The following is a 142,647-nucleotide window of genomic DNA, read 5'->3' as shown; positions in this document are numbered from 1 at the left end:
GTGATCACGCGTTCTTTCTCCCGGGGCAGGGATGGTGTGTGAACGCTCAGCCCCTTGGCGCTCAGGGGGGTGTGGTGAGTGCTCGTCCCTTCCCCGAGCCCGGGGAGATGCTCGTGAACACGTGGCTTTCCCTGCGCCGGCGTCAGGTGTGGGAGTGATTGTCTTCCCTGGAGCCAGAGTGCGTGTGAATGCCCTCACTTCCCCTGAGCCAGTGGAGGCTCCTGCGAGTGCCTCTCTTTTCTAGGCACCCAGGAAGGGTTCTGGTTATGTGCAGTTGTCCTGCCCTCAGACCCATCAGCTCACGTGCCGCCTGACTGACTCCCCCCGTGTTGGAGCGGCCACTTCAGCATCATGTCCTCACTCCGAATGCACCTCCCCTAGCCCCTACCTGTCCCTTGCTCACCCGGGGTCAGTACCGCCTGGGACTTCCTCCAAACCCAGTTCATGTCAGCACGGCCTGCACGTCTTGAAGGTTTCTCACTAGGTTGTCAGGTTATCCCATCACCCTGTCCCATGGTGAATGTTTTGCCTTTGATAGCCTGGTTTCCTGGCTTCCTCTTGGCTCATGCCCGGGCTCACCTCCAGCGTGCCAGCCCCACTGGGGGTGAAAGGGTGAGCCCTTCTCCTGGCTTGTGGAGGGGGAGTTTTCTCTGCTGTCTGTGCCTGGTGCTGTGCCTGAGTCCCTGCTCTACTGCCCGGCCCCCGCCTCCTCTTCCCAGACTCTACCTCCTGTCCGCCCTCTCACTGCTCAGAAAACCTTTCTGGAGTACGAGCAGCTGTGGCCCAAGTCAGCTAGGAGTTTGTCATCCCCACTCCCACCGTGTTCTCCTCTGCTCTTCGGAGGAAGGGTTGTCTCTGAGTCTGCAGGTTGGACGCATGCTTTGAAAGCAGATGGTCGCAGCGAGCCCGCGTGGCGCTGATCCACGCCGAAAGGGCGAGGCCGCGCGCGTGCCTCGGGCCTGCTCGGGCGCAGCTCGTTGGCCTCACTAAGCCCGTATCCTTCATGTGTTTCCATTGGGCTCGGGGGGGGCTTTTTATTTAAAAAGTGTGGCCTGGACGGGTTGCGGGACTGGCGGGGGACCGGCCGTGACCGGGCAGCTGTGCTTGAAGGGCCACAGCGGCTGGTGGCCCTGGGTGATGGGGGAGACGGCCTTTCTTCAATAGAGGGTAGCCCCGCGCCGGGGGAGGTGGAGGAAAGCATCTCCTCTCCTTTTCCTCTGGCCGCCCAGGCCCTTCACTTAGGTGCGCTTTTAACATCTGCTGCTTTGACGTTCTCATTCCCAGTCTCCAGGCCCTGGGCCTGGCCTGAAGCTGCTGGGGAAAGGCCCCGCCAGCCGCCTGGTCTCTCCGGCCGCTCCCTGTGCTGTGCTGACCGCCCGTCTTCCTGCTCTTAGCTCCCTGCCCTGCCTTCGGGGGCTTTCCCTGCTCCCCAGCAGTTCTGATCGCTGCTGTGGCCTCTCGGGTGCTGCCCTCGGCCTGCCTGTCCCATCCGGGCTGGGGCCTCTCATTCCTTGTTTGGCTCAGCCTTGGAGGGGCCAGCTCTGCGGGCGCCTTCCCCGCAGGGAGTCTGCAGCTCCTTTTCACCTGCTGGCCTGTGCCTGTCCTGGCACCGCACCGTGCTGGCCTCTGCTGTGCTTTTCTTCCTGGACTGTGGCTCCGGGACGCGGACAGCCCCTCTTAGCCGGGCCCTCATCACCTCTGCTCAGGTGGTGGCGGCGGCTCCTGGTTGCCAGTCTTCCTACTCCCCCCACCTACTCTCTTTATCTTTCTAAAGTTCCTGAGTGTTTTCCCAAGTTCTGGTGCGTCCCCTCGCCTCCGCCGCCCCCAGCAGAACCAGCTGCAGACTTGCAGGCTCCGTCCTCGTTCGTCCCTGTCACTGGGCCTGTCCTCGGGAGCGTTGCCTGTGTATGCCCGGAGCTGGGCGCTCCACCCCTGCCGTCCACGCTCTCCTCCTGTCCGCATCTTGCTTGCCGCCAGGGCCACCCCTGCTGTCATCTTTCTGGACGCTTTACTTCCAGACAGAATTAGCTGTTGTCCTCGCCCTCATCGCACTCTGCTCCTGATTTGGGGATAACACTTAGCACATTTTGACACGACCGGTTCCCACCTCTTGGTGTGTGAGCCTCTGTGGCTGAGCTGCTGTCTGCTTGTGGCTCTTCCATGGAGTGTGGCGCGGGGGGGAATGTCCCCTCAGTGCCCCTCACCCCCCGTGTTTGAAGGCGCCACATCTCTCTTGGGGTCACTGCTCCTTCCGTGCCTGAAGCAGAAGCAGAGAGGTGCTTGTTTCTGCTTTTTATCGAACACCAGTGGGTGCAAGAATAGTAAAGCAATCGTGAGCATCGGAGACATTTTGATGTAACTGTGAGCACAGGACTAAGGGACACAGTGTTTATTGCCGTCCTGAGAGGAGTTGCGTCCTGATTCTCCTTTGTAGGTACCGATCGGATCGGCGAAGAATACTGTTGCCTTTGTTTAGTTATTTGCTCTCAGTTTGTTTATGAGAAGTACCTTTCCGTCTCCTGCCCAGAGGAAAAGAGGGAAGAGATGAACAGACTTGTCTGCCCATCCAGGGACAGTCGACCTAAGACAGACCTAAGACGGGGTCGGGACGCTGAGCGCTGTGTCTAGAGGAGGCAGCGCCCGGCCCTCGGCTCTTGCTACCACCTTTCCCTCCGCCCACGGGCACCTGTGCTGGTGGCTTTTTCTCCTGTTCAGTTTCTTTTGACTGAGTCGTAATCGATATGCATGAATGTGTGATTTCAAGCGTGCAGTTCATTGTGTTGGCTTTTTTGGGACCAGCTTACTGCATTTTGTCGGGACAGCGGCTGGTGCCAGTGCCGCTTCTTCCCTGACAGCGAATCCACAGTCACCCCAGGTTTTTCCCAGTCACCCCCCACCTGTGCTCAAAACCCTGTTCTGATTTTTTCAAAGTAGGTTCATCTCGCCTGGTTTCGAGTGCCATGCACCTAGGATCACGGGTGCATATTTCCCTGTGTGCCGTCTCTTTCCCTGAGCTTAACATTTTTGAGACCCGTGTCCTTGCTGTATTGGTAATTTTCCCTTTTTGGCGGCGAGATCTGCCATTGTCTAAATAGACAGAGTTTGTTTCTTTCTCTCCTGCTGCTGGATATTTGCATTGCTTCTGCTTTGGGGTATGCTGTGAATAAATCTGCTGTAACCCATTTTGTACCTGTTTTGTGTTCATTTTTCTTGGGTAAATACCTGGACGTGGAATTGATGAGTCATGGGGAGGTGTTTGTTTAACTTGGAGAAATTGCCAGATTGTTTTTTGAAGTGGTTGCCGTGTTGCTTGCTTTTTGTAATTTATAAAAGTAATTGGTATCTGGTCTCATCGTAGACATCCTGCTGTAGACCTGACTGGTACCGGGGATTGGCAGGCTGTATTTTGCAAAAATCAGTTTTATTTTAAAACATTGCTAGGCAAAGCTCACTTGAAAACAGTTCAGAATATTATTAGGCCTTTGAAGTGGTTGGCTATCGCGTAGATGTCTGGATAAAACTGCCGCATGTATACTTTCTATGCATCTCCGTGGGTCTGAATGGCCTGGGTTCCCCAGCCACGTGGTTACTCAAAAGTCAAGAAGGTCTCAGGACTGGTGGTTCACTAGGAAATCGCTGGGGTGTGGACATGGTGGCTGAAGGGGGGAACAGGAGGTTGTCCAAGTAAATGTGGAGGGACAGCCTACTTGGAAGGGCCCCTGGAGTGGCCGGATGGTCAGAGGAGACAAGCAGCAGAGCTCAGCCCCGCAGGAGGCTAGCTTGAGGCAGGAATGGAGACTTGGGGGGAGCACAGGTGCTCTTAGGGGCAGAGACTAGGGGAGTTCACCTGGCAGGCCTGGCCGCTTGTCACCCCGACCCCCATCCCTGCTCCCTCTACTACACCACCCTCCTGTATCCTCCTTGGGGTTCTTGGTTTCAGAAAACATACCAACGGAGGGTTTGGGTAGCAGAAAAATATATTAGAAGACTGTCAGATAAAGCAGAATGGACAGGCTGCAAGTGTGTAGATTTTTGGGGAGGGGGAGCCTTTGTCCTCCTGGATTGTTCCTCTACTTTTTTCCCTCCTGATGTCTTCCTTTTTGTCATTTAGTTCTTACTGGGAGAATGAGTTCCTCACTCTCATGCAAATTTTAAGATTTAAAAATTCTACCATTATGTTTTCACTTTTCAGTAACTAGAAATAAGAATGTTCCCCTTTTTGTTTCACAGATATATTTTCTTCCAGAGTTTTCTTCTCTATGCACTGTGCCTGCTCTGAATTCCTCTCCCTGTTTCTTGGTGGGTGGAGGGGGGCTCTGTCTTTCATGAGACCTGTCTTGGATCTCCCTCAAAACCAGCCACGTGGCACTTCTGTGTCCATGGTGAGAGTGGCCTCCGGTGACCCAAGGAAACCTGGTGTTGGTCATTGTGTGTCGAAGACCAGCTCCGGGAGAATGTTGGGTCGGGTGTCCCTGAAAGGATGAGACGGCCTAGGCCAAACTTGAGGGTTGAGGGGCAGGGGAGTGAGGCAGACACAGACACTCTTATACTGGTGAAAGTATCTCCTGCAGAGGGTCTCAGCGGGTCTTTATTTATGCATTAAGGCAAGTGGTGGGATTACATCGTTGTATGCATAGAAGCAAAACAGAAACAATCAGTACATTCCTTTCCCATAGACATTTTGGCGCCTACGTGTTTTTGAGAAAAGACACAACCTTAAACATTAATAGATAATTAAAACTTAGACTCATTATTTCAGCCTAAACAACTACCTAGGTCAGCTAATAGTCCTTGGCACATCCCTATCGCCAAGGCTACAGTATCAGGAGACTCCTCTATCTAGATGGCCTGCAGCTAGAGGCCAGTTGCTTCCCACTAATCAGTTGTTAGAACTTTTTGCTACCTAGAAACTCCTAGCGTAATCAACTTTATGATTCATGACAAGGCTTCCTTACGGAACTCCCATATAAGGAATGTTATGGCCAGCTCTGGGTTGCTTATCAGGCATGGCCTTGCACAATAATTATTTCCCATTGTCAAGTGGGCCAAGTTATTCAGTGTTTAATTTTTAAGCAAGTAATTCTCCGTGCCATGTATTTACAGTATTCTTACACGTACAACATTTTTTTGTCCAATGTATTTGCCGAGAAGTTTTTTCTTGTTATGACCAAGAACAAAAAACAAAGGGATGTTCAGTCTTCAGCCCCACGGTGTGAGGCCCTTTTCTTAGCTGCTTGCCAGCGTCTTACCTGGCTGGGGCAGGAAGGCCTCCTGCAGCAATTGTGGGTGCTGCTGCCTCTTGGGATCTTCAGGTCTTGTTTTCTTAGGTCAGATTAGTGGTTTTAGAGAGTCTGTGCCTGGGCACCCACCAGCCAGTGACATGGGGGCCCAGTGGGAGGTGTGCCTGGGAGCTGCTTCCCCTCAGGTGCCTCCTGCGCCTCTCCCGCCGGCACTCCCGCCTCTTGTTCTCCTTCTCTCTTTTCTATAAGTACTTTGCTATGGCTGGGGAACTGGTGTGGCCTCTGAGTGCAGGCTGGCCAGATGGGGTTGGGATTCCCCTCGGGGCTGTTTCTTGAGGGACTTTGACTCATAGACTTGCTTTTCAGAAGGGCTCAAATAGCAGATGGCATATTAGACACCTTGAAAGTACTGGTTTTCAGGATTATCATTTATTACTAATGAAAACATGGAGGAGCAGTGATTTCAGTCATTTCTGAATAACATAACTTTATGGATGAAAGATTATGTTGGTTATAGGTGGTGCAGAAATTAATCACACCCAAAGAATTATTGTGCACTTTTGTCATAGTCAGTAACTCTGCTGATGAGATCTTACCATCTTTCAGGCCCGTCACATTGGGCAGTATGCACCTTAAGATCCTGAAGAAGAGGCGCAAAACGTTCCAGTAATGCTTGGAAGTGACCTGTGAGGTAAGGGCGTGATTCTTCCTTAGTGCGTGACCAGTTTCTGTCTGTAGAGCTCTGAAAAGGAATTGCAAGCTCCACGGCCGCAGGCCTGTCCTCCTTTTCCGCTGTTGCCTTAGGCTTCTTACCAGCTGACCTGAAGGTGTGTATCTGGAAGAGCCTGTGAGCTACACTGATAAATTCTTAGCAAGATGAGGTGGGTGTGCAGCTGTAAGGGAAGTTTGTGCTGTTGCAACTGTCCCCCAAATAGTGGCATCTGCAGCACTGCCTTTGGTGTTCTGGGAAACAGCTTGGGTTCAGAAGGGGACACACAAGCCCATCCATTCGGCCATTAAAATAGAGAAACGACGATGTGACATGTTTTCCCATCGCTCCGTGCAGAGTGCTTTCAGCTGCTTCCCAGAAATGCTTCTGTGCGCATTCAAGCAGCAGCAACGGCAGGCTTTAGTGTAGTCAGCCGGCATGCACCCAGCCCTAACGCGCGTGTGCATGGCAGCATTGCCTCATGCGTGGCTGAGTGTTTGCTCCAGTGTGCCCAGTGTTTGCAGTCGGGTTCAGTGTGAAGGGAGGGTTTCTTCATTTCCTCCCCTCCTTTCCTGTTGCATGAGGAAAGCATAACTGCATGACTCAGCGGGACCATGTGCAGTTCAACACACATGGAGTGTGTCCGGCCTCCCCTGGCTGTGCTTTCCCGACCAACAGTAACTTCTGGATGTTTTCCTGTTGCCTTCCAGGGAGTGTTACAGGCTAAAACACACCACACGCTGCACCAGCATTCTAAGGGTCACTTTTAGGAGGGCTCACCTGCCAGGGCTATGTCGCTGTGGTCCTCCGGCACAGATAGACCTGCCCCACAGGCCGCCCCCGGGGGTGCTCTTGGGGCCTCACTCCCAAAGACCACACTGACCTGGCTCAGGTGCTCCGCATCTGTGCCTTCTGGAGACTCCTGGCTCCTGCTTCTAAGTAGAACCCAGACTGCACAGGCAGGGTGTTCTTACACAGAACTGGTCTTCACTGGACTTGGGGTCCAGCAAGCCAGTGCCCTCTTTTCACAGAAAACATTCTGTTTAAGAAGTAGCCATGGACAGTGGCTTGCGGAACTCCCATGGACATCACCGGGGGCTGTGACTGAGAGTGGGACCAACTTCTCATCTGCTTATAAATAAACTTGCCATGGGCCCAACAGCAGGCAGAAAGGACCCTTCCTGTGAGGGGCAGCTGGGAGGAAGGAGGAAAACACACAGCTGCTATCTCAGGGAGAACATGAGGCTTCACGGTAGGTGGAACTTAGGCTGTGACCTGATTGCTCAAGGAGGTGGAGAGATGCTTCCAGATCCTGCCAGTCCTGTGACAGAACCAGGCTTTACCCGTGGCGTAGACAGAACTGGTTTCCACCTTCATCTGCTCGCAGTCACACCCTTCAAACTACACATCAGAGACAGGAGAGATGCCTTTCAGGGTGGCTGACTTGAAAGAAGGAAGTTGTAGGCCTTGTACGATAAGTGGGAGTCTCCACAGGGAGGAGACTATGGAGCTGTTTGTAGGGAAGGCGGTGCAGCAAATGCCAGCTTCTTTCAGCTGTGTCAGGTCTGGCCAATTTCCTTTTATCTTTAGTTTCTTCTTTATTTCACGTAAAATGGTTTTAAACTTTTTTTTTTTTTTGCCTGACCGAGGAGCAGATTTTTTTTTACTGGCTGAGGGAACCGATGTCATTTCATCAGTGTGTTTATACTGAGAGAATTCTGCCAGGTTTTCATCTGCAAGTCCGTGCCCGCATTGCAGATTTCATTACCACGCACCGAGGGCCTGTAGGGAGAAGAGCAACGCCCAGAGTCGGCAGCGGGGCTGGTCTTCGCCTGCAGCCGCCTGAGCACACGCGTCCCGTCTCTTCTGTGCCTGGACGCCAGTCTCTTGCCCTGTGCTTGTCTGAAAGGCCCTGTGCTGGCCCGAGGAAGTGCTTAGGTCGTTTGATAAGATGCCCTGGGTGTCTTGTGCGAACTGAAAGCCAAATGAACTCTGTCTCCGTGTCTCCTTGCTCTTTATTTATCATGACTGTTACTGCCTCTGTCAAACACTGATAAGAGGAGGTCGTGCATTTAAAGCAACAGTCACCACAGTTCCTGGGAACAGTGCAAGCTTTTCTTCAGTTCCTCTGACCCGGTGTTCTCAGAGACCAGGCACTGCAGGAATTCTGGGAGAGGCAGCCAAAGACGGCTGACAAAGAATGGGTTAATAGGCGTGGACGACTTCTCAAAGATTAAAATCGAGAGGAAAGGCAATCGCCAAACAGGATAGAGTTGAACATAGAAAAACGGGAGCTGCTTGCTGCACGCTGCACGCTTGCATGCAGGCTGAAACTGTTGTAGAGCAACCCCGATACAAAACGGGGTGCCTGACTGTGGGTCCTCACCCGCGCGCTTAAAAGGACTTATCAATGCTCTACTGCAGGCACACGTGAAAGGTTAATAAAAGGTTTATTTACAAGGGAAGGGGAAATGAGGAAATGTACAGCTCTGGGAGAAAAGCGGGAGACAAAGTTTTAAATGAGTCCTACCCGATCCGCCGATCAGGAATCCCAAAATGGCGCTCTCAGTGTTGGCCGCCAGCCAGGAGCCGTGAAGCCGGGCGGCGAGCGATCGCGAGCCAGAGAGCCCAAGGCCCACGTGTTTGGTTTTTTATATCCAACCTGGCTGCCCAACTCCACCCTCAGGTCCCAGCCACCCTCCCTTGGTGGTGATGGGATTTGTCTTCCCCAATGTCCTGATGGTTTTAGTCTGGAGTGGGGGTGGAGTCCACAAAGCCTGTATGGGATTAACTCAGGACATCACTTCCCCCTAACAATTGGAGGTTCCCTGCCCCACCCAAGGGAGGGTGGAGCTGAGCAGAAAGAGGAGAAGCTGCAAAAGAGACTGAGGAAGGAAGGAAGCAGGATGGAGCCAGGAGACCTGGAGGAGGCGCATGGAGCCTAGAGACACGTGAAGAAACTGTGCTTGTCTTTTGGTGGTGGACTGGGTGACACAGATGTGGGTGAGACCCATGGGGAGGTGACAATGGCAGTTTTTATCTTGATGTTGATTTTGCTCTTTTCCTTCCGGGCTTGTCTGGTTGTTTCTGACCCTTTGCTGTGGGTCCCCACTGGAAGATGCTTTAGACTTGTGGCAGGCTTTGGGGCCTTGCTCTGGGCCAATCCCATTTGGATGGAGTTTTACCCACGAGGGGACGGGTAACTTTGGGTGCTTCATTTAGAAACTAGACTCTTTGCCTTACCTGTATTGTTTCCTAGTTGTATTAAAGTTCCTTCCCATTAAAGTCTCCTATGTTTTGTGTTGATGCGGCGGATGGCAGAACCCATGTAGAACAGGCAGGTTTGCGGGGTTTTGGGCTGCCCCTCTCCCTGTCCTATATCAAAACGAGGGCGCGATGCCAGTCCACTGAGGATAAACAGCACAGCCAAGTGAGGGCGCAACAGAGCAGAGGAGCACGCTTCCACCTCATGCCTTCCTTGCGCTGCTCATGAGGCTGAGCCGGCTTTGGCACAGAGAGCAGGCCCTGGTGAGGGGGTCGTGGACTGAGCTTCGCTCCCTCCCGCCCCCCTCCCGCCCCCCAAGGCATGCTCACTTGTTCTTTCCATTCTCCCAGGTCATTTGTGGCCCTGGCCACCTGTAGGTGACTCCAGGCTGAAACGGAAAGTCCCATGGGCTTACTGTGTCCTAGACAGTCAAGTAATCAAGGTGAAAGGTTTTAAAATTCAGATCTTAACTTGTTTAGTTTCCCTGCTGTCTGTGTTCAGACTATCTGAACACAGATCTGAAAAGGCCAAGGGAGGGCCTACCTGGTGGCGCAGCAGGTTGAGCACAGCGCTGTGAAGCTGTCCACGGCCTCTGCAGCGCAGGTTCAATTCCCAGCTGGCCAGGGAGATGCCCACATGGCATGGCAGACCTCTCCTGTCTCATCTGCTGCTCCCCTCAGCAGTGCTTTCGGTCCGTCTGCCTGTTCTGCTGTTCGGTCCGCTCTGTCTCTGGTGAATCCTCTCACTCTCCCGCGCCTCTGGCCTGTGCCCCAGCTCTTGTATAAATAAAATAAATCTTTAAAAAAAAAAAAAAAAGGCCAAGGACAGCAGTGGCCCCTGGTGGCTCATGGCAGGGGCATAAGCCAGCATCTCCTCAGCTCCCTCCCACCCCTCCAGGTGCCTCCGGGAACCATGCCGTCATCAGGACACCGTCTCCGCGATATTGAGCACCACCCTCTCCTGGCTGAAAATGACAACTGTGACTCTTCGTCCTCCTCTTCCTCTGAGGCCGACGTGGCGGACAGAGTGTGGTTTATTCGCGACGGCTGCGGCATGATCTGCGCAGTCATGACGTGGCTTCTGGTTGTCTATGCAGACTTCGTGGTGACATTTGTCATGCTGCTGCCTTCCAAAGACTTCTGGTACTCTGTGGTCAACGGAGTCATCTTTAACAGCCTAGCGGTGCTCGCCCTGTCATCCCACCTGAGAACCATGCTCACCGACCCCGTGAGTACTCGCCTCGCGCGTTCCTGCAGTGCCCTGGGGTTACTCCTTCCGGGACACAGGCTCCCGGCACTTCCGCATCTGACCTGGAGAAGGGAGAGCACTTAGGAGCGGTTCCTGGAGAGTAAGGAAGAATAGCGCCCATGGGCTGTCCGCTCAGCAGAGGGATCCCATCAGCCTTCTCCAGGAAGGTCTGTGCGCATAATCCCTCCTACTTTAAATGCTCTGGTTTCTCTGAAGCACGAACTAGAGCTCCAGAATACCCCTGCGCTTGGCTTCTCACTTGTCTCTTGATCCCAGGAAACTCATTGGGCTTCAGGTTCCATGTTCTCTCTCAGTTCTTTCCAGTTCCACGACTGCAGAGTTTCCTGTCTCTGCTCCGCCCTGGAGCAGACGTCTCCCCCTAGCTGGTAGCAGGGCTGTGAAGCAGGCTGAGGGCTGTGTCGGGTGTGGGTGGGGGCTTTGGAGGTAGCGCTTGCAAAGCGGAGGTCAGGTTCAGCACACAGGGAGCTGGGTGCAGGTGGCAGGCACAGGGAGGCACATGGGCTCACCTTTCAGCAGTGCCCATTCAGGTCCGTTCAGGTCAAGATTACAGATGGGCCCTCCCCTCCCCCGTACCCCAAAGCTGGCAGCGCCATGAGCTGCCCGTGCTCCTGCGGACCTGGAATCTGCTCGTCACTTTAAAGCCGTGTCTCTGAGGTTTTGAGGTTTTGCCGGGCAAACGGACGTCATGACCAGGCAGCGGATTACAGACTCACCCCGGAGCCAGGAGGTGCAGTGGGAGAGAAGGGGGCCTGCAGATCCAGGGCGTGGTTTCTCCAGCTAGGGGACCTGTGAGCAGGTGTGCATGGCCAGGTGTTAGGGGCCCCCAGGGGATTTCATTTGGGAAAAAGCTCATTGCAGAGAGTTAAAACAGTGGGTTTAAACCTTTGGTACTGGGCTTCTGGTGTGTAAATTAAAATCGGCTGAGTTCCTGTGGGATGCTAAGCTTTATCTGAAGAAAGTACACAAAGGTAATGTTATGGTAGAGAGAGATTTATCAATTAGATTAGGGCCCTGTGTGAGAATGAGCTGGTATCGATCAGTCTCAGCATGTGGTTGGACAATGACTTACTCGGCTTGTCGTGTCTGAGGTGATACCACAGGGGCTTTGCCTGGCCTTCTTCATGCTGTCACCTCGTTTGCCAGGCACAAGGCTTAGGCTGTGCTCAGAGACTGTCACAGGGCCCTGTTTGTCTCCCTTACACAGCAGTGCCTCCCTCCAGGAACCAGACCCTGTCCTGACCCCTGATACCTCCTTCCCCTCTCTTCTGTGTGAGAAGCATCACACATCAGGACCACCCGTCTCTATTTGAATATTTATATAGGCAGAGCCTTTTTGATGCCCCCCACCTGCCTGCATGTAGAACCCAGGCCAAGGCCTCCTTGGCAGGCCTTTTGGTGACGGGATCACATCCGTGCCAAGTGCCCTGAAGTGGGCATGTGTGATGGGACCATACGAGACCGCTGTCTTTGGGTTGAGTACAGGCATCCCTGCCCCTCCTCTGTTGAAAGGCCTCAGCACTGCAGGAAGCCCCAAGAGCTCAGGGCAAGTTGGGGGCTTGTGCCGCCCAATGCCTCTGTTCCCACTGTGCTGCTGGGATCACTACTGAGAGTGCCGGAGCAGGCATTGTGAGGTATGGGGGTTCCAGGGTGCAGGAGGAGTGGGGATCTTGGAGAGCAGTATGTTTCATTGAAACTTAATTCGCCTATTACGACACTCATGATTTAAGACGTGCAGTCGGGAGCTCCGCGTCCTCTTGAGTTGTGCCACCATCCCCCTGCACCCCTTCGCCATCACTGCCCACTCTCCCCATTACTCCTGGTCCCTGGCAGCCATGAATCTGCCTTCTATGGGTTTGCCTCCTCTGGGCAGCTCATGTAGATGGAGTCCCATGATCTTAGACCTTTGATGTCACTGACTCAGCAGGAGGTTTGCGGGGAGCCTTTCCTCCACAGCAGGGTGCGCGCTCTGCGCCTTAATGTCCCGGGCCACAACTTGGCATCCCATTGTGTGGGTAAGTTACCTTTTGTTTTGAGCCATGTCAGTTGATGGACATTTGGGCTGTTTTTTGGCGATTGTGGACAATGCTGCATGAATACTCTGTGTGCGCGTGCGCGTACGTGCACACACATGTACCTACATTTCATCTCTGGGTGTATGCCTGGGAGTGAATTACTGGCCATGTGGTCGCTCTGGCTAACTTCTTGAGGAACTTAGGAGTGTTTTCCACAGAGGCTGCTCCCTCTCATTCCCACCAGCAGCGCCTGGGGGTCCAGTTTGTGTTGTGGCTTGTCGTTTTGGTTATAGCCACCGCCTCGTGGGTGTGGACCGCTGGCTCGCTGTGGTTGGGGTTGGCCTCTTTCCACTTGCTTGCCGGCTGTTTGCATGTCTTGGAGAACTGTCTGACCAAGTCTATTGTCCAGATGTCAGTGTGTCAGGAAGGCCAGTTACCAGGATTCTGCTGGCAAGATTCTGAAGCCAGCAGGGACCTGAGGAACCCAGGGCGAGGATTCCCCTGGCAGACGGTGGAGTGGGAGGAAGTAGCTGTAGAAGAATAGGCTGAGGGGGCACTGGTCCAGTTTCTCCGTCCCCTAAGGCCTTCTGTCCTTCTATGCATATGTGAAATGGAGGTGAAGAAGGGCGCCCCCACAGACCAGACCAGATAGGAAGGTAAAATTCAGGCCCACATGCTGGAGGAGACACTGGCCCAGCAGAGTCAGGCGTCCTCTCCTGCCTGAACCAGAGTCGTTACACCCACTGGGACTTCCTGTCCTCCTAAAGTCATGGGGCCAGTCCATCTTTGCAGGATCGGCTGGGGTTTGTGTTGCCACTCGAGAAACAGCCTTGGTCCTTTGAGGAGCAAGAAGGAAGATGGAGTTTCTGACGTGATGGATCAGAGAGCTAATAATGAGCCAGTGGCCCCCGCTGCTGGAAGCCAAGACTTCAGCCCATCTTAATATTGTGAAAGGACACGGAATGAATGGGAAAAACCCTCCCCCCCCATACCCCAAGAGTACCCACGTCCTAAACCCCATTCTGCACAGCGTCTCTCAGCAACACTTGCCTCTGCCTGACAAAGGGAGACCTGTGTGTGGCGGAGGGCCCCATTCCAGGCCCCCTGCCAGAGCATTCCTTCATCGCAGCAACTCGAAGAGGTGGGCATACTCCACGTGAGCAGTGAGGCCAGCCTTGTGGGAGACAAAGCTGGCATTTCAGCAAGAGTTGTCTGCCTCAAAGCCCCTGCTGTTGTGCTGGCTTCTTAGTTTTCTATCCACTGGAGCCCTGTCACCCCACCCCCACTGTCAGCCACTCCCTCACCTGCTTCCGCTCTCCTGACATACTTGGGCATCAGCTCATCGCGTTTCCTAGGAAATCTGTGTGTGTGTCTGGGAAAGCAGGGGCTCTTCCTTAGAAAAGCAGCTTGTGGGGAGCAGTGCCGGCCGATGCCTTCATAGCGGTGTGTTCCAGGTCTCCATCCTTCTCCATTCTTCTTTCCTTGGGAGGAAGGTTGGCCACACAAGGGCCGTGCTACCGCAAGGGTTCGTACAAGGGTCCCACCTTGTGATTGGCTGAGGTAGCTCATTTATTTCACTCTTTGGGTCATTTTTTTGGGGTATTTTAATTGAAGGAACCCGTCCTATCCAGTGATCTGTAACTTTCACCCTACTCTGGAGTTTCGCCTCACTTCCCTGTGTTTCCACTTTTAACTCCTCTTTGGTTTGGTCTCGGGAATTCCGCAGGCGTTCAGGGAGTTGGGGGTGGAGGGCGTCAAGATTGGAGGCTACAGGGGGAAAGAAAGAAAACAGGCTTTGCAGAGCCTGACTGCCCCCGACCCGGGCCGTGGCCAGAGCGCGTCCCCGTGGGGCAGCGCGGGCGGCGTGGCAGGTGAGCGGCAGGCCGGAGTCCTTTGCTCACGATGTGCAGTCCGGGTGGTTTGGGGCGGGGAGGTGGAGCCTGGTGCCCAGATCAGCCCTGCAACGCGTGGGAGGTTTCAGGAAACACATGTCCTGAAATGGTGCCTCCACGGCCGGGACAGCGGGTTTTGGGGAAGCGGGGTCCCGGGCCCAGCACGCACGCGGCAGTCCTCCCTGTGGCCGCCGGGCCGAGCGTCTGGTCTGCGAGAGCTCCCTGGGAAGTGAGGTTCAGACAGCCCCTACCCTGCACCCCCTGGGGACTCTGCAGTGCCTCTCTCCTGCATGCACACGCTGGGAGGTGTCTGAGACGCAGGGGGTGTGTGTGTGGGGGGTTGGCTTCCAGGAGTGTGTGGCGTCGCATTGTTTGTTTTTATTGGCGAAAAGTCTGTGTGACTCATGGAAATGAACGGGGGGGGGGGGGGGGGGGTTTAAACCCGGCCCATTTCCTCTTACTGTGGAATGGGAGTCCTTGACCTGCTCCTCGGAGCATGTGGCCGCATTTTTTTCAGAAATCCTAACCGTGCTGAGACTCCCGGACATAGTGGGGAAAATTTCATCCAACCGCGGTGTGTGAATTGTTTTATAAAGGAGCTTAACCTTTAACTTCCCCCACCGCCGAGGGCTGGCTTGGCCACACAGCTTCTGATCTTAGGGCAAAATGACGCGTGCGTGGAGGGTGGGGGTGGGGGGTGGAGGAGGCGGGAGGCGTGGACCTGGGTGCCTGGCAGTGGCTGCCCCGGCTCCACCTGGTGGCACCGCGCCACGTCTCCGGGCCTCTCACGGTCTCTGTGCTGCCGGTCCTGGGGCTCCTTCCCCAGAGACGTGTGTCTGTGTGAGGTACAGGCGCCGTGGGGCTGGGAGACCCCGTGTGGCCCTTGTTCCCAACCCTCAGCCACCCCCACCCCCAAGCCCCGCTTCCTCCCCCACCCCCCTTTTCTCCCCCAGCTCCTCTAGCTGTCAGGGCGCAAGCAGACGTGGGGGGAGCCCTCGCCCAGGCCTGTGTGTGTGTGGTGACGCGGCACAGAGGCGGCATGTGACTGCACCAGAAGACCGAGTGCCTCTGAGTTTTGTTCCTTGTGCCCCAGTCGTGGCTTACGGGAGACTGGACAGTGCCTCCTGGTGAGCCCCAGTGTTGCAGGCGTGGGGTGTCAGCAGACAGCCCCTTGAGGGAGAAGGCCCTGCTCCCTGGAGTGCCACAGCGCCCTCTGCTGGCGCCGCCTTCAGCAGGCGGGTCTCGGACACAGCCGCTGGCGCAGGGCCAGGTTTCTGCTCAGTTTCGTGGCAGGGACGCCCTCCCGGGCCCGCCTGAGAACTCCAGCTCCTTCCACCACCACCACAGCCCTGTACGTTAGTTTATAACGAATGACGGCTGAGGCGGATTCTGACCTTTATCCTTCTGCTAAACACAGGGCGCGGTACCCAAAGGCAACGCGACGAAAGAGTACATGGAGAGTCTCCAGCTCAAGCCCGGGGAGGTGATCTACAAGTGCCCCAAGTGCTGCTGCGTCAAGCCCGAGCGCGCCCACCACTGCAGGTACCGGGGCCGCACGAGCACATCCACACAGTGCACCCACCCCTGGAGGTACCAAGGCTCTCCCCAGTACCCCAGTCTAGCCCGCCCACACTGAGGACTGGGGCTCCCTCCTAGTCCCCAATCAGCCAGCCATTTCTGTGGGTACTGGGGCTCTCCCTGATAATCCCCCCCCTACCCAGTACACCCACTACAGGGTACCAGGGCTCCTGAGTCCCCACCCCATCTCTGCGGGTAGTAGGGCTCTCCTCAGTCCCCCCCCCATCTCTGCAAGTACAGGGCTCCCCCCAGTAACAACCCACCACAACTGCCTCTGCAGGTGCAGGGTCTTCCTGGTGTTCCCACTCAGGGCACCCACCACTGGGGTGCCACCCTGCACAGCACGCCCATGGCTGGGGGCGGGGGTGCTGCCTTCATCACCCAGCACAACTACTCTGCAGGTACCAGGCCATCCCCACCTGTTGCATCCACCACTGCAGGAACTGGAGCTCCCCCCAGGTCCCACTCACACCACCGTGGATACTGGGGCTCCCTGCAGTCCCCAAACCCAGCATATCCATCTCTGTAGGTCCCTGGCTTCCCATGGTTGCTGGACACGATAGCTCTGTGGACAGCAGGGCCCTTCCCGTCACCCAGCTCCGCTCCCCACCTCTGCAGGTACTGGGTCTCTCCCCCCAGAACATCCCCAAGCCTCACACCTCTACAGGAACCAGAGCCCTCCCCAGTGCTCAGCTTCCTTCCCCAACCACTGCATGTTCTGGAGCTCGCCCTAGTCACCCACCCGGCACACCCACCTCTAGGTACTGGGGTTCGTTCAAGTTGCCCCATTCAGCGCAGACACCTCTGCAGCTACTGGGCCTCTCCGCCAACCAGTGCAGCTTGTCCACCGTACGTGTCCCGGGACGTTCCTTAGTATCTGCAACAGAGCATCCCCCACTGTAGGAGCTGGGGGCCCACATACAATACACCCACCTCAGCAGGTACCAGGGCACCCCACCCAGTCCTTTACCCACACCCCCATCCTAGTCCCCAGTCAACTCGTCACTCTAGGCTCGAACTCCACCTAAAACCTTGCGTCCCTCACCCACTCCTCAGTATATATGCCCTGTGCACCCCCCACTGTAGCACTAGGGCTCCCCGACAGTATCTGCACACAGCATCCCCATCGCTGCAGGTTCCGGGGTGCTACCAAGCACCAAACCAGCACACACACTGCTGCAGCTAAGGGGCTCTTCATAGACCACACCCAGGACAGAGCTAATTATGGAGGTTCTCACCCAGCAAAACTACCTACTTTGTAGTGTGGCCTCCCTCTCCTTCCACCAACTCCCCAAGGTGCTGGAGGTACTCTGACTTTCCCCAGTATCCCCATAACTCAAAACTCCCCTCCTCTGCAAATAGTAGGGCTCCACCATAGTCCCCGCTCAGCACACACCTCTGCAGTTACAGGCGCTCCCCCTCAGACTGTCCGCATGGACCAGGGCTCTCCCTAGTGCACACACCCAGCTCACCTACCGTGCAGGTGCCAGCACAGGCCACAGCAGCCACAGCAGGCACGCTCCCCACCGTAGCTCCCCACCTCAGCAGGTAGTTGGGCTCCCCTCTAGCCCCCACCTAGCACACCTACCTTTTTGGTACCTGGCCTCTCATGTCTGCCAGGGCTCTCCCCAGTGCGGGCACCCACCACGGCAGGTACTAGGACTCCCCCATTCTCCGCACACAACACACCCACCGCTGTAGTTTCCAGGGCTCCCTTCTAGTAACCTAGCGCACCCCGCCGCTGCAGGTACTGGCTTCCGCAGAGCGCTCCCACCGCTGCAGGGGCCAGGCAGGTCCCGGCAGTGGGTATGCTGGGTGCCTCGCCATAGTGTGGGTCTCCCCACACTAAGGGGCCGCGGCTCCCTCCCGGTCACTGAGTGCACTGTCCCCTACATGTACTGGGGTGCGCCATAGTCCCCTCCCAGAACACAAGCACTGTAGGTGCCGGCGTTCTTCTAGTCACCCAGTAAAACTACATTTGCAGGAACCTGGCCTTCCTGTCCTTCCCTCACTCAGCTCACCCAATCTGCAGGTACTGGGGCATTGCCCCCCCCTTTCCAGTCAGCACACACACCCCGCAGGAACTTAGGTTCCCCACTACATGCTCCACCCAGAGCTCCCACCTGCACGTGTGCCAGGGCTGCCCCAGTACACATAGCTGCTGCCCCTGTCTCTGCAGGTCCCAGGGCTCCTCCCAAGTCCTTCCACCCAGTACTGGGGCGCCACCATAGACACCCCCCCCAGAACACACAGCCCAGAGATGCGGTGTTCTTCTAGTCACCTCGCAAACTGTCTTCTGCAGGGACCCGGCCCCCCTCTCCTTTCCGCACTCAGTCACCCATTCTGAAGGTCCTGGGCTCTCCCTTCCCCAGCCGGCGCTCCCACCTCCGCAGACAGCGGTAGGTGCCCGGGTGGAAGGACTGGAGGGGGCCCCGGAACCTGCGGAGATGAGCGAGCTGGGTTGGAGACCACACAACGTGTACCGGTACTGGGGCTCCCCTCCAGCCCTTCCCCCCAGAGCACACAGCCTGCGGGTACCGGGGCATCCCCCAGCACTGCAGCCCAGCTGAACCGCCTCTGCAGCAGTGAGGCTCCCCCGAGCCCCTGCACCTACCGCGACTCTTCCCCAGTTCCCGCCCCAGCTCAGCCACCATGCACAGCACCCACAACAGGTGCGCTCGTCTCCATAGGGTCTGGGGCTCCCCACTTGTCCCCACCCGTAACCCACCTCTGCAGCTGCCGCGACACCTCCCTAGTCCTGTCCCTAGAGCGCGGCCTCTCCGGTATTGGAGCAGCACCGTGTGCCCCAGCCGGCTCACCCGCCTCTGCAGGTACCGGGGCCCCCTCCGGTCCCTCTACCCGGGGCACCTACCACTGTCTGCAGATAGGGGGGCTCTGTGTAGTTAACATACCTACCCCTGCAGGTGCCAGGGCTGTTCTCAGTACCCCCAGTCAGTACACTCGTCAGTGTAGGTTCTGGGGTTCCCCACTAGTTCCCGGCCAGTCACCCACCTCTGCAGTTGATTGGCTCCCACCCTCCCCAACACAGCACACCTGCCTTTGCAGGTACAGGGGCTCCTCTGCCCAACCAGCACTCCCACCTTCACATCCACCTGGACCCAACCCAGTACACTCAGCCCCATAGGTGCTAGGACTTCCCCACAATATCCCAACACAACACCCCATCTCTGCAGGTCCCGGGCCCCCCTCTAGTAACCCAGTGCTCTCACCACTGTGGGTACCGCTGCAGGCGGCATGTGCAGAGCAGTCAACTGGCACAGGGACACCTGCAGGCCCCAGGGCTGCACCACAGCCCCCACCCAGAGCACACAGCCCTGTAGAAACCAGGGTGCTCCTGGCCCTGGGCACCCAGCCTCCCTTCCTTCCTGTGCTCAGCTCCCCCCGTTTGCAGGGCCTGGGCCTCTCCAGTTGTTCCGGCCAGCACACAGTTACCGCAGAGCCCCTGCCTCCAAGTCTTTCCACCCAGAGCTACCCCACAGCAGGTTCTCGGGTTCTCCCTACCACCCCCACAGGACTGGTCTTCGCTTTAGTCCCCCTGCCCTGTGTTTGCCCCCCCCCCCCATTGCAGGTACCGCACCTCCTCCCTCGAGCATGTCGCCCCACCGGTGCCCTTTCAGTGTCTTCAGGGGATTGGGAAGTGGCAGGGCTGGGTTGTGTTTGCAGGGGTTGTGGGAAAGAGCTAGTTTTGGGGACTAGTGCCTGCTCAGGGCTGAGGTGTTGCTTGGCGTCTGGGAACCACACAGCCTTCGGGGTCCCTTACTCCCAGAGGGAGTAGCCAGATAAACAGGATGGGGCGCTTGCCTCCCACGGCGCCTGCAGTGCTCAGAATTTCCTGGCTGTGGGCTGTGTGGAGTCCGTGGGGACTCTTCCCTGCCCCCGCCAAGTGCTGGGTGTCACGCCCCTGCTCTGGGAGGGCTGCAGGGTGCGTTGCATGTGCTCCTGGCACCAGGCTGTAGCGCTCCGAGGAGCCAAAGCCGTCCCGGTTGCCTAGGGCTTGTCTGTTCGCCTCTCTGCTCAGCGGGATCAGCACTCCCCGGGAGTGGGCCACGCGGGCCTGCCGCGCTGGGGGTTCTGGCTGCCGTAGTCTTAAGGTGCTCTGCTCACACCGGCTCTGCCACACGGTGACTTCTCGTGGGCTGTGCTGGACCAGGACGGGCGGTGGGCACCAGTGTGCTGGGGGAGAGAGGAGGGCGCTGATGTGCTCTCAGGCACAGTGACGGTGTCCACACGGCTCAGCCAGGCCGATCTTTATAAAGGTGAACCAGACAGACAGACAGCAGACAGACGAGGGGCTGCCACTCTAAGGTGCTGGGGCGGCTTACCTTTCAGGGGACTGTCTCCCGCTGTGCATACACATTCGGCCTCAGAGTCGTGCGTTTACCGGGGTGCTCTTCTGGAAGATGTATGTTATACTTGGAGAAATCTGCTTTTAAAAAATGAGGACGCTTTAGAAGTTAGAGGATTGAACAGGTGCAAAACCTACGCAGAGAAACTGAGTCAGAACTGGAGGTGACACCGCCAACAGCCCTCCCACGTGGGGGCTTGACTTCAAAGAGTGTGAGCTGTTTCAAGGATGACTCCTAGCAAATCACTTCAAGTCTGACATTTGGAATATGCTGGGCAAAAGCAAAGTGCGGCTGGAAAGTGACCTTGTGCAGGGATCCCGGGCGTGCGCTTCAATGCTGGTGACAGGAAGGGGCAGAGACAGGAATGTGTCTTTCCCTGAAGGTGAAAGTTCAGTTTTTGTTTTTTTTTTATTGAAATGGACTAAAGCTTGTAACGCTGGGACTCGCACAGACGAGCTTGTGTGGTCCCCAGCGGGGGCGGGAGGCGCCTCCGAGGAGGCTGGTAACTTGCAGGTGTGTTTTGCTGGAGAAGACGAGACGCGCTCACAGTGGCCCGGCGCCGGCACGCGCGTCCTCGCGGGTTTCTCATGTGACCTGCCAGAGCGCGCGCCTTGTTCTCTGGCTTTGACTCGGGTGTGCTCCTCTCCTCCGGCGGGAGGGCTGACGCTCGGGCTGCTCCTTTTCAGTATTTGCAAACGATGTATTCGGAAGATGGACCATCACTGCCCATGGGTGAACAACTGTGTCGGCGAGAAGAACCAGAGGTTTTTTGTGCTCTTCACGGTGAGTAGGCGTGTGCGGGGGGACTTAGGGAGTTCAGGGTTTGCCCCTCGGAAGCTGCCCCTGGGCAGCCGACTTACTCTGCCGCCAGCCCGGTGTCCCCGCCCCCACCAGGGGCTCAGGCGCCGATACCACGTGGCTCGGCTGGAGCTCGTGCCCCCATAAACGTGTTGCTCTCGGGGCCTTTGAGTCCCAGTGTCACAGGATCTTGCTCCAGCGCCCTAGCACCTCCTTCCCCGCTGTGTGTCCTTCCATAAAGCGGTGCCGCCCGGCCCGTGTGGCGCTGGGGGGGGCAGCACACAGCGCTCGCGCCCTCCACCCCTCGCCTGCGCTGAGCCTCTTCCCCGCTTGCAGATGTACATCGCGCTGTCCTCCGTGCACGCGCTGGTCCTCTGTGCGCTGCAGTTCGTCTCCTGTGTCCGCGGGCAGTGGACTGGTAAGTGCTGGCGGCGGGCGCCCTCCCGTGCGCGCTGTGCGGGGGGAGAGGAGAATTCACTTTCCAGTTTTTAAGGAAATTCTCACTCTTTAGAAATTGTTCTAGGGAAAAATACAGGCAAGTGTTCACAGCGCCATTCTGCGAGCTTCGTGACGCCGTGTGTGTACGTGCTCTTCCTTCCTCGTTTCTACTCTGTCCTTCATTTGTGCTTTGCACATTTTTGAGGTCAGGTGGAAGTTAGTGTTGTAACCACCAGACCTTGTTTGCTAATTAGCTAAACCTCATTCCAGGTTACTGTTTCTCCACTTCCTGTGGGTAAGCCCCAGCAGGTGAGGGAGAGGCCGGCCCCACCTGGCCAGACAGCTCAGGGGCGGTGGGGCTGGCCCGAATGGCCCTCGCCCCACACCCTCTCCTGACTGCGGCTGCGTCTCAGTAGTTCTAACCCACAAGCGTGGGCTCAGTGGGGACCTGGCGGCGGGGGAGGGGCGCAGCACAGAACCTTTCAGACTGCTCAGCAGGAGCTTCCGTGTGTTTCTGCTCAGAAGGGCCGGCCTCCTGCCCGTGGGTGACAGTGACTGTGCCTCGTCCTGAGCTCGGCCTGCGGTGTGCATAGGCCCTGGTGCCCCCCAACCGCTCCTCTCTGTTCACAGAGTGCAGTGACTTCTCGCCTCCCATCACCGTGATCCTGCTGATCTTCCTGTGCCTTGAGGGGCTCCTGTTTTTCACGTTCACTGCAGTCATGTTTGGCACGCAGATCCACTCCATCTGCAACGATGAGACGGTACGCGCGGCCCTCGGCTCCTTTGTGCTCACTATGGGCCCGAGCTCGTGTCTGTAAGAAGTGGGGTGTCGAGAGAGGTGCATGTGTGCTTGCTCAGGGGAAGAACTCTGATAAGTGCTCTGGGTGTCGTTCCCTCTCCCTGCAGGGCATGTTCAGGGGGTTTGATTTACGGGGCGCAGGGCCAGGCAGATAGGTAGGCTCGCCCCCCAGCTTCCAGGACCAGGGCAGGGACTCCCCACTTCCACACCCTTGCACTGAAGTTCCGGAGCAGGCACTTGCTAAGTGTTTGTGATAAACGAAGACAGGCTGCCCCTGCCCCGCACGCCGTGGCGGCCACTGCCCAGCTGGTAACATGGGCCTTTGCTCAGGGTGGCTGTGGGGTGGCACCAGGAAGGAGGGTCTGTTTCGCTGAGCACCGAGCCCACATTCCCCTGGAACCCCTGATTCTGAAACAAATGGGGGCCCCAGAGTGTGGTGGGAACCGTGGCCTCACCTGTTTCTGTCAGGAGCTCACCGCGGTGCCATCGCCACTTGCTTTCTGCTCCCAGGAGATCGAGAGACTCAAGAGTGAGAAGCCGACGTGGGAGCGGAGGCTTCGATGGGAAGGGATGAAGTCTGTCTTTGGAGGACCCCCCTCACTCCTCTGGATGAACCCCTTTGTTGGCTTCCGATTTAGGCGACTGCAATCGAGACCCAGAAGAGGAGGCCCAGAGTTCTCCATTTGAGGCCCCTCTCATCACGCTGGAACCTGTGAACAGACTGTTATTTATTGGGGTCTGAAAGGGCACCCACAGCTCTTCTGTGACCTCAGGGCGGCGGGACCTGCGCACACCAGCTGCTTGCCCAGGCAGAGAGCCTGTCTCTGCAGCCAGGGTGCGGCTTTCCCAGACTAGCAACTGGCCGACGCTCTCACAGGCTTCCCTGCGCGCGGAGAGAACGTGGCCACCGGAGAAGCCAAGTGTCATCGTCCCACATGCTTGGGATTTTTCTTAAGAACACTCTGCATTTTCTGAGGCGCTGTGTGGGATATTGCAGGGTTATTAAAATCCTGTGTACTGAGCTGCTGTTTTTAATCATGAAGGGGGAAAAAAAGTCAATCCAGTGAATGCGAATCCTGGCCTCGTGGTCTCGGGGCCTCCTGCTGACCTGTGAGCATCAGCGCCCTCTCCAGCCACGAGGGCCGTTTACACACGGGCACATCTGGGTCTCCGTCGCTCTGACCCTCGCACTGAATGAGCGGAGACCTGCGCCCTGAGCAGGAGGCGGCTCCCGGGACGCGCCCCTGCGGGAAGTGCTCCAGCCCTGTGGGCTTGGCCGCGCGCCCGTGTCCGCAGTCGGCAGTGTTTAAGCGACGTGACATTTCATGGCTGCGTGCAGCCAACAAGCTATTTTTTAGAACCCAGCGTTTCAGGGAAGAGGGGAGAGCAGCCGCGGGTCCCCCCCGTGGGGTTTCCTATGAATGTATTGCATTTTGGAGGGTATCTTGATCCAAAGAACAGTCATCCCTGTGGGGTCCTCTGTTGCCCTCCTCTTTTAATTTTATTTAAAACTCCTACGCGCACGAGGGCGTGGGAGCTGATTTTTTTTTTCCAGCCAACTAAAACCCGAGTGCCTGCGCAGGGGAGCATGTGGCAGTGCAGCCTCGAGGCGGCGCTCGCAGGGTGGCAGGCGTGCCCGCCGCCGGGGAGCCCTGGATGGCGACTGTGGGTTTTGTTGGTGTTTCCCTACCCACGTCACAAGTGGTAACAGAGGACCCTCGGTGCCGAGCTTAAAATGACGCCAGAAAGCAAACAGCTCCCTGCAGGGGGAACTCGCCTTAAACTTGCCTGGTTTGTCCACGCCTGCGGGACGCGGGAGCCATCTGCTGTCGGAGGGTCCCGACCAGCCCGCCCCTGCCGAGAAGCACCGGCGCCCCTCCTGTCAGGGCGCTGCCTTTCTCCATCGGAGCTGGCCTGTTCTTTTCAACTAACCCGCCCCCTTTCCGAATCAGGGCTTCTACCACTGCTGCTGCAAACCAGAGGGACCTGGGAGACCGTCCTGCCCGGGGCCGAGTCACTGCAGAGAGGCTGCGGCAGCGGGGGTGTGTGGCAGCCGGAGGGGCAGCTCGCGGGTGCCCAGCAGACGGCTACGTTGCCAGAGATTGTTTTGCATATTCATTTGCACATCCGTTGTCTGGGGTGGGCGTGTGTGGGCTTCCGCGGGAGGCTTGAAATCAATGAAAAATGGTGGGCATGGATGACTCCTGTGAGATTGGCCAAGTATGTGCAGGTCAGGTGGACTGGACTTTCCAACCTCCTCTTTCAATGTAACTTTTATATGAAATAAAGTCACCAATTGACAGTTGTCAGTTGATGAAGTGACACTGTTGTTAATGGATTTGTCTGTGTGTTTAGTGTCAGCCTTACCCTGACACCAGCTCCCGCCTGTCACGGACAGCCAGGTCGCCCGGGCTGCAGTGGCAGTTCTCGCCTGTCCCCAGGCTGCTGTATCTGAGTGGACACGCACACCCTCCCATGCAGCTCTGCCCCCGTCACTCCTGTCCTTGAAGAGAGTTTTTAAAAATGCCTCTCTGAGCCCAAATCTCGGGTACCCACCACTTAATCTCTTTGATAAACTTGTCTAATACTTGTACTTGAGCAACCCAAAGATTTGGGGACAGGGTGACCATCTCCTCCCACCGCCATGCCCACACTGCCGGCTACATGAATGCTCACCGGTGCACGCCTGCAGGCATCCACACCTCCGGGGTGCCAGCCCGCGGGTGCTTCAACAACGCGGGAGCCTAAAGGCTCCTCCGACATGGGACCACATCCCTGCGCCTGGAGGTCCAGCCAGCGGGCTCTCAGGCTTGTGCTTAAGGCTCCACTGCCACAAGATTTTACTCTCCATGATCTGTACTCTACTATTCACATGTCAGGTTGGCTCAGTTTCTAAAATTACGACATTTGCATTAAAATGAAAACACCCTAACAGGAAGGGGGCTGGGTTCTGTCTGTCACCACAGGTGAGCGTGATTGGGCTGCTAGCACAGAGAAAATCTCTTTAAAGGAGAGGCTGGGGCTGGCTGCCCCTAAAACCCTGCGGAGTCCACTGTAGCATTCCAGGGCCCTGGCAGGGACCACGGGCGCTTCATGCCCACCTCCAGCCAGTCACCCTGAGGGCCTCTGGGATGCTGACGTGTTTGTATAGGTGTGTGGCTGCCCGCAGCCTGGCTTGGGTCTGTGAGCGAATGAATGGGTGGCCTGATGGAAACATACTCTTGTGCATGGTGCCCCTCGAGGCTCCAGAGACTGGTTATCCTGGGATCCTACCCCCACTCAGGCTTAATTACACCCCCCCCCCCTCGCCCCCGTTTGTGGTATAGCTTTTACACGACTCAGGGTCTCACTGCCAAAGCCAGGGGCACCTGTGATTTTGTACAGTAGTTGGCTTTTCCCAGAGTTGAAACACCTGTGGAGGGCGCTGGGCAGGGTGCCCCCAAGAGCAACGGCGGCCAGTGAGGATCTCGCCTCCCAGGGATGCCCTTGGGTGCTGGCCGAGCTTCATCTCCACCCGCCACAGCCATCTGGGGAAATGGCGCTCCCCCTTTGATTAGGGGAGACGCTGTTCAGTTCACCAGAAATAGGGGGCGGTCACACCTCTCTGGTTTCAAAACTCATGCTTTTCTCGGGGTCGTGCTCAGCCTCTCAGATGTATGGATGGACCTTTCACAAACACGTGTTAGAGGGAAGGTTCTGCTGAAAATGGCCACAGGGTGGGTGAGAGGACTAGGGCCACCAGGGAGTACCACCACCCTATGCTTGGCTTCAGTTCCTTTCAAGGTCACAGTGAGTCACCTCTCAGGGCAGGTCTGGGGTCACCAAGGAAAGGGGCCTGTGAACCAGGGAGGTGTGTGTGCTGGGCCGGACCCCCAAGACCCCACAGGGAGGGAAGGGGTGGTCAGTGCCCACGTTTCTCCTCCTGCTCCTGCTAACCCATGGGCCCAGAGGACAGCAGGCCCCTACAGGTAGGCCCAGGGCAGGGGCGGGGGGTGGTTCAGAGGAGCGAGTGGTCCCTGAACAGGCCCCGCGTCCTCAAAGGCCAGTACCCACTCCCCGGGAAGAGCCCACATCCAGAGCCGTGGGCTGCTGCGTGTACCACAGGCAGGCAGGGTGGGCATCCCCAACTTGTGGCCCCCTCAACCTGCACCACTTCATGAAGGGAGGGGGACCTGCCTCCTGTGAACCTCAAGAAGCTACACAGTCCCCCTTAGAAGCAGGCCTGGCTTTGCCACGGAGTGCTTCTGGAAAGCACTACCCTGTTTCCCAGTCTTGGCCACAGGACGCTGCCCAGGCAGCAGGGAGCAGGTCGAGGCCTCCCCTCCAGGCCCAGCGGTCAGGGACAGGGCATGAGGCTGGAAATGGCACATCTGCCAGCCAGAGAGAGCAGAGAGGCAGGTCTCACGTGGGTCCTGCTGGGTGAGGCCAGATGTGGAGGGATGGGCAGGGTGTTCCAGGACCTCCAGGGTGCCCACCGCCCCAGCCCGTGCACTTGCTCACTTCCTAACAGATCCCAAGCTCCCCCCCCGCCACCTCCCAGAGTTCAGGAAACACCCCCGTCTTCCCAACCTGGGTCACAGCCATGATGGTACCTGAGTACCTGGCCCCTGCTCGTCTTTCCAGTAACAGACACAGCAACGCAGGACTGACAACATGACTCCTTGCCACACCAGGGTGGGGCTGGCAGCTCTTACAGGCCACGTCCCATCACGTGTCTGTCAAATGCCGCTTCTCTTGCGGCCATCGGGCTCTTGACCAAGTCGGGCAGTAGAGGCAGAACAGGAAGTTAGCATGAAGGCTGCAGCCAACCGCCCCTGCCCCTCCCTCATGCAGTACTTCTGAAAAACAGCTGTGCACATTCCAGAACAAAGTCACTCAAAGCCTCTTAGCTTCTCACACCAGGGGCCACTAGGTATAAAACTTCTCCTATATTCTCTTACGGGAGGCCAGGGTCTGGCGGCTGTGGTGAACAAAATGGTCAAAACCCACTCAGGAACCCCTGGACCCGCCAACTAAGCAAGCACCCCCAGCGGCGGCCTGCAGCCCGAGGGCGGCGTCTCCGTGTCTGCACTCTCCCTCGAGGGTGCAGACACAGTGAAGCTCCCTTTCCCACTCAGCTACAGACTCCCGACAAACTCTTTTCCTGCGGGAAAGTCAAGGACCTCGGCGTCCCTGAGCACCCCTGGGTCCCAAGAGAGAAGCCGGGGGTGTGGGGGTAGAAATGATTAACAGTGTCATTAAACCAGCTATAAAGGACCCTCAAACACGGACCCCTTAGGCACAGGCTGACGACAGAAAGCACCTGAGGCGCCACAGAGCGGGCTGGGGACTGAGGGCCGGACTGACCGGTCACACCCTGAAAGTGACCAACAACAGGTAATAATCTCGCAGAGGCACGAGCCCCTCCCCCAACACTGTGAGAACAATTCCTGCCCTGGCAAAATGCAGCCTCTTGCCAGGTCCGCTCCCCGGTGCCTCTGCACGTGCCTCTTTTCCCCCTTTCTCCTTTAACCAATAAAGCTGCCCTTTTAAAATGTAACCATCACCTGCTTGTGTCTGCGAGTCTCCCGGGTAAACTCGCCCAGTGCTGCTGAAAGGGGAGCTCAGCCAAGGACCCTACTCACCAACCCCAACATCTCTCAGAATGACATAAGGAAAAGTAACTTTTTAAAGACATGTCTCTATCAATAAGGAAGTTCAGAAACTATATAAAACTTCTTAAAAAGTCTAACAGACCCAACCTTACCGGTTTAGAATGCCGGTAGTGTTCTAAAATACTGTATGTGGGCCTCCCCCGTGGCGCAGCGGTTGAGCGCTGGGTTGCGAAGCTGCCCGCAGCCTCTGCAGCGCCGGTTCGATCCCTGGCCACCAGCGAGGGTCCCACATGGCGCGCAGACCTCTCCTGCTGCCCGCTGCTCCCCTCAGCAGTGTATTTCATCAGTCTGCCTGTTCTGCTCCCCGCTCTATCTTTGGTGAATCCTCTCACCCTCCCGCGGTTCTGACTATACCCAGTGCTTGTATAAATAAATAAATCTTTAAAAAAAAAAAAAAAGCTTGAGAAAATAAAATAAATCAATAAATTAAAATAATAAAATTAAAAATAATAAAATAAAATACTGTATGTGCCACAAAAATTAAACTTTTGTCACTGTGTTATAATCACATCTTTAATATAGACGTTTTAAAGTCTTTATAGCCATTTACAAGAATTATTCTAGACCCCACCCACAGCATGGCTGAATGAAGAGGCTGGAATCACCCTCTCCCTTAAAAACAATTATAAAAAAACAGTGTTTGCTCATAGGATGATCCAGTGCTCTGTCCCCCTACAGAGCCCCAGTACTTCCCCTTGGAGATCTCGAACTAAGGTCAGTGGGTGGCCACTGAGGGAGAGGAAGGGGAGAAAGACAGCCATGGCCGGGTGGGGGTCAACCCCATGTTGGGGCTACGAGCCATGTTGGGGCTACGATGCGGCCACCCAGGACACTGAAGTTCCCTGGAGAAACTCTTCTGACCCTGCCCGGCACTGCGAGGACCCTGCAAGCCCAGACCCAGGAAACGCGGAACTCTGCAGCGGGCCTGGGTGCCAAAAGTTCTTTCCCCAGGTCTTCCAGGAAGGGATGAAAGAGAAGCCAGGCCGGACTCCATAAGAAGCCCAACAGCAGAGGGAAGGACTGGTGAGCCAGCCCAGGCACTGTTTGGGGAAGTAAACCAACTGTGTGCAGATACTGCAGCCCTGCAGAAGCGACTGTGGGGTGGGACAGGGTGGTGAAGTGCATTGCGGGTTGCCTAGTGACAAGCCAGTACATGCCTGCCCACAACACACTGCACCATCAAGGAAATGAGTCCCAGAGCATGAGCCTGACAGTCCAGACCCAGCTCCTCCCACAGGAGACTCCTGCTTCATAGATCACAGCCTGGGCAGAAAGGAGCGGCAGAGAGGTGGGCTGAGAAGGTTAAACAGCCTAAACACAGAATAGAGCTTGCCGTGGAATGAAGGAAGAGGTAGAGATGACCAGCTTCACTCCTCAAACTGAGACAGAGTATTAAAGCCTCAGACTCCCCTGTTGCCCTTATCTCATGCTAAGGCAAACTAAGGGAAGCAAGCAAAACCAAGTCTGCAGCACCCCAAATATACACCCACAGAGAGAGAAAGAGAGAGCAAATAAGGCAGCACACATGCCTGGGAAGCAAGGAACATCTGAGCACAAGATGAAAAAGCGAAATGTTAAACAAGTCCTAGAACAAATATAAAGGATATAGTAATAGAGGAGCTGTCAAACTTCAAAACAACAATATTAAAAATGCTAAATGAGCTACTGGGAAGTAAAGGGCAGATAGCAGGTGCAAGATATTAGAAAGGAGATCCAGGAACAGAGACTTCTTCACCAAAGAGATTGAACATATAAAAAGATCACAAAAGAGACGGAATGAAATGCAAACAAGTTTAGAAGCCTCCCTAAATAGAATTAAACTGACAGAATAAAGAATTTCAAATGTAGAGTCTCATTTAAAAGAGAAAATCAGGGCCTCCCCGGTGGCGCAGCGGTTGAGCGCTGGGTTGCGAAGCTGCCTGCAGCCTCTGCAGCGCCGGTTCAATCCCTGGCTGCTCCCCGGCCACCGGAGGAGGGTCCCACATGGCGCACAGACCTCTCCTGCCGCCCGCTGCTCCCCTCAGCAGTGTCCTTCGGTCCTTCTGCCTGCTCTGCTCCCCGCTCTGACTCTGGTGAATCCTCTCACCCTCCCGCGCTTCTGACTGTGCCCAGTGCTTGTACAATCAAAACAAACGAACAAACAAATAAATAAATAAATAAAAACATAAAAAAAAAATAAAAGAAAATCAAAACAAAGGAAAAAAGAGCAAACTTGCTAAGAAATGTCAGACTCACTTAGAAGAGGAAACTTAAGAATAATCAGGTTCCCAGAAAGTATAGACAAAGAAACAGGAACAGAAACCCTATTCAAAAAATAATAACTGAAAATTTCAACCTACAGAATGAATTAAATATGGATGTCCGGGAAGCAGAGAACACACACAAATTGCTAAACATAAAAAGACCAACATCTAGACACATCGTTGTCAAGCTATCAAAAATAAAAGACAAAGTTATTTTAAAAAACTGCAGCTCCAGCCTACCATCATCTCCCAGCACACAAGGCTTTGCTCTAAATCAGGGACCCTCAACAACCCCCCTGACTCTAGTCCCAGCCATCAGCTCCTTAGGAGGAGGCAGAGACCCAATTTGCAAACTTGTAGGACCCAGCTATATATCACAGGCCCCTAGCCACACCTGGAAGTGCATCCCACTCAGCAATATAAGGCATCCTCCTATATGAGGAATATTCAGAAATCCTCTGCCCTTCTGGCCATCAGAAACAGGCCCTGTGCCACCACTCCTGGGCAAGGTGACATCCCAACAACTCAGTTTCCTGACTCTGTATCCCCCTCTGCCCTCCCAGCCACCACCATAAAGCTCAGAAGAGCTTTGAGGGAGGCTGTAGCACCACTCAAGGTCCATTAAGTCCCCAGTAGCTGTAGCCACCATCAAGTAAACACCCAAAGCAGTGAGGGAGAAGGACACACACACCACAATGAAAGCAAATAATGTGGTGAAGGAAAAATACAAAGAGCCAAGGAAGCCACCAATATACCACAGAGAGAAAACCAAACTTCAGAACCGAATGACACTGACACAGGAGAACTCTTCTCCCCGTTAGATGAAGTCAAAAGTGCCATAATTAAGAAGGTTGAAGAACCTGAACAAAAGACAGGAAAACAAGCCAGAGATAAATGAGAAAACGCAGAAAAGGGAAAGAATGCTATGTGAAACAATCTTCAAACAGAAGATCAAGACTGAAACTAAGAAAATAGAGGTGAAAAATTCTGGGAAAAGCCATGAAACTAGAATAGACAATATGGAGAACGAAGAGAATGAATCAGTATTCTTAAGGATACAGATATAAAAGAACCAAGAAAGAAAAGCAAAGAGATATAAAGGAAAAAGAATGAAGAAACACTTCGAGAATTATCTGACTTCATGAGGAAAGGAAATATGAAGAGACACAAGGGAGCTGAAAAACTATGCAAGGAAATAATTGAAGAAAACTTTCCAAACTTGGAAGAAGGAAATGAAAACATACAGGAAGCCAAAAGGATTTCAAGTTATCATAATGAAAGGAAAACTACAGCAAGACACATAGTAGTAAAACTTCCAAGAGTCCAAGACAAAGGAAAAATAATGAAGTTGACGAGGGGGAAGAAACCGATAACGTATAAAGGAAAACTGATCAGGATGACATCAGACTTCTCTGAAGAAACACTTGAGCAAGAAGAAAATGGAATGATATATTCAAAACTCCAAGACAAAAACTGCCAGCCAAAAATACTTTATCCTTTATGTGGAAAAAATAAGGACCCTCTCAGGCAAACAAAATCTTCAGAAATTCACTACTACTAAACCCCTACTCCAAGAAAGATTACAAGAAGCCTTAGAATCTAAACCAACAGAGGAATGAACAGAAAGAACCAAAGAAGGTACTGCATAGAACCACAAAACGATGAACAAAATGGCAATAACAGACTTCCATGGATCAGTAATCACTCTAGACCTAAGTGGACAAAACTCACCAACAGGAAGACAGAGTAGCAGGCTGGATTAGAAAATAGAATTCAACCTTCTGCCTCCAGAAACACACCTGAGTTCCAGAGATAAACACAGATTGAAAATAAAGGGTTGGAAAATAATTCCATAAGCAAATGGCCCCCAAAAGAAGACAGGGGCAGCAATACTTATGTCCGATAAAATAGACTTTAAGCTAAAAAAAGGTGACAAGAGACATAGATGGATACTATATAACGATCAAGGGGAAAAAGCAGCAGTAACACTCAACAATAGGGAGCACCAAAACACATTAGACAATTACTATCACCCTTGAAAACAGACATTGGAGAAAATACAAATGTGGTAGACTTCATACCCTCCTCATACCAAAAGGCAGATAAATGAGACAGAAAATAAACAAGTACACAATAATCCTTAATATAGATCTAGACAACATGGGCCTAATGGACATCTATAGGACACTGTACCCCCCAAAACCTGATTACACATTTTTCTCAGATGCACACAGGATCATTCTCCAAGATTGACCACACACTGGGTCACAAGACAAACATCAACAAGTACATGAAGATCAAAATTGCACCAAGTATCTTCTCTGACCATAGGAGTATCAAACCAGAAATCAGCTACGAAATCTCCATTATGTGAAGACCAAACAACATGCTACTGAAAGACCACTGGATTAATGAGGAAATCAAAGAAGAAATTAAAAAATACCATGAGACAAATGACAATGAGCTCACAACCTCCCAGAGCATATGGGACACAGGAAAACAGTATTAAGAGGAATGTATATAGCAATACAGGCCTCTATCAAGAAACAAGGAAAAAAAGAAAAAACAAGAATAAACAATCTAATTTCCCATCTGGAAGAACTAGGAAAAGAACAACAACAAAACCCAAAACCCAGTAGGAGAAAGAAAATAATAATTAAAGCAGAAATAAATGAAATAGAAATAAAAAATATAATCCAAAAGATCATAAGCTGGTTCTCTGAAAAAAATAAAATAGACAAACCTCTGGCCAGGCTCACAAAAAGAGAGTGAGAAAACTCAAATAAATCCAGAGGATAATTAGATTACTATGAACAAGTTCAACAATCTAGACAAGACAGACAAATTCCTTGAATTACACAATCACCCAAAGCTGAATAAAGAATAGAAAACTTGAACAAACCAATTACAAACAGTGAAATTGAAACAATAATCAAAACCCTCCCCAAAAAAAAAACAAGAGCCCAGAGTCAGAGAGCTTCACAAGTGAGTTCTGCCAAACATTCAAAGATGAACTAATACCTATGCTGCAAATGCTTTCAAAAAAATTGAGAAAGATGGAACACCACCAAATACATTTTACAAAGCCAACATCACACTAACACCGAAACCAAACAGACAACACACAAAATGAAAATGACAGACCAATCTCCTTAATGAACATGGATGCTAAAATGCTCAGTAAATATTGGCAAATCAAATCCAACAATGCATCGAAAGGATTATATACCCTGACCAAGTAGGATTTATTCCAGGGATAGAAGGATGGTTCAACATCCAAAAGTCAATTAACATAATTCACCACATCAACAAACAGAAAAATAAAAACCATATGATCATATCAATAGATGCTGAGAAAGCGTCTGATAAAATTCAACATCCATTTATGACGGTAGCCATTGAAAAACTTAGGATAAAAGGGACATATGTTAACATAATAAAACATGTATGACAAACCCACAGCTAAACTCATTCTCAATGGTAGAAAACCGAAAGCCTTCCCATTAAGATCTGGAATGAAACTAGGATGTCCGCTCTAACCAATACTTTTCAGTGTAATACTGGAGGTCCTAGCTAGAGCAATTAGGCAAGAGAAAGACATAAAAGGAATCCAAATTGGAAATGAAGAAGTAAAACTATCATTGTTTACATATGATATATATATATATAATATAGAGAACCCTAATAAAATCCAAGGAAAATTTAATTAAAATAAGCCAGTTTAGTAAAATAGCAGGTGACAAAATCAATACAAAAAAAAAAAATGAGTAGCCTTCCTACATACAAAAAAAAAGTCTAAATTAAGAAAACCATGCAATTTACAATTATACTTTAAAAAAAACTGATGTAAAAGTAACAAAGGAGGGGAAAGACCTTTACAAGGAAAAGTACAAAACATTATTAAAAGAAATAGAAGACACAAAGAAATGGAAAAACATTCCCTGCTCATGAATTATAAGAATTAACATTATCAAAATGACCATCCTACCAAAAGCAATTTATAGATTCAATGCAATTCCAATAAAAATCATAATGGCGGGCCGCCCTAGTGGCACAAAGGGTTAATTAAGTCTCAGCACTATGAAGCTCTCCACAGCCACTGCAGCATGAGTTCAATCCCCGGCCAGGGAGCTAATCCACATGGTGAAGCAGACCTCTCCTGTCTCACCCGCTGCTCCCCTCAGCAGTGTATTTCAGTAGATCTGCCTGTTCTGCTCCCCAGTCTGTCTCTGATGAATCCTCTCACCACCCCCTGCACCTCTGGCCTGCACCCCAGCACCTGTATGTATAAATAAATTAAATCTTTAAAAAAAAATCTCAATGGTATTCTTCAAAAAATTGGAAATATTGTCAAAATTCATATGGAATAAAACAAAACCCCAAATAGCCAAAGCTCTCCTGACTAAAAAAGGGGAAGAACAGAGAGATTACAACCTCAGACTTCAAACTACACTACAAAGCCATAATAATAAAATCAACATGGGGGGCCTCCCTGGTGGCCTAGGGGTTGAATCTCAGCACTATCACTGCTATGGCACAAGTTCAATCTCTAGCCAGGGAGCTAATTCATATATAGTGCAGACCTTTCCTGTCTCCCCGCTGCTCCCCTCAGCAGTATATTTCAGTAGATCTTCCTGTCCTGCTCCCTACTCTGTCTCTAGTAAATCCTCTCATCTCCTGCACCTCTGGTCTACACCCCACTTCTTCTATGCAAAAAAAAAAAAAAAATTCAACACGGCATTGGAACAAAACAGACATACAGACCAATGGAATCAAATTGAAAGCCCAGGAATAAAACCACACACATATGGTTAACTAATCTATGACAAAGGGGCAAATACTATACACTGAGCAAGGGCAGCCTCTTCAATAAATGGTGCCAGGAAAATTTGACTACCACATGCAAAAGAATGAAATGAAACCACCATCTCACACCAACATAAAGTCAAATCTATATGGATAAAAGACATGAATGTAAGATCTGAAACCATAAAATACATAGAAGGAAACATAGGCAAAACACGCCACTACAAAAACCTCAAACATCTTTTTTTTTTTAAAGATTTATTTATTTATACAAGCACTGGGTACAGTCAGAAGTGCAGGAGGGTGAGAGAATTCACCAGAGCCAGAGCGGGGAACAGAACAGGCAGACTGATGAAATACACTGCTGAGGGGAGCAGTGGGCGCAGCAGGAAAGGTCTGCGCACCATGTGGGACCCTCGCTGGCTGGTCAGGGATCGAACCAGTGCTGCAGAGGCTGCAGACAGCTTCGCAGCCCAGCGCTCAACCGCTGCGCCACTGGGGAGGCCCCCTCAAACATCTTTGAGGACTCATCTCCAGAAGCAAGGAAAACAAAGGAGAAGGTAAATAGCAGGGGCTACACCAGACTACAAAGCTTCTGTACAGCAAAGACACAGCAACCAAAATGAAGACACACCCTACTGAACGGGAGAAAATATTTGCACATCATACAACTGAAAGGACTGATATCAAAGATCTCCAAAGAGCTTACACAACTAAATAAAAACAAACAACCCAATCAAAAAATGGACAGAAGAGCTAAAAAGACATGCAAACAGTCAACAGGCATATGAAAGAAATGCAAACAGTCAACAGGCATATGAAAAAATTCAACATCACTTATCAGGGAAATGCAAATCAAAACTACAATGAGATACAACCTCACACCAGTGAGAATGATCCAAACAAGTGCTGGCGAGGATGTGGGGAAACAGAAACTCTCCTACACTGCTGATGGCAATGCAAACTGGTTCAGCCACTATGAAAAGCTGTGTGGAGTTTCCTCAAAACATTACAAAATGGGGCCTCCCCTGGTGGCACAGGGGACCTCTCCTGTCTCACCCGCTGCTCCCCTCAGCAGTGTATTTCATTAGTCTGCCTGTTCTGTTCCCCGCTCTGGTGAATTCTCTCACCCTCCCGTGCTTCTGACTGTACCCAGTGCTTAAATAAATAAATCTTAAAAAAAAATTAAAAAATGAATCAACCATCTGATCCAGTGACTCCACTCCTAGGAATCTATCCAAAGAACAAAAACAAACAAAAAACCACTAATTTGAAAGGAACTATGTTTATTGCAGCACTATTTACAGTATCTATGATATGGAAACAATCCAAATGCCCCATAATAGATGACTGGATCAAGGAGATGTGGTATGTATACATGGTGGAATACTATTCAGCCATCAAAAGATAAACTCATGCCAATTGCAGCAACATGAATGGAACTGGGAGGGATTAGGCTAAACAAAATTAGTCAGAAAGAAAAAGAAAAATATCGGATGGTTTCACTTAAAGGTGGACTATAGGGAAACCCAACAAAGGGTCAGGAAAAGAAAACTTGCAGGCAGACTATAGATGTGAGGGGAGCTGAAGGCAGAGAGGTCCAAACAGGGGAGGGAAGAGCACAAAAGAATGTGGTGATGGGTCACAGGTGCTATGACGGTGGGAGAGCTACGGGGACTACACCTGAAGGGAGAAATCAAACACTGATGTAAGTAATTTTTAAAAATTTGCAGGAAGCAAGGAAAAAATTAACATACAAAGGTTCCCAAATTAGTATTTCTCTAGACTTCAGCCAGGCATGAAAAGAATGGAAGGAAGTATTCACGATCCTAATAGAACTGCCAGCCAAGAATTCTCTATCCTACAAAATTATCATTCAGCTATGAAGGTAAAATAAAAATTTCCCCAGACAAATAGGGGCCAATGGAGCTTATCACCACCAGACCTTTCCCTAAAGAAATCCTGAAAGAATTTCTTCTACAGGAAAAAAGGAAACACAAAAATACCTAAGCAGCACAACAGTAGCAATACAGCACCAGAGGCATGAGCTAGGACAAAGTAATCCAATTTGGAAAAGCAGCAAAACTGTCACTAACTGTAAATGACATGCTAATATACTTAGCAAAACCAACATACTGCCAAAGAACTAAAAATGATGAATGAATACAATGAAGTGGCAGGATACAAAATCAATACACACAAACTAGTTGCATTTCTATATGCAAACAATGTAATAGAAGAGGGGAATTAAGGGATACAATCCCATTTACAATCATACCCACAAGAATGAAATGCCTGGGAGGAAACTTAATGCAGGAGGGAAGGACCTATACAATGAAAACTATGAAACTCTGTTGAAGGAAACAAGACACAAAGAAGTGGAAAGACATTCTATGCTCACGGGTAGGAAGAATTAACATTATTAAAATGGCCATATCACCCAAAGCAATTCACAGATTCAATGCAAGACCTATCAAAATACCAATGGCTTTTTTCAAAGAATTAGAACAATTATCAAATTTATACAGAACCACAAAAGGCCCCAAATAGTGAAAATACTCCTGAGAGGAAAAAAAGGCAAATGGAGGCATCACACTTCCTGACTTCAAACTATAATCACAAGGCAACAGTCATCAAAAGTGTGGTACTGGGCCTCCCCGGTGGCGCAGTGGTTGAGCGCTGGGTTGCGAAGCTGCCCGCAGCCTCTGCAGTGCCGGTTCTATCCCCGGCCACCAGGCAAGGGTCCCACATGGTGCGCAGACCTCTCCTGCCGCCTGTTGCTCCCCTCAGCAGTGTACTTAGTCATCCTGCCTGTTCTGTTGCCCGCTCTGGCTCTGGTGAATTCTCTCACTCTCTCGCGCTTCTGACTGTACCCAGTGCTTGTATAAATAAATAAATTAAAAAAAAGAAAAAAAGTGTGGTACTAGAACAAACACGGAAACACAGACCAGTACAGTGGAGTAGAAAGCCCAGAGATGAGCCCACACAGATGGGGACAGTTAATATTTGACAAAGGAGCTACCGCCATCCACATATGGAGAAAAGACAGCCTCTTCAGTAACTAGTTTTGGGAAACATGGGTGGCCCCTTGCAAAAAACTGAAACAAGAGCCATACTTAACTCCCTACAGAATAATCAAAATGGATTAAAGTTCTGGATATAAGAACCGAAACCATAAAGTAATTGAGGACTTGCTACAGGATGACGCGTACCGCAAGTGTGACAGGGCTAAGCAGGGGGTCAGGTGGGACATGGTGTGTGGCACAGTGAGAAACCTGCACACACTCATTGTTTATGGCCTTGTCTGCTCTGAGTTCATTTTCCAGCCCAAGGACATGTCTGGAGGAGTGTGAGGATCAGGAGCTGACCAGGCTCAGCACGCTGGACATGCTTGTGTCCTGGAGTGCAATATCAAAAGCCAGCTGGAAATGAGATGTTAGGCAGTTTCTTTAGGGAGTTAAGCCCTTGCTTCCAGATTGCAGCTGACTAAAGTGCACCTTAAAGATTCCATTCCTGCCTCTGCTTTATTTGGCATCTGGTGGTGACGGGCAGTCCAAGCTCTGGCCTTCCCGTTACAGATGTATTGGGAAACCAAAGCAAATGTAAACATGGGACTACATCAAACTCAAAAGCTTTTGTACCTCTCAAGAAACCATCACAAGACTAAAATGGGAAGCTACAGAATGGGAAAACACATTGATACGTCACACATCTGACAAGGGGCTAGACTCCAGAATTTACAAAGTTGTTATACAATCCAACCACAAAGAATCCAATCAAAGCAGAGGCAAAGGACCGAACAGACACTTTTCTAAATATGACATACAGGTGGCCAACAGACATATGAAATACTGTTGTGTGAAGACATCTCAAGTCTGACATCTAGAATCATCTCTTCCACTGACAACCCTCAGGACTTGGGCTTTGGCTTCAGTCTTTAACCTTTATTTCTCTTTTGTTTCCATAGAAACCTAAGATTAGCTTTGGAACCCATGTATATGAGGGTCCTCACCACCCCCCCCCCCCGAAATACCACACTGCAGCTTCACCAGAGTGTCTTCTCAGGGCTACGAACTGGTCTCATGAAATAACTGAATTGCAGCCAAAGCCAAATGGTCACCCTGTCACCACACACACACACACACACACACACCCCTGCACACACCCCTATACACACATACACACCCCAGCCCTGCACACACACCCCTGCATACACACACACAGCCCTACCCAGCCCTATGCACATACACACACCCCTACACACACCCTTGCACATACCCCCACATACACCACACACACCCATCCACATCCCCATCCCAGTTACTTGGTTTTCTCTCAGCCGCACACTTACATGTGCAGCAGCAATGGCAGCCCCTAGCTCCTGGCCCTGGACACATCTGATGACCAGTTCCTTCTGATTGGTTTAAACTGGGGGTGGGGGGGGTGCATGTCAAAACTAGAGGCTGCGTACTGGTTAAACCTGGAACCCTGAACCCCCTGGAAATCAAATACAAGAGACAGGGAAAGGCCCCCCCGGGTCATCCCGTACCCCAAGAGCTGTGAAAAGACCGGCTGTAGCTCTTAGACTCACGAGTCACGTGTTTTGAAGTTCCCCTTCAAAAGGAGAACTCCAGCAACGACACCCACAAACCACTGGACAGGCCAAGCTCCCCTTCCGACAGCTTTGACAGCTTAGCCCCAAGATCTGGACGGAGCAGGGCTCTCGCTCCCACGGCCCTTCGCGCACCAGCACTCACAGAGCTCCCAGAACACCCAACATTGGCGGGGGGGGGGGGTCCCGGGGCTCCACATGCCACCTGGTCCAAGGTGACCAGGGCGTGGAGGACTTGAGCGGAGCTGGGTAGAGGGGCCCATACTGGAAACCCCACTCACACTGTACACCCAGAGGCGGCGCTGAGCTGTTACACTGGGACTGCCCTGCCGTGCTCGCTCTTTGGGGTGTGCAAGCAAAACCCAGGTCAGCTTGGAATCTGGGCCAGTGGGCCTGGGCTGGACACCCACACTAGCTTATCCAGGCTATGCCCAACGGCACAGCCGCTGACCCAGGGCTTCTAGGGGTTACACCTGCCTGGGCACCTGGTCAATTTAGTATACCTGTTAGTGCAAGACGGAGGGACAGAGTCTACTGCGATGACAACATTAGGACCTGGGGTGATGCCACTGTCACTGGCACAGAAGCACATGTCACCTGCCTTTTTTGTCAGGAGCTTGTGATAAAGTTCTCAGGAGAAATCAAAACCAAACCTTTGAGAATTAACACCACACAGATAACGCATTTACCCTTTTAATCTGTGAGGTACAACCCCCCCAAAAAAAATTCTAGATTTTAGCCTAACAGGCAAGCCATGGATTATCTGGGGCCAAGGAGGGAAACATTTGCAGGACAGCCGATTAATGGCGCACCCCAATAAAAGACTTGTCAGGTCCACTACAGAGGTTGGAGAACTAGGGAGACACCCAGTGTTCTAAGCAAGGACACCTGGGATGCCCTGGTTTGTTTCAGGATTGGGGGGGCTCCTCTTCCCTGCCTTACTACTGGGTGGAGGGTCCCCTCGGGTGTCGGGCATCGGCAGGCAGCAACAGTCACACAACAGCTGCAGACAGCCTGACATTATGGCTATGGGTGTGAGTTCTAGCCCTGACTCTCGGGGATCCTAGAAAACCTTCAAACAGGCAGCTAGAGAGCTTCACCCATCAAGACAGGCAAGGCCTGCACCCACCTCAGCAGGAAGTAGCTGCAGGAGACAGAGACTGCTGTCCCTCGCCCTTTTAAGAATAAAGAGGATGAAAGATCTCTTGGGGGGAGGGGTTAGGGAGTGAGACAGGAAGGGTCCTGATGAGAATGGGACTCAAGAACACATGCTGCTGTCCCCAGGGCTGGCGAGCAAGAGGCTACAACTCCTGGCGACTCCAGGCCTGCTGCCACAAATCCCCTTGGCCTGCTGTCTTTATGGCTCATTTCCCCACCTGAGCCACGTCTCCAGCTTATCTAGTTGGCTGCTGCAGGAAGAAAGGGAGTTGCAGACCCAGAAGAATCACACACCTTGAGAGCAGACGGGTCACGGAGCTGCCCTGTGGGCCCCCAGCCAGGACAACAGATGGACTTAGCCCAGCCCACTCTCCTCACCCGCTGGGCCAGTAAGGTTTCATTCCTTTGTTCTCATATCCCAGCCCTGAAACCTATACAGACCCCTACCCACCCCACCCCAATTCCTGAGCCCCCTCACATGCCTAGAGGGTGCCCCTAAGCGCCTGTTCGTTCACTGGTCAGTCCACGCTTGCTCCCTGCCTGCCCTCACGCTGTCTGTGGACACTTCTTCTCAGTCCTGACCGGAGGGTCTCAAGAGCCCTTTCCCTGGCCTGGGGCGGGCCCCTCAGTCCATCCCTCCATTCCCAGCAGGCAGAGCAGGACAGTTGCTTGTTCTCTCCCAGCTTCTCCCATAGATGAGCTGGTCAAGTCTTCACTGCGGCCCTTCTGGGCAGACAGCAGTGTGCCCATTTGACAGGGCTGATGCAAATCCCAGGTGACAGAGCTGTCAGCCTGGCTGAGGGCAGGCCATGCCCACGCACTCGCCATGAAACCTGGAAGAGCCAGTGGCTTAGGAAGCAGGCAGCGACTGGGAGAGATTTGTCAGGGACACATAGGGCGCACCCAGTGGCCATCTCACAGTTAATATTAGCTAGTTAATAAGACACTAGTGTCAGAAGCTGGCTGACCTCCAACTCACCTGCCCATGCAGGAGCAGCTCACAGAACTCCAGTAGGACTCATGGCAGTCACTTCATGGACTCGCATATGTCCCCAATGGTGGCCACACCTTCTTGATGGCTGGGATCCAGGTGGGGGTGGGGGTGGGGGAGCCAGGCTGCAGGGAGAGGGGAGAATGGGGTTAGCCAAGCCTTCTGCCTATATCTGCATGATGTCCACCAGGGGGCGCCATGAGATAGCGAATGCCCACACACTGCTCAGTCCACAAATTCCTTCACTCTGGGCTCATCCAGCTGGTTGGTCCACAAATATTTACTAAACACCTACTATATGTCCGAAATTCCTCTGCCCTCAACAGACACAAATACAAATTATTAAGTGTATAATTCCACATGCTATAAACGACCAGATCCATGCTATAAACGACCAGAGCAGCAGGGAGAGGGACTATCAAGTGGTTTTCATGGAGAATGAAGACCAGGGAAGAGCTGCTGCTGGAGGGAAAAGTGAAAGAGGCCAAGGCAACCAGCATGTGCAAAGGCCCTGTGGCGGGGAATGGTGGGTATGTGACAATACATCCACTACAGGTTTTAGTCTCTTATACACCAATGCAGAATTGGAGCTGTTTAAAATCAGGGAATCCTGGGGTTGGAAGAGCTGCAAAAGTCACACGGCTCAGCCTGCTGGGATGGTAGCAGACACAGAGGGGGCCACGTGCACAAATCTGCCAAGTAGCCCCAGCTGGCTGACGCAAGATGCACCTCAAGTAGATTTCTTAAATATGGGCTACTAGTCTCCCCCAAAGCCCAGGAGCACAGCTGGCAGATGTGGCTGAAAGAGCCAGACCAACAACAATCCCCAATCCTGCGCTGGCACCTAGTGGCTTCCCACTAGGTGATATGGGCAAGCACCTTCACCTCCCTATGCCGCCTCAGTTTCCTCTTTTGTAAAGGGACACAGTGACAGTTCTGTTTCCTGCAGCCACTGGAGGATTACAGAGGAGGAGCCACAAGGACTGACTGGGACGTCTGTTTGGCAGTCGGGAACAGTCATGACTATTATGGGCTGGGCTGCGGAGGGCTTGCGACTAGACCCGGCAGAGGGGAAGCTGGATTCGGTTCCACCTTGTCTGCCCTTTTTTGGGATCTCTGGACTAACACGGTGTTCTCGGTGAGGATGGTCTTGCAGGATGGTTATTTAAAACCAAATACAAACCTGCCCAACTCAACAAAAACAAGTCCATTTATAACAAGTCCCACTGGGGCAAACTTTTGCCATCTCCCCCCCAGCCTGGGTTTGGAAGACTGCAGCGGGTGTCTGGAAGCCCCAGGGTCTTTGTGGGTCCCCCCACCCAGGGACTCCAACTGCTCGAGAGGGTTGGGGTGACCACATAGGTGCTCACAGAGGGTGACTGACTGTGGCCATCCTGGGCAGAGGCTCAGATCTGGCACCCCCTACCCCCGGCACTGTTCAGACACCCCGATCAGTTGGGCACATCAGTCCGGGAGAGATTTCAACTAGAAAGGCTGAGCCTGCCTCCCTGGGCCCATTCCTGTTGAGCGAAACCATTTCCCCTAGACACATGCTCACCCAGAGCAGCCTTGACATGATTTTTTTTAAATTTATAGCAAAATTCACATAGCATTAAAACTATTTTGAGCAATTTAGTGGCATTTAGTGCCTCCACAGTGCTGTACAGCCACCTCCTCCTAGTACCCAAGCGTCCCCCTAACACGTCTGCAGTAACTCCGACCCCTCTCCCATTACCCAGAGGAGGCAGGTCCTCCCCTTAGCCCAGAGGCCCAGGGCCCTCAGCGCAGCACTCAAGCCTGCTGGATGCTGTCACCAGGAGCTGGCACCACTGCCCCCATGCTGTGGGGGTGAAAGGATAGCCATCTTCTCATCACCTCTGCACATCTAAGGCACACCTGGGGTTTTGGGCTCCGCCAAGCCCTGGGAGATGGGGGGCAGAGTCAGCAGGAAAGGGATAGGGTCAGGGGACACTGCCCGTGTCCTAGGGCTCTCAGGCGAGAACAGTTCAGGGAGGTAAGGGTGACCTTCCAGTGAGTTCCATCTAAACCCATACTGTGTAAGCACCAAAGCCAGGCAAAGTCTCTGAGGGAGACCCCCAGTCCCATCCGCAGGCTGAGGTCCCCCACCAGCTGCTGCCCCACTTCCCTGCTCAGCTCCATGTAGCCACTGACCAGCCCTCCGCGAAGGAGGCCGAGCCCCAGTGAGAGCAGAACAGCACTGGGAGCAGAGCTGGCCCTTGAACATGGGCGTGCCCAGCTTGCACTGACACCTGTTGAGTCTCTCTGCTCCTCAAAGCCTGGACTCCTGGGCCCCAGGTGGGCGTGCTTGTGTCTGTGCACGTGCACTTGTGTGCTGGGGGAGGGGAAGTGCTGGAACAAAGAGCTACACACTGGGTTCTGCAGACAGCAGAACTTAAGCTCTGGAGGCCAGGAGGCTGAGGTCACTGCACTGCAATGCCACGCCCTGTGGCGGCTGCAGGGCCAGCTCCTTCTTGCCTCTCCTAACTCCTGGGAGTCCCCGGCCTGGACACATCGCTCGCTGCACTTTGCCTCCAACCTCACGTGGCCTCTCCTGGGTCTCACATAAACACCCAGTCTCTGGCGGGGGCCTGCAGACTCCAGCCTGCCCTCATATTAGCTCCATCACACCTGCAAAGACTATGTCCAAATAGGCCCACTCTCTGGAGGACACTATTCACCCTGGTAGAGGTAGTCAGCATGATGGGCACCCCTGACCCCGCACAAGAAAGGCTGGATGAGGCAAAAGTCCCTCCAGCTTTGGGGGGCACCACCAAGGAGAGCTGGAGGACCCTGGACTGGCCCTCTCCTCCCAGCTGGAAGTCCTGCTTGTCTCCTTCACAGGAGCAGCACCCTGAGGTCAGAACCAGAACTTCCGTGCCTGGCCAGGGCTGGATTGGGCCCTGGGCTTCTTTCTGGGGATGGAGCCCCAAGTTTCAGCTGCAATCGGCAAATGCGCCTGGCCCTGGGGGAGGCAAGGCCAGAGTTCACCGCAGAAAGAAACCCAGGCCTTTGGAACTGCAGTAGTGCTTGACCTTGACATCAGGACCAGGGGGTGACCTCCCAGGCCGCAGTAGAGACCCGTGGCCACCGCTAGCCGGGCCAGGCCTCTGGGCAGCACCGGAGTCGAGTCTTGGTTTCCAGGAGGCTGGTGCGGGGTGGGGGTGTGAGGGCTTGAGTGATCCAACTGCCTCAAATAGTTGGCCTCCCTGAGAGGTGCAGTGACCAGCCTGAGGCCACACAGTGAGGAGTGGAGGGTGTCAGGTTCAGGGCCTGCCTCTGGGTTATGGAGCACAGGGGAGCCTCCTACCACTCCCCCCAAGGGCACCTATGGGGTAGGTTTTATCCGAACTCCGGGTTGATTTTCTAGTTGGTTTTATGGTGGCGGACGATACAGGAGCCTGGCCTGTGGGGTCACCTGATGTTCAGGAAAAGGGGAAAAAGAAGTAACATCGATTAGGCACCTGCTGTGGGCCCCCATTTCAACCACACACCCACATCCCATCCCCACTGCGAGATGTGAGGGGTGCGGCAGCGGGGGGAGGGGGAGCGGCCATGTTTGTCTCACCTGTAAGCAGGAGGCTTGGTGGCTTGGAGCCATCCGCTCAGGCCTGGCGGGAGGGTGGGGCGCCTCACAGAGCCTCAGCGCCTTCCTCTGTAAAAGGGGACAGCACCCCCAGTCACAGGCGGTCCCGTGGGTTCCACAGCGCACGGGCACATAGTGTTGTTTCCAATTCGCTCGCCTACTGCAGCAAAGCCCCACAGACAGCAGCTTAAACAACACGGATTTACCTCCGGGCTGGAGGTCTGAGGTCCAACAGGGGAGCCCATGGGGTAACACCGCGGGGGCGTCCCTGCTCTGCCTTCCCAGCGTCCTACCCGCGCGCCCTGCCTCGCTCTGTAAAGGCCGCGCTCGGCCTCTCGTGCGCTTCGATGAGCCCCACCTGGGCGGGCCCGTGGCTCCAGGTATCACACCTGCGCACTCCGCGCCGCGGACGCGCCTGCGCACAGGCCCAACCCTCCCACCGGGTGTCCGGTCCGGGCCTCCATTTTGGAATAAGAGTCTACCGAGCAGTCCGTGCCGGGGCCATTTTCCTGAGCCTCCTCAAAGAGGCCCTGTCTTCCCGGGGGGCCGGGGCAGGGCCGCCAGATCAGCTCCACAAGGAAATTTCCACAGCACCAGGCCCTTCGCTTCCCGCGCCCCCTCCCGCAGCTGCCCAACCCCAGCCCGGCAGGGCTGCGCGGGGAAGGCCCGGCAGATGCGGTGGTGTTTCCTTCTGTTTGTTTGCTCTTCCCTGCCAGGCGCGCTGGGGCGGGGTGTCCCCCCACACAGGCCAAGGGGACCCGGCTTGGGACACCATTATCCACTCGGGAACAGGCCCGAGGTATCAGGCCATCCAGGCCTACACCCTGCCTGGCTCCCCCCACTGCCTTCCAAGGGGTGCTCTGTGGCCCCCCCAGCCCTGTGCTCCAGGGCAGGGTCCTGGAGCCTCACACCAGCCTCTGCGTCCGTCCGTATTCACCCACAAAGTGCCTGTTTGCAGGGGGGCTCCGACTACATTTCCCAGACTCCCCTGCGGCACTGTTGCCACGTGACTCTGGCCGAGGGCGCGGGCAGAAGTCACATGACCTACTTAAAGTCCTCCCAGGGCTCCGCTGTCTTTCCCACCCACCAGCTGGAAGGCAGGTCTTGGGCAGGAAAGGTCGCCACCAGCTGCGTGTAGGCTCTTGAGTGAAAACAGGACTTCCCTTGCGTAAAAGCGCCGGGATGTGGTGATGGGCTTGCTATAGCAGCTCAGGAGCCGTTAACTGGAAGGTTTCTGCAAACTGGGGCATCGGGGGTTCAGTTCCACTCCAGGTTAAAAGTGATTCCTCTCCCAGAAAGAACTAAAAATGCAAAATAAAGAGGAGGCTGCAGTTGCAGCAGAAGAGACCAATAACATGTGCCTGTAACTGTGTACCTGGAACAGCATGCGCCTGGAACAGCATGAGCCCGGAACAGCATGCATCTGGAACAGCATGCGCCTGGAACAAGTTTCCTGGATGCTATTTTGACAGCTCCCCAGTGTGGATGTTCTGTGGCTCCCAGATAAGGACCACTTTGCTCATTCCCTCTGGAACTCCCCCATCTGCCCATGAGCTCTCCAACCTGCCCCTCCAGCCACAGGCCTTTGCCCCCTGGGCATACCCACAATATAGCCATGGATCTTTAGGGGAATTACTTTGGGCCCCTGGCCCTAGCAACCCTCCTCCGTTTCTACTTTGCCACTCAGGGCCCTGTTAAGGTATGTGCCAAGTTGTGGGGTGTGGGCCTGTTTAGGCCTGCTCCTTTCTCTACATTCTAGGGGCTCTGAGCCCTGACCATGGATTTAATGGGAGGCTGGGGCCACAGAGTGAGGTTCTGGGCAGCAGGAGAGGAGAGGTGGGGTGTCCCTTCTTTGGTTCCAGCAGTACCTTTGCTGGCTGCTTGTCGTCTGTGTGGCTCTGGCTTCCTGTCACCCCAGTCCCTGCCCTTCTCCTCTGTCCCCGGAGTTCCAGAATTGGAGACAACTTTTCTGTCTGGCTTCTCGGCCATTCCAGCACCTGTATAGCCAATGTCCTGTGTTCATTCCCTTGGGCGAGATGCTCAGGGGGCCTCCAGTTTCCTGGGCTGGGCCCCACGGCTCCTTCTCCGGCCCACAGTCAGGTCCTCTGCCTCAGGTCATCTTTCCATTGGGCAGAAGCTTCTAGGTGTCCATCACTCTCCCACCTTCTGCCCGCTCCCCCCCTTTGTGCCGCTCTCCCTTGGGTCACCCACTCACACAGAGCTCTGTCCAAACCCCTTACCCCACCCCCACTGAGCATATCCTGTGTGAAACCAGCTCTGTGGCTTCCCCCGCATTTACACACACTTGAGAGCCAGCTTTCCAGAACTCCTCACCAAAGTTTTAACAGCAGGCCCTCAAAAGACATTATTTTGAGGCTCAAAGGAGGGTGCTGAGCTGCATTTCATGGTCAGTTGTGAGAACAGAGGGGTGCTGATGGGGGCGCCTCCAAAGAAAAACCCAGACCTGCCTCACGGCCTTTTTCTCTGGAGAAGTGAAGCAGGCGGCCAGCAAGGGGCAGAGTGCTCAGGGGAGTGGATGTGGTTGCCGAGGCCCCTGGATGTCGTTCTCTGCCTGTTCCTCTAGAAGGACGAAAGATACTTATCATGGAAAAGAACAGGGGGCGCCAGGGCGAGAAGAAGACTTGAGTCCACACCACACCTCTGGCACAGCTGTGCTGGCAAAGGGTCTTACTTTCCTGGAAGCAAAGGAGGCAAAACAGATAAGTCTCTTGCTTGAGACCAGATTTGGAGGAAGCCCCAAGTCTGAGGAGCCTCCCACGTCTGTGATAAACATTTGCCGTCTCAAGCAGAAACGGGCCATTGCCTGACAGGCTGCAAGGCGGCCCAACGCCCTGCTTCCGCTGGCTGGGCCTTATCAGTAGGGAGGAGGCTTGCTGTCCTCCCATTTCTCCTGTCTGTCGTCTGTCTGTCTGAACACAAACCACACACACACACTCATCACTCATGGAGGTGCAAGCCCCCTCCAGGAAGGTTCAGGGAAACTAATTGGATCCCTCCAACTCCCCATGCTCAGCCTCTGAAGTCGGCCCACCGGCTCTCAGGTCAGCCAGGCCTTCCTGTCTGTCTGGTGTCTCCTGCAGAGTGGGGCTCGCTGGCATGGCGCCTGGGGTTGGCCCCGTGGGCCGTGTCCACCAGGGCAAGTGAGGCGTCTGGGCTGTTTCAGCAGGGCTGAGGCTCTGCCTGCAATGGGGGCTTACACTCAGGCCCAGGCAGGCTGCCATTCCCCGGATGGCCACTAGAAGGCGCTGCCCATGCACACTCCAGCCCCCTGCGGAATCCTTCCCTAGCTCACCAGGGCTCCTCTTGAATGTCCCCGACGTCCGGCCATTGACTTTCCCAGCTGCGTCTCACCCCCTGTGCTCTCTGCCGCAGCAATGACGGCTCTCTCACGGTTTTTGCAAGGGAGACACTTCTCAGGCGGCTACTCTGCTCCTTCATCCAGAGATGCCCTGGCCTTCCAGACGTTTTATCTTCAACGTCAGCCCTCCTGCCATGGGAGGCCTTCCACACCCCCCACAAGGCCCAGGGATGACTTGGGGAAGCAGGACCCTGGAGGAGATGATGGGACATACCATAACCCGTTCATTTCACCCAGGCAGTTTTCATGGACCTTGAGAGGGTGGCAGGCAGCACAAATTCATGTCTAAATAAGCCAATAAGGACTCTTCAGCCTCAAATCAGCAGGTGCTGTTTCTTGGGGTGAGGGGCCCCTGATTTCCTTTTTAGGGTACAGGTGACCAGCACCTTGCCGGGGTCACTTACATCAAAGGAAATATGGCAGCTCACCTGCTTGGTGGGCTCTGTCTACACCCCCACAGTGCAGGCCCACCTGATGACAGAGTAGAACACTCTAGAACCTCCCTGTCTCCTGGGTGGGGAGGCAGGACATTCTGGAAAGTGCCCCCAGGTGCTGTGTTCAAGAAAAGCAGAGCAGGGCTGGAAGCAGCCTCACCCCGTGCAGCTCTAAGCCCCATTCCCCTCTGTGGTTCCAGGCTCCTGCCTGGGTCCTGCACTTTGCTGACTGTGCTGTCTGGAGGCGACATTAGTGGTGTTCTCACCCTGCTGGCACCCAGCCTCCCGCAGGGCTTCTGGGTCAAGGTGTCTGTGAGCCGGCTAGACTGAAAGAAACTATTGCTGGGGGGCCCCCAGGGGACGGTCCATTTTATCAAGTCACCTGGTGCCTACCAGCTTAGAACCCAGTCCTGCTGTCCTGCATGCCAATACATTCAGGACACACAGACAAAGGCAGACACACACGGACGCACCCCCAGTACCTGGGATGTGCCTGGCACACTGCTGGCACTCAGTAAATACCTACTTAGTGAATGAATCCATGAACGCATCCTTCAGTAAATAAGTACTGAATCAGCACCGTGCTCCTGGTGCCAGGTGCTAGGGAAGCTCTGAAATACACAACGTCTTATTAGGTCAGGACCTGCAGGCGCACCCCTAGGCGAGGATCTGCAGGCCAGCACCCGGGTGGGGACGCCCAGGCTGATCCAATGTTATTTTTCCAACACATGCCACATGACGTCCAAGAGGCACATGTGATCACTTGGGGAGGGAAAAGCATTTTAACATGTTTGCCCCAGATGTGGAGGAAGGGAGAGAGGATTAGTTACCTGGTTGCCTCTGTTAGCCCCGCGGGCCTCAGATTCCCCCTTTAAGTGTGTGATGACCCAGGGGCTGCTAGGCTGGCTGTGACCTTCCAGGGGACACGTTCTTATAATTCTGCCTGGCCCCAGCCCCCCAGGCTCCCCGGTACCAGACTCCTTTCAGGTTGGCTTTGGGGCCAGGCCACAGGGCTAATGTAACCCTGGTAGGGGTGGGGTGGACTTCAAGCACGATCAAGACCAAGTGCCAGCCTCTGGCCGAGCCCAAAATCTGCCCTGCTGGCTTCTGGTTATTGAGAGGTGAGCTGCGGGCAGGAAATCTCTTATAGGTGGGTCAAAGGCTGCTAAAAAGAGGCCAGAGCTGGGGTCACTAAATGCTCACTGGGATGAAAAGCACAAGCTGAACAAGCAACAGGCAGGAAGAGCGCTGGCCATTTGGGGCTGGACAATGTCTTTTTAAGTGGAAATGTCGATGTACTTTCAGAAGGCTCCATCCTTGGCGAGATGCCAAGTCTCCCCTGGCCCACAGCCCCGGGCTACCCACGGGCCAAGCCCAGTCGAGACCAGCTCCAACGTGGCGTTAGGAAGTCAAAGGACCTAGAGGAGCCCAAACGGAGCTGCAGGCGCTGCGGCCTAGGAGGAAGAAATGTGGCTCCTTCCACCCCCTCTCCCCCCCTCTCTCTCTTTTTTCTTTTTCTCCTGTCTTGCTTTCCTTCCTTCTCTCCTCCCTCTCTTCCTGTTTTTCTTCCATTGCCAAATATTTATTAAATGCCTACTCTGTTCCAGATGTGCTGTCGGGCACTGGGGATTCAGCAATGAAAAAAAAGAACAACAACAAAAAAATCCTCCTTTGCAGAGTTTACATTTTAGTGGCAGAGATGGATAATAAAACAAATCACATGAGGGCCTCCCTGGTGGCGCAGCGGTTGAGCGCTGGGTTGCGAAGCCGCCCACAGCCTCTGCAGTGCCGGTTCGATCCCCGGCTGCTCCCTGGCCACCAGAGGAGGGTCCCACATGGCGCGCAGACCTCTCCTGCCGCCCGCTGCTCCCCTCAGCAGTGTACTTCGGTCCTTCTGCCTGCTCTGCTCCCCGCTCTGGCTCTGGTGAATTCTCTCACCCTCCCGTGCTTCTGACTGTGCCCGGTGCTTGTATAAATAAATAAATAAATCTTTAAAAAAAAAAAAAAAAACAAATCACATGAGTTTAAAAAAATTGCTATGGGGAACACAGGAGGAAGGAAGAGAAATGCAGCCCTTAGCCCAGGCAGCCTGGGGAAGGATGGTCTCACTGGGAAGGGCATCCAGGCAGAGGGCACAGCAGGTGCAAAGGCCCTGAGGCAGCAGGGATGTTGAAGGATAGCAAAGAAGTTCAAGCTCACCTGGTTCCATTCTCTGGCCAGCGCAGAAGCCCCCTGGCTGTCCCCCCAGCTTGCAGGCTCTCTCTCCGACACCTGACAAGTTCCAGCATCTACTTCCTGGCTGAGGCTGCACTTGATGCTGGAGAACTGGTGGCAAAGCTGATGTGGGGTCTGCCCACACGGAGGTGACAGTCTTGTCTGGAAATTGACACTGGGTGACTGGTGGGCTTACCAGATGCTTGTTTGGCCAGTACTGAAGGGTTTTTATGTTGGTAACTTTAAATTTTGATATGATTTCAAACTCACAGAACAGTTGCAAGAACAGCACATAGAATGCCAGTACATTCTTTATGCAGACTTGACGGCTGTTCCATTTTGGCTGCGCTTGTTTCATTGCTCATGTTCTGACCTGTGTGTGCGTGTTACATACAGTCTGTATGTAGACACGTGTGTATTCTCCTTGCACCATGTGAGAGTCACGTCCATCACCCCCTCTTACTCATAAATTCTTCCCTTTGATGTATGCACCTAATGATAGCACTTAAACATTCGCTGAGAGAACAGGTCTTGTGTCAAGCCTTCTTATCACCAAAATATCTATCAATCAACAGAGGGTTTGGAGGGGTTGGGTGGTTGCTGGCAGAGATTGCGGTAAAGGTTCCTGTGTCTGAGTTGGGGACAGCCGAGTGCAGGGCGTCCCCGTGACAGTACCACCTCAGGTGGTTCCTCCCATCTCATCCTTGTGCACACGCCCTGTGGACAGCTTCTTGCATGTCAATCATGTCTCCATAACATGGTTTAAAAACAATCTCGTGTGGAATTCCCGGAGCAAGGGCCTCCTCTTGCATGACCCCCTCATCCCCGTGTGAAGGTCAAATTCGGGCAATGAAATTGATGCCCTTCGAGTATCCAGTGCTGTCTCCTGCTGGGCCACCTCCAGTTGAGGGCCTACAGATGTCCCCAGCTGTTCCCATGATGGCTTTCCTCGCTCCACCTGCTTTTCCTGCTCTACCTCTGATTAGAGTCGTTCACCACATCTGCTGCCACATGCCCTCAGTGTCCATCATTGGGCATGGCCCGGCCCTTTCTTTTTCTGGTTCTCCCTGATGTTGACATTTAGAAGTGGCTCTGCTAGCTCATTGTAGAGTGCGCTTCCATCTGGGCTTGCCACCAAGATGCACTGGGGGCCTGCGTCTGAGCGGGTGCTGTGTTCGTAGCACCGCGCTGATAATGAAACAGGAGTCGTGGAGCAGGCTGTGGAATGCAGGATGCCTCAGTTTTATTATTGGCCTTTTTATTGACAGACAAAAGGGTGGGTAAAGCTGAATACTGGATTTTGGGCTTTAGGGAGAGTGAGTCCGCTGATATATACTTTCCTGCTCCCCACCCATGGCTCCAATCTTATTAACAAGGCTTTCCACTGATTAGTCCCTGGGGTGCAAAGCACTTCAGCCAATGCCGCCCCTCTCCCCCCTCAGGATGTATACCTATTGCCCCAGGGTGGTCAAGCATCCTGCTCTTGTATAACTTGACAGGAGCCTTGTACACGACACCCACAGGTGGAGACAGCAAAGTGCAGGGACATCCTTGTGACAGCACCACCTCAGCAGCCTGTGATGTTGGCCTGTCCTGAGCTGATCATGGTAGGTTCTGCTTCTGATGAATGGAAAGTTTATCAGAGCCCTCAAAATCAGTTCTCAAATTCCCTGTGAAACAGTAAGTCCAGAAAATCCCTTTGTTGTAAATAGAAAATCACTGCGTTTGGTGACTTTGTCCTTCTTCAGATGACAGACGAAGGATGCAGGTGGCTGAACCAGCACTCACCCCAAACGTGATGTCCACAGAGGAGACAGGTGGACTTGCCAGCAGTCCTGGACTATGGGGTCAGGGCAGAGGGTCTCTCCCCCATGGGATGGCCCTGTCCCATGCCCGCCGAGGTCACCAGGCTGGTTCCACGCTTCTTTGTCCTCTGCTCTGGAGTGGGGTGGTCATGAGGGCTGGACCAGGGAGGGTGCAGGGCCTGAAACCTCAGTGAGAAATGTTGATCTGGTTTTGATCACGTGATTAAATTCTTGTCTGCCAGTCTTTTCCACTGAAAAGGTGGCTATTTGTCCCCTGAATTATTTGTAAATAAGAAATAATTGGTGGTAACATACTTTGAGGCCCTAACTGTCTTGTTCCCCAAAAACTGCCCGGCCTGTTTTTACCCTCCATGGGATCTAACTCATCTCTCTCTGGTATGTTGGTTAGTTGGCAGGGAGACGCTTTCTTCTGAAGAGGCTTCTCCTCACGATTCATTTTTTCCTTGGTTTGCTTCAGTCAGGCGTGGGTGTTCGGTCATGAAGGGCTGGTTCCCACTGCTGAGGGCAGGAGGGACAGGGTGCTGGGTGTTTCGGCAGGTCCCGCGTGTAACACACCACCTCATTGATAAGCATCAGCTGCCTCTCCTGGTCTGTCATTCTGCAGGTATTGGGAGTGTCTTGGTGGGGGGCACTTCTGGTTTGGGGTTTCTTGGGGTACGGGTGAGGCCTGAAGCTTGGTTGCAGAGAGGGGGTTGATTGTGAAGCTGGAGGTGGGTGGCCTCATCCTTCCCCGCCAAGGCCTCCCCTGGTGGCTCAAGTGTCTTCACAGGTTGTTGGCCCCCTTCACCCCAGAGCCAGTGACCCAAGAGGGAGGGCCAGGCCAAGGCTGCTCTCCCCAGGACCTGGCCTTGGAGATGGCCCAGCATCCAATGGTCCCACCACAACCTGGGGCCAGAGGCCACACATCGTGAGTCTACCCACTAAGGGGGAGTCACGTTCCACTTTTATTTTTAAAAGATTTTATTTATTTTTCATAGAAGAACTGGGCCAGAGGTGCAGGGCAGGGGTTGGTGGGTGAGAGGATTTACCAGAGACAGAGTGGGGAGCAGAACAGGCAGATTGATTGAAATACACTGCTGAGGGGAGCAGCAGGTGAGACAGGAGAGATCTGCTGCGCCATGTGGGTAGCTCCCCGGCGGGGACTGAACTCAGGCCATTGTGGTGATAGCGCTGGGACTTAACCCCTAGGCCACCAGGGAAGACCCTTCAAGTTCTACTTTTTTTTTCCCTAAGATTTATTTATTTTTTATTTATTTATACAAGCACTGGGTACAGTCAGAAGCGCGGGAGGGTGAGAGAATTCACCAGAGCCAGAGCGGGGAGCAGAGCAGGCAGAAGGACCGAAGTACACTGCTGAGGGGAGCAGCGGGCGGCAGGAGAGGTCTGCGCACCATGTGGGACCCTCCTCCGGTGGCCAGGGAGCAGCTGGGGATCGAACCAGCGCTGCAGAGGCTGTGGCAGCTTCGCAATCCAGTGCTCAACCGCTGCGCCACTGGGGAGGCCCTCAAGTTCTACTTTTAAAGGGGTGAGTTTGAAGAATGTGTGGGTTCCTCAAAAAGTGAAACATAGGCTCATCCAATAACCCCAGAGCTCCCCTCGTGAGAATATACCCAGAAAGATTGAGAGGAGGAACTCCAAACAAGTAGGGTTATGTACCTGCTTGTGACTGTGCTAGGCAAGAGAACCCAGAAGCATGAGTGTGATCTGGTCACAAGAGGGAATATTATATAGCCATAAAAAGGAACTAAGCACCAACATGGCTACAGCAGGCTAAATGAAAGAAGCCAGATGCAAAAGAACCCAAGGGGTGTGATTCCAAAGGAAATGTCCAGGGCCTCCCTGGTGGCACAAGAGGTTAAGATGCAACCTATGAAGCTATCCACAGCCACTACAGCACGAGTTCAATCCCCAGCAAGGGAGCTACCCACATGGTGCAGCAGACCTCTCCTTCCTCGCTGCTGTTCCCCTCAGCAGTGTATTTCAGGAGATATGCCTGTTCTGTTCCCCATTCTGTCTCTGGCGAATCCTCTCACCCCCCACACCTCTGGCCTGTACCCCAGTTCTTGTATGCACAAATAAATAAATCTTTAAAAACATTAAAGGAAATGTCCAGATAAGCAAATCCATAGAGATTGCTCCAGCAGAGCGGGGTGTCCAGAAGCTGGGGGAGAGGGAAGTAGACAGAAACTGATTGGTGGGTACAGTATAGGGTCTTACTATACCTGTGCTGTGGAGATGGAAATATTTCAGAATGGGGAGAGGTAGGGGCATACGACAGGGTAGGTATGCTACTGGACCGACCACTTACAAATGGGCAGTTTTACTTTATGTGATTTCACCTCAATAAATTTAAAAAGACACACAAACACACACACACACACACACACAGGCAAAACAGTGGGCAGGACTGAACGCCAGGAAGACCAGGTAGAGGTGCTGTGCCAACCAGCAGAGAGGGGAGGTGGGCAGAAGAGGGGATGAGAGGGGACCTTGGGGTGTGGGGAGTTTTGGAAGGTTGGCACCACCTCCTGGAGGTATCAGCAGGGAGAGAAGGACAGGGTGACCCCAGCTTCTGAAGGACTGAGCGGATGGCAGGGCTCAGCGGGGGCTGGAGCACAAGGCCTCCAGAAGCTTCTGGGAGAAGAGCAATGGGCTGTTTGACTTGCGTGTGCAGTGCCCGGGGCCCTCAGGGGCTGCTCCTGTGAGCGTCTCCTGCTACGTGAGTCAGGGAGGGCGAGCTAAACATGGCCTGGAAGAGGTGACAGAGCGGCGGCCTTGGAAACCCTCCCTCACATACTGGGGGGGGGGGGGGAGTGAGCCCATGCCAGACTGGCAGCGGCGGGGCTGAGTCTGTGTGGGGCTGCATGTCACGTCCAGGGCCTGCCCCTAGCTGCACTGTGCTCATCCTCGTGAGGAACCTCCCTCGTGAGGAGAGCCGCCTCCGCCCATTTCTCTTTAGGGGCTGGAATCCAGCCATCAGATAACAGGGCCCTCCTCACTCAGCAGCCAGGCCACCACCAGGCAGGGTGGACGACACTTTGATCAGCCCAAGCCCAGGGATGTCACCAGCAGGAGGGGTACTCACTGTTACGTGAAGCCAGGTCTCAAGATAGGAGGCGGGATATTGGACAACAGTAATCGGGGTGGTTCGGGGGTATGGTGGGGCTACAGACTTAGGGCGACTTGGAGTCAAGGCGAGTCGTTTAACTTGGGATCAAGTCCCTTGACCTCACTGGGCCTCAACTTCTCTTTCTGTAAAATGGCAGTACCTGCTGCAGTTCTGTGGGACACAGACCATGAAGTGCTGGGCAGGGTGATCCCAACAGCAATGGCGGCCAGAGAGGATCTCGCCTCCCAGGGATGCCCTTGGGTGCTGGCTGAGCTTCATCTCCACCTGCCACAGCCATCTGGGGAAATGGCGCTCTCCCTTCGATTAGGGGAGACACCGTTCAGTTCACCAGAAATAGGGGGATGGTCTGATTTCAAAAACTCATGCTTTTCTTGGGGTCGTGCTCAGCCTCTCAGATGTATGGACATCCCTTCTTCACAAAGGAGGGAAGGTTTTAGAGGGAAGGTTCTGCTGAAAATGGCCACAGGATGGGTGAGGGGACCAGAGCCACCAGGGAGTACCACCACCCTGTGCTTGACTTCAGATCCTTTCATGGTCATGGCGAGTCACCTCTCAGGGGAGGGGGCTGGGCAGGGCAGGTTTGGGGTCACCAAGGAAAGGGGCCTGTGTGGGCCAGTGGACCAGGGAGGCATGTGTGCTGGGCCAGACCCCCAAGACCCTACAGGGAGGGAATGGTTGGTCAGTGCCCACATTTCTCCTCCTGCTCCTGCTAACCCATGGGCCCAGAGGACAGCAGGCCCCTACAGGTAGGCCCAGGGCAGAGGGCGGGGGGTGGATCCAGAGGAGCGAGTGGTTCCTGAACAGGCCCCGCGTCCTCAAAGGCCAGTACCCATTGCCCGGGAAGGGCTCACACCCAATGCCATGGGCTGCTGCGTGTACCACAGGTAGGCAGGGTGGGCATCCCCAGCTTGTGGCCCCCTCAACCTGCACCACTTCATAAGGGGAGGGGGACCTGCCTCCTGTGAACCTCAGAAAGCCACACAGTCCGCCTTAGAAGCAGGCCTGGCTTTGCCACGGAGTGCTTCTGGAAAGCACTACCCTGTTTCCCAGTCTTGGCCACAGGACGCTGCCGGGCAGCAGGGAGCAGGTCGAGGCCTCCCCTCCAGGCCCAGGCCTCCCCTCCAGGCCCAGCAGTCAGGGACAGGGCATGAGGCTGGAAATGGCACATCTGCCAGCCAGAGAGAGCAGAGAGGCAGGTCTCACGTGGGTCCTGCTGGGTGAGGCCAGATGTGGAGGGATGGGCAGGGTGTTCCAGGACCTCCAGGGTGCCCACTGGCACAGCCCGTGCACTTGCTCACTTCCTAACAGATCCCAAGCTCCCCCCCACCTCCCAGAGTTCAGGAAACACCCCGTCTTTCCAACCTGGATCACAGTCATGATGGGCTCTGGGATCCCCGAGTCGAACCACATGGTCTATGTCCCAGTTGTCAGCCAGGGGGACAGGCGGTGTCTGTCTGGCGGTGTCTGTCCATGCCTGGTGCATGTAGAAGCTCTGTGAAGACCCTGTTGAGAAACTGGATCAATCACTGGGCCCCTTGTCTGGGGCTTTCTCAGCTCCAAGTACAGAAACACAAAGCTGTGGTATAGTGCAGGGCAGAGCACTGACTGCAGAGGCAGGGATGACAGTGTTTCCAGCTTTTCTTAGAACATTGTTGATGTTTGGGGGAGCAGGAAGTAGAAACAAGCAGCTGCTATTTGTCAAACCTGGATGGAGGGGAAAGTTGGGTCAGAACAGCCTTCACTGCCTCACGGCTTCAGAGGCTGGCCCCTGGGGTGGGGGGACTTGCCTTGTTCCAAAGGTCTTTAGACATAGAGGGGGCCTTGGCTTCTGCCTGGGCCCTGGGGTTGGGCCGACTGGCTGCCTGGATGTTCTTCAGGACATCAGTGGCTTCCAATTGGGGAGCATGAAATACAGGTTACTAGGCCTTGCCGCTTCAAGAGGTCTGGGTCTGGCCCCTGGCAGGGAGGACCTTGGGGGAGCCCAGGCTGATGGAATGGGCTGGAGCCTCGCTGAGGGGCAGGGTCTCAATCTGGAGCCCTGGCAACCCAGTGAAATGCCCCTCCTTGAGGCCTTTGCCTGAATGAAGATAATTGGGGGTTGGGGTGGTCCTCACTAGACTTTAGATGAGTAGACAGAATTGTCTGAGTCATCAACAGCCTCTCAGAAACCAGGTCTGGAAAATGTGTGCAAGAAAAAAGAAATTGAAACAAACAAACATAAAAAAGGGGGGAAGTGTTTTAAAGACTGGAACCAATTTTGGGGTCAAACCCAAGTGCCCACACAGATTCATTTCAGCTTCTCAAGCGTTATTCTATATGATCCACTTCCTGCGAAAGCATCAGATGGCTATTGTGTCAATGGTTTCCATTTAAAAGACATCGTCTCCTAGTTTGGGGAGGTCCTACCAGAATCCAACTAAATCAAAAACAGCAATAACTGGTTTTGATTTGGAAAAACAAAACCCACAAGAAGACAGAAGCGTAAACTAAATGCTGGTTTCAAAAGGACTCTTCAGACACTCGGGAATGAGTCACTAGAGTGCCTGCCTTTCGCCCTCTGAAGAATATAGTTCTGACTCCGGCTGTGTGTCCTTGGGTAAGTCACTAAACCTCTCTGAGCCTACTGCCTCTTCTCTAGGCCGGTTGGGAGCAGGAACTGAGACTGGGCGTGGCACATCGTAAACACAAAAGTGGTAGCATTAGGTCTTATGAATGGAAGTTTTTTGAATACTGCAGGACCTGCCCTCACCATGCTTCATACCTCGGGTACCACAGCAAAGACTCCACAGGGGATGGAGGAAGCCGGGGCTCAAGCTTTGGAGTGGAGGTGATAACCGCTTCCAAAGTGAGGTTCAAGAAAGGGGAAGGGATTCAACTGTTGGAGTGATCACAATCGAGTCAAAGCCTGAGTCTCAAAGAGGCTGTGAAAAGGGAAAGTGGTCTGTATATCATTCTTCCACAGAGCTCTCTCTCTCTCTCTCTCTCTCACACGCACGCACACACACACACACACACACACACACACGCACACACACGTCTTTACTGGGCCAGTTCTGTGAAACTATTGGAAGAAAAAAAAAACTTTCCATGAGCTGATATTGAGGGAGGGTGAAATTCAGGTTTTGGAGGAGGGATTTCTAGAATGTTCCTTATCAGACAGGGCAAGAAATAGCTGGCCTGGCAGGGACCAGCAGGTGGGTCAGTCAGGGCAGTTTGGGAGAGGCTGCATTTGTGGGGTGTTCGGGAGCAGCTGTGAGGAGCAGCACGTCCAGGAACCGTTTACATCCTGTCAGAAGGCTGTGAACAGTCGCCTGCCTGTGGGATGGGATTTAAGCCGAGCCCCTGGCCTTGGATCAGAGCAGGCAGGGGCCATCCGCCGACCAAGCAGTCCATATTGGTCCGTGTCTGGCCAGCCAGGCCAAGGTTGCTGTAGGTCAGGCCCAGGGAAAGGGCCGCTGCTATCCTGGTCAGTCCATCAGCACGTCTGGGCATCCCAGGTTAGTAGGAAGAGAGAGGCCGGGGCGGTAGGCCAAGAAAGTAGTTGGAGGTCAGCATGGGCAGAGCCAAATGGAGGAGAAAGAGAGCAAGACCAGGCCAGGCCAGCAGGCCAACTTCTTGCCCTGGGCTCCAATCCAAGCCACGGCCAAGCAGACAGGCCAGGGTGGGCACAGGATGACTCTCACCTGGCCCCGGAGGGCCTGGCAGTGGGCAGGCCTCTTAGCTCAGGGCTTCCCGGCAGTGACCCAGGCTGCTGCCCGAGGACACAGACTGCTCCCCCGGGCTGTGACCTTGACTGCCTCCTGATGGGAGGGACAGATGAAGGGTAGAGGGGGAGGTGGTGAGGGCAGAGCAGCTGGGATGACCTAAGTGTCTGGGGAGCCACTTCTCAGCTGTAACACACACGCTGACTCTGGGCCAGGTTTCGCACAGACCCCAGGGGACTCAGGACGACGACACCCCCACACTCTGAGAACCTACTCCACTGGTCAGGGGCAGCTCAAAGAGATGAAGTGGTCCCTCCTAACATTCCTTATCCCTCTGCCTTGTTTTAGGTTGGATCCTCAGACATGGAGTCTGAGACAAGGGTTGGGTACCGATAGTTTGCAGGGGAGGTGCTCCCAGGAAGCACAAGTGAAGGAGTGGGGATGGAGGTGGGGTTGCTGGGTAAAGACAATAAAGAGAGCAGTTCTGGGCACGTGGCCTGCTGAGGACCTGGGGGGCCGCCTGGAGCATACCTCAGTTGTATAAGGTGAGGGTGCAGTGTGAGCCGGCGTGATAAGGAAGCTCCCTAATATGTTGGCTTAAACAACATATTTTTCTCTCACAGCCCAGAGAGAGGTGGTCCAGGGCTATAGAGCAACTTCATTAGCCTCAACACATGATTTTGTCTCAAGATCCAAAGTGGTTGCTGCAGCTCCTGCCATCATGTCTACATCCTAGACAGTGGGAATGAGGACAAGAGAGCCCATGCCTATTCTTTTCAAGGGCAGGAGCTAGTCATGGCATTTCTGCTCACATGTTAGCCAGACACAGTGGTGTAGACATTCTAGTTGCAAAGGAGGCTGGGAAGTAAGCAGTCTTATGCCCCAGCCATCATTAAATGAAGAAAGAGGGATGGATATTGGTGACATTTGTGGGAAGAGAAGTCATTACTATAGCAAAACCCTCATGTTGAAACTGCATGAGTAATATTCCTACAACTCTATCAGGCAAAGGCTGCCTGTACCCACCAGGCAGGCAGAATGGTGGCCAAAGGCATCTGTGCCCGAGTCCCCGGACCTTGACATGACAAACAGAACTTAGCAGATGTGATTAAGGACCTTGAGTTGGGACAGGGCCCTGGGCTAGCTGGGAGGCCCAGTGTCATCACAGAGTTCTGGTGCCAGGGAAACAGGAGGGCAGAGTCACAGAAGGACGTGAGGGCAACGCAGGGGTTGCGGTGATGGGTGGAGGGAGGCGCCGTGAGCCAAGGGATGCAGGTGACCACTGCAAATTGGAAAAGGCCAGGAAACAGATCCTCGCCCAGAGCCTCCAGAAGGAACACAGCCCTGCCAGAGCCTTGATTTTTGCCTGTAAGACTCACTTGGGACTTTTGGCCTCCAGGATTGTAAGAGAATACATTTATGTGGTTTTAAGCTATTAAGTTCGTGACAGTTTAGGGCAGCAGCCACAGGAAACTGATTCACTGTGCTGGGGAATGGTCAGCCCTGCCGAGGGCAGCCAGGTCCTTCTCCTTTAGAAACATGTTCCCACCGCCCTGGGGTCCTTCCTGCTCTCATAGGCACTGCTCAAAGTTTGGGGTCTTCTGTGGTCTTTAAAGACCCCTCTGCGTTCATCCTCCACTAGGCATGACTTGGCTTTCCCTACCATCAGCGGCTGATAGTTGTGTGTAACCTGGATGAATCCCAACCCCCATGGGCACCGATGAGTATCAGTCCTCAAAGAAACAGTCTTTGCCTGACGACAACCAAGGAACTTTGAGATCCATTAAAGTGGATCAGATCCATGACCTTCCTCTCCTTCCTTGTCCGCTACAGGACAGGCTCAGCCATGTCAGAACAACTCACTCTTACTGAACCCCCCTAACCCCCCAAAACTCCTCTCAATGCCCCCAGGTCAGGCTCCATCTCCCACTCTGAAAAATATTCTTTTCTCTTACTCTGCCTCTCCCTAGAGGATTTCTGAGGAGTTTTACATGTAAGCAACCTTGTTACCAATAACTTAGTGAATCAGAAGTTTCTGAAATATGGGGCGCTAAGCCCACACCTCCTGATCAAAGGCTTCATGAACGTCCTTCAGAATAAAGACTTGAGCATGCATCCCAGGCCCTGCTTCAGGGAGGCAAATGGTGTTGAGACAAAGCACTTTCCCAAGTTTGGGAGACAGAGAAATCACTGACCCCAGATCATCTGACACCAGCCTTCCTGGTTTCATTCTGGAGGATTCTGGGGACTGGACAGGACAGGGCTACAACTGTGAGATGAGTGGGCAGTTGATAATTGAGCAGGAAGGGCCTCCCTGGTGGCCCAGGGGTTAAATCTCAGCATTATCACCTCAACAGCCTGAGTTCAATCCCCAACCAGGGAACTGACCCACATGGCACAGCAGACCTCTCCTGTCTTGCCTGCTGCTCCCCTCAGGGATGTATTTCAGTAGATCTACCTGTTCTACTCCCTACTCTGTTTCTGGTGAATCCTCTCACCCCCTGTACCTCTGTCCTATACCCAAATTCTTCTATGCAAAAATAAAATATAACAAATTAAAAATGATATTAAAAAAAAAATCAAGCAAGCAGGAACAATCCCGGAGGTGAGAGCCTATTGGGATACTGGTGCACCCCTTGCCTCTGATCCTGGCCAAGAGTATAGTCTCGGGGGTGCTCCACACAGAGCTGGAGGAGACTCCTCAAATTATACATGGGGACAAAAGGCCCTGGAGCCAGTGACTTGCACAAGGATACACAGCTAGAACATGGTGGAGCCTTCCCAAGAAAGTCTGTGCAAAGGCCCTGGGGCAGAGGGAGCTGGGGACAGGGCAGGGTTATTAGCATTTGTGCAGTGGGTAGGGGTCAGGTTGTGGGACCTGGGGGTCACACTCCAGCACCTGAAGGCCATGTGGTGATGCTGGGAAGCATGGGAAGGAGGCAGAGGATGCAGAATCCTTCACCCCCTGAACCAGGGCCCCATAGGTTCTCTTGCTAACTCTTGGGTGGGGGATGGGGTTGTCCCTCCGTTGGGCTTGTGGGGCTGCCTGCATTCCTGGGACTCTGTTGGGCCTGCTTCTCTGGACAAACACTTGCAGCAGGGCGGTACATTTCCTCCAGAGATAAGGTCGGCTGGTCTCCCTGGCGTTGTCTTCAAGGACAGCTAGGGATTTGGAGCCTGGCTTTCTGGCCAGGAGGTATGGGAACTTTTCTGAGGCTAGATTAGCCCCGAGGCCACGGAGATCCTAAGGACCTAACCCCACCTTAAAGACTGCCTGGTGTTTGCAGACAAAATCCAACTGGAAAGGCTGCAACCTTTAACAGAAACCACCGTGACTGATGGCATCTGTACTTTGCTGGAAGGTCTGACCTTAAATGAGGTGACGACAGACTCCTCTAACTTTGAGGCAGAGTGAATCCAAGCCCCTCTTCTAACTTCTCTTTCTCAGGGGTCTACTTGAGAAAAATTTCCCCCTCCTCCCCTTAACAATGAAAGCGGTATTAGAACATCTCATGGGGGAAGACAGGGCTTTTTAAAGCAACTCTTTTAGGATATAATTTACACGCCACACAGTTGACTGTTCAAGTATGCAATTCCATGGCAATTGGCCTACTCAGAGTCAAGCAACTGTCAATACCAGCTAGAGGACACCCCCCGCCCCAGCCCTTCACCTTTAACCCTCCTCTCCAAGTCCCCCTTCCTGGCCTGGCCACCAAGCATCTCCTGTCTGCGGATCTCCCTGCTCCGGACATCCCCTACAAAGGCAGCCACGCCACCCCTCTCACTTAACACGTAGCTTGGGAGGTTCAGCCACAGGCATCGTGACCCGCACTTGGCTCCCTGCTGAGTCCCACAGTGAGGACAGCCACGGTGACTCGTCCTGTTGCTGGGGGCACATCTGGGTGACACCAGCGTGCGGGGTGTCACTGTGAGCATGTCTGGCTCTGTGGAGTCTGCTTTCTGTTCTTGGGAGCAGGGAGAAGCTGAACGGGCGGTGGTGGTGGTGGGGGTCACACCGGAGCTCTAGGTTTTACCCCTTCTGTGACCTGTTTATTCGCCTGTTATTTGCGTACCTGTGGAGTGTCCACTAACAGCCAAGAGTCACCGAGTTCTCGCATTCCACCCCCTGCGAGCCGCTTTGCTGGAGCTGCCACTGTCCTTACAGATCAGAGAGGCCGAAGCACCAATGGGGAGGCAGGGCTTGCCAGGGTGGAGCTGACGCCAGAACCCAGGCGGGGACCCCTCCATCCTGTTGGCCTGAGCGCTAGCCTTGATTCTAGAGTCTGGAAAGGGCTCTTCTGTTAGCCACAGAAGCGTCCTTTAGGTGAAGAGGCCACCCTGAGACCACTTCCAGCTCCTCCCCCGACGATGTTGGGGTGGGGTCATGACACTGTGTGACCTGACCTGACTCGTTTGACCACCACGCTGACCCTCAATGGCCAGCTCAGGTCCTGACCCAGCACCACGCGGCCCCACTTCGTCCTCCTGTAGAGTGTCCACACTGACGTGTGTGCAGGCCCCTGTCTCCCCATCCTGCCCCACTCGCTGAAAGCAGAGCTCCTCGATCCTGGCCAGATCAGCAGCCCCTGGGGGGCTTGCTCAAGACCAAAGCTCCGGGCCCACTCCCAGAGATCCTGACCCTGTTGGGCAGGGACAGGGCCTGAGAATCTGCATTTAAACATGCTCCCTGGTAAGGGGAGGCTGGGGCTGCTGGTCCCAGGACCCACTTTGAGGCATCAAGATGTCTGCCATGTCAGGGCTGGTCCAGAGGACGCCTCCCTGGAAATCTCCAATTGGGAGTCGGTGATTTATGGTCATAAATTGGTCCCTGGTCCTCTGCTGCCCCCCCCCCCCGTGGTGGGCAATTCTGCACCAACTTCTTCGGGAGGCGCCCCCAGGTATGGCCTGAAACTGGGGGTGCATGCCCGGACCCCAGGCCAGGCCCCTCACACGTGCCCTTTCTGATGTCCTATCAGTCGGTTGTACCTTAGCAAAAGTCGGTTCCTTGATTCTCCTTTCTGGCGGGGCCCTTAAATTCCCGAAGGACAGGAAGGTCTTGCCCTTGCCTTTAAGTCTCATGCACTGGAGAAGGAAGGGGAAGGTCCTTCTGAGAACCTCAGGGAGGGACTGCTCTTCAGCCCTGCCCACCCTGGCACATGGGAGCACCTGGCTGACACCCTGCTCCCCTGCCCCGGGCACCCCTGCCCGACGGGAGAGGTGTGCAGCCTGCGTTCTGCCTCGCTGGATGCTCGCGGCTGGTCGGCTACTTGCCACGCGCTCTGCTTTACTGCCCGTTCTTCCTGCACATCGGGATCTTCCCAGCAGCCCCCAAGGCTCGCGGTGATTGCACTTGCTCTATGACGGGCAAGGGGCGCCTACAGGGCGAGGGACTGGCCTTCCACGCAGTGGGCTGGCATCTGGGAGACAGCATTCAATATTTGTCTTTATCTTTGTGACTCATAATCTGACTCTCGCTTCAGATAATCCCCTTCAGTCCCTTCCATTTTGCTGCAAACGGCGGCATTTCATCTTCTTCATGGCTGACTAGTATTCCACCGTGTGGCCAGACCACATCGTCCTGATCCGGTCCTTCATCCGCGGGCACTTGGTTGCTGCCGTAGCCTAGGGATTATAGTTAATGCCATAATGAACATAGAGGAGCGCCTCGTATTGCAAGCTGATAGTTCCACGGCCTTTGGATAGATACCCAGGAGTGGCACTGCTGCCTTTCCGAGGATGGTCTACACTGCTTTCCAGAATGGCTGCTCCATTTCACATCCCCACCAACAGCATCCCTTCCCTGGGTGCCCTCCTCCGGGGGTGGGGTGGTATCTTACCACCTGGATTTGCATTTTACTAATAAGAAGTAGCAATGAGCGTTTTTCCCGTGATAATGCTCATCCTGCCAGCCATCTGCATCTCCTCTCTGGAAAAGTGTCTATGCAGGTCTGCCATTTATTTTTTTAATTGATTGCTTCTTTTTTTTTAAGTTGGGTATCAACCCCTAGTCAGTTGTGGGATCCACAAATACCCCCTCCCATTCAGGAGGCTGTCTTTTTATTTTGCCAACATTTTCTCTCATTCTGTAAAGCTTTTTTATTTATTGTCATCCCAGTTGCTTGTGTTTCCCTTGCCACAGGGGTTGAGCCCCAAAGATGTGCCTCTATCACCACGGATGTCATGGTCTGTATCGCCAGTGCTTTCTTCTGTATATGGTCTTTGGCCTGACAGCCAAGTCTTTGATCCATTCTGAGTTGGGGTGTGTGTGTGTGTGTGTGTGTGTGAGTGCAGGTAGATATTAGCTTTCCAGGTGATTCTGATGGGCCTGCAGGAGGGGACCCCATGGTCCCCGGAGGCTGTCTTAAAGGCAAAAGGGAGGGAATTCATCACTTGGGGGGACCAGGGCCAACTGCATCTGACCCAGATATGTGGGGTCACTGAGACCCAGCCCCGCCCCTGCACAGCTGTTCTTGGGGAGAGCCAGGCACCCGGCACACTTGGCCTTCCTGACCCTTCAGCAGCTGCTCTGTGTTGGGCTGCTCTGGGAATTTGGGGCCCAGGAAAGTGCCGGGGCTGACATCCGGGAGCAGCTGGTGGGGTGGGCCACCGGGCCATCTGGGAGTTCCCAGGCCGCAGAGAACACTTATGTAACTGGCTCTGAGGGAAGTTAGGGCGATGGATTAGCTCTGGCCAAGAACAAGCTGAGCATTCCACACGCTGGGCAGGCAGGCGGGGTGCTCCACAGGCAATCCAATAGGGGGACCTCCTCTTCTTCATGCCCCCCTTCTCCTGCCCCAAGTGCCCCACGTTGTCAAGGACAGAAGGGCAGAGGAGGAAGGTTTAAGCTCTGCAGGGGCAGAGCTCTGTGCTCTGTGGCCCACAGGCTGGACACACAGTAGGTGCTGCAGAGATGTTTGTTGAATGACAGCCTGCAGGTTCTGCCAGGGAGGGGTGCCCGTACAGAGCAGGGCCCTCAGACTGCAGTCCCAGAACTGGCAACTTTAGCTTGCTGGGGAGCTGGTAGTAGCACAGATTCCTGGCCCTATACCCCAACCTTCAGAATCAGAAACTGTGGGTGGGCCCGCAGCTGTTTTTACAGACGCTCTTCAGGATGCCCCCCAAGTGTGAGAATGACACACTCCTACCGTCACCCCGGCTGTGCATTAGAAAAACCCACCCCGCCTGCTACCTCCACAACTGCCGGGTGCCAGTCCTGGAGGGGCCCCAGCATGTGGGTGCTTCTGCAGAGGCTCTTGGGCCTCTGATTTGGATGCAGGAACACAGGGTGGGTATCCGAGGCCACACAGGTTTGGATTGAATCCCAAGCCCCTCTTCTGAACTGGGACACTTTGGCCCAGTCTCCTAAAAGCCCGTGCCTCCGCTTTTTCATGTGCAAACTGAGGACAGTAACAAGAAAACCTCCCTCATGGGTGCAGTGGACATGAAAAAGGTTCATCTGTGCCAAACGTGTCCCCAGTGATGGGGTGCGGGAGCTGTGGGGGAGTCACCATCATGGCTACAGCATCACCATCGCCACTGTTACCACTGCAATCACCACCTCGGCTTCTACACCACCACCACCATTACTACCACCAGCACCACGCTTCCCACCATCGCTGCCGCTCTGGCCATTACTGCGGTACTGACAGCTGCTACCACTGCTGCTGTTATGCCCACTCCCCCCAGATCACTGCCAAGAACAAGCTGAGCATTCTACACGCTGGGCAGGCAGGCGGGGTGCCACCAGTTTTACTGTCATCGTTGTTACAACTGTTACCAGTGCCGTTACTGCTGCCATTGCTACCACTACTAGTATTACCTGTGACTCCAGTGACCACTGTGTTACTCGCCCCGTCCACTGCCTCTGGTACATTATTGCTACTTACTACCATTCCTACTTTGTCAGGCAGAGGACCTTTGTTCTCCGGGTTTCTTCCAGGAGAGACATCAGCCCTCACATCTGTCCATGGAGTTCTGGGCTCTGGGAGAAGGAACTCAATGAAAAGTTCTGCAATTTGTAGACCGGAGTCCCTAAGGCCCTGATGCTTTTGACTGGGTCCAAAAGGACCCAGGGAGCCCTTTGGAAGCCCTTTGGAAGTCTGCGTCCGGGGCTCAGTGACCTGGCACTCCTGGGAGCCGTGGGCTGAAACCCCCTGGAATGCATCTGCCTTCTGCCCCAGACATTCATGAGGGTCAGGGGTGCCTCTGTGTAGCCACGAGCTCCGGTCACGTTTCAGAGGACCTCAGCCAATCTCTCGTCCTTCCTTAGCAAACAGAGGGGATTTATGACAGAGGTTTCTTCATAGTGCCTCTCCCTACCCAAATCCAACCTCCGGGCCAGAGACAAACACAACAGCCTCTCCTGACTTTCAAGCCAGGGAAGGAAAGGCCTCTGGTTTTTTTTGAAAGGCCTAAGGTTTACCGGAAAATGTCGGCCACGTTAAGCTGTGGTTTGCTTTGCATGTTTCTTTAGGAGAAAAATGAACCTTAAAAAAGAACTTTACAATGAACTTTAAAAATTCAGACCTTAATCCACAAACCCAGATTTAATAATTGGATAAAATCTCCTCCAGGGAGGCTCTGGCGGTGGGGCTGAGCCTGGCTGGCAAATCCTATTGGAAACGGGGGTGGGTTAAGTGAGGGCCGCAGAGAACTGGCCTCTCCACTCTGACCAGTGGAGTCACTTTTTGGAAAAACAACACTAGAGGTGTGGATGTAAGCCAGCCATGCACACGCTCATGTGCTTTTCCCTGACTTTATTGTCAAAGTTCTATCGTGACGTGGTCATTAACTCACGCTTGGGAAATGGCGAAAGGAAGAAAATCTGTTCAGAGAGTATTCTTCTCTCGGAATTTCCCTTCATTTTTTTTCCTATGCATTCAAAGACACAGATTATGGCGAACTGCAGATGACATGTCTTTGTTTAGCTTACGATAAGGCTCTTTATTTCTCCCTCACCCCCAACCCATAATTACCTAGACTGACACTACCTGGTCGTTTTGACCAGTCAGACTGGAGGTGTCTCTAACCCTGCCTTATCTGTCTGTGCAAAGTCCGTGCACCTCCAAGTTCCCTCCACCCACTCTCTCCACCCTCAAGGCCACCCCCATACCACCACCAAGCAGCTGTCCGGTGCACAGTGGAGAGAAGTGCTTTGAAATAATTGCCTGTAGGTTTCTTACCAGGACCTGCCGACACACCGCTGCCTGCTTTCCTGGCTCCCAGTCCATTTTGCACGCGGCCCTTGGAACACGCTTCCAAGATGCCAATCTGACACGTCACCCCCAGATGGAAACCTCCAGGGCAGCAGCCCTTTGCTTCTAGCATAAAGACCAGAGTCCTCCTCCAGGAAGCCTCCCTTCCTGCACACACCACCGCCCCCACCTGCTGGCACTGTGCACCTCTTGCTGTCTGGGTGTTTGTGGAACCACCGTGGACTCCTCCCCCCCAGGCTGAATGTGCCGTGAGGGCAGGAATTGTGACGCCCTGGGAATCACACTCTCCCCAGGCTCAACCACAAGAGGCACTCTGAAACCAGATCCATGCATGGACTGAATGGGAAAGCTCTGGCCATGGGTCTGTGGCCCGGCTTTACGGCAGCTCCAGAGTTCACACGCCAGGCCTCTGTTTCCACAGTCCTTGCCTCTCGCTGGGGAGCAGGATCTGTGGTCACCGGCACCACGCATCCTGAGACTCCCACAGTTGCTGGCGACGTTGACTTGGATGCTGGGGACACTATGGTCACTGCGATCTTGTTATTAGGCAGACAGAGTAGTTCTTAGTCTGACGTATTTCTGAGGAAATAGATCAGCGAAAGTAGAGACTAGGGAAGTGGTCCTCTGAAATTATCCTCACTCATCCTCATCCCTTGCCTCCAGGGAGTGAGGGGTGTGCCAAAGGCTGCCTGAAGTGCAGTTTGAGGAGAGCAGTCAAGGCTCTCTGCCCTTGTCAATGACGCGCCCCTGGGGCCACTCTGAACACAGCTGTGAGGTGAGCCCAGGCCGCAGACCGGGTCCATACAAGAAACTGCTGGAATCTCCCACTTGCCAGCTGCTTCTTTGGAGCGCGGCTCTACTTCAGGTTTAGGGCACTGAGGCCCTGGGGTCAACAGAAATGACACAGGAGGCTGCTGTGGGGTGACTCTCATGAGTAAAATGTCCCCCGGGGTTGGGGGGACCCACCTCTGTCTGCTTATACCTTGGGGCTTCTTGCTGCCTCCAATGTCCTTCTGCTTAAAATAATAATTCTCCTCTTCCCAAGTGGCAGGTGGTAGGGTTTGCTACTCTGGCTTTTGGCAATGAAACAGGAGGAAAAACACACTCACATGGTCTGGAGGGAAAGCACTTGGCTGGACGGCAGTTTTGGACCTGGCTCTGAGCATCTGTGGCCCTGATTGAGAGAATGATGACATGTCCCAACCTCGGAATGGGTGGGCCTCATTCACAACAATGTCACCTCCCTTATTACAGAATTGGCTGGTGCTGAGCCAATGTTTTGGGTTCTGCTGGTGTCTCTGTGTTAGAGATACAGGTAGGGGCATCCTGGGCCCGATTTACTCATAGGAGGATGGATGGATGGATGGGTGGGTAGATGGAGGATAGATGGGTGATGGATAGATGAAGGGAAAGATAAGTGGGTGGCAGGATGGATGGATGGAAGGATGGATGGATGTTTGGACAGATGAATGGATGGGTAGCCTCAGATGCAGGCTGGGGAATTCTACAAGTTCTGGGAGCAAGTGGGAAATTGAGTCCCTTCTACTCTCTGAAGACCCCCCCAGAACTGATGTTTTCCCCCACTTGACCAGCATAATGTGAGATGTATACAAATGGCCTTTCCTACCATCCTGCCCACTTAAGCAGAAAAGGGATTTGTTAAAAGGACACTGATGATTGCACAGAATCTCAGGGAGAGCTGAGACCAGGAAGGAAGGCTCTGCAGCCAGAAACAATGTGATCCCACACAGATGGTCTGGTGGGGACTGCCTGCTTGTCTGCCCAAACTATCCTGGGCAGATAGTTTGCCCCAAATAAGGCCTTGTGGTGAAAGCTCAGACTCTATTAATCCCACACCTGGAGTTACCAGATAAAACACAGGGAATTCAGTTCACTTTGAGTTGCAGAAAAACAATGAATCATATTCTAGTAAAAGTATGTTCCATACAATATTTCATTGTTGTTACTATATTTTGTCTAAATCTGGCATTTATACCCACTAACCCTAAAGCCTCCTCTGTTCTCCTGAGAGAAGTCTCTGCACCCCAGCTTCCCTGTATCAGGGGCTGTCAATTCAAAGTCATAGAAACATGTCACATGCATGTACCTTAGCTGCAAGGGAGTCTGGAAAAGCTAATGTCAGATACTCTAAGTTTCTGCTGGGACTGAGCAGCTCTGTAGACTGTTGTCAGCATCTGGTTTAAGCTTCTGCTCTCCCTTTATCTGGATGAGGAAAACAAGCAGGCTCCCCAAATCTGATAAGTGTTCCATGAGATTTGGCTTTGGGAGCATCCTTTCCTCGACCTATTTTCTCTATCAGAGGATTTCATGAGTCTGTTTAGATACAATCTCCACTGAGAGGAACTAAGTCTCCTTGGAGAAATGGCTGATTCCAGGGTGGGGACCAGGAAAGTACAAGATGAGCTGGGAGCATTACCTTGCGCCAAAGCAGATGGGGCTATGTCCAAACAAAGAGAAGCCAGCTGGAAGAGACGCCCACTGCTCTGATCTGGGACAATTTGAACATCAAAGTAGAACATGATAGCACAGCTTTATAAATCCAAGGTTGTACCCGTATGTGTGTGTATGTCTATAATATATATGTATATTAACCATGATATGACATGGTATATAAAGCATATGTTAATTATATTTTAAAAATACATGCATGAATATATAAATGAATGGGGAGAAGGGACACTTTCCCTTACAGAATGGAGCCACTAGTAAACATGGATGGGCTTGTAGAATGAGAAGAGTCACATTTGACAAGCATCGTTAGATACCTGTTTCGGGTGCGAATCATCGGAGAGGCTAGAACTGGTATGTGAATGTTTTATGGAGAACAGGATGTTTGCATCATCTCAACATGTCTCTCAACAAGATAATTACTCATTCCCCCCACTAAAAAAAAAGGAATGTCACAGTGGCAAGTTTGGCAAAAACAATTTACCTAAGAGAGCAAAACCTATCGCTGGGCCACAGGCACAGAGCACACAGAACATGCCTCCTGCCACCTGCACCGGGAAGGACATGGCCTCGCTTCTGTGAGATTCCTGACAAAGAGGTATAACTTGAATCTGATAACAAAGAAACATTAGGAAGATATAGAGGGAGGGACATTCTACAAAATATCTGGCCAATAGCCTTTTTATAATGTCAACAGGACAGAAGTTGGTAATAATGTGAACAGCTGGTCCAGGTCCAAGGCCACCAATAAGACAAGAAAACACTGCAACTCAGTATCTGAGAATTTCTTTTTCCAAAAAGGACAATATTAGGATGATCAGCAGAAACCAAATAAGACCCATCACTGATGTAATGCATGGATGTTAATTTCTCAATGTGGATCTGCACACCATGGTTATGGGAGAAAATGCCTCCTATGAGTAAGAGAAAGCCCCTTTCTTAGGAGACATACACTAAAGAATTTAGAGGTAAAGGGGAGTACATGTCTGCAATTTCCTCTTAAATAATTTGAAAAGAAAACAATCAGGTCAAATGTTAATTTCTGGATAATCTGAGTGTAGATTAAATGGGAATCCGTTTACTCATCATGCAACTTTTCCTCAAGTCAGGAATTATGTCAAAATAAAAAGTTAAAAAACAAATGAAAAAGTCTGTCTAGGAACTCAAATGTTAAAATGGATCCATTGGTTCTGCTATCCTGCTGTACCTCCTCTCCTGAGGGAGAAGCCAGAGGAGTCGGGGCAGCTGCCTGAAGGCCCAGGGCAGGGTGTGAGAGGGGGAAAAGGAACCTGGGAATGCAAACTGTGTTTGCTAAAATGATGCTGTAAGAGCAGCAGGAACCAACACATGTGTAGGTCACATTTACATGTGCAGGCCTCCAAAGGCTCTTTAAAAACGACGTTAACTTGGGCCTCCCTGGTGGCGCAAGGGGTTAAGATGCAACCTATGAGGTTGTTCGCAGCCTCTGCAGCATGAGTTCGATCCCAGACAGGGAGCTACCCACATGGTACAGCAGACCTCTCCTGCCTCGACTGCAGCTCCCCTCAGCAGTGCATTTCAGTCAGTCAGTGTGCCTATTCTGTTCCCCACTCTGTCTCTGGTGCTCTGGTGAGTCCTCTCACCACCCCCTCCCCACACCTCTGGCCTGTACCCCAGTTCTTGTATGCATAAATAAATAACTCTAAAAAAAGTTAACTTGTTTGATCCCATAACAACCATAGGATCATCTGGTTCCAGGCTCTTCTCCTGCCCCTCAGAAGTGACCTGTTGGGAAGATTTCAAAGGTCCAAACCATGAGGGGTTGAAAAGGAAAAAATGCAAGAGCACCAACTAGACACACTCACTAATTCTGGGAGCTCTGTCCTGATGGAGAACAGCGGTGAAGGGGCTTAAGCAAAGACCCCAAAGGGCGAGCGGCAGCATACCCACCAAACTTGCATCCTGTGAGCGAAGCTCTCACATGGACCATCGGCCACCACTGCTTGGCCTCCAGAGCAGTGTCTACTGGTTGGGTAGGACTGAGTGGTATCACCCCAAACTCATGTCCTCCTGGAGCCTCAGAATGTGACCTTATTCTGAGATAGGGCCTTTTCAGATATAATTAGTTAAGGGTCTTTGAGATGAAATTATCCTGGATTTAGGGGGCCCTAAATCCAATGACTATACTTATAAGGAGAGAAGATGCAGAGAGATACATGGAGAGTCCACGTGAAGACAGAGGCAGAGACTAGAGGGGCGAAGCCACAAGCCAAGGGACAGCGGAGCCACCAGGAGCTGGAAGAGCAGGTAGGATCCCCCTTAGAGCCTACAGAGGGCAGCACCTGCCAACACCCTGATTTTAGACTTGTCTTCAGAATCAGGAATGAATGAACTTCTATTGGTTAGGCCACAAGACTGTGTTCATTTATGACGGCGGCTCTCAGAAACTGGTGCACCAGTTGTAAGTTCACAGGAGAATGCACCTTTCCCACCCAAGGGCTCTTCTCTCCTTCCTTGTCAGTGGGATTTGCAATGTGCTCAGTTAAAAATCCATCTCTCCAAACTCCCTTGCAGCTCCAAGAGGCGGCGGAACCCTCTTCTGAGGGTTCTGAGGCAGTTTTGGTGCCTCTTCTGGAGAACTTTTGTACCAGAGTACAAATTTACTGGTGCAGGGAAGAAGGAAAGAAGGAAGGAAGGAAGGAAGGAAGGAAGGAAGGAAGGAAGGAAGGAAGGAAGGAAGGGAGGGAGGGAAGAGCTGGCATGGAGCTGGGCTCAGCAGACACTTCTGAGAAAGCTAGCATCTCCTTGCTTTTCTGATTAGTCTCAGACTCAGGATTCTGCCCCCAGTCTTGGCAGGGCAGCTACAATCAGGCTGGCTACTCTATTCATGACCCCAAACTCCTGACAAGATATACAGCACAACTCTACAATGGTCTCCAAAGAGTCGAGGCAGGAATTGCACTGGGGTGAGCATTTAAGAGGGAGGGTCCAGCACTGTGTGGGTCTCCTGTGATTTACAGCCTTTTCCCAAAGACAGCCAGTCCGTGCCATGCAGAACATGAGAACACAGGAGCCAGAAAGTGAGACAGGAAATCCCAGAAAGGAGAGATTGCAGACAAGGAAGGTCAAATTTCGCGTCTTAGTTCTGCCTGTGTCACAGGCCGATCCCTGAAGTGTGTTTGCATGGAACAGACTCCACACAGAGCAGCGAAGGCCAACAGGACTAAGAGCATTTCAGTGCAGGGCACTGCGGTGGTGCAGAGATGGGACTGGAGTCCAGATGGGTTCATTTTCTGCTCAAACAAAATATACCCATCTAGCATTCCCATGATGCATTACTCAAAACATCCAAGACATAACCTGAAATTACCAGATACACAAAGACGCTAAAAAGTTTCCATACTCAAGAGAAGGGAATCAGCAAGTTACCGCTGTGCACAGACTGCCTGTTTTTGAAAATGAAGGTTTATTGGAAGTCAAGCTCACCCACTCAGTTACCATCTATGGCTGCTTTTATGCTCCACAGCAGAGTCCACACAACAGGGACGCCTGGTTCATGACCCTGATTGTTTATTGCTTGGGTCCTTTCAGAAAGCATCTGTGAGGCCTCCACTGGTGGCGCAGTGGTTGAGCGCTGGGCTGCGAAGCTGCCCGCAGCCTCTACAGCACCCATTCGATCCCCGGCCATCGGCGAGGGTCCCACATGGCACGACAGACCTCTCCTGCTGCGCCCGCTGCTCCCCTCAGCAGTGTGTTTCGTCAGTCTGCCTGTTCTGTTCCCTGCTCTGGCTCTGGTGAATTCTCTCACCCTCCCGCGCTTCTGACTGTACCCAGTGCTTGTATAAATAAATAAACAAACAAACAAACAAACAAATAAATAAATCTTTAAAAAAAAAACAAAGAAAGCATCTGTGCACCCCTGCTCAAGAGAAAAGACAGTTTATGGTGGGCCTCCCTGGTGGCACAAGTGGTTAAGTCTCAGCCTTATGAGGCTATCCACAGCCTCTGCAGCACAAGTTTGATCCCTGGCCAGGGAGCTACCCACATGGAGCAGCAGACCTCTCCTGCCTCGCCTGCTGCTCCCCTCAGCAGTGTATTTAAGTAGATCTGCTTGTTCTGCTCCCCACTCTGTCTCTGGTGAATCCTCTCAACAACCCCCCCTTCGTGCCCGCACCTCTGGCCTACCCCAGCTCTTGTATGCATACATAAATAAATCTTTAAAAAAAAAAAAAGACAGTCTATGGTGACTATCCCGTGATGACCCACATTCTGGAGTGAGCGGATAGAGATCTACGCTGAAGTCAGAAAGGGAAGGTCTTTGAAGTAAATGACAAAATAACAGATTTCACAATTAGAAAGTGTATGTTCTATAGCTGAAAAATACAGCACTGGAATAAAAGGGACAGAATCAGCTGCCATAGGACTCTGCCCTCACCACATCCCTCTATGACCCTATGACCTGCTAGACCTGATGTAGTCATCTTGCAATCCTAAGGACAAATGACACGTGCTGAGGGATGCAGAGCAGGACGTGGGGAGGAAGCTTGTCACTGGGGATTCCTGAGCACTGTACCCTGGGCCTGCAACCTCCTGCTGTGGCCAGCTCTGTTACATGCAGCCAAATGGATCCCAAATAGACACCCTGACACATAAAATCAGATCAGCTCCTGAATCACATTCTGCAAATAAAACTGAATCAGCAAGTCTTAAAAGAGAGGCATGCTTATTCGAGACAGTGTACACTCGGTGCCTGCCAGTACCTTGCATTGTGCTGGACTCAACACAGGTGAGTTCCTTTCATAGCTTGCTGTGCGAGGCGGGGACAGTGGGCCTGGGCTGGTGACTTGGGAGGTAAAGTATACACGCGGGGCCTCAGTCATTATGTGTATGAGAAGGAAAGCAGGGAAGTTTCCTTTGTGCTGTGTGCTGGCAGGCCAGCCTGGTGGGAGGCAGAACCCCAGGGGGCACTTTGCCCACCACAGTGCCAGACCTGGCACTGACAGACGGAACTGGTGAAGGGCCCGTCTCTCCGGTTCCTGGATGAAGGTTGGTAGCAGTTTGGTTGGCCAAGATGAAAGAGTAAAAAGAGTGTAATGAGGTTTTTCAAAACCTGTTCCCTCTGGACCAGATTTATTTATTTTTAAGGGCTTAAAAGATGTTTAAGCCCCAGCGGGTGTCTAGGATGGGTTTTAGTTTGGTGTGAAAAGTTGGAAGCAAGGTAGATAGACACAACAAAACAAAATCAGTGCAATAAAATACAACAGTTTTAGGACCAGCTACATTTCCTGTTCCTTTTTGAGAAGAAATGGCCATGGTCTGAGGATTCAGGATTCCATAGCTTCCTGGGTCCCTGTCACTGCTTGCACAGGGTAGGGTTGAGGAAGGAGGGTCTCTGCTGGGAGTCAGCCTGAGGGAAGGGTCTTAAAGTTGATCTAGCCCAAGGTTCTTCGAGCTTCTGCTTGTATCCTTCCAGGGATGGAGAGCTCACTCCCTTATTGCATGGACCACTTGACCTTAGGACAGTTCTGCCTATTAGGTACTTGCAGAAAGCCATCTCCCTGTGCCAGGCACCCACTGGCATTAGTTATATGTTGCAAAACAGTGAGTGTGATAACGCATGGCAGCTGTGTGTGATCCTCGTTCTTCTCCAGATGATAGCTGAAAAACAACGTGCCCGACCTCACACAGTCAGTAAAGCTGGGATGCAAACCCAGGTAAGTCTGAGTCCTGGTTCTTGATGTCACTCCACTCCAAAGCCTTGTTGACCTGATGACAGTTCTCAGGGCCCCTGGCCTCCCTCTTTCTACCTTCAATCTTCCTGTTTTTTTCCACAGTTGTGCCGATGGATCTGGGGACACGCATGTGATCCATTTGTGATGACAGGGTCTTAAACACAGGCTTCTGGGTGGTACCAGCAAAGATTTTCTTCCCTGGAAGAAAAGAAGCTTCCTCCACTCCCACCCTTTCCCTGTCTCAAACTGTGTGAGGGGCCAGTGTGTGTGTGACCCGGGAGATCTGGATGTCTGAGCGATGATTCCCAACCAGAGCAAACACCAAACCTCTCCCCACCCAGAGGGCTCCTTAACACCCAGGGTGCTAGCCTCACACCCAGGCACGACAACTCAGTGGGTTGGGCTGGCCTCCAGAATGGAGAGAAAAATTAATTTCAGTTTTTAAGTCCCAGAGCAACAGGAGCAGAGTCTGCATTTTGACTTCCACCCCCCTTCACTCCAAGGGGTGGGTGACCGTCAGGGCAAGGCCTCTGAGAGGCTCTGGACCCATGCCCGGCCTGTGATTCCACAGCTTCAGAGACATTGCAGATGTGTCCATAAAAGTTAAGTCACAGGAATGTTTAAGAAATCAAACCAGTTTTATTGAAATAACAGCAACGTGGTCCCTGTTCATGCAAAGCACACAAACAATTGACAATAAACCTTTGTACGTAGCAAGTAGTAAAATACATCATTTTTCATAGAAAAAAGCACACATGTAAGCTGCGGGCTGCGTGAGCCTACAGACAATATGAAAAATCAGAACACACGAGGGCAAAAATGTGAGGGAAATAGAAACTTTGCATATGGGGGCAGGGAAGGTAGAAACACCGCGGGCCTGTTTCTCTGCTCGCTGACCGCGGCTGAGCACCCATCACGTACACAAAGTTGGAGGTGCTCCTGGTGATGAGGGCTCATAATGCATAGTCTTATCTTCGTATTCAGAAGAAAAGTGGCCCCTGGTTTCCAAATGCTCGTGAGGATGAGAAAGCGCGAAGATGTGGCTCTGGGTGAGGACTTCATCTTGCAACAGGGGAAGGCCAGCAAGGCTCCGGGCACCGGGCGGGAGCTTGATTTTAAAACAATGGGGCAGACTCATGCTGGAAGTTTCGGATTCTCCCTGGGGTCGGCCGCCTCAAAGTCAAACCCCATTGAAACAGCCTGGGACTGTCACTAATTCTAAACCTTGCGGGCTTGGCAGAAGACTGGCAATGAAGGAGAAGTGCAGCGAGGGTCTGAGCATGCGGCACCCAGTGGGCAGAGTTTGCAGGCCCTCGGATCTTTGGCAGAAAGGAGACACAGGATGGGACAGGCTGAGCAGATTCTTCTGCTGACTCCTGGGCTTGACTAGCCGGCCAGTCAGTGACCACGAGCCCACACGCACCTGATCCTGCTAGTCTCGGCTCCGTAAACTAATAGTTTCATTGCTTTTATTGACTCCCTAAAAGGGCCTGTTGTGAGGAGCTACTTCCCTTCAGTTTCTGCATTGATCAGGGATGCACTCAACGACGACACTCAATCACTCCTCAAGCAGCGTTCCTCGTCTAAACCATCTCGGTTTTTGAAACTTTCTGCTATTACCTCTGCCTTCAAAATATTTTCAGGGAGAGTGAAATCCTATTTGAAAGTGGCGTTCACAAAGCAGATAGACTGACCAGCCTGGAGGCACCTCCGGCAGAGAAAGGCAATTTACCAAAGGGGCTGCCATTTCACTGCGGGCTTTTGCTCTGGGCTTATGAAGAGCTTTTATAAGGTGACGGATGCCCGAGAGCGCCATGCTCCTCGCACTGAAGCCGGGAGAACATGTGGCGAGACTGGCTGCACAAAAACAGGAAGAAAAAGCCTCCTCGTGTCTTCCTGACTCCAGTTGCATAACCACAGACTGAGCCTCTCTCCAGAGCCATTACCCTCTGGGAGGAATGCGCTGAGGAGCCATCCCGCCCCTGCACAAAGCAGCTTGCTGGGGGCTGGAGAAGCTCCACTTTAAGATTTGACTTTGAAAACCAGCCACCAAACAGCCCTGCTTGGGCTGTTCTTAGACATCCCAGTGGAACCAACAGAGACCAGGAGTTTTGTTTTGTTTTGTTTTGTTTTAAGTGGGTTTCAAACAGAACCGCTTGCAAGCAGAGACCCTGTATGAGACTGGACTGTCAAGGTGTCCAGGGATGGCGCGGAGCCACTGGGTGGGGAGCGAGAAAGGGTCCTGCCCGTTAGTCCTCAAGACCAAAGGTCACGGCCTACATGGACGGGCCACATGACGGACAAAGGGAAGGACAAAGATGAGCGAAGTCTCTGGAATGAGCGCTGAACTCTAAACAAGCAGCTCTGCTGTGGAGGTGACCAGCCTGCACGGGGCAGGACACCAGCAAGGACAGGTCCTTGAGCCCTCCTCCCCAGCCCCCTTGTTTGGCCCATTTGTCTGACCAGCAAACATTAAGCCAATTTTCCCCCATTAGTCGGGATGGACGGGGGTGTTCTAATTGTTTAAATAGCAACCTCTGTCCCCTTCCTGACCGCCCCCCCACCCCGCAGTTGCTCAGTATACCCCTCCCGCACCTGAGTGCCCAGACATGGGTTCCTGTCCTCGGCCCTGCAGGTCTGCGGCCATCCCTGCACACATAAAGGAACACATGGGAGGAACACCCCGTGGTTGTCTGTGAAGTAGCGGCCGCAGGGGGAGACCCCAGGCCCCAGCGGGACTGGCCCTCGGTTGTCAGGTCAGGCCCCGGAGGAGGCTGTTGCTCCACAGTGCGGACACAAGACAAAGGCACAGAGGAGGTGACACTGAGCGCCGCTCAAAGGAAGGTGCTCTCTGTGTGCCCAGCCCACCCCCAAGTGACAAGATACAAACAAAAAGCAAAACCCCGAAGCCCTCTGGAACACACCCCTGCTCCCCGACACCAGGATTCACTGTCTGACCGCAAAGATCCGGAAGGCCTTCCCGTCTCGAGGGGTCCTCAAGCTGAAAGAGAAAACGAGGCGTGTTACCGAGAGGTCTGAAGGGCCTTCTGCAGGGCTGGCGCTGGAAGGGAGCACTGGAGCCCCCCTGGGTCTCCGGTGAAGAACCAGGGCCAGGGAACCCAGCCCCCACTACCCCTCCTCCCCAGCAGGGGCTGGCAAGAGCCTGTCCTGAGCCAGCTCGGCGGCAAATTCCATACTCTCTGCAAACCGCCCTGGATCTAAATCTAGGTCAGGGCTGTTAAGTTATTTTCTTTTAGCCCCAGATTCACTGGCCCCAGTCTGTCTGCATTGAACTCACCCTCCAAGACCTCCGCCTGCTTTTTCACCACTCCATCAACCCAAATAGCGGCCATCTGGTCGACAGCTTTTCTAGGCGTTGTTGCAACAGTGCATGTGCCATGATTATTAAATAGAGACCCAGAAGAATACAGTGCTGAGCACAGTGTGGGTGCTGTGAAGCTGCCTTGGACCTTCTTCAGGAGAGGGCTATCGGGGTCCCGGTTTTGCAGGCGGAAACTTGGCAATGAGAAATGAAGGGACATACCCTAGGTCACCCAGCTCAGAAGAACTATGGTTTTAACATAGACAGTAAATCCCTCAGCCGACTGAAAGCCATTTACAGTGTTCATGAGGCACGGCAAACCATGAAATTCGCCCTTTTAAAGTGCCTGACTCAATGATTTCAGTCTTTTTATGCGGTTATGCAACCATCTCTACAATCCAGCTCTAGGTTGTTACCCTCACCCCAAAAAGATCTTCTGCTCCCACCTATAATCACTTCCTTCCCCTTCCCCCCAGGCAACTTTTGTCTCTGAGGTTTTGCCTATTCTGGATATTTCTTGCAAATGGACTCAAACACTGGCCTTGGGCATAGCTTCTGCCACTTAGCGTAGTATTTCTGAGGTTATTACAAGAGGGAGCAAGTATCAAGTATGCCATTACTTTTGATTGCCAAATAATATGCCACCATATGGAGAGGCCACATTTTGTCTATCCACGCCTCAGTTAATGGACATTTCAATTCTTTTCACTTTTTAGCTGTTATAAATAATGCTGCTGACACTTGTGGAAATAGGCTTTCAATTCCTTTGATATAACTAGGAGAGGAATTCTTAAGCAGCATGTTAAATATATGTCCACTGTTTTAAAAAACTGCCCAAATTTCTTTCCAAAGCAGCCGCACCACTTTACATTCCTTCTAGCAGGCACAGGGGCTCCCTGCTCCCCCACACCCCAGCCAACACCAGATACTGCGGGTTTGACTCCCCAAGTCCACGTAGTGACTGTCTGTACCTCAAAGGTTCCTCATGCTTTTTATTCAATTGCATAATATCCCACTGTATTAAGGTATTATAATATAATTAACTGAATCCCTATGAATAGAAATTTAATTATCTCTAATATCTTTTTTTTGCAAACAATGCTACAAAGAACAGCACTGTCCTTGGAGCTTTCTGCATATGTATGAGTACACCTGTGGACAAGCCTAGAGGTGGGATTGCTGGATCAAAGGATATACATATGCATTTGTGCTCTGGACAGCTGCTCAGAGTGCCCTTAACAAAGGAAGTGCTGGTGGACTGCTCCTACCAGCCAAGCCTGAGGCCCCTGCTCAGAATGGCACAGCATGCCACTATGGCACTGAGAGTTCACTCTCAGCCCGTCTAGCTCAGGAATGGCCTCCAGTTGTTGTTATAATTTGCATCTTGCTTATTATGAATAAATTCATGGGTAACATGAACAGCCCCGGCATGAGTGAAGACTGATTTCCTTCAGCATCCTCCCTCTAGATAAGAGGGGCCCACATTGGAAATTGAGGACTGGACAGATGGCCATGGTTCTGGGGAGCTGCTGGAAACAGCCAGTACTCCTTGGGGAGCAGACTGCTTGGAATTCCTAGTTGTTTCCCCTGCTTTTGCCATGGCAGCTCCACACTCTTGGCTACCCTGGGATTGAACTTGGGAAATATATATCAGATGGAAGCACTTGGTGCTGTGGAGATGGGAAGAGAAGCTAAGAGCCAAGACACAGCTGAAAGCTCGGCTTCGTGGCCCCGGGCCAGCAGCTCCCCACTGGGCACGCGAAGCAAGATGGGCCGCCCAGGGAATGGGGTTATTCAGGCTGCCATCGGTTTTTGGAAGGCTCAGAAGACAACAGGGCCCCCCTCAGGCCTCCAAGCTATATGACTCCCTGGATTGTCTAAGTGCATAGTCTGGGGGAAGTGCCCAGAGCCACAGGCAGAGGCCAGCCTATATTTGCAGGCCATGTGTTGCTGAGGACCAGGCTTTGTGTCTCCTCTAACTTCCTATTGGAACGTCTGTGGCCAGCAGTGTCCCAAACTACCCAGGGACAAGGGGTTCAGGCTGCCATCCAGACAAGTTTCCCCAAAGCACCTGGACATCTGAACATCTTGTCCAGACCTACGAGGCATCCCAGCTGGACAAGGCATCCACCTAGGGCAAGAGCAGGCCCTGATGAACAGGGTATGGATTTAGCACATTGAAAAATGGGTTGTTGACTCTGAGGGGGCGAAGTGACAGCACCAGGTGTTGGGCCCATCTGCTGTACCAGGCAAGGAACCCCCTGGTTTGGGGTGTTCAAGAAAGACTTGGGTGACTCCCCATTTGCTCACACCTCACTTACTAAGCTATAGTTATGATAGATACTCAGAGAGCTGTGTCTTTTGATGAAAGACAGGTGTGGGCTGACTCCACCCTCCTTTCTCAACCTTCTCTCTGATTCTGGAATGGTCTATAACTCCTATACCTACATGAAGGGAGTGTAAACAGACACAGCATTTCTTTGTAATTTTCATAAAAGGTATGGAACCATTTTAATAAAGGCCATTAAAAATTTTTCATAAAGCGTATCAGAAATCCCTCATTCTGGGGCCTCCCCGGTGGCGCGGCGGTTGAGTGCTGGGTTACGAAGCTGCGCGCAGCCTCTGCAGCGCCGGTTCGATCCCCGGCTGCTCCCCGGCCACCGGAGGAGGGTCCCACATGGCGCGCAGACCTCTCCTGCCGCCCGCTGCTCCCCTCAGCAGTGTACTTCGGTCCTTCTGCCTGCTCTGCTCCCCGCTCTGGCTCTGGTGAATTCTCTCACCCTCCCACGCTTCTGACTGTACCCAGTGCATGTATAAACAAAACAAACAAACAAATAAAATAAATAAATAAAGCATGCCCCTAATTTAAAAAAAAAAAAATAAATAAATAAAATAAAATACATTGTGTAGGGTTAAAAAAAAAAAAAAAAAGAAATCCCTCATTCTGAACTCAGCAACTTGTCTGTCATTCAACCCATATTTACTGGGCACCTACTATGTGCCAGGCACTGGAATGGGTGTTGGAATCACAGGGTGAACAAAACTGATGGCGTTCTCACCTACATGGAGCTGTAGTCTGGTGTGGGAGGGGCAAGGAGTAAACAGCAGAATAGGTGAAAGAAATCATTTCAGTGATGAGTCCTGGGAGGAAAATGACATGGGGGAAGGAATCGGGCCAGGTCAGATCAGGGAGACAACACAGGCAGAGGGCAATACGGACTGTGGTTGGGGGAGTGCTCCTTTTGTGGGGCAGCATTCATGTTTACATCTGCATGACAAGAGGGACTCAGCCACTGGAACACACAGGAGCTGAGGAGGTCTGGGACTGGTAACAGCAGGTGCAAAGGCCCTGAGGTATGTGGGGGGAACAGAGAAGCTTGGTGAGGCAGAGATGTGGTGATGAGAAGCAATGTGCGGAGAGGTGGAGAGGCAAGAGCAGGCAGGGGTGGTAGACTTTAAACAGGAGAGACATAAAGAGCTTGATTTAATGGCTGTGGCTATTCTACCAAAAGGAAATGACTGAGGATCTTGTGAGGAGAGTACATGAGTGTGGGCAAAGATGGTTTTTGCAGTGTTGCTTACAATAGTAAAAGAAAACCAAGGAAATGACGCAGATGTCAATAAACTGGGTGAAGAAAGCACTGTCACTGCACACACTAGGACATACAGCCTCAGGGACCACGGCGTGGCTACATGAATGTGGCTGCAAGAGGCAATCATGACCCACTGCCAACCAAAAAATACCACACACAGAATGACATCATTTGACTCCATATTTGTAAAAACAGAACAAAACCAAAAAATCCCCAAATAAAATATCCATGTGTCAACAGAGAATTCTGGAAACATACCAGGTCCAGAGGAAAGTCACCCACCTTTGCATACAGGTTATAGTTGTTAAAACCAAAGACCAAGGATGCTATCTGTCATGTAGGTATATTTCCCAATCTCCTTATAAATTTGTCTTTACAAACAGGCCTGGTCTAAGCAAAAATTCTGAATTCATATTTGCCCTGATATCCAGCTTCTTCCCGAGAATATTCAGACAAACCCGGGGCCCGACACCAGAAGTGCTTCTGGATACTTTTCCCTTCCTCTGATCTCCTTCGGGGATACCCACATGGGGCAGAGGCTCCTGGCCCTGACATTGTCCTAATCTTGCCTGGCCACCTTTCAAAACTTTCAGGAAATCCTCTTTTAAGAAGGGGTCATTGCTAAACCAAAACCACTTAGAAGCAGAACTGGTTCTTACTGAGTGTAAATTCTACTCAGGAGGTTTTGCTTTGTGTGATGGATGGGTTTCCCCAAATTTAGAACAGACTGTAAGTGGTCATGAAATACCCAGTGCCCACATCTCCCTTGGGACACTCTGAGGCCACTCTAGGATCTCAGCAGAGGCCAGGGACAGAGTCAGCCCCTGGCCCAGGCTTGGTTCCCACGGTCCCTAATGGAAACAGACTTGGGAATTTTCTCAACGCAGGCTCTGCGCAGGGAGGACTGCTGAGGTCCTATGAAACAAGGGGCGGGCATGGCATCTACTGGAATCACCAAGGACCGTCAGATGGTCCTGGCTCCTGCGCCTCATGGCATAACAGGGACACCCTGTGCCTGCCTAGTGGCATCATTATTTCTGCAGCGTCTGGTCCCCACTCCTTGGCCAGACCCACGAGGGCAGAGATCTGGTTGTGTGTTCCCAGCTGGGGCTCCGTGAGGGCTCAGCTGTGTGAGGTGGATGAGGGAGTACCAGAAGGATGGGCGCCAGGATGAAAGGATACTTTCCTGTAGATGCTTTCTCCCCTGTCCTAGAAGATAATTCACACAGGCTATTTCTTATGATAGAGTCACTTGGCCCATAGTAAAAGAACTATGGGATCTATAACAGACCATAGTCATGAAGTCACGACAGGGCACCAGCTCTGATGGAGGCTAACAAGGCACCAGCTCTGATGGGGGCTAACTGTGAGCTGCTGGGGAAGGAGGCCTCTGTGCCAAGCAACTCCTTAATCCTCACAGCAGCCACTGACCAGAACGAAGCCAGGGGAGATGCTGACCCCAGGGCATCCAGCAAGGAAACAGTAGAGCTGGTCCCATACCACACACTGTGGGCGTGTGCCCTCCTGATACTGCCTGTGTGGCTCCAAGGTTCACTCACCCTCCATGCTTGCAGGGTGCACCACTGTTTCAGTGCCCGTGACTCCCAGCGCAAGTGCTGCCGCACCTATGCAGCAAGTACTTAGTCACAGAATATCAGCACCATGAATGGCGCTGACTCTGCATGGGATGAGGTTCCCTTCCCAGCCCCCCAGATAGCAGATGTCACCCTTGGTTGCCTTCAGGCCCCTGGAGACAGGGTCACACACTGCTGAGCTTAGCCCTGGGGTTTCTAGCTCAGTAGGCCTGGGCTGGGCCCCACTCTGCTTTGCTAACCAGGCTCTGATAATCTGGATGCTGCTTGTCTGGGGAGCTCATGGTGGGAGGAACCCCTGCAGTGTCATCTCCCCGGGGTACAGGTGCTCGCAACTTTCCCTTCATAGGCAAAGAAAGTGCAGGGCAGCAAGGTTGATTGGCTCAAGCATAATCACAATCTGCAGCCTGCAGGACTTTGAGGGGTGGGCGAGACACTGGGGAAACATACTGGACTCTTTCCAATGGTAAGGCCTGTGGCGCCATACTGGGGCCCTGGAAGGCTACCAGGTAGACTGTGGCAATGCAGGTGGATCCCTCAAGTACAGAGGAAGAACAGGCCTCCTGGGGGGAGTGGGTGATGTCTGTGGGAAAGAATCCACCTGGGGGCCCTCTCTCTTGGTCCCCTGCTCTCCCCAGTCCTGCCAGTCCTGTGGGGACTCACAAGAAGCCCCAGTGGGCAGCCTTCACGCAGCTGTGATGTTCTCAGGACAATAGGCAGAGGAACAAAGGCAGGGGCCCCCTAGACACCCCAAATACTGCCTTCTCTTAAAGGAGTATAGAGAAATCAGGAGACTGGTGTTCTGGGATTTCTTTCTAGCCGGGCCAGGAAATTCTGCCTCATCAGCAGCTTCGTTTCCCTCCCATTAAATCAATGCAATTTCCCCTTCATAAAGCTTTTCCCAAACAAGGTCGCAAATGTTGAAGGAGAAAACAGAGACACCATTAGACTCAGCTGCTGGGCCTGGGGGAGAACTATGGAGTTGGGAATCGCCTGAACCTGGGGGGTCTTTCTGTCCAGCATCCTCCAGAGGGAGGGTGGGCGAGAGAGGAGGGGCAGGTCATGAACAGGAAGGACTGAGCTTTGGGGTGTCTGGCACACTTTGTGCTCTTCACTGTAGATTCTTTGTCTGAAACAGGCCCTCCAATGTGAGATCTTCAGTGCCACTCTCTGTCGTGGCTGAGTTGTGACCCCTTCAAAGTCCTGTGTGGGAGTCCTCACCCCCAGGACCTCAGACGTGAGTATACCTGGAGGGAGGGTCTTTAAAGGGGTGAGTAGGGTAAAATGAAGTCACTAGGTGGGCCCCAATCCTTCTAAGAAGAGTAGATCAGGACACAGACGGGCATGGAGGGATGGCCCCGTGAGGACACGGGAGCAGAGACCTTGGGAGGAGCCAGTCCTGCCCACAGCTGGGTCTTAGGCTTCCAGCATCCAAGACTGAGGCAACCAATTGTTGCTGAGGCCCCCAGCTGGGTGCTTGGTGGCCCTAGAAACAAATACACCCCCAAGCTGGATCTACTCCCCAGCAGGTGTGATAAACATTTCCATTTTGTGCCATGCTTGAGATCATGGGGCTCCTGAGAGGAAACCCCAGGGCTGGGTGGGGTCTCTGGGCTCCAGGCCTGTGGCTTGCCACCATGGACACCGGTGACGCACGTGAGGATGAGCAGCATGTGCCAGAAAGCATATTGGCAGCCTGAACCAGGGTGGGGGCCCTTCCTGGAGAACATTCCGAAAAGGCATGCCCAAAGCCTTAGAAGTCTGCACAGCCTTTGACCCAAAAATGCCACTTCCAGGGATTTAAGGAAGCGATCACAGTGCAGGCCTTTTCCAGTAAGGATGCCATCGGGATGACCAGCAGCCCCTGGGTGGAAAGAATGTAACTATCTGACCAAGGAGGGAGGTGGCGCTGGCTTGCCGTGACTCTGTCGCACTTAGGGACATGGGGAGCTGGTTTAGGAGCAACTCTGTGACCTAAAAAGTGTAAGGACAGAGCCGTAAACACGACCCCACACATGGAGTGCTCCAACTGCCAGGCTCTGACAGGCGTCTCAGTTCATCCACCCAGCAGCCCTGTGAGGTCAACCCAGATCACAGACCTGACACAGAGGCTCCACGGGCCACAGTGGAGAAGCAGATCCCCTGCTGGACTGTACCTCTGGCTCCCGGTTATGCAGTAGTTTGTAGCCACAGTATTACGAAGTACATGTAACTATCTTGTAACTAGAACTTAATCCCAACTTTTTTTGGGTTTTGGTGGGGAAAATATTTGAACAATATGTGCACACATGTGAATGCATGCACACACACACAAACACACATGCACGCACGCACACACATGGAAACAGGGGCCAAGGTGTATATACCAAAAATCTACCAGTAATTTTCCCAGGTGACAGGTTATACAGATGATTGCTTTTTCTGGGCTTAGCTGACATTTCTAAATTTTCAACAAAAGCACTTATTGGTGGTAGAAAGAAAATAGTCCTTAGTGTGGGAAAAAAGAGAAGAAAAAGAAAAGAACGGGCCCGCCCCAGGTGTTCTGGTAAGAATGACTACAAGCCGGGCCTCCCCTGGTGGTGCAGCAGTTGAGTGCTGGGCTGCAAAGCTGCCCGCAGCCGCTGTAGCGCTGGTTCGATCCCTGGCCACCAGGGAGGGTCCCACATGGCGCACAGACCTCTCCTGCTGCCCTCTGCTCCTCTCAGCAGTGTACTTCTGCCTGTTCTGCTCCCCACTCTGGCTCTGGTGAATTCTCTCACCCTCCTGCACTTCTGACTGTACCCAGTGCTTGTATAAATAAATAAATAAATATTAAAAAAAAATAACTACAAGCCTGCTCAAGTTTGAGGTGCAAGGACAAAGCACAGGCTGGCCTCCCAGGCTCCCGAGGGGCCACCCAGGCTGGCCATGAGGTCCAGAGTCCAACCCCTCCTACCTTTCAGACTGAACGCCGTTTCTCAGTGAGCCCACGTAGGTCTTCTTTTTATCCACCGGCATCACGTCTACGTAGCCCCCGCTCTCGTTGCTGACGATGCCTGCGTGCACAGCGGCCTTACAGATGCTAGAACTCTGCAAGCACAGGAAGAGGTGTGACCAGTGTGGCGACGGGCTCCTGCTGGGGTCAACCATCATCTGGATGCCCAGTGGATGGGGTGTCAGCAAAGCCACCCCCTAGAAATAGTCATGATCACCTTGATTGGTCCATCGTCTCTCCAGAGTAACCTGGCATCATTCATATAGTCATTCATTTGTTCAACAAATAATGTCTGAGCAACTACTATGTGCCAGGTGTTGTATTGGATATAGGGGAATTCAGCAGGGAATAAAATAAAGATGGCTTCAGTGAGACAAGAGACACAGACAAGTGAACATATACACAAATACACAACTCCCACTATGAAGAAAATAAAGCCAGGTCAGGACAGCAAGTGATTGGGTGGGGGTGGGGGTGGTCTTTTGAAATAGTTACTCAGGGAAATGGCTCTTAATGCCAAAGTGGAGCTCACATCTGAATGGCAAAAAGGAATCAGCCACAAGCCTCCCTGGTGGCGCAAGGGGTTAAGCATAGCATTATGAAGCAATCCGCAGCCTCTGCAGCACAAGTTCGATCCCTGGCCCGCCAGGGAGCAACCCACATAGCGCAGCAGACCTCTCCTGACTCGTTCGCTGCTCCCCTCAGCAGTGTACTTCAGTCAATCTGCCTGTTCTGTCCCCCACTCTGTCTCTGGCGGGGATTCATCTCACCCCCCCCATCTCTGGCCTGTACCCCAGTTTTTGTATGCATAAATAAATAAATCTTTAAAAAAAAAAAAAGAATCGGTCACAGCCTTCGGAATTGCAGTGGGCAAAGCATCCCAGGCAAAGGGAGCCACTCATGCAAAGGGCCTGGGTAGGAATGAGCTCATCATGAGAAAGATGGGTCACTGCTGGCTTTGTTGGCTTTGAACAAATGAATGACTATGTGAATGACGCCAGGTTACTCTGGAGAGACGATGGACCGATCAAGGTGATCATGACTATTTCTAGGGGGTGGATGGAGGAGGGGCCACAAGCCAAGAAAAGTGGGTGGCCTCCAGAAATAGGAAAAGGCAAGAACATGCTTCTGCCCTAGAACCTCAGGGGATGAAACCCTGCTGACACCTGGACTGTAGATGGCGACACCTCTCACACCTGCCTCTCCTGCAGCTGCCCTCAGACTTGCTGAGCTCTAAGAGAACATGTGTATAGGATTCGGCCACTAAAGCAGAGGGCATTTATTTCAGCAGCACAGGAATCTCAGACTGCTTCCAGTGCTGTTTTACAGCAAATATGTCCCTGTCTTAAGCCCCTTATTACATTTGAGGACTTCAATTATACAGAAAATAGAGGCATCAGGAGAATGGCATCACAGACACACTCTGACCCCTTGCTGACTTGCCCTATATGACAAGCTTTCCCTCCCCCTGCATACCCTGCCCCCATTCTCTGGAGGATTTCTGGACACCAGTGACACAGACATTTTCTATGATGACATCGAATATGGAAACCTTCAACTTCCAGCCAGATCCTTCTCCGTCTTCTGATCCTCCTTTATCAATACACCCATCTCTATCCCTGCCAGCTGAGCCAGCTCTTCTCCTCCTTTTCTCCCTTCTTCCTCTCACACTAGCCTCTCCCACAGCTGCCCTAAGGGAACATCTTGTCCCCTTTCCTTTCCCAAGGCTCCAAGCAGCCAAATATCTGAGTATTTATTAATAACCACTATCAGCTGGGAGCTGGTCTCAGGGAGGTGGAAGCTGGCCCTGGATCTCCCACGTGATGGTGTATGGCCTCAGATGACCGGTTGTGACCTTCAGAGCTTCTATCTTCTCAGTAGGAAGTGGGGGTTTCATAGGGAAGACCTCTGAGTATTGACAGGTTGGCCTGTTTTGAGCGTTCTAGTGCAGTAATCTCCCAAGGATCCTCTGAACAGGAAGGAGACTGGTGTCCTGGAAGGTTCAATGACTTGCCCAGAGCCACTCAGCTTTGTGACAGAGGCAAAGAGCAGGGTCATGACTGCCACAGGGTCAAAGCTGTGAACATGTAATGACAGTGGAGAGGGCTTACGGGGTGAATATGAAGTTTAAATAAAACCCAGGTTTGCTACAGGCCGGCACAGAGAGAGTGCATATAAGACAAATACCATCTCAATGCACAAAATTCTCCAGGAAGTCTTCACTGTAACCTAGGGGTCCTCACCATGCAGCCCTGGACAGTAGCAGCAAATGCTCCAGCTGGGTACTTGTGAGAAATGGAGATTCTTTGGCCCCAGGGCAGACCCACTGAACCTGATAATGGGCTGGGGCCTGGGAGACCTGAGCAAGCCCTCTGGTGGATTCTTTTATTATTATTTTTTTAATTTTATGTTTTTTACATAATTTTTCATTTTTTCACAATGTATGCATTTTTATCTTGGTTATAGTCCCCATACAATTCCCACCCCCCCTCCCCCGTTTTGATCCTACTCCCTCCTACGTCCCCCACCCCCGTGGTGTGTCTCTGGTTTATAGTTGCTGTTGATTTTGATTTTTACTTTATTATAATTAGTCTTTTTCCTGGTTCCTTATTTATTTATTTATTTATTTGTGTAGTCAATGGATATATTTTTATTTTTTTCTAAATTCTTTTTTTTAATTTAAATTTTATTTTTATATTCCCCATACAATTACAACCCCCTTATTCTGACCCCAATCCCTCCTTTCCCCGCCCCCCATCCCCCATAGAGTGTCTCTGGTTCATAGTTGTTTGTTGATTTTGATATTTTCTTTCTTATAGTTATTCTTTTTCCTGGTCCCTTATTTAAGTTTTCTAGATTCCTGCTATGAGTGAGACCATCCAGTATTTTTCTTTTTCTTTCTGGCTTATTTCGCTGAGCATAATCCCTTCCAGCTCCATCCATGTTACTGCAAATTGCATGTGTTTATCTTTTTTGAATGCTGAGTAATATTCCATGGTGTATATGTACCACATCTTCTTGATCCAGTCATCTATTTTTGGGCATTTGGGCTGTTTCCAAAGCTTAGCTATTGTAAAGAGTGCTGCTATAAACATAGGGGTGCAGGTGCTCTTTGGAATTGATGTTTCTGTGTCCTTTGGGTAAATACCTAGGAGTGGAATTGCTGGATCATGTGGAAGCTCTATGTTTAGTAGGTCAAGAAATCTCCACACAGCTCTCCATAGTGGTTCCTGGTTCCTTATTTATGATGCAGGCAAGGTTGTGAGACCCTACCCATCCACCAAGGGAGAAAGATAAGAAAACTTAGATACTAATGGGGAAAAGCTGCCCCCACCCACACTGGTAAATGTCAGAGCTGGGGTTTAAACTCTGCTGCTCTTTGGCCTCCTCTGACTCTCCTCCTGCCTGCAGCTCACCGTGGCAGGAGGCCCTGCCAAGTCAGGCACTCCACAAACTGGTAGGGACCGTGGACACCCTGAGGCCCTTCGAAGGCCTGGAGACAACACCCCCAAATAAATCTCTTAGCTAAGCAGACATTTCCATAAGCCATCATCATTTTCCAGAATACAGAGTGACCTGGAAATGCAGCCAGAAATGAAGCTTTGAATCCTAGGTTGCGTTCTTCTTTCCCTTCCTCCTTCCTTCCCTTTCTCCTGCCTTTCTCTTTTTTTTCCCTCCGTTCTTTCTCCTCTCTGTCTTTTATTCTCTGAACAATGTCTAAGCATTGACTTCCATAGTGTCATCATTTATTTATTCCTTCAACAAACACTGATTGAACCATTATTGTGCCAAGTTAGGTCCCAGCACTACGGTCCCAGAGTCCCTAACCTAGTGCACAAGTTAGTTAGACTGCGCCAGGGGTTTCATCTACACACCCGCAGGCACCAGTGAAATTATGAGTGCAGACTCATTCAAGCAGGGTTGACTAAAGCAGGGAAAGAGCCAGCCAGAACCAAGACACACCCTCATTTGCATCTCATCTTGGCCCTGTGCTAGCTGTGTGATTTGGGGCAGGTTATTCTGAGTCTCACTTTCCTTCTCTGTAAAATGGGGATAGTGGAGTTTTTTAAAAATCTAAAACATAGAAAGTGTTGATTAAGAGGTAGTTTAATGTCATTTGTAAGTTTTGACCAACTTTCTCCTATTTCTTTATATATATATTTTATATATATATATAATATATATATTTTACTTATATAAGAGCTGGGGTATAGGCCAGAGTCACAGGAGGGTGAGAGGATTCACCAGAGACAGAGAGGGGAGCAGAACAGACAGAGGGAAGCAGCGGGCGAGACAGGAGAGGTCTGCCTCGCCATGTGGGATTCTCCCTGGCTGCAGACAGCTTCACAACACTGAGCTCGACCTGCTGTGCCACTGGGGAAGCCCTTTTTTTTTTTTAATTTTCTCCTTGCATTTCTAATTTTGCTTCTCTTTATGGTTTTAGTTGCTGTGTTGTTTGGTGCATACAGATTTGATTTTTAAATCTTCATAAATTGTATCTTTTGTGCCATTGCATGACAAATTGTGTTGTCCTTTTCAATAGGTCTGCCTTCAGTTCTACCTTATCAGGCAGTAATCATGCCACTCCTACTTTATTTGTTAATTTCTTTGTATTTGGCTGGAATTACTTTATTCTGGTTCTTTCTCTGCCCATCCTTTATATTTAAAGCCTATTAAAATCAAAGATACTATCTTTTTTTTTTAAAGATTTATCTATTTATTTATATAAGCACTAGGTACAGTCAGAAGCATGGGAGGGTGAGAGAATTCACCAGAGCCAGAGCGGGGAGCAGAGCAGGCAGACTGACGAAGTACACTGGTGAGGGGAGCAGCGGGCGGCAGAAGAGGTCTGCGCGCCATGTAGGGCCCTTGCGCAACGGCCAGGGATCAAACCAGCACTGCAGAGGCTGCAGGCAGCTTCGCAACCCAGCGTTCAACCGCTGCGCCACAGGGGAGGCCCCAAAGATACTATTTTTTAATAGCAGACTTTTTTAAACATCTAGAGTAATAACTGATATACATTATTTTACTCCTTTACTGAAGTTTCATATCTCAATTTTGATTGAGCAACTTTCAAGAAAAAAGACTCACTTAAAAAGGAAAAACAAAAAGGTTAGCCATTTAAGTTACGTTGACCTTAGAGAATTCAGTGACCTCACATTTTCAAGAATCCGGAACAAATGAAAGCAGATGGAGGCAAAGATGGTAGTGGGAGGTGAGGAGAACAACAAAAATGAAGATGAAGGGGGCCTCCCTGGTGGCACAAGGGATTAAGTCTCAGCACTATGAAGCTATCAGCAACCACTGCAGCACAAGTTTGAACCCCAGTCAGGGAGCAACCCACATGGTGCAACAGCCATCTCCTATCTCACCCACTGCTCCCCTGAATAGTGTATTTCAGTCAATCTGCCTGTTCTGCCCCCCACTCTGTCTCTGGTGAATCCTCTCACCCCATCCCCACACATCTGGCCCACACCCCAGTTCTTGTATGCATAAATAAATAAATCTTTAAAAAAATGAAGATGAAGAAGGGTGGAATAAAAATGTTAGCTGGGGATGGGTGATTCTGATATCTATTCATGGGATTTGAAACCCAGAAGCCTCCCTGAATAAAAATCCCAGCTGGCTCATTCTACAGAGAGGTAAATGACTTGGCAAGAAGATCAGAGTTTTTCAGGCAGAGCTGTGACCACATGTACATCTTCTAGGTCACCATTTACCAAAACCCTGGAGGTATCAAACTATGTCCTGGAGGATTCACTTTAAAAAATCCAGGCTCATGCTTCCTTACTAAGGAGGGAAGAAATGAAAGAACAGATATAATGAGTGGTTCTTGGCAAGTAGTAAATCAGGAGTAATTTATATTTTGGGACTTTTAGTTAAGTACATGACCAAAAGGAAATGCAGTGAGCGGAGTGGACCAGCATCTATAAATGCGTCAGGAAAGTGAGAGAGATTATCTGGGGAACTAAAGTATGTGGTGCATGAAAACCTTTTCATTAAAAATGTCAGCGAGGAGAAAGGCTTCAACTTATGAAATGACCACAGCTGTGTCATATGTGGTACACCTACATCTATATTCCTCATTGGCAGGGGAAAGTAGTAAAGGCTTTATAAATGGGAAACAAGGGCAAAGGTTGCAGAAACAAGTGGTCTAAATTTAGGAAGGCCCAGGGTGGAGATACCAGGTATCCAGACCTTGGGATGTGCTTTCCGTGGAATTAACAGGCTGGGAGAAGTGATCAATAAAAATACCAGGATACTCACGTCTGCATAGATGTTCGTTCCAAACAGAGGAGCCCAGTAGGATGGCTCATCTTTGCAGAGCGCCGGACAATGAACTCTGAAAAACAAACAGCATTTACATGATGGTTACGGATCAGCAGAACTGGAGAGGTGGCTGACCTGCTTTATTTGAACTTCAAGATTTAAGCACATTGATACAAGGAAATTATCATAGTTTCTCTTGAAGAAATAAAGATACCTTTCCCACCCTCACTGGGGTAAAGACATTTTTCTTCTTAAACAATGCAACAGCACAGGGAAGCCACTTACTGGAAGACAGGCACAAATAATGAGGTGAAAGGGAATAAATATCTACGAGAGGTGAATGTGGGATTGTAAGAAGCTATACTTGCCTTTCTTGGGTGTTGGCCAGTTCAGACTGTGGGTACATTATGGAGATTATAATCAATAGATTTAAAAGCCAATTCCCTGTGTGGGAGAGGAAAGGGTGGAGGGGCCTCACCTCAGTGAGTCAGAATATTCCAGGGAGGGGGCACTGATAACCTGAGGCGGAAAGGGTTAGCTCATGACTGTGTCAGTCACCACATCCCTGCCCAGGGCACAGGGGATGAGGAGAGTGTCTCGAATTGGAAGAGGGTGGACCGGAGGTGGTTTGAGGGATCCAAACCAGGAAAAAGTACGAGCTTTACTTAAGAAAGGGTGTTTTGTCTTGATCTGGAACAGTATACCATAGGCTGTAGCCCAGAAACCAAGAAACCAAAATGGCGGCTAGACTCCATCTGGCCCCAAGACAGGCAGGTTCGGGGAGCAAAGAAAGCTAGTGAAATTGGTCCTGTGGAGGTAAGGTAGATGGCAGGGGTGGATGGAGAGAGAGAGGGAGAGAGAGAGAGAGAGAGAGAGTATGTGGGTGCACATGCACTTGCACACATTACTTAAAAAAGAAAAAGGAATTTGGGAATGAAGTCTCCTACTTTTAGAAGAATGAGTCCAAAAGTCACATTTTGGATACTTGTATACTGTCAACTTTTTCTGGAATTATTTCCTCCTGCTTCTCTTTATTACTTGGAAAAATCTATTGAAGCTAGTTATCACCACCTGAATATTCACAGTGGGGCCCAGTCTGGTGGTGAGGTAGCCCAAGGGGCAAGGGGGTAGTGAAGGGGAGAGGCCAGGGACCCATCCAGCCCCCCCATCATTCACAGCACCTTCCCGGGGCTCTGCCTGCTCACATCTCAGGGGTCTCCACCTACTGCTTTTAAGAGTAGTATTTACCTTCCAGAACCAAGGCCTAGTACAAGGCATCTCAGGATGGTAACTTATACTAAGTATCTTAGAGACAAATCTTACAGGACACCCCTAAAGTTATCCAATTACCTTTTGGATGGATGCCTGTAAGACCTACTCAGATGACGCACTGAGATACAGCTACATTATGGCACCATGGAATAAGAAGCCATGGACCCGCTCAGCAAGGCGGGAAAGTCTCAACAGCATCACACAGAGTGAAAGAAGACAGATAATAGTCTACCTGCTGTGGCTCCATTTCTAAGAAATTCTGGAAAAGGCAACATTATAGAGATAGGAAGGAGATCAGTGGTTGGTAGGGATATGGGGGGAGGTTACAGGAAAGAAATTGACCTCATGGAACTTTCTGGTTGTTGAAAATTTCTTCCCTCTGGATGGGTGGCATGACTATCTGCTTTGTAGAAACATTTGGAATTACCAACTCAGTAAGTGGCTTTTGTGTGCAAACTGCATCTCAATAAAGCCGGGTTTTCAATGTGCTACTTCTTAAGTGGTTTGGAGAATATACCAGATCAAGTACAAGAATCAGTGAACTGATTTTAAGGGGACAGGAACCACCGGGATCCCACAGTTATCGACTGACCGAAGAGAACAAAATGGCACAGCTCAAGGCTTGATTGGCCACGAGGTACAGGAAGTCAGATGCACCAGTGTCGCTTCTCTGTCCAGGGAATCAAGGCAACACCAAGTGTGTCAAAGTCACTTTCTCTGAGCTCCCTCAGCAGAGGGGAAACAGGGCTCAGAGACTTGCTGCACACAGGGTGCACCCAGAATCTTCTACTGATACCATGCCCAGCTGGCCACTGTGGGGATTCAGATCTCAGTGGGCTGGGCAGGGGCCCTGGGACTCTGCTTTTTAATGCCACAAAGGGATTCCAATGTGCTGTTGGGGTTGAGGCCCTGTTGGGGAATGGTGTAATGGGTCCTGGACATAGTGGGTGGGCACATACTAGAGGCCCTTCTAGAACAAAAGGCCCCCTCCCCACAGGGCACAGCACCTTCTTCTCTCAGCCCCAGTGTTTTCAAGACCAGATGCCAGGGAGCCTTACCTCGGGCAGTGGGTCCCCGACTTCTCAAACGGGCAGAGCTGAGCGACCGTGGTATAGCAGTCCAGGTCCTGCTCTGTGGACAGGACACATGAGAAAAGGGTCAGGACACTGGCCTGTGACATGGGCTGCTGGACAACCAGGTCCTGGTGGCTCCCTGGACCCTCAAACAGAGCTGGTAAGTACCCAGTAGGGCCAATGAACCTCACCTGGGGTCGCTTGAAGGACAAGACAGAAGCAGTGACTGATGTTTGTACAGGTCAGAGGTGAATTTCCTCCATGTTTCTCTGGGGTCCACTAATGCTCATCTGCATAGTACTTTTTGATTCAGAAGCCCTTTACCTCATTTAGGGCATAATTATCCTAATTTTATGGATGAGAAAACAGGTACAGAAAAGCTAAGACCCCCCCTGAGACAGGGGGTTGGGTGAGGGCCCTGCTCTCCCACCTACAGTCTAGAGAACCAAATCTATCCCTGCCCAGGGGCAGGCAACTCTCCTTCAAGGTCATATGCTGTGTTTAAACCAAAGATTTAAGAAAACAGTTCCAACGCTGACCACCTGTGGTTTCTGACATCTAATCCAGGACTTGGCAAGCTTTTTCTTAAAGGGACAGAGGGACTTTTTTTTTTTTTTTTTTTTTACAGTTTTGTGGGCCTGGTGGTCTATATTACTCAGCCCTGCAGTTGTAGCAGGCAGCAGCCACAGACAGTAAGTGAATGGGCATGGCTGTTTGCCAATAAAACTTTATTTACAAAAAACAGAAGGCAGGCAGGATTTGGCCCAAGGGAAGTAGTTTTCAATCCCCCTGGTCCAGCCCATCATTGCAAGGGCCCTGGATTCTACAGTTTTCCAACAAAGGGGATGGGTTTATTACTCCAAAGGGCTGCTATACATTGGGGGACAGGGAGACTATTAAAATTAGGTTTAAAGCCCATTTTAAGGCACACAAGTGGATTCTTGCTATCTTATTATCTGGGGAAAAATTAGGTTATCTAATCTATGTAATAGCATTTCCATTTTTGAAAGTATATCAAGGCACCTATCTCTAATATATTACCAACATTCCTAACATATAAGGAAAATGTGCTGTAAAGGGAATCCACCAAAATGTTCTCTGAGTCATGAAATTTAAATTTTTTTAATGCTTTGCTATATTTTTAAATATTCTGGAATAAACAGACATTATTTTTGTAATATGGAAAAAAATCTGTGACACATTTTCCTACAGATATCTAACAGATATTCTTGCATCTGGGACAAATGACAAGAGTCACTTTCTCAAAAGAAAGGAGGCAAAGTTTCAGGGGAGGCTTCTGGGCAGGAAACCCCTCATCACTGCCTAGGACTATTTAGCCTAGTGCCCTAACCTCCACCTCTGGCCACAGCCTGCTATGCCACGGAAACCTCCCACACTGTCAATGAACAGGTGTAAGCAACATCAAACCTGGATGGAGATGGCAAATGTATATCAGGTACTCCCACCCCCACCCTGTCTGGTCCAAGACAGACATGACTAGTCTATCAAGCCCTGGATTCTGCTGAACCCAGATCCAGTCAAGAAGGCACCCTCCTCAACACAATGCTCGGGTAGCCACATCCATTGATGGAAAGTGAATGTCCATGCAAACATTCAGCCACTTGAGGCCTGCAATTAGTATCTCTGAGACATTCAGCCGTGACCCCCAGTCCTGTGTTTCTTGTTCCACAATATCTAGGGCCAATGCTAAGTTCCATTGTGCTTAGAAACTAGTCAAAGAAGAACTAGTTCCTTGGGAAGTCTTTAGAGTGCCAGGAATGGCGATGTTAGCCATCACGATAACCATTAAATCAGTAACAATGGGGAGCAACATTTCCAGGGAAATTCAAGATAGCCTGGACATTATTATGGCCACATTAAAAAACAAAAAAGAGGGTGGCCAGCTTACCTTTTACTTTGGACACCACGAATGAGCTGGAAGCCTTGTATTTGCTGTGAAAGAAAATCTTAGGTCAATGCAAAGAGAATTGATTTTAAAATTGCTTCTGCATTTCAGCTCCAGTTGATTGTTTTCTCTTTCTATGTGTCAGGTGCTGTGCTAAGTAGCTAAGATATGCAGTATCTCATTTAAAAGTCACAGTAACCTGAGGAGGTAAGTATTTTTTGAGGAAAGTAAGGTATAGGTAATTTAAGTCATCTAACCACCCAATTAGTAAGTAGGGTTCAAATAAAAGTGGGGTCTAAACAAAGGTAACTTGTGGCCCTTGTACTATGCTAGTAGCAACTTTACATTACTTGCAATAAAGGCATCTCTCCGAGGAAGGGACTTTAGAAGTCATAAAAAAAAAAAAATTGCTTCTGCATTTATTTTATTTACAGTCTCAAGTTTACATCTGTCTGCTCCCTTCCCACCAGCCGGAAGTTCCTTAGAATATTCTAGAGCAAGTCTCATTAACTTCCTTTGTGCCCAGGACCACTCTGGTAGCTTGATGAAACCTATGGACCCCTTCTCAGTATAATGATTCTTTAAAAAGCACCAGATAAATGGAAAAGATTCAAAGGAAATTGGCTATTATCAATATTATCATTAAAGTATTAGATTATCATTGGAAGAAAAGCTGTGCTACTCTCTCAATGCATTAAAAAGCAGAATCCAGCAGGGACTCTTCTAACTACTCCCCTCTCAGTGTGATGACGAGGGTGCCTTGCTCTGTGTGCAGGATTTCCACTGGAGACAAGTCGCCGGTACATGCCAGCATCCCCAGTGGAGAGAAATACCACATTTGGTTTAGTGAGAGCAAAGCTTTAATTTGCTTTGCTTTGCTGTTGGCAGACTCTCTGGGATCTGGAGTTCTCTTCCGGAATGCGAAGAACCCAGCTCTAGGGGCAAAACTGGCCCTCGGGAAGGACGAGAGCACCACCAGGAAGAGTGTCCCAGGCAGCCCAGGACCCAAAGTCCTGCCCAGCCCAAGTCTGTGGGTGCCTGAGTGGCTCTGTCACTCTGGCGTGGAGGTAAGACTTCCTCCATGTTCACATATCCCCTTCCACACCCAGTCCCTAGCTGAGACAGAAGAGGGGATATTGCAACACCCCCTGAAGACCGAGGTCTTTCCGAGAGTGACGCATGTCCTTTATGAAATGTCCCCGGTGGCCGCAGGCTCGGGCAGGGCACGTGACCCTGTCATAATAGCAGGATGTGCTCCAGGCTTTCCCAGCAGGGAAGCCCCTGACCTCCCCTGTAGGTGGATATCCTGAGGGGATGCTCCAATGCTTGCAGCTCTGGATGGGCTGAGGCCCAGGGCCACTGTGGACTGGGGCCAGGTCCCCAATGCCCCTGTGGTGCCAGGCATAGGTCCTCATGTGGAGGGAGGGGTTCTAGCCTCAGGGAGGGATAACTCAGGAGCTGGGGGCACAGTACTTTCCCAATAGCTGGGGAGGGTTTCCCTTTTCTTAGCAGTGGGTTCCCTGTCCCCGTGATGAACTAGCTGGGTGTCAGCCTTAGGTCCTCCCTGGTACTCATTTGCAAGTGAGGGCGCTGCCACCCAAAGGGGTGAAAGTCACAGAGGGAGAGGCAGCACCAGCTGTGTCACCCCGAAGCCCCCATGGAGGTCCACACTCCGGATCAGCTGATGCCTCCAATTCCAAGGACAGATTAAGATAAGGCCTTTCCCATTGCTCCCCCCGAGTGAGAAACACAAGGGTGGTCCACCGCATCATCTATCCACACACACACCCCCTAACAGGGAAAACATCACCTTTCCCCAAAAGTAGGTATATTTTTTAAATGAAGAGCCTCATTTCTAGGAAGAAAACGAGCTGATCAAGAATCAGCCAACAAACTCAGACACCATCACCCATTATGGCGATGATTCTAAAGAGGTCTCGGTGGCGAGGGAGGCACAAAAGGCAGGATTCAAAACTCAACCAAATTACTGGGGGATCACCTGGAATGAAACATGCTGAACTGCTAAGGGGTGAATTCAGTGTTGTGGGAGTAAAGCCATCTTTTGTTCTTCCTGCTTCTTTATTTTGCTCAATACTTTTCTAAGTTTTGATAAGACTTTCTTAACCTGGAAAAAAAATGGTTTTAAGGAGCCCTGATCATGGACTAGTTACCTCAAAGAATGCACGCCATTTCTCTCCGACTTAACGAAAAAGGGGACCTTCCCGTTGCGGGTGATGTCCACCAGGCCCCCTTTGTCATCCAGGATCCCGTAGTGAATGGCAGCACGGCAGATGCTGGACGCCTGGGGGGAGGGAGGGGGAGGCCATAAGTCGATCTGAATTCATCTTTGTCCACAATCTTGCCCAGAAATACCCAAGATGTTTGTCCTCAACCCAGAAAATGCCAAAAAGCTGGGTCAAAGCTCACCCCGCTTCTGACTCTTACTTCTTCTATAACACGCCTTTGTTCCTGGGGCTGCTTATCAGAAAAAGCTCCCCCAAGTTGCTTTACGACTAAGAACTATGACAAACAGCCCTTTCTCCCCATCCAGTGGAGCATGCTAATAGCAACATTTGTTCTACAACAGAGTTGATCTTCATCTGGGCTTGTCCCTGTTCCCAAAAGTGGCTTCGCAAGTTTTCGAGCCCACAAATACACATGGGCCAGTTCCACACACACAGGGGTGAGTAAAGGGTGGGAAGGAAATCTTTTCAGGTGAAAACCCCCAGCCTTCTCTAAAACCACACACAGAATCCCACACATGCCCTTCCCAGATACACTTACACTTTCATAGAAGAGTGTTCCAAAAATCTTCGCCTTGCTCTTCAGGCAGCCTGCTGGACACTGGTACCTGGTGGGCGAGAACCAAAGATGATTTTCAGTGGTCAATGTGCTGATTAAGTCTCACGAGGAACTGGTGGCTGCTGCTTCTCCCAGAGCCCTGTTATTACATTTAGAAAAGTTCCAGGGAGGCCAAGACCACCGTTCCCAAGCAAGCCACAGAGGACAGGCCGAAATTTCTAGTGGTGTGGACACGGTTCCAGGCTTCACCTCACCTTCTTCAAAACCGTTCTCATGAGTTTAAGATTCGTGTTGAAGGCAGAGATGAGAGTAGATGGACAGTTCACTTTCAAAGGCACCCTAAAGCCTCTCAAACATTCAAGACGTCTCATCCGAGAAGTGCAAATTCCCCAGAGTCGAATCACACCGCTTTTCCCAACTCAGGTGAGCTGGTCCACGACAAAGCATGGCTCATTCCATCTTTCCAAGAAAGCCTAAAAAACCCATGTCCATGGATGCGTGAATCAAGTAGACACGTGCCCTAGGCCGACACCGGAAGGCAGACCTCCGTGTGATGCTGAGCAGCTGCCCCAGAGCCAGCAGGTGTCGGTGGGACGGCCAGGCATGCACATGTGGGGGTGCTAGAGTGCCAGGCAGCCAGCAGACATGACGCTTTTGAGGAATATATATTGACTTTTGGAAATCTCGTGAAAGCAGTAACATCCAGGAGCCCATCAGCAGCAGTGGCCTGATGCAGTTCACGGAAGGTGGCAAGGATCCCCATCAGGGGCTACTGTGACTGTTGAGATTCTGGGACCCATCTTTTCCTTAGGCTTATGTTGTTGATGATGTTTTCCTGAATTACTTACTACAATGAACAAAACATTTTCCAAAGTTGGGGGGAAAGCCCAGTAAATACCATTTTTGTAAAAGCACCATATACAGAAAGCACATGTGCCCCACAATGGTCGACTCCTAGGAGCAGGCTGGCAGGAGGCCCTGATGGTCTTCATGTGGGTGGCCCAGCCTCTTTCTGGCTCACCAGGGTCCCATCAGCCTCCATTCTGAGGCTCTTGCCATGCTGTCTGACCAGAATGTTCTCTGAATGCTGTGATTTTTTTCCCACTGAGCAATAAGGCCTGGGCTTGAGTCCCCTCTCCTGTGGGTTTACACTACCAAAGAGCATACTTGGTTGCCAAGGTACAGCCATGGAGCTCTCCAAAAATTCCAGACGCACAACAGTGGAGAGAGGTCACCCCCTCCCAATGCTGTCTGCTTCTGCCCCGAACCTCCCACCATAAGGATGTGCCAGGGCCCCCAGCAAGGCTGTGGGAACAGACAAGATCTGCCCACACCCACTGAGACCACAGGCACTCTGCCCACTGACAACTTGATGGTTTTGCTCCTGCGGCACTTGCTGGCTGATCACCATCTGCTCGAGGGACCATGGTACCATACAAGAGACCCCAGAACAGCCTCATCCAGGGTTGCTGACCATCCCGCCAAAACCCAAGCAAAGCGGTCTCCCGGCAAAGCAATTCCCAGCCCCCACCCCCCAGCACAAGACAGTCCAGCACAAGACCCGCCACCACCTCTCTTCAGCGTGTGCTTTAGACAACTCCATTTGGCTTTGGGTGAGCGGATGCCAGAACCCCTGACCAGGTGAGAAGAGGTACCCTCCTAAGACAACAGTCTCCCAGCAGCTATTCCCTGCCAGCAGCTGCTGTCAAACCACACTGGTTCTTTTTGGCGGGCCTTCTTTGACACTCAGAGGGACAGTTCTAAGCGACTCTATCAGCAGTGGATTCACTGATCTCTGGCAGGGTCCACAGGGAAACAGGCTCCAGATTCTGTTCAGAGCTGTGGCGCTGTGAGTTGCCATCCCTAATCCTCCCTGGTGTGAGCTGGGTGCAGAACTCCCAGAACCCCCTTCACACAGACCAGTGGAATGAAGACCCCAAGTTGGTTGGCTCGTCATATCCACAGCACACCTGGCATTTCTGCAGCCTGGAGATTCCTTTAGAACTGAGGGTAGCCATCAGGACACAGCAGGCTGCAGGTTACAAGGCAGGGAGCCAAACTCAGCCTGCCGGGAGCGTTCATGTCCCTACACTGGCAGACGCTGCAGTGATGTTGCTGATGTGGTTTTTGAAAGCTGGCTCCTAAGACACCATGTCAGGGTTGAAAACCATCAGGGTGATACAGTGAGGTTCTGCATCCACCACCCTCAGGCTGCACCTCAGTGGCCTCCTCTCCACGGGGGTGAGATACAGCCCTGGAATAGGACCCCGGCAGGAGGAGACCCAGGCTGGTGTCGGTCTCTAGGTCAGAGGTTCTTGATGGGAGTGATGGTCCCTGAGGGGACACTGGGCAATGTCTGGGGACGTTGTTGTTTGTCACCATACAGGGGGTGCCCCAGCATCTTTGAGTAGGAGGAGGCGGGGGATGCCGCTCAACAGCCCATAGTGCCTGGGACGTCCCACCACGCAGAACAGCCTGGTGCGACAGGTCAGCAGTGCCGAGGAAAGACGCCTGGTCTCAGCTGACTGCCATGGATCATCTTTGTGTGCCAAGCTCTGAATACACAGTGTCGTCAGAAGGACCCAGGGGTGTCGTGGTCCTTCTAGTTCACAAGGCCAAGCAAACTGAGTTCCCTTTCAGCTCAACCTGGCACAAGTTTTGTGCTGAAAGAAGACAGTAGCACTTTTCTGTCAGTTTCTACCCAGTTGACAGGGCAGGGGGTAGACAGATGGATGCTGACAGGGCCCATCCCCTCCTGGGGTGCACAAAGGGCAGACAGCAGCAGTGGGAGAGGGTGCAGCCCAGCCCCTACCTGTTGCATGTGGAGCCTCTGCACTTGTCCTTCATCTTGGTGTCACACCTGATAGCTTGAGCTAGGAGAGAAATTCAGAAATAGGCGTCACAGCAGGAAGTATGAAGAGAGTCTGAGTTAGAAGGCCCCACTCCTGCTCTGAGGAACTTTCTGGAGCTCCAAGGAATATCTGGGGATGAGAATGAGAGCATTGCCCAGTGATTGCAGGCTTCCATTGTGAAGTTGGGACCCCAGATCCACCACCATACAGCATCAGGGTGATCTCAGGCCCTGTGCCTGTCTGGGATTCAGTCTTCCACATGGATAACGGGAACAAGCAGAGTGCATACTGCAATGGTTTCTGCAGGCATTGGAGGAGGAAGCAAAGTGGCCTCAGAGGGGAGCCCAGCACAAGCTGTGTTCCCAGGGCCCCCAGATGATGTAGGGTGGGACTCACATGCCTCTCCTGACCAGACCTTTCCCACCCCAGTCCTTCCCATAGCAAGGCCAATAGTGTCAAGTATGCCTTCTTGGTTCATTTTATAGGGTAAAATCCCATCAGGGTCTTGGGATCATATTATGTGTGACTAAAAGACACATCATATTATAATTGATATGCTACTTTCATATCTAATGGGTTCTTTAAAAAAAAAAGACAATAGCACCATTTCAAATTTTTGGACCCACATTAGCTACAAAATGTTTAAATAGGCCTGGAAGTCAGGAGAAGACTCTAAAGGTCCAAGAGGATGGGAAGATGGGTGGGCCCAGGGGGTGGGGTGAAGAGCCAGCAAAAGAACCTGAAAAAGATGGTCAGTGCTGGCCCCTGCAAGGGCTGGTTAGTCAGGGCTGTTTGAGGGCAAACAGGGGCGGGGGCAGGAGGGATCATTAATTACCGCCAACCATCCCACCAACCCTGTACAGGCACCCCTGCCACCTTTGCAGGTGAGCGTTCATGGCTCAGAGCATCTCAATGCTGGGCCTACCAGCAGTTGGTGGAGAAGGAGGAGCCAGCAGAGCCGGCCACATGCTGGGCTCCGTGTTCTCCTTTAGAGAGGCAGAGGCTTCCAAGAGGAACCCAAATCCAAGTCTAGGTCCCTTTGAAAGGACAAGGGAAGGTCTGACCTTAAAATCCCTGCCCAGGGGAAGTGCCATCCAGTGCCACTCCTCTGGTGCTTGCTCTTGACATGAGCAAGCATCTTAAAAATATCACTTTTTAAAACGTCTTAAGTTTGTGCTTTTACAGGCCACGCCCCACCCTGCTCCCCACTGTTTGTCCATTTGGAGACCTCTCAACCCACAGGCTCCCCTCCCCCCCCACCCCGGAGGAGAGTGCCACCTCGCTGAGGGGGTGGGCAGGGCAGCCGCGGGCAGGGGACGGAGCCCACTCACTCATGTAGTTCACGGCCGGGGTTTTCTTGGGCTGCGAGGGTCTGCTCACCCTCGGCTGCACCCAGACGAGTTTCTCCTCGGGGCCAGGTGCCACCTCCACCTCGTTCATCTCATCTGCTTCAGGTTTTGGGTCATAAGTCTCTAAATAGTGGAGAGGAAGGGGGAAAGAACACACTGGGATTCCACAAAAATGCACTTTGCAGAGAAAAGAGGCAATTTGGAAACGAAACTTGTTTGAGGTTTTGTTCCACAAAGAACCGTTTCAGCAGCAAAGAGAAAGAATGGGGCCAGCCAGGTGGAATTCTACTGGCTGAGCGGCGAGGGGCAGGCCAGCCATGCGCCCTGGTGCCTTTGGACCCAAGAGCAGCTGGGCTGACCAGAGGTCAGAGGGTCCAGCGCTCACACCTGGATTGTCATAATGATCTCTTGTCCGCCTCCTCCCGCAGACACACCACCATTCGCCCACGGAAGCAGCTCCTAGAAGCTGCCTCATCTTCTGGCCTGAAACTGCAGCAGTCCCCTGAGGTCCACCCCGAGGCCCACCCCTAAGCCCCGCCCTAGACTTTTACTGGGGCAGGGTCTCTCTCATTTACCTGCCCACCCTGGTGCCTGAAGACCCGTGTAGAAGCTCCTGGGCCCCTGCACCTCAGCATCAGCACTTTTGCTCTCTCCTGCACCATATCCCTCACCAGTCCCTTTCTCCTGACTTCTCTGGGGTTTTGCTGCCCCATCGTGTGGAACCAGTGCCAAGACCCAAGTTCTACTTTTAAAAAATAATTCATCCTCCCCCATCCAAATGTGACTGTCTAACCCTGACTGTGAACCCCACATTTGAAAACATTTTCATTAACTGAACAAATTGTATTTCTTAAGCATCAGCTTATTTATCTTCCAGTTTCATCGTGAGAGAGAACTATTAACCACTCATCAGAATCAGTCAGCAGGGGGCCTCCCCTGGTGGCACAGTGGTTGAACACTGGGCTGCGAAGCTGCCCGCAGCCTCTGCAGCACTGGTTCCATCCCTGGCTGCCGGCGAGGGTCCCACATGGCGCGACAGACACTCCTGCTGCGCCCACTGCTCCCCTCAGCAGTGTACTTCGTCAGTCTGCCTACTCTGTTCCCCGCTCTGGCTCTGGTGAATTCGCTCACCCTCCCACGCTTCTGACTATACCCAGTGCTTGCATAAATAAATAAATAAATCTTTTAAAAAAAAATCAGTCAGCAGGACACCAGGGTACCAGACTTAGATTCCAGCCAAAGCAAAGCAAAGCGTTGCTACTTTTATTTGCTTGAGTGACCTTATCAAAGGTGGATGGGTGGGCATCTTGGCTGGGGTTGGGGGGTGTCCCTGCCACCTTGTGGATGTGTGCACTGATGCCAAGAATCCCTGCTTTCTGGGGTTCTCCAGAGAGAAAAATCATAGCTGTGTTTGGGAAGGATTTCAAGGAGGAGGGATGAAGCCCCTCCCAAGCCTCTGTGTCATTGGATTATAATTCCAGCCCCATCAAGTTCCATCAGTCCCCTACCCTACTGCCACATATCCTGGAGGGAAGTAACCTCTCCTCTCTAAAGGGCAGACCAGGTGCTTGGTGTCTACACCAAACTAACACCCAAAGGCAGACAAAGGAGGGATTCTCTGGTGGCTCCGAGTCCAGGATTCAAGGCTGCTATTTCCCTGGCTGACTCGCTAGCACCCCTCAGCTACCAGGGAAGCCTGTCCCGAGAGGACCAGGATGGACTTGGCCTGGGAGGCAAATGGTGGCCTGCATCCATTCTCATCAGAGCTGAGGCCATGTTGTACAGCAGCTGTCAGCTATCATTCCACTGCCACCTGCTTCTGCCACCAGCTGTCCATGCCCTGGGGGCAGAAGCCAGCCTGCCCATGCCCCCACAGGGCAGCCTGCTCCTCCAGCACAACAAAACGTGCTGAATGAAGGACAGGCAAAGCCCCTCCCCCCCCTCCAGTCTATCCTTGAATTCTCCAGAAATGAAAAAAAAGCTGCCAGGGAAGTTTAAGAACATTCAAGAGGGAACTGCTGAAAGCACCACTTGTAAGGCCAGAGCTAGAAGGGAAATCTTGAGGAAGTCGCCGGTTTGCGAGGCTGTGGGCAGTGTCGGCCAGCCTCAGTCAGCCCCTCCTCAATGCCGCCTTTCAGGGTCATCCTTCGCTGAAAGCCGAGCCGTCTCTGGAATAAGCAGGGTTTCTTCCACTGGCCTTTAGGGTTTTTATGCCTCATAATCGTGGCTTTATTTTGCTGAACATAGTCTGGTGAGACAGTCTGAAGCACTGGAAGGCTCACTATTTAAGAAAATGGGCAGCAGGCCTCGCCCTCAGACACACACACCAAAGCGATGCTTGCTCCGGGTCAGCCAGATTGGGGCACATCCTAATGAAAACCTTGAGTTGGCAGGCATGCCTGGGGAAATTCCATTACTGAGGTCACTGCCAGGGGGCTCTGAATGCTGTCCAGCCCTGGACCAGGGGTCTCAGCAGCCCGGCTCCATCATCCTGCAGATTCCCACTTGGCTCTGCAAGTGTGCACTGAGCTCACAGCTAATGTTTGCCGACTGAGGACCAAATGATGACCACGGCTGGGCCTGCTCGCACACTATCCTCTCGTTGGCCCAAGAGGTGCGGCGGTCCAATTCACAGGCCAGGAAGCTGAGGCTCAGAGAGTCTAAGCCACCTGTCTAAGCTGACACGGCCAAGAGTCAAACCGCCATTCCCCGAAGCCCACGCCCTTTATGGCCACCCATGGCAAGGCTGCAGGGACGGAGACTTCTTCCATCCAGCCTTTTCCATGTTCCATAGCTATTATAGGTCAAGGCCTTGCCAGGCACCCTCAATCAATGCTTATTAAGTAGCTTATGCAGATAAGCTGCTTTGCAGGAGACTTTCTGCATGGTTAGCTAAGAAAATCGGGATGCCTGCCAGGTGAAATTGGGTATTTTCCACCAAAAATAAAGACACAAGTAAAGGACGTCTTGCTGGGTGGGGGCACTAACATCTAAGGTGTCTGAAAGTACTGATTTATTTGGAAATGACCCTCTGTGGATTCTAGGGGTCTGTTGATTCAGATGATACACAGAACACACCAGCCATGTGTCCCCAGAGGCTCACAGTGAATAGACAGGTGTGAAAACAGATGATCAGGACACAGGGGAGGCTGCATGCAGTGAGGCCATGAAGGCAAGTACACTGCCTGTCTGTGAAATCAGGGAAGGCTTCCTGGAGATGGTGAGCCTCCACAGCTATTTATCCAAGGAGGAGAAGGCATCTGCTAGGTTCCTGATTCCAATGAGGTCCTCAGATTGGCAGAGGGCTAACAGTCCCCACTAGGTAAGGAAGGACCCCCCACCCAAGATGATGAGGACAGCATTCCTTCCTGCTGTCCCCATTTCTCCAAGGAGCTAAGGAGCTATATTTAAAAAAAAAAAAAAAAAACTGCTAGTTACTACGTTAGCAACACACCCTTCTTATTGCAGGTGACTAGCAAATCTTCTATGGAGGGACTATGCCTATCACCATCACAGATGGGGAAACTGAGGCATGCGTGGCAGTAATGGCAAAGATGGCACATGGCCTGTTCTTAACCAGGAAAGCTCTGGCCCCTACAGGAAAGGTCCTCCGTCCTACCCCAGATGCCAATGCACTTTGAAAGCAGCATCAGGCGGGGTAGGTTTGCACCCGGGAAGAGGCAAGGGGCCCCAAGGAGCATCTGCCCTTTAGTCCCCATACCAACACTCAGGATCTGATGGGGACCCACAGCAGCCACAGGAACTTCCTGGACAGGTGCTCAGAGAAGGGCCCTGACACACTGGAGCGTAACCTCAACCTGCATTCCCTTCTGTCCTCCTGCCACCCCGGGGGACACAGAGGTCCCATTTCAGACGGAAAACTGAGGCTCTGAGAGACGATGGAACATGCCCAGGGTCCCACTGCTGGGATGTGGCCAGGATGATGTCTTATAGCAGGTGTGCCAGGTGCTAGCACACATGTTTGTCCCATGAATCCAGCAGCCAGAGCCAGGTAACCTGGAGATTTCACTACAGACTGGTGTGTGGAGCCCAGGCTCGAAGACAATGAAGAGGAGTTGCCTAAGAGTGAGAGCTGGCTGAGCAGGAGGATCCCATGTCACACAGGCTTAGGCATCCCTGCTGTGTGGCAGACAGCCAGCATCTGCACACCTGTCGGGTTTCTGTCTCCCACCCTTAGAACCTGGCTGCCACATGCCACCTGGCCTTTGCACATGTTGTTCCACCTGCCAGAGACATCTTTCCCTTCACTGGATTCCATGTTCTCCTCCAGGGCTACCTGCTAGGGAGGCTTTCCTTGACCAGCCAGATGACAGTGCATACTCCTGTTGTACACCCTGTGGTGTCAGCTACTTCCCCAAGGAAGATGTGTCACTCCATTTGGCAATGACACTGCTGGACCTCAGGTTGATGAGAGCAGGCCCTTGACTGACTATGGTCCCAATAATGTCACTGTTGGTCTGGCACACGATACATTCACACCAAATGCAAGCCTGCTCTCCTTTGGGCCTGAGCTGCATTGTGAAAGATGTGCTATCATACCCATTTCACTGATGGGTAGCATGTTCAAGGACAAGCAGCCTGAAGTCACGCAGAGGCAAGACTGGAAGCTCAGTCACCCACATGTGAATCACAGCCCAAGGCCCAGCACAAAGCAGTTTGCCAGATGTCAGTTCCCAGATTCTCCTGTATCCTCTTTTCCCCAAAAGGGCAGAAGCCCTGGTGAATAACAGGCCAGAGCAACAGACCCCTCTAGACCACCTGCTTCTTCCCCTGACAGAGCTGTTGGGCTGAACCCATATCCCCTCTGGCTGGGGAGGTTAGGCACCAGGGGCTGCTCTCTCCTGTGTCCCAAGCCCCATGAAAGGCCCCTCGGGGCTGTCACAAGGGCCAGGGTGGAGTAATGTGAAAAACACATATTAGCCACAAAAGCAGAGCTAGCCCCATTGGCCCAGCTCTGCCCCTGCTGGGGTGGAGCGTCAGGCATGAAGAACACACACTATTTACAGTATCATGAGAGGGGAAACACGTTGAATGGGGCAACAGATGGTGGAGCGAGCAGGAACAGATGCCTTTAGAAGTTGTGAGAGGAAGGGAAACGTGAGTGTCTCCGAGATTTCTGACCATTTATGACAAATAGGCAGAGGATGAGCAAGATCCAAACATCTGTGGTCAATTTCTTGTGCGCTATCTTACACCAAACCGCAGGCACTAACCAGGTATGTCTGCATCCAGCATCCAGCTCGGAGTCTGGCCATGGGGGTATCCACAGCAACAGCCTGGGCTGGTGTGTCCCCACGGAGTGGGCTCCCCCCACTTCCCAGTGCAAGGTAGAGGGAAGGAGAGAATGGGAGGTTGTGGGGGAAGAGGGGGGGGCACTTTGGACAGGACTGCTCAACTTTCCCACTTTACAGAAGGCTGTTTAGGATCCCTAGACTGGAGGAAACCCCATTCCACATGGTCCTGAAGCCTCTTCCTACCTCGGTAGCACAAGTTGTTCTTGCAGCTGCCTCCATAGCTGGGCGGGCACTCAGAGCAGGGCCGGCCGGTTTTGTAGGGGGCTTCTCCAATCCAGTTCCCCCTGAAAACAGACCAGAAACACTGTCAAGGGAGGCCAACACCTGGGCCCAGGGATTGCTCCTCGGTCCCCTTCAGGGTCCACTCAAGTCCCCAAACACAATGAGGGAAGAAGGAAGGTGTGCTGTGAAGAGGGGGACAGGAGCTGTCCTGGGCCCTGTGCACAGCCTGAGAATTCCAGAAGAACCCCAGTTGGGAGCTATGCTGTGTCCTTCTCCTTTTTTATGCTGGTCATCATCTCCAGGATGACCCCCACAGTGGAACATGGTCAGGGAGCCCAGAGAACTGGGAGGCGTGTCCTGTCACCAGATGGGGTTCAATGGATTTCTTCAGACTATTCTGGTTGCCAGATGAATCTGCCCCTCTCTCCCCTACCTGCCAAAGCATCATCACATCTAGGGTTCCATGTTTTCTCCAAGACAAGGCGCACTGCTGATGCTCTGATAGCAACATGGCACTGCCCCACTCAGGTGAGCCCTCACGGGTGCCAGCTGGGTGCCAGGCCCCTGCACCAACATCCTGTGGACAGACAGTCTCCTCACTCAGCCAACACAGGCCATCAAGGTACCAGACCTCACCTCACCCCACCCAAGGGCTGAGCCCAGACAGCCAGAGCCACCCTCTCAGCTACTGCCTGCATGTCCCTGCTCAGGACAGCACCCTGCACTGCAGGGCTCAAACTCTTGAAGAAAGAGGCTGTGGACCACATGGGATGCCAGGGAGCAAGGGTGCCAGGCACAGACACACCTCTCAGTACAGCGAGGTGCCTGCTGGACACAAGAGCGCACGTCTGTCTGGTATGTTCATGTGAGGGTGAAGCCAGACAGACTGACCAGTTGGTAGAGGGGGGTAGGGAAACCTACCTGGCACTGGGAATATTCCCCATTTTGACCCCGGTGAGCAAATTTGCTTTGTAAAGACTCAAGGTGTGCCCCCACCCTCATTCATATGTGTGACGTTATTTGGGGGTGGGGTCTCTAGAGCCTGGTTAAGGTTAAGATCACAGGGGTGGGACCCTCATGTGATGAGATCTGTCCTTCTGGAAAGAGACAACAGAGACCTTAAACCATCTCTGAGTGCCCACACCAAGGAAATGCCGTGCGAGTTATGTGAGAAGGCAGCCATCCACAAGCGGGCGGGAGAGCCCTCAGCAGAAACCCGCCTGTGGGGCCTTGACTGGGGCTTCTTGCCTCCAGGACTGTGAAGAAATGCATTTCTGTTGTTTGAGGCGCCCTAGCTGAGGTCTCCTGTGGTGCAGCCTGAGCTGACTAATGCATGCTCGTGTGTCTGAACATCTGTCAAACTATGTGTCAAACTGCTTCACTGTACACAGTTTATTCCTTTTTCGAGAAAAAGAGAGGAGGCTAAAGAAGGGAAGAATTGTATTTCAAATAGGACCTTTTAGTGTATTTTTTTAAAGCGCCAAGTCAATGATTCCCCACTCCCACCCGCCACTCTGCCAGGAACTCCACCACCTAGACCTGTGTTCTGCTAGTCCGTGGAGCTTGTGTCCCTCCCAAGTGATGACATAACACCCCTGCCCTTCTCCCTCAGGGCTGCTGAACCCCAGCCACCACAGGCAGACCTGGCGGCTAGCAATGAGCTATTTTCCTCCCAACTTAGCGATTCCCCCTTCATTCTGCCTTCTTACGGCCACGCCTGACCCAAGCCAAATAAATGAGGTCATTTCTGTTTCATTCAGTCACTGAGCAAATATGCCTTGAGGGTCCACAGTGTGCAGGGCGCAGAGCTAGGATGGCGGCCAGCCCAGCAGCCAGTCGGCAGACCGCAGCCTGTGAGCCCGTGAACTATTCTCTGCAAATCAGCACATATTTATGTGGTGAGCAATGGGGGAGTGTGAGTAAAGGAATCAGTGACACACAATGACATTGGAGGCCGGTGTGAGGAAAGGTGGCTCTGACAGGATAACCTGATGTGGTCCCTTCTGGGAAGATATGCAAAACAAGGTCTAACCAACACGGATACCTGCTTTCTATCTGCTGCCTAATTTCAGAGAAAATAAAATATCACCATGGAAGTATCCACTGGTTACCCAGCCAACAGCTACTCCTGCTTCTGACTTACTCAATAGTCCCAAAGGATGACTGTGAAGCCAGTGGAGAATATTTCATTGGTTGAAGCCAACTGGGGCAATTTCGTTGGTCAAAGCCAACTGGGGCAATCCTGTCACCCTTTGTCCATGAGTGGACTAGTCTAGTCAATGACTAAAGAAATAAGGAGAGAATGGGCTCAGGAGAAAGCCCGTTTCTACCATTTCCCTTCCTTCTGCCTGGGAGGATGTGATGCCTGGTTCTGTGCAGCCATCTTGGAACAACGAGGAGAAGGTGGTTCAGCAAGAAAACAGAGCAGCTGAGTCCTTATTGACACTGCTGAGCTATTAGTAACCTGGACACACCAACCTCTGATATCTTATTATGTGAAATCATGAAGAGACTTCACAGCTGAAGCCTGTTTTAGCTGGGCCCTTGAAGGCAGAAAAATATACCTGCACCCACCCAACAATGCCAACTTTTCTTACTTTGGAGAGTAATTGCAGACGAGGTAGACAGCGTTCTCCCAAATATCTCCCCAGACATTCATCCTCCGGCAGGTGTTGACAGCACAGCCGACCTTGGTGGTGGTGGCCCAAACTATCTGAAAAGGCAATGTCCATGTGTCAGAGCATGGGGGCCAGGCACACCGGGGCAGCAGCATCTGGCATGGGTCTACGGGGGCATGTGCTGAAGGACCAGACTTTTCCCCAGCCCATTGGAGAGCCATGCTTTTGGGGTTTTTTTTTGTTTGTTTTTTTAAAAGATTTATTTTTATTTATTTATGCATAGAAGAACTGGGGTGTAGGCCAGAGGTGCAGGGAGTGAGGGATTTACCAGAGACAGAGTGGGAAGCAGAAGAGGCAGATTGACTGAAATACACTGCTGAGGGGAGCAGCGGGCGAGACTGGAGAGTTCTTCGGGGCCATGTGGGTCACCTCCCTGGCCAGGGATTGAACTCCTGCTGCAATGATTGCCAATAGCTTGATAGTGCTGAGACTTTAACCCCTGCACCACTGGGGTGGCCCGAGAGCCATATATTTGTTACAATACCAAAACAGGGTCTCCCTGGTGGTGCAGTGGGTTGAGTGCTGCGTTGTGAAGCTGTCCGCAGCCTCTGCGCAGGTTTGATTCCCGGCCCACCAGGGAGATTCCCACATGGTGCGGCAGACCTCTCCTGTCTCACCCGCTGCTCCCCTCAGCTGTGTCTTTGGTCCGTCTGCCTGTTCTGCTCCCTGCTCTGTCTCTGGTGAATTCTCTCACCCTCCTGCACCTCTGACTGTACCCCAGTTCTTGTATAAATAAATAAATCTTAAAAAAAAAAATCAGGGCCTCCCTGGTGGCACAAAGGGTTAAGCACCACACTATGAAGCAATCTGCAGCCTCTGCAGCACGAGTTCGATCCCTGGCCCGCCAGGGAGCAACCCACATGGCACAGCAGACCTCTCCTGACTCGCCCACTGCTCCCCTCAGCAGTGTCTTTCAGTCAGTCTGCCTGTTCTGTTCCCCACTCTGTCTCTAGTGAATCCTCTCACCCCTCCTATACCTCTGCCCTGTACCCCATTTCTTGTATAAATAAATAAAATCTTTTGAAAAATCAAACCAAACCCCCCAAAATGAAGAAAACAAACTGAACAATGAAAGGAAATGCCCCAGCACTATAAAACTGCCATGGAGGTTTCTGGTTTTCTGTTTCCATACATGGCAAAATGCACACAAGCAGATACCTGTGGAGTAGCACTGGATTAAAGGAAAAGCTGAAGGCAAGGACAGAACAGAGGTTCTGGGAAGGGCAATAATCCTGCAGGGCTGGCCAGGGTTTGGGGGCTCAGGGAGGAGTGGCGGCCATTCCTCCAGGATTACCTGTGTGTAGTGGGTGCACATGGCCCCAGAGCACCTCTCTGGACACCAGGGGTTGCACTCATGGGGATAGGGGTAGGTGTAGTCCTTCACCTCGTCGTACCAAGACTGCACGTGGAATCCAGGGGAGCGGTACCTGCAGGGTATATCAGCTGGTCACGCCCTGGCCACTACACACCCAACCATGGAGATAACAGCGCTGCCACCTACAGGGGGGGAGGCTGGAGGAGGAACTCCTTCAGGGCCAGGTGCCCCGTCCCACCCAGCACCTGTTCAAGGGGCTCTAGGTGCAATAGGCGAGGAGCTCAACCGGGTGCCCCCGGGGCTCCAGAAGTGTCCTCAGGTGGCCTACAAACCTGGGTGTGCAGGAAACTTACCTGGTCCTTAATGAGTCCTTTATTATGTTAACAATTGTGTGTTTATTTTATACGCAGCAAGGAAACCTTGTGTTTCAGATATTGCTAAGACAAAACCTGTTAGAAGCGTGAGTCCATTGAAAGTGAGTATAGAGAACCATCTTGAGGCAATCACTGAGCCTACTGCTCCAGGGAGGATCTGAACATTTGCAAATAGCTGCCTATGGAGGATGGGGCATGTGGGTACCCCCAAAACCGAGCCTAGCACCTCAAGTTTCTGTATCATCACAACAGACTGCCAGGGACCCCCAGACTTAGCTAGAAGGCAGAAAATTCAGTCAAGGAGCTGAAAATTCAATCAAGGCACAGAAATGTGCACATGTGCACAGTTTTGCAGGGGGGTGGGCAAACCCTTTGAGACCGCCTGTTAGGCTTTTATCACCCTAGCCCCTCCTGAGCTCTCAACAGCAAGGAGAGTCTCTTTGGGACACTGTCCCATCTGCCAGGTGGGACTGGCTACTGGAAAGAAAATAAACTGGATGCAAAGCCACGGTCAGTCTCTGTCACCAGCAAGTGCGAATAAAGCAGATTCAATACCGAGGAAAGACACAGGGGCAGGCCAGGCACCAGCCCTGTGGTCGGCGGGCACTTAGAGGGCTTGTAACAATTACTGGCAGAGCCCACAGCACATGGTGGCGGTCACTGAGGTGGCAGCCTCTCCCCTGGACCAGCTGGGCGACAGACCTTGCTAATGAGGGGCTCCTGGGGAAGCAAGTGGGCGATACTCGTGCAGCAGGGGAATCTCTGTGCTTTGTGGGCACTGGTGTGAAGCACCCCTCTCCAGCTCCTCCGAGTCCTCCTAATGGGATCCTCCTAATGAGCCAATGGGAATTGAAAAAATATGCCACAAGACCGGATGGCTAGAATTTGGTCTGTTGATGTGCTGGCCAGTCAGCAGCCTCACAAACGTCAGCCCCGTAGACTGGCCTAGAAAATCATTTTATAATGTATGAGAAGAAAAAAAAATGACTAAAAGCTGCCCTGGCCACAGCTATAACGACGTAAAAACACGCCGGCCTCCAGCCAAACACTACAAAGGAGCCGAAGCAGGCAGTGGGATGATGGATTTTTTTTCCCTTTAGGCATTTCCTTTTAATGCTTTGGTCAGACTGATTTTATAAAAAGCAAAATCCCCGAAGGAAAAAAAATACTGAGTTGACGCACTTCCAGGAAGTGAGGCCCGGAGCCCTGGCACAAGATCCCGGGTCTAGAGACTCCAACCTGAAGGCCCCGGGTCTCTGCCTGCGGCAAAAGTCAAGCCCAGGCCCAAAGAGCTAGGAAATCTCTGGCCTTCAGGTCGGCAAACCCCGACCTATGTTTTGAGGTGCTACTTAAAGTCCAGTCTAACTCTGGTGGGGATGAGGGCACAATGAAAGGGGTCCCCGAGGCCCTGGTACTGCTGCCAGAGTCAGACATGTTCTCCACTTTCTTCCTCTGATGAAACCCCGACTTTCAGCTGGTGTGACTTGTGACAGACCACCACCAAGGGGCGCCTATGGCGTGATGGGGCCAGTGGGCTGCCAGGACTTGAGGCCTCCCAGTTCATGAACGCGTCCCCCTCCACTATGGCCAGAGGAGGTAGGGGAGATGGAGTCACCTGCTCACAAAGTGGAACGTTACTGGGCCTCAAAGAGCACAAAGGAAAAGGATTCAGACAGGCTAGGAACAGTTTGGGGTGGGGGGCTGTGGTGGCAAGCACCCCTATTTCCCAGACTATTCAGCCAGGTCCTCCCCCACAAGTGGCAAGAAACCTCTAAAGGAGAAGGATGGGGGGCTACGCTCTATCATACCCTAGCCCAGCCATCAGAGTCTGGAGTCAGCCAATCAGGCTGGAACCGTAAATGTTCCTGGGCACCCAGCCTCAGTTTCCCTACATGTCAATGGCACAGGTGGTCTGTCTCTTAATGGGTGATGGTAGAGAGCAAAATGCAACCACAGACAGCAAGCACCAGGTCGGATGCACAGCAGCTGCTCAGCAGTGGCGGTCAGTTCATATGAAAGGGGGGGGTCCCCATGGCTCTCACCTGCCCCAGTGGACAGCCAGATTCTGCCCGAGGGACACCAGCAGACTGGTAGGCCCGTGCTCCCAGAGGCACTCTTGGGCCCAGGCCGTGGCTGACTTCTCCAGCTCTTCATCCCAACTCTGCAGGAGAAGGAAAAAGACACCAGGAGGTCAGAGATGGACAGAAGACCTGAAAATGTAGTGACATCTGCCCTTTCTGTCTCAGGGACAGGGTGGCCGCACATCTGGCCAGGCTCCTTACTCAGCAGGTTGGAAGCGGTAGGTGGGCAAGAACTTGGGGAACCTGATGCAGGGCTGTCCTCCTGCCACCCCTAACTGCAGGCACACTGGGCTAATCCTTACCACCTTCAGCCTCGGGGCCCCCCACCTGAAACAGGAGTGATGAATAAGCTCTGGAGAGGACAGTGGGTCTGGCTGCACAGCAATGAATGTACTCAATGCCATGAACTTAAAAATGATTATACTTAAAAATGGCTAAGATGATAAGCTTATATTATATATATTTTACCTTTTTTTTTTTTAAGAAACAGCAAGAAATGTCAACTTGCCAGTCCCTGCTTCCCTCCGTTTGGCCCACCCTGAACCAGAGGGACTTGGGCAGGGGTCTGGCCGAGATACTGAAGGCCACTCTGCAGCTGGCCCAGCAAGGCACGGAACTCTGGGCAAGTGCAAAGCCAGTGCTGGCTTCTCTCTGTGGAGGTCCAGTGTCCAGCAGGCCAGGGGGATCTCAGCAAGCAGCAGCCAACCCTGCTCCCAGAGCATCTGGCCACACTTCGGCTTTTGGACAGGCAGGAGCTATCCCCTTGCTCTGGATGGCCCCAACCACTAGCACACGGCCCCTTTTTAGGTGCTACTAAAAAGCTGTCCAGTAAGAGTCCTGGGACCTTCTGAGATGAGGAAGTGGGTGAGACCAACAACATGAAGCTGCCTTGTCCCCTTCCCCTGTTTTCAGCCAAGAAACAGAGAGCAACACAGGAGGGCCAGGCTTCCCCTGAGGCAGACCTCTTCACCCAACTTCCATTTCAGCTCAGTAGGCATTTTGCCAGTGAGTAAGCACAGCCTGATGTGTGAGCACCCACAGGAACAGGCCTGGGCCCAGCAACCCAGGCCTGTGGATAAAAGCACCCACCTCCGGAGGGTGATCTCCTGCTGTTGCCATCATTCAGCCCATCCCAACAGGACCAAGATCCCCATAGTAGGGATCTTGATGTAGGACTTCCTCCTTCCTGTTTTCTGGACTCATGGATCACCCCTGACACACACACGCAAATTGCCTGTGCCAAGGAGGTGACCCCTTCTCCAAGCTGGGGGCTACCTGATGCTCCCTGAAGGGGCAGTGCCCCGGGAAAGGTGGGTAATGGTCCTCTGCCAGAGGCAAGCCCTCAGTCAACACACCCCATTATGAAGGAAACTGCCTCCAGCACCCAGTATTAGCATCATTTTCTATTTAATTCCCACAAGTCCTTGAGGTATGTTTTATTTCTCCATTGTTGCAGACTATGAAAACACTGAGGCTGAGACAGGTTAAGTAACTTGCCTACAGCCACACAGCTGGAAAGTTAGAACGTGAAGGACCCAGCCTGGTCTGGCTTCCGAGGGGAGCTCTTCCTGCCCCACATACTGTCACCGAGGGCTGGTCCCGTTCCACGAAGATAATCATGACAATAGTACAGCTAGCGCTTATTTATTTAGTATATTATCTTACAGACACCTCCAAACAACCCTAAGAGAGAGGTGCTTTTATTGTCCCACAGCAGGTGAAGAAACAAAAATACAGAGAGGCTAAGCTCGCGCCTGAAGTCACAGAGCTAGCAAGCTAGCAAGCGGCAGCTACCCAAGTCTGTGGAGGCAGGTGGCTCCAGAGACTGTGCACATATAAGACCTCACAACAGGGTGCCTGCATTCTTGGGAGTTTAAAACCCGCCTTTGATGCTGAGGTGATTTCAATGGCATGAAGCCCCAGCAGGCAGGCTGAGTAGAAAGCCACACCTCGCTTGTTTAAAGATGTATGTATGTATGTATGTATGTATGTATGTATGTATTTATTTATTTATATAAGCACCGGGTACAGGCAGAAGCGTGGGAGGGTGAGAGAATTCACCAGAGCCAGAGCGGGGAGCAGAACAGGCAGAAGGACCGAAGTACACTGCTGAGGGGAGCAGCGGGCGCAGCAGGAGAGGTCTGTGCGCCATGTGGGACCCTTGCAGGTGGCCAGGGATCAAACCGGCACTGCAGAGGCTGCGGGCAGCTTTGCAACCCAGCGCTCAACTGTTGCGCCACCAGGGGAGGCCCACACACCTCACTTGTTTAGAAGCAGAAGTTGAGGTCCCAGGATGCTGAAGGGAGGAGCTGAGCCTGGGACTGCCTGTCCTGCATCACGCTCTGTCTTGGAAGCAGCCCATAGCACCCCAACAGCAGCTCCTGTAGATCTAAGCACCCAGATCCCATCCCCAATCCTGAAGCACAAGAAGCAATACAAGCAAGACAATAGGACAGGCACCGTAGGGGCCATGCAGACAGCCTGCTCCCCTGCTGTGTGTCTAAGCCCAGGGTCCTGAGGCTAGACCCTAGAGGGTCCTGAGCCAGAGAAAGGAAAGTTTTAGGAAGTGTTAGTTGATGGCAGTAAAGGCTCCTGATAGCCCTCCCAAGGGTTACTACCCAGGGCTGAGGCCACCCTGGCTAGGTGTGACAGTGCAAACTGAACATAGGTGGCTTAGAGCATGTCCTGTGGTCGGCCAGACTCCAGTTCGAATTCCAGTTCTGCCAAGACCAGCCATGTGACCTTAGCCTCAATTTCCTAATCTATAAAAATTAAAAAGCTAAAAAGTCTATTTAAAAAGTAAAAAAAAAGAAATGTCCCAGCTCTAGCTTGGAAATTTGCTTTAACAGAAGGGGAATGGCGTCAACAGAAATGGAGGAATGTGCGTGAAGACAGGGCAGATGGCCTGCACTTGGCAACTGGCTGCTCCTCAAGTAGGACTTTTCCAAAGTCACAGGGGTCCCGCCACTGTCCCTTCTCTACCTTCTCCTCTGTGACAGACACCTCCTCTTTCTTGTACTTAGCCTCCGTTCAGTGAAAGGCGTATGGCCAGGGGTTGAGAACCAGAGTTGGTACATTTCAAGGGCAATGCCATGGCCCCGGGAGGAGGGTCTGCAGCCCATGTCCACTGTCCGTGCCCACTGTCCTAGGTGCCACATGAGGTGGGGCTGCAAAGTGGAAACTGAGGCTCAAGATGGCCGTGTCTGGTTCACACTCCTCAATTGGGCTCTCTAGAACCCTGCTCCAAACCCCAACTCTGCCCTGGGGAGGGCATGGTAGAATGTGCCAAGGAGAGGGGCGGCGTCAGCAGTGGGGAAACCCCTGTGCAGATGCCTGGGTGCTATGTGGGTGGGGCATCAAGAACAAAGATGGGGAACCCATGGCTCCCCTCCGCAGGACTAGACTTTTCTCCTGGGTTTTCTGATTTTGAGTCAACATTTCTACTCACTCGGACTCATGTGGGTCTGTGGCCTGAATTATGTTCTGTTGCTGGTCCCCAAATGAGTGACAAAGTCATTTCACCTCTCCCAAAGGACTGCCAGGGACCAAGACTAGCAGCCTGTCCACACCCAGGGCCTACACCTGCCCCCAGAGCACCGAGCTCACCATGTGCTCCATATTGGAGGCCGGGGGGTACACCTGGCCCCTCAGCTTGTTGTGAAGCATGAGGATCTCCTCCCGGTCCGACCTGGGGATGGCCCTCCGCGCCCTGGCGTGAGGCTCGTCCTGTCGGTATCGGCTGAGCAGCTTCTCCAAGTGAGTGGTGTTGGGCAGGAAGAAGCCCTGGGTGGCGCAGACCAGCAGCGCCAGGCCCAGAGGGAGGACGCCGCTCAGGACACTGCTCATGGCTCCCACACAGCGAGATCTGGGGTGACTGATGGGCTCTGGGCTGGGCACTATGGAAGGAAACAGAAGCAACAGGACAAAAACGTCAGTGAAATGACCACGGTGTGTGCTTGAGGCTGAGTGGCACAGGCACAGTTCTCCCTGATGGCAGAGGTGAAAACTGCCAAGGTCCCATGGACAGGAAGTGGTGGAGCCGCCACTCAAGAAAGAGTTCCCAGGAGGGTGAGCGGCCGCACAAAGACCCCCTGGCTCCCCTCTGTAGGACTAGACTTTGCTCTGGGGTTTTCTGATTTTGAGTCAACATTTCTACTCACTTGGGAATCATGTGGGTCTGTGGCCTGAATTATGTTCTGTCTCTAGTCCCCAAATGAGTGACACAGTCATTTCACCTTCCCAAAGGACTGAGGGACCAAGGCTAGCAGCAGACTTCCTACTCCCTGGAAAGTATGACTCAGTTTACCAAAAGAGGATGTGAGGTACCTTCAGAGCTCCTTCCACCAGACTCCACCCACATGTCACACAAGAGGACAGTCACCCTGCCATGTGCTCTGCTCAGCACCAACTACCTGCCAATTTGATCTTTGGAAAAAAATGACAGCAGAAAAAGAAAAGGATCTCCCAGGGGGGTCTATGTACCCTACTCTCATCCTGGACCTTTCCAGAAAAGCCACTGAGCAGCATGTGGCGACACCTTGGCCAGCTTATTACAGGCATGGCCAGGGCAGGGCTGTGCCTTGGCTGCCAAGTCAGTGAGGACCTGACCACCACCTGGGGATGGTTACCTGTTGCTAATCAGGTCCATGCTAGTCTGAGTTAACAGGCTACATGATGTTTGGCTGATAAAACCAATGGTAGTGCAGAGGGGACAGAAGATGGGGGACTGGACTCCTAGGACTTCACAACCCCAACTTGAGTCCCAAAGAGCATCCCTGGAGCCCTGACCTTGACACCTGTGGATCCTGGGGGATGTGGGGCAGAGACTCAAGATCCCGCATGAGTTAGGACTACCCCCCACACCCTTTCGCAGAGATCGCGGTATTGACTGCACAGCAGTAAAGGTAGCTGATAGCCCTTCCTGGTCTTCTGGGATGCAGCTCCTTCCCAATAATGCATCTTGCTAGCCTTTCTTCCCTGACATGCACCTTACGAAAAGGTGCCTTAGCCTCAAAACACACCTACTAACTCAAACTCCAAGGCCCAAGTCTGACCAGGTGAACTTGCGCGTCCAGAGACCCTTCCTCAGCACCCAGGTGGGCCAGATGCTCATGCCATCCCTTCCAATCTTCATGACCATTTTACAGATAAAGAAGCTGAGGCTTAGGGTGGTGACAGATCAGGAGAGCTGAGACTCAAGCCCTGGTCTGACGACTGCAGGTCTAGAATTTTCCATCATGCTGCCTGGCCTCTCTCTCCTGTGGGCCAAGCACCTCACTCCCATTGATGGGAACACAACTCATGATCCCATCCATCATTAGGCTCAAGAAGATAAGCCAGTTGGTGTGAAGGTGCTCATTCACACCTTTTACCTCTGTTTTACTCCTGTCCATCAGTTGCCCATGTAGAAACCCCCACCCAGCAGCCACCCAGCCCCAACCCTGCTGCCAGGAATGAGGAGAGCCAGCACCAGGAGCTGGTGGAGGTACTCACGATCCTATCTGTGTGGGGGAGGGGGCAGCTGTGCCTCCATGCTGAACCTTGTGAAGCCCTCAGAGACCCAATCCTTTGGCCAAGTTCCCTCTGATTTCTTCCCCATTAGCAATAACCAGGCTGCCAGAGGGCAGCCAGAGGGGGAGGGGACACCCTGGCAGACCTCTACAGAGCTCAGAGCCCAAGAGCTCTGGGAACTTGGCAGTTCCCATTACCAACCCTAGAAACTCTCCAGGGTCCTGACCGAGCCTGCAATCCAGATAAAAATAACCTCATCCATAACCACATCCCAGGAGGGGGAGGCCTGGCTTCCCCCCAGGGGCACAGGCTGTGGCTACCCTCCCTCCTGAGGCATTCCCTTTGGGGCAGGAGAGTTTTTGAGGGATACCATGTGGAATCTCAGAGCCACGCCATATATGACCACGTCCCAGTGCAAGAGGCCAGGCAGGACAAGGCCTAGACACCGCTGCCGGGTCAAGAGATGCAGTTAAGAGGAGAAAGCCTGTGCCTTTACTTAATGCCACTGTGCCCTCCCCAGGAGGGGCTTCCTCACAGGGGAGGATTACCCACAAACGCCCCAATCTTGTACTGCAAGCTCTCTGATCCTCTGCCTCCATGCAGACACTAGGTAGAGTGGATTGTCCACCAGCCTCCCAGGTCAGGCAGTGCCTCTGTTCATGAGTAGGCACCAATGTGACACCCTCAGGGGAGTGAGACCTCCATATCATGGTGATGTTTCACCCAGACACCCCACGCCCCCCTTCCACCCACGCGCCCTTGACTCAGGTGTGACAAGCTGACCTCTGACTCTGGCCACTGATGGGTGCTCTTGGCAGAGGGCCCTCCAGCAGCTGAGGTTCCAGGCTGCTTTGCTAAGGTCCTGGAAAATCTCACACTTCAGCACTGGGGGAGAGAGGAGACAGGGGGCCATATACCCTCTGGTCTGCACTTCTGCCCCCCAATTTTTCCAGGGTTGCCAAATACAAGCCTCATTTCTGCAGAAGCCCTCCCCAGCTCTCAGTCCTTTCACCCCTGGCCTCTTGCCAAGACCTTGAGTTTTCTGTGTGGACAGCTATAGGGTATGGAGAAATGTTCTCTCAGAGATGTGGATTTCCTTTGCAGCACTTGCAAAACCAAGTTTGAGAGACCACAGATAAGACACCGGCACCAAGGACTCCTGAGAACCACAGGGAAGTGGTGGGGGGTGGGGAGCTTTCAGGTCTCAGGTGTGTGGCATGAAGAATGATAGTTAGGGAGCCATCTGCACTCCCAGACCCTCAAGGCCTTGTTGATTCTGCTTTCTAGCCCATTTTACAGAAAGTAAAACTGAGTCTAGGAGCCACGAGCCAGTATCTGTGAGGCCACACAGCTAGTTTGAGGGGGAACTAAGATTTGAAGTCAAGTTCTCTGGCTGCTCAGGGAACTTCCAGCATGCCACCTCAGCCAAGAGCCCCTGCATCCCTACCCCTGCCCCAGCCCAGCCAGGGTTCTGGTTGCCTTTAGGGACTAACTGGTCATGGAGTCCCCCATCCAGTCTGTGTCTCCTTTAGGGTTGTCTCCTGGGCCATGCAAGCCACCAACAAATCTGCTTCTCAAGAATGACGAGGAAAGGGAAGGCAGGCTAAGTTCAGTGCGTCAGCAGCTGGCTGCCTTTGCCAGTATTTAGGAAAGCCTGCCAGGAAGATGAATCGTGGGCTGAGCGTGCAGGACATCAGCTCAGGGACAGCACCCAGATCTCTGCTTTGCACAGACTGTTCCCACTGCTCACCCATGACCCCAGCCTGCACCCTCCCCCAGCCCAGGCTGGTCACAGCTGAATCACGCCAGCCGAGAGCTGAATCACATCCCAGACGTGCTGGGCGAGTTAATGCTGAATCGCCAGTGCCTGAGAAGTAGGGGTTCAATGAATACTGATAGGGAATGCATACATCTCCTCCCCAACAGAGTCACAGGAGTGGGAAAGGCCGCCTCTGGGATGGGCTTCTTCCTATGGACTGCAAGAAGCAGGGGCTCAGGGGAATGGTTAACGCTCCACTCGGCCCCTGAGAAGCTGTGTGGCTGCTCAGCCCCAGTGTCTGCATCTCTAAGGTGGAGGGAGTGATGGGACTTGTTGACTGGACACCTCAGCACTGAGCAAGACCTGCAGTCTGCAGACATTATTAAGTTCATAAAAGCTTCTAAAAAGCAATTGACCCATCAGCTGAGCCATAAAAGAAAAGCAGGATGAATCCGCCTGACCTGAACCCAGGAAGAGGGGCAGCTAAAGGATCCGCTGTGAGATGAAGAGGGAAGGAGATTATGAGCAGAGTGCTTAGGACATGTTAGCTGGTATGATGATGCTGACCTTCGCTTCCCACAGATGCATAGTTTGGAGGTACTGTGGGAGGCTGGGATTAATCACAGGGAAGGCAGGGCAGAGGTCTCCTTTCTCTTCACCACATTATCTCAAAGCCCCATATCTGCCTTGAGACAATATCCAGTCTTTAAAGTCCTGGCCAATGTCTGGTGCCTGCATGGGTGGGAGGGAGGGGGGCTCCCCCAAATTTAAAAGACACTTCACTTATGACATGTCTCGAGATCTGGCCACCTTCCCCAGCTCTCAGGGGAGGCAGGTACCAAGATAGCAGGAACTGGGTCAGGAGCATTCACGTTGGTCATCTGGCCGGGGAACCATGCCTGCTGAGATCCGGTGACACGCATGCTGGTGACAATGACCCCTGCAGAAGCCCTCCAGGACTCGAGCAAAGAGCTCTCTGCCTGGGGTGTGCATGGGCCCTGGGCCTCCCCAACTCACGTGATATCTGCTCACACCATTCACCTTTCCAGCCAGACTCTGCTTCTTCAGAACTGACTCTCTGCAAAGACAGCATAACTCTTGGGGCTCGCCAATTCCCTTGGTACAAATACTCCCACCAGAGCCAATTTCAAGACACCACCATGAGTTGGACCAAGTGCACATGGAAATTTCTGGAAAGAGACTGGCCACGGCACACTTGTACCCAGAGAAGACAGACCGTAGACAGCCATGACCATCAGAGCAGAGAGAAGGGCAGGACATGGGGCGGGGGGCAGGGAGTTTCTGCACGTGTACTGCCTGGTTTTAAATGTGACTTGTTGAGCCATAAGTTTAAATAATTTAATGTTTCACGATGCTCCGGGCACAGGTTCACAGCCTTATTAACTGTGGCTTTGCAAGGGCCACTCCTGCCCTGCTGGCTGGCACAGAGTCTTGTCTGCTGAGTCGTTTTCAACCCAGCCTGTACTAACTGCTCTGCATTCCCCTGGGATAACGCAGCCCACCCTCGACAAGAGAGGACGAGGCAGTTGGGTCCTGGATGCCCAGCAGCTCATGTTTCATCCTCTCCTTGGACTGACTGGTCGCTTGGATAATTAGACCTATCTTACAGATAAAGAAATTGAGGCCCCAGAATAAGCAGTATGTAGAATGCCTTAGGACCAGCCGATATGTCTGTCACACCCCCATTACTACTGATCCCAGGGGCTCCCCCAAGCCTGGGGGAAGTGCTGATCTCCACCCCATGGCAGCCAAACTCATTCAGGGAGACACCTCACATCAAGGGCCAGGGTGCTCCAGGCTCTGCACTTCCTCAGAAGCACAAGAGAGAACTCAAAATGAGCCAGGCCAAGGGCAGATGGGAGACATACCCACAAACCACCCAGAAATGCCAGGAATGAAGCAGAGGCTGGGAGGCAGGGGGAAGGGAACACCCAGCAGGTCTCAGAGCAGAGCTTCTGAGCAGCTTGGGGGTAGAACGCTTTCCCCTCTCCCCTGGATCCAGCCAGCTCTCTTTACACCCTTCTTAGAGGCTCAGGGCTGGACAGGAAAGGAAACAGGCAGGTTTCTGCCCTTGCTGGCTGCTCCATGCCAAGCAGGGTTCCCCACAATTAAGCACAGACAGCCAACAGTCCAGCCGGCTGAGCAGAAACACCAACCCCACCTCCTGGCCCCTCAGCAAGAGAGACAGCCTATGGGACGACGGAGCCAAAGGCCTGGTGGCTTAACTGAACAAATACCATATACAAACCCATCCGGTTTTGGAAATAGCATGCTGAGAGCAGACAGAATTTTGGGCAAAAAAAAAAAGAAGGAAGATGGAACAGCACTCAATCTACCTTGTGCAGAAAACTAATAAAATGCCCAGTACATTCAACATAAGCCCAGATAATACCTAAAAAAAAAAGTCCCTTTGAAGGGAATGGATAATGAATTCATAAATTCTCAAAACACCCACTTCATAACTTCTGGGATGCCGCTCTCCCTTCCTGCAGATGTGTTGCTGTTTCCTTGGAAACAATGTTCCCAGCAAAGCTTTAGATAAACCCACAGGAAAAAGCCATCTCCAAAGGAAAGACACCATAGACTGCAAGGCAGCGTGGATGTTGGATCAGACCAGAGCTCAAATCCCAGCTCCACTACTAGAGCTGTGTGCTGCCCAGGTCATTCACCCTCAGAGACTGATTCCTTGTGGGCACAGCCCTGAATCTCTCCCAGGGCTGTGGGTGGGAGGGTGCACAGATGATACAAAATCATGGCCCCGGAGAGCCCTGAAGCAGAGGCCAGGAGCTTACTGGTATTCGGTGACTCTTTCTTTCCCTTCCCCGGTGTGAACTTGGGCATCTCAGATCATCTCTGCTCCAGGCTACAGGGCTGGCAGCACCTGGACCAGCCTTCTGCCTCCAATACATGATTCACTGGTATTGGGTGGTATCTGCAAGGATGAGTCAGGGCCACCGGTTTGGAACCAAGTTCAAAGGCATAGCTCAAGAATCCAGGCTTTAAAATATCCACATTGCACTACATATGCAATAAAAACCCTCTTTCCAGGTGACCAGAGTCTTTGGGGTAAGTCAGAAAACCAGACAGATGCCCTCAGGAATGGGAGGAGACAGACAATAAATGCAGCCAGTAGGAAAATACAAAAGGAAAGCAGCTGGGGATCTGGGATGGGAAAGTCGGGCAGAGAGAGGGCAGGGGCCTGGGTGGACAGTGAGGTCCTGCTGAGGCATCAAGAGAACATCACTCTAGCGCCTCCCTGGTGGCGCAGCGGTTGAGCGCTGGGTTGCAAAGCTGCCCGCAGCCTCTACGGTGCCGGTTCAATCCCCGGCCGCCGGCGAGGATCCCACATGGCGCGCAGACCTCTCCTGCCGCCCCCTGCTCCCCTCAGCAGTGTGCTCCTTCGTCAGTCTGCCTGTTCTGTTCCCTGCTCTGGCTCTGGTGAATTCTCTCACCCTCCCGCGCTTCTGACTGTACCCAGCGCTTATATAAATAAATAAATAAATCTTAAAAAAAAAGAAAAGGAAACACCTTGTTTTAAAAAAAAAAAAAAGAGAGAGAACATCACTCTAGCAGGAGGAAAGACAAAGGTGAGCACAGCCTCAGCATGATGGAGGACAGGCACAAAGCCAGTGGAGCCAGGAAGAAATGGGGTCACAGAGGCAATCCAGGCCTGGGGTCAGGGGCCTCAGAGGAGTCCCTCTCTTGCTCTGAATGCTAACAGCAGCATCAGTGGAGAGTTAAGTGGGAGGGCGACAGGTCTGGTTTATGTTTTGAAAGCCCCTCTGCAGGAAACAACGCAGACAAAGCCCACAGACATGAGTTGGACAAAAGAAGCCAGACCCCTGGGGCCGGGATGCATGACTCCGGTTCAGTGAGGTACAGACCCAAACCAACCTACATGGTTAGAAGTTGGGAAAGGTCAACCAAGGGTGAGTGCCAAGGGAGGGGCTCTGGGGCTGGCCTGACTGTGCAGCCATTGCACATGTGTGTGCACCTTGTGGCAACTCATCCGCCAACACACGTGTGCCTGTGCATGCCTTACTGGTTAGACCTTCACAGAGAGTTTTCAAGAATTTGTGCAATAGCCCCGGCTGCTGTTTGAAGAATTAAGGAAGGAGAAACAGGGAGTGGCTGCGGGCAAGGCCTCTTCTGCAGGAAAATGCCAGGGCTCTCCCACAGGTCGCTCCAGCGCAGATGGCCCTTCACAGTGACCCTGAACATGTGGGAGCCACATCCAGCCCACAGCCGGCGGGCGCCTCCCACTTGGAGCAACTTACTCTCCCAGACAGGGCCCAGTTCATCCTGAGTCTGAGAGAAGACATTGTCCAGCAGTGCCAACGCTGAAAATATCTCCCTGATCCCAGGGAAGCCCGCGCCTGGAAGGTTCTGGGAACAAACAGCGTTCTCAGCAGCAGGCGCTTCCCTGGCTGACAAGAGTGACTGTGTTGGAGCAGGGCTGGGGCAGGAGCGAGAGGGGACAGACCATGCCCAAGTATATAGGTCCTTGCCCGTGCTGTGCCCACGCTCTTTCAGAGGGGCATATAGGGTTTGATGGATTTAGATGGATTTAGCAAGCTCCTGGGCTCACAAGGGAGAAGGACAGGGGTGGCAAGCAGATGCTAGCATCCTCTGGACACTTGCTTGGGCTCTTAGCAGAGAATGTCAACCAGCTGTGCATTTTTCTGGAAGGTGGGCTTATAAATGCACCAGCAACTTGTTCTCAGGTGACCTCTTGACTTTGGAAAGAAGCCTTCATTTTATCACCCACACCATTCACTCCATTCTTGAGATGTGACTTCTCCTGGTCACAGCAGACACTGTGAACAGAACCTTCCACCACGCTTCATCCACCCCCGCTAGCCAGCCTCCCATGTGCTCAGGCCAGGGTACCAAACTATGTCTTCATCAGTTTTCTAGGGCACAAGGTCTCCCACCTAAGCCTGCATCAAGAGAGCCAGAAGCCTTGTTAAAATGCAGATTGCTGACCCCACCCACAGAGAGCTGGGGCAAGGCCTGAGAATCTGAATTTCTCAAGTATTCCCAGCTGCTGTGGCTACTGGTCTGAGGATTCCAGTTTGAGAACTGCTGCTCTAGATTGCTGCTCAAATCTCATTTCCAGCTCAATCCAGCATTGCCCAAGTTCCAACCCACAGCAGACCCCTGCCCAGGCTCAGCCCACCACCCTACCCTTGTCTGTGCTAGTAACATACTTGGTATTTTTATATAAGTTGGCACACATTGGGGATTCAAATAAATTTATTTTAAAAAGGCAGATTTGGGCCTCCTTGGTGGCACAAGGGTTAAGACGCAACCTATGAAGTTGTCCACAGCCTCTGCAGCTCAAGTTCGAACCCCAGCTGGCCAGGGAGCAACCCACATGGCGCAGCAGACCTCTCCTGACTTGCCCGCTGCTCCCCTCAGCAGTGTACTTTGGTCAGTCCACCTGTTCTGTTCCCCACTCTGTCTCTGGTGAATCCTCTCACCCCCCACACCTCTGGCCTGTACCCCAGCTCTTGTATGCATAAATAAATAAATCTTTAAAAAAAAGGCAGATTTCTATTGCCACTATGTGTAGGGAGGCTGATCGGGTCTGCCAGGAACAAACAGCATGAGCGAGGCTGAACATGAGGGAAGCAGCAAAGTCGTGTCTCCCAGGGGCCTCGTTGTAGGGACTCTCTCTCTGCTACAAAGGGAGACTGGGGAGTGAGGGAGAACAAGCTCTGTCCCCTGGGGCACTATCACAGATAGGCTCCTCACACTTTTGGGACACTGCTCATTCTGGAGTGACCTCTTCTCCAGTGCCCTGTTACTCTCCTGCACCCTGCAACCAGTAGCAGGAAACCCAAGCTCAGCATAGCTTAGCACCTCCGTAGGGCTGACCTGACACCCTTTAGTCTGACCAGAGTCCAGCCACACAGGACTTGTGGCTATTTTCCTAGGGTGCCAGGCCTTCCTCTACCTCTGGGCCTTGTATCCACAGGCTCCCTCAGCTTGGTGCCCCTCCCTATCTCCCCTCCCACACACTCTAATCTTTCCCTGCCAGGCCAGTCTGCTCGCTGCTCTAGAAGGACTTCTAGGGCTTCCCTCCACACTCAGCAGAGGCCAGTGGGAGGCCAGCTCCCAATCCCTGGGACATCTGGGCCGGGTTTCCAACCCAAAAGAACGTGGGGCAGGTCAATTCCCGGGCGAAAGGGGAACTGGATGCTTTTCCTTCTGGGATACTGCCATTCTGTACTCACAATGGGATATGCTCCAGAAATTTGGGTTGAAAATGTGGGATTTTATAATTTATAATATTTTTTTAAGTCATAGTCCAAAAGTTGCATAATCCTCATCAGGACTTTCCTTTTCCCCCTGAATCTGTGGTTTTTGTCTAAGCTGACGCAGCACTGGAGACAATCAAAGAAATAAATCTCCCTCAGGCTGCACTGAGAGAAACTATATGTTCTCAGCCTTGAAAAGGGTGTGCCCACCAGGGCACAGCATGGGGTACAAATCAGGTCTCCCAAAGGGCAACATCTCTTCCAGCTGCTGCGGTGACCCAGGGTAGATTGTCAACATCTTTCCCAAACACCCCACACCTGGGTGTTCCTATGCCCAGGGCAGAGGGTCTTATCATATCTGGGATAAGCTGGCCTGTGCTAGTGCTTCTTCCAGAGGAAGTCAAGAAGCAGGGACCCAAGTGCCTCAATAAGCTCAACATCAGATGCCAGGTGACCCAGCAATTGCACTCCTAAGTGCAGGCCCCAAACAATTACAAACAGGTGTTGAGACAAAACTGTATCCATGAATATAGTAGTGCATAGCAGTACAACTCATAATAGCCAAAGGGAGGTACAGCTCAACGGAAGAATGGATAAACAGAATGGGATCTAGCCAGGCCATGGAATATTACTCAGTCATGAAAAAGAAATGAACACCGACACATGTTACCATATAGGTGGCCATTAATAATATCATGCTGAATGAGAGAAGCCAGACACAAAAGGTCATGCTGTATAATTCCATTCATATAAAGTGTCCAGAATAAGCAAATGCATGGAGACAGAGAGCAGATTAGTGGCTGCCAGAGGCTAGGGGGAGATGGAATGGGGAGTAACTGCTAATGGCCATGGGGGTCTTCTTTTGGGATGATGAAAATGTTCTGGAATTACAGAGTGGTGAGGGTTGCACAATATTTCCAATGTACTAAAAGCCACTGAGTGTATCTTTAAAATGGTTAAAATGGCAGATTAAATGTTTATGCATATTTCATCACAATAAAACAAAATGTTTTAAGAGGGAAAAAGAAAAAAGGCCTACCACCCACCATCCAGTCTTCCTGCTCCAGACAGAATGTGCTCCATGAAGGTATTCCTGAGGAACCCTGGTTTCCTTCTCCCCTTGCACAAAGGACTGAGCATCTTTCAGCTCAATGAACTAAAGCTGAAGTGAAATGAAGCCTGGGTTGTGTTTTCCTTTCTTGACAAGCCATTAGCCCCTTGCACATCTGGGACTGATCAAAAACCAGTGAGTTTGCAAAAAAAAAAAAAAGGTCAGAAGCTAGCAGACACAGAGGCACCTCCCATACAAAGTAAATCACACTGGTGACAGAGAAAAGTAATGGTCCAGCTCCTGCAAAGCCAAAAAGGTACTCATTCTTGGGGGCCTGCCTTTAAAAGCCAGCTTTCTAATGCAACCTACAACATTCCAGCCACCCAGTGGGGTTCTCTGCAGGAGGGGCACCAAGGGAGGTTTTCAGAGGCCTCAGACCAGCTCTGCTCTCCAGCCTGGAGGCAGGACTGCAGGGGGCAGCACTCATCTGGGTTCCAGGGCAAGGATTTCTGAAAAGTGATATTGGGGACCTGTGGGTTGAATGACAGAGCACCCCCTCTTTAGGTCCACCCCTAACTGAGACCAAGAACCCAGATGCCAGGAAGCACAGATGCCTTGCTAGCGGCCAACCCTGCAGTGACCATCACGTGCCTAATCACTAGACCAGTACCTTCTTCCAGAATCTGTGGCAGGGCCCAGTCAGGGCAGCAGCTCTCCCCTGCCCTGGGGTTGTGATGCTGGGTACAGGCCTTAATCATTCTGAGATCTAAACCAATCTCCATTTTCCTCTTGTAAAAAGGAGGAAGGTCCAGCGTCCATCTTATAAAGAAGTCAGTGAGGCCATCCAGGTATGATCCCGGGCTTATAATAAGTACCAGGCTAATGTCAGCGGCTGCTATGATGATAGATGTTATTTCCAGTGCTTCACTCTCACATCTTAACAGACACTAAAAGTCAAACCACTCTTTCTCCCCACATGCACCGCCAGGGACCTGGGCTTACTGCAGCTCTCCTGACAGCTGTTTTCTCTGGATTCAGGACCCAGCAGTTAAGAGGGCAGGTTGCAGGGATCACGGCATGGCACGTCAGCAAGGGGGCTTTGGGCGCACACTTCGCCTCTTTGAATCTCAGTTTTCTTATCTATGAAATAAATCAAGAGAACGCCTGCCCAGGTATACTGCAGGTATGCTCATGCAGGTAAAGTGCATGGCATGGGCTTTATGCCTGTCCCACTGGCAATACAGGTCCCACACCTTCTGCTCCTCCCCCCAGGTGGAAACAGCCAGATCAGAAGCAGAAGCAGAACCAGCACATCAGCGGCACACAGCACAGTGTGGGGACGTGACCTCTTGGTCTGTTTGGGTGAGAGCATGCCCCTTGTCTTGTTTTGTAGCACCCTGGCCCCTCACCTGTCAGACTTTAGACCCCAGATGCCCTACCCCATGGGAGAAAGCTGGCTCCCCCACTCTGCCAGAGCAAGGAGCCCTAAAGCTGAAGGTGGAAACTCACTAACACACTCTGTTGCCAGGTGGGCTGGGCACAGGCTCAAGCTGCTGCTCTCAATCTGAACTGTAGCTCATCAGGGGCTAGCAGGCGCCAGTAAGCAGGACCAGCTAAGTCTTTCCTGGCTTGTCCACCAGCCCAGCTGATGGCCAGGGAGGCTCTGGGTCTATACCCTAGGAGGGCTGGCCCTGGCTCTGTTCACCCTGATCAGCAGATCTCCTAAAGACCTTGATGCCCAGCACAATTCCCTTGCACAAGAAGTTATTGCAGATACCCATCCTGACTGGAGAGACACGGGGTGACATTTCTGAACCTGCAGGAGCTCTGGACATGCCCCATACCTGGAAACACTCATCTGGAGCTTTGGAGGCAGAGAGAGCTGGTTCCAGCCCAGGCTCATCCTGGACAGCTCACCTCATCCCTGGGAACCTCCGATGTCTTCAACCAAAGTAGGAGAAGAGGAAGTCTACCTCACAGGTAGCCTCTGCAAAGGAAATGCTAAAGGGGTGTGTCCCTGTCAAGTGGAGGGCTGAAAGCACACTTTAGGTCTCCCCGGCCCTACACACGTGGGTGGAACATATTCAAAGTCCTGCCACATCCATGCCATCGATTTCCCATTTAGTCCCACTGCAGACAAAGGAACGCCAACAGATGCTAGACAATCGCAAGGGAAGGCAAGAGGACCCTGGCTGCAGAACCAGAGGGTTCTGAGCCCTCATTACCTTCAGAGCTGTGAGGGTTTGGGCAAATGATTTGTCTTCCCCGAGTCTCCGTGTTTCCAATTGTGAAAGGGCCTGTGCCGAGCACGGGTCTGAGATACAGGTAGCACGCTCAGCAGAGAAGCCGCACACAGTAAGCCTGTCTGCACACTTAGAGGCAGCATCTACTCTGCTACTCCGGCTCCTGGGACACTGCAGGAATAAGACAGCCTCTTGCAGAGAGGAGAGGATCTGTCACACTTACCTCTGCAGCTCACCGGGGCTCTTCGGAGTCAAGAGGCGACCGCGGCGGCACACACCGAGGGCCGGTGGGTCGCGCAACTCCAGACACCCGAGCGGCCCAGGAACGGAGTGGGTCGGGACCGCGCGGCACTACTTTATATACAAGGCCTGGAGCGCTGAGGCCACGCCCCAAGGCTGCAGGCGCCGCCCCGCCCGGCCCCGCCCCGCCAGGCCCGGCTCTCCGGTCCCCCGCGGCGCGCGCCCCGGGGGCGAGAGTGCGCGAGGCGGTCCAGGGCGCCAGCTTTGTAAGAAGCGGTCTTGACAAAAAGACCGGTTCAATGACCGTAAAAGTATCGTTTTCGTTGAGCGCTTAGTATACACCAGGCGCGGCGCCAAGCACTTTCCACCATGGGCTTGTGAATTTGCCAGATCCCATCTCTCTGCAGCTCGGCTGGAATTGGAAATGGGGAGGCGACCGCGGATGCAGCACACGGAGCAGGAAAGGGCATGGGATCCGCACGCTGTGGCACAGAATACACACAAGCTAAGTCTATTTCACATCTATACGTGCGTGGAAAACGTCCACATCTATCCGCGGATGCACACGCGCACGCGCGCGCGCGCACACACACACACACACACTGCCCTCTCCATGTGCAGATGGAGAACGGACGACCAGGAGGAGGCACTACCGGAGGAGGCCAGTAAAAGCCCAGTGCAGCCTAATCACTTTGCTTCACTATTCCAGATTGTGTTCACAGGACTCCAGTAAGGTGGAAAGGATCCCATTTCACAGATGGGGTGACTGAGGCTTGGGGAAGTGAGCACCCTAACTCCCAGAGCTAGTGAGGCGCATCTCAGGCTCAAACCCTGATCTTCCTACATTTTGTCCACAGGTATTTGGAAGGCTTAGCCTAACCTGTAAATACCTCCCTTTAGAGTCAGAAGACATTGTTTTTGAAACATGTAAATAAATCCAAGTCCCTAGTTGGCAGGTAAAGAAACCTTGCTGGCTGGAGAAAGCCAAAGGATCCCATTGCTGCACCCCCCTCTGCAGTGACCTTCAGGGCTAATGGCTGTTGCCATGGTCCCTGAGGTCCGGCGTGGGCAAGGAACCATGCGCGCAGGGGGAGAACAGCAAACTCCCTAAGATGCAGAGAAGCCGAATGCCTACCAAGAAATAATGACCACCAGAAGCTGCCACAAAGATGATTAAAAGAAATGCTGACCACCTGGAACCTTATCTCGCTTTCTCAAGGCCCACAAACTTTATTCTGCTACAACTGTCTTTCTAAAATCTTTCCTTTTTCTGGTCATTGATTGCTAATTAAAAAACATACGTAATTTAATAATTAGGCTAATGCAAATGAAACATTACTAAACACTGTGTTATAATAGAATTGTTGGTTTAATAATCTTTCTATTATGTGCTTAACTTTAGTACCTTTTATATTAACTGCATTATAATATAAATTCACCTATGACAATTAATTATGAGTAAACATAAGTAAGTAATAGTAGTAGTAGTTAGTACAAGAATATAGAAAGAGTTAATAACCTGTCCAATTAGGAATGAGGTTAGGTCCAGGTGTAACTTCGGACATAAATCACTGCCCTGTCAATTAAGCTAAGCCTATGAGCAAACTGATCTCTTTGATGTTCACTGTTCCTATGCCTTTAGAAAAAACATATATATACTGACCACTAACTTAATAAAAGCGCACTCAGATTTACACTCTCTCTTGAAGTGTGTCTGTTTGTCATTTCTTTAGCCGAATCCCTGACCACCCTGCGCAGTCTCTCAACCCTGAGACGGCCTCATCGTCTACTGCTGTGCTGGTCTGCGGCATCCCATACTCCCCACTCAGGCACAAGTGTGGACCTACTGTGTGTTGGGCAGGAGGGAGCCTCTCCTCACACTGCTTATCCCTGCAGGCAGACGGGGATTTACAGCATCCACACAGTCCCACAGAGTCACTCCACACTGTTTGTGCTATGCAGTGAGCGGGACACACAGGACCCCTCTGGGATCTGAGAGTCTGGGGCATCCAGAGGGGTCTGAGTATGTGGGGGAACAAAGATGGCAAGTGAGCAGGGTGGGTGAGGGAAGAAGACCCCTTGTTGACTGGAGGGGCACCCGAGACAGATTCAGAGTTGGAAATCTATGCCCAAGATTTGGGTGCAGCTCAAATACAGATAAAGAATAATGCAGACATCCTGTTATCTTTTTTCATTTCTGTTATTGTTCTCTGTTTTTGAAGTATCATTCTCAGCTCAACATTCATTCATCCAGTGCTGATTAAACCTCTGTTCCAAGCACTGTGGCATTCAGCAGTGAATAATACAGACTGTTCCAGAACAACTGTCCTTGATTTGACAAAGGGTGAAAAAAGAAGAGACTTGAATTATAAAAAGCTGCCTCTCAGGTGCTTGGCCCCATATACATCCTCCTATCCAGTTGCCCTCATCCCCCACCACCCTCTCAGGCTGGTGTTTTATCATGGGAAAACTGGGCAGAGAGGATAAGCATCTTTCCTGTGGCCACACAGCTCCCAAGTGGAAGAACTGGGATTTGAACTTATACCCTTGCCTACTCAGCTGCTATGCCCTGTGTGTCATTAAACCTTGGGTGCAGGAAAGTGGAATAAATTTGTCCCCAACAGAGGGGACGGGAAGGTGCACAGGATCCAGTTTCTCGTGGGCCGGGCATTTGGGTGGGAGTGCCCACCGCTCTGCAGCCTCGGACCTCCATCTCCTTACTGCTAACTTTTTATGGCAACTCTGCAGTTACTTGCTGGTGCTCAATGGCTCTGGAGGCCCCAAGGATACTGTGGGCAGAGCTGAACCTGGGGCACCTCTCTACAATGTCATCCTCTGGCCAAGATGCCCACTCCCATAGGTCTGACAGCCACGGCACCAGGTCCTTGCACACCACAGAGACTGCCAGGTGCTTACTTCCTCCTCTCCCTCAGTTTCTCCTTTTCTTTCCCTCTATAGTCTCCTCCTCATCCACCCTGGCTTCTCATCTGCCTGGCCTCTGACTGTGCCCCTGCCCTAACTTCTAGTAACATTTACCGGTGTGGGGCACTGGGCACAGGGCTTCACCAGCATCAATGTATGAAAAGAGCACAACCTGGTGAGGGGAGGGGCTATAGCCGACCGACCTTCTTTTATAGAAGGGGGAACCGAGGTGTGGGACCAGGTGAGCTGGGTTCAAATCCTACTCCTCTTCTTACAGCTTGCTGGGATCACTTGGCTGTTGGGGGGTGAATGTGCGCTGGGCCTCTAACTCAGGCAGTCCACGACCAGAGTCCACTAAGCCAGGTGGCCTGAGGGCATTTGGGGGTTAGGATTTACTGTAATGGGCATTTCTGAACTAGTCCACTGTCTTTAATATCCTGGTCAGGTTATTTCTCAAATGAGATGTTATGGTTACTACAGCTGTGAAACAGTTTATCCCAAAACATAGTGGCTTAAAAGAACCATTTTATTTTGCTTCTAATTTGCAGGTCAGGATTCTCAGGAAGGTTCTTCCTGAGAGGATGCCTACGTAGCTGCAGAGAGATGTGGATTGGGGCTGCAGACATCTGGCGGGGACCAGACATCCATGCAGTTTCCCCATGTTGTGGGAGCTGAGTCAAGGCTATTGCCTGATGCACCCCCAACACAGCCTTTCCAGGACGGCAGTCTCAGCAGTGAGCCTTCTCCCCCAGAGCAGCCTCACACAAGAACCAGGTGGAAGGTCTTAGCATGACCTCTGTGGACCTGGCATCAGAAATCAGTGTCTCTTGGGCCACACTCTTGGCTGAATCATTGAGTCTGCCTGGCGTCAAGAAGGGACATGATCACACTTCTCAATGGGAGGGGGAGGTCAAGGAATTTGCAGACAAGTTGTAAAACAAAGTATGTGAAAACACACAGCACAGTGCCTGGAACCGAGAGAATCTCAGTAAAAGCAATCAATCCTTCTTAGGGAGCTAAGCTTGGAATGTGCACCACCTCTGCCTCGAGATAGCTGAGCTTGAACCTGACTCCACCCCAGGAACCAGCTGTATGTCCTTGCGCAAGTCACCCTACCGCTCTGAGCTACAATCACCTCTCAGGCTGGATCACCCAGGATCAGACTGATCCTGGTTGGTGCTGAGACCAGTTGAGCTGTGTTCAAATCGCACTCCTCCATGTGGCCTTGTTTCCAGTTCCCTCCTATAAAACAGAGGGCGTGGGGGAGGATGGATAATGGCATCTTTCTCCCTCTGGGCGACTATGAGCCTCAAATGGTTAATATATGGAAAACAATTAGAGCAGGGCCTGGCACAAGCAAGTATTAGTTAATATTACTAATATTGGGGCCAACAAAGCAGAGAGAGAAGCTTACTTTTTTGATCAACTTTCCATCATTGTGCAATTATAGAATCTAATTTCCAAAAATTAGCATTTGCATTTGAATAAAATATGTCATGGGCAACATGGGCTCCTGGGGGTCCTGGCTGGGAAAAGGCCAAGGTGCACGGGAGGAAGGGACAGGCCAGGGGGATCCATGGGGATCCCGGCAAAGGCTGTTTGCTACCCAGACAGGGAGTTAAGTCATGGAGAGTCTGAGTCGGAGGGAAAGTGCTTCTGGGTATAATGAAGTCCCACCTGGAAAAAGGATCTTGCAGCCCTGGTTGGGACATCCCTAGAGGCACCAGCCCTCTGCCCACTCGCCGGGAACGCTGTGGCTGACGGGAGGACCACACACGTGTCTGCAGGATGGAGGACAGGGCCAGACGTCAGGCCCTGTCACCAGTGATGCAAAAGTCCCGGACTTTCTTTCCTGTCTCCACAGGTTGCCGAAGGCGGGTGAGTTCTGGCGCACACTGCGCGGCCTCGCCAGTTGTTTTCACTGGAGTCCCCCAGAACTGGGCAGCAGAGCTGCAACCAGGCAGCTCACCCGCTTCAGGAGCTGCCACGTGTCACTGAGCCTCACATTAGCATCAAAGATCACCGCCAATTGGAGTCAAGGAGACACGGGAGTGCCATTTTGTGGCAGGCATGGCTGCCTACCCCTAAGGAAGAGGAAAGAAGGCGGCACCACTGGGTTGACAAGTGCCCACCAGAAGTCCTCCAGGAGCTCAGTGGGGTGAGTTCGCTTGACTTGTTGGAGAGGAAGGGACAAGGGTGAGGACCACACCTTATGTTGGCTGGCAATTCTTAGTGGGGGGGCTGTGGAGGGACTGCTGGTGAGGACACCTGGGCCTGAGCAGCTGTGAGTGACAGAAGCCTGCTCCAGATAGCTCCAGCTAAGCAGGGTGCTGCCTGATGGGACACTGGGCTGTGGTGGAACCCAAGGACATGAGACCCTGAAGAGTGCCGGGCACCGGGCAGGACTTTGCCTGTGTCTCCTCCTCTCTGTGTGGGCTGTGCTTGTGCCGGTCTCATGTGTACCTCCCTAGATGCCCACTCCTGATGCAACAAAGCAGAGCCCAGAGGACCCTGCCAGGTACCACCAACATGAAGCAGGGCCTATGAACTGGGTAGACAACCCTCAGGCCAGATTGAGGGGGATGACCTGCAGTCAAGAGTTTGTGGATACAGCCAGAGGGAGGCACAGGATTCCTGGGCAGCAGCATTTGGTACAAACTCTAGGTATAGGCTCATGTTTCTCAAATATCCAGCACATGCCAGCCTGATTTCCCACAGTTCCACCTGTATCTGTCAGAACCTACTCAGCCCATCAGCAAGGTGGCCCAAAGTGCCTGGGTTTTAATACTCCCCAGCATGCTGGCTAGCAGAGCTGGGGTATAAATACCCCAGCTCTCTTGCTGTGAGCTGGGATGGTTCAGAGGTGGTGTTTCTGGAGGGATCTGTGTGGCTGCTGTGCATACTTTGTCAGGTTCCTTCCTTACCCGGATCACAAACCCATCTTTTTCCTGTATTTGTTCCACTTCTTAAATACCTGCCCTCAAGTCCTCAGCTCAGCCTGTGCTTCTGGAAATCCAGATTAAAACAAGGACCAATATGGGAGAGGGAACCAGGAGTCAGTCGTGCTATCTCTCGGGGTCCTGTGCATTGACCTGCGGAGCCGCGAGCATCTGTCCAGCCTCTGCGGCATGCTAGGCATGTGCTGACAAACATAGGGAGGCACTGGAAAGAACCAAGACTCCAAGAAGCCATCTAGAGAGCGAATCCATGCAGCCATCCAGAGAGAGGAGGGCTTTTTACAAGAGAAGTTTGGGAAGCCAAGGGCTGGGCTGTGGTATTATTTAACTATATAAAAACTATGACTCACTTAGGAAAAGTGAACATCAAATCCCAGGATATGGTGGGCAGCCCCTTGAAGCTTGAGAGAGGTAGTTAAGGCAAATTAAAGGAATTCTTCATCCAACAGAGAGGAGCAAATTTATCCAACTCATCTTACCCCACAAGAAGTCACACAAGCAGAAAATGTCAATAGATTTTTAAAAATAAATGAATGCTGCAGTTCATGTTTGATTCTATTGGATGACATTTACTGAGGACCAAGTGTTCTGGAAAAAAAAGATGAATAAGGCAGACATGATGGAAGGATCCTGGTGAAGGGTCAATGCAGTCCTCTGTGTAAGTGCAATAACAGAGGGATCCAGAAGGTTCCAAGGAGCCCAGCAGAGGGGTGGGTGTCTGGAGAGCAGAGTTAGACAAAAGGCTTCATAGGCGCCTTAACAGACATGACGTGGGGCCGGTGCATTCACCAGGACGCTTCCCTTGCAAGTTAGAGAAACTTAACTAGGGCCAACAGAGGCAATGCCTCTACTCCCAAGCGTGGAAAGTGCAGAGGGGGTCTGCCTCCAGGACCCCAGACAAGAAGGTCACATCTCCTTCCCTCCCCTCCCCTCCCCCACATCCCCCTCAGCTCCAGGTTCCACCTGGCTCCCTCTGGTTACTCCAGAAGGCAATTCACAATCCATCAGTCTGGCTCAGCCCAAGACCCACCACTCTGGTTGAGGCCTGGCCCTGGTCTTCAGGGCCTAACAGTCAGCCAGGTGATGCCACCGTGCCATGCAGCAGCCATGCCATGCAGCAGATCAAGGCTGTCCCTGGGCACAGGTGCCCATGGCAGGCCCAAGTCCAGAGGG

The 142,647-nt window shown here is 52.2% G+C and overlaps 2 protein-coding genes across 2 annotated transcripts; one reads left to right on the top strand and one right to left on the bottom strand.

Moving 5' to 3' along the window:
- The first annotated feature begins 9,693 nt into the window (after window positions 1-9,693).
- ZDHHC7 (zDHHC palmitoyltransferase 7) lies at window positions 9,694-23,119 on the top strand. Its single transcript, XM_084256587.1, has 6 exons — window positions 9,694-10,441; window positions 15,805-15,929; window positions 21,019-21,115; window positions 21,467-21,548; window positions 22,199-22,329; window positions 22,878-23,119. Exons 1-6 carry the CDS (start codon window positions 10,127-10,129, stop codon window positions 23,052-23,054), a joined length of 927 nt encoding a protein of 308 aa, XP_084112713.1. The 5' UTR covers window positions 9,694-10,126; the 3' UTR covers window positions 23,055-23,119.
- Window positions 23,120-80,463: 57,344 nt separating this feature from the next.
- Window positions 80,464-122,353, bottom strand: CRISPLD2 (cysteine rich secretory protein LCCL domain containing 2; the record flags this gene model as incomplete). Its single annotated transcript, XM_084257078.1, has 14 exons — window positions 80,464-80,518; window positions 88,960-89,093; window positions 95,266-95,341; window positions 97,599-97,671; window positions 99,523-99,566; window positions 101,691-101,821; window positions 102,304-102,370; window positions 105,134-105,194; window positions 106,505-106,645; window positions 112,021-112,121; window positions 114,657-114,772; window positions 116,032-116,164; window positions 118,469-118,587; window positions 122,114-122,353. The coding sequence occupies 14 exons, from the start codon at window positions 122,351-122,353 to the stop codon at window positions 80,464-80,466; spliced, it is 1,491 nt and encodes a 496-aa protein (XP_084113204.1).
- Between the last annotated feature and the right edge of the window lie 20,294 nt (window positions 122,354-142,647).

The sequence above is a fragment of the Talpa europaea genome, assembly GCF_964194135.1.
Source record: "Talpa europaea genome assembly, chromosome: 16".
In the NCBI taxonomy this organism is placed as follows: domain Eukaryota; kingdom Metazoa; phylum Chordata; class Mammalia; order Eulipotyphla; family Talpidae; genus Talpa; species Talpa europaea.
Note: the sequence above shows the minus strand (reverse complement) of the source record. Positions and strands in the feature narration are given on the sequence as shown.

Coding starts and splice junctions, on each gene's coding strand:
- ZDHHC7 (XM_084256587.1), top strand. CDS start 10,127: ATGCCGTCATCAGGACACCGTCTCCGCGATATTGAGCACCACCCTCTC. Junction 21,116..21,466: donor GGTTTTTTGTGCTCTTCACG/GTGAGTAGGCGT, acceptor CCCCGCTTGCAG/ATGTACATCGCGCTGTCCTC. Junction 22,330..22,877: donor CCATCTGCAACGATGAGACG/GTACGCGCGGCC, acceptor TTCTGCTCCCAG/GAGATCGAGAGACTCAAGAG.